Source organism: Megalobrama amblycephala, linkage group LG1 (assembly GCF_018812025.1).
Source record: "Megalobrama amblycephala isolate DHTTF-2021 linkage group LG1, ASM1881202v1, whole genome shotgun sequence".
NCBI classification, from domain to species: Eukaryota; Metazoa; Chordata; class Actinopteri; order Cypriniformes; family Xenocyprididae; genus Megalobrama; species Megalobrama amblycephala.
Genome location: NC_063044.1, coordinates 51,011,108 through 51,155,286, shown reverse-complemented (window position 1 = coordinate 51,155,286; position 144,179 = coordinate 51,011,108). Strand labels below are relative to the sequence as shown.

Genomic DNA, 144,179 nt, shown 5'->3' with positions numbered 1-144,179 from the left:
CCTGAAGCTCTTTGATTATAAACGATGTTTTCCACTGAATCAGTATATATTTATCAGTGTCTTTCTCAATGAATTCTGACATTGATTTCTTCACTTCTTCACTTGTCTTCTTCAGTTCTCTTTGAAGATCAGTTTCCTCAACCTCATGAATCACTTTATTTTCTATTTTGTTGTGTAGTTTGTTCTCAGTTTTCATCATGGCACTGCGAAGACTCCAGGACCACCTGCTGTATTCTCTCTCCAGTTTCCTGTAGGCTGAAACCTTTTGGAAATGAAACACGAATCATTCAGTTAGCAAAGACTTGAAACACTTTTATTAGGTTTGGAGGAAACAGAACAAAGACAAATACTCACCTGTAGTGACTGATCAGTTTCAGAGCAGATCTTCCTCATCATCTTCTCTTTCTCTCGTTCATATTCCTCTCTCCACTCCACTCGTCTTCTCTTCAGTTCTTCTTCATGCTGTTCTTCAAGGAGTTTCAGTGTTTCTTCAGAAGTCTTTTGTTGATCTTCTCTCATGTTTCTTTCTTCTGTCAGTCTCTTCTCTAGATCCACTAGTTGTTCTCGTCTCTCTCTTTCTGTTCTCTCTTTCTCTCTGATTATTCCCTCCATTTCACTCCTGACTCTCTGAATCTGTTCATCACTAATCTGTTTTTCTCTCGCTGTCCTTTTCTTATCTTCTTCTCTTCTTCTCTTTTCCTCCAGTTTCTGTTGCTCCCATTCCTCTCGTTCTCTCTTCATCTCCTCACAGATCTTTTCTTCTCTCTCTCCTTTCTCTTTTATTTCTCTTTTATATCGCTCTTCTCTCTCATTAAACTCTTCTTCTCTTCTCTTTCTCTCTTTGTCATGATTCTGTCGTTCATTCTCTATTCTGTTCATCAGTCTGTCTATTTCTGTGTCATATCTGATCTGCAGTTTTTCCTTTTCTTTCTTCAAATTCTCTTTTTCTTGTCTCATCTCCTCTATTTCATGTTTGAATGTCTCTCGTTCTCGTCTCATCTCGTCTCGTATCTCTCTCTGATGTTCCTCTTCTTCTCTTATTTCTCTTTTATATCGTTCTTCTCTCTCATTAAATATTTCTTCTCTTCTCTTTCTCTCTTTGTCTTGATTCTGTTGGTCTTCCTCCATCATCATCTTCATTCTCTCTTTCTCTTCTTCATGTTTCTTCATCAGTTCTTCTCTTTCTCTGTTCAGTTTCTCCATCAGGATCTTCATCTTGTTTTTTTCTTCTTCATGTTTGGATTGAAGATCTTCTTTCTCTCTTTTCTTTCTCTCTCTCTCTTCTTTCAGTCTCTGATTAAATTCATCACAGTCTCTCTGTTCTTTCTCTCTTCTTTTCTCATCCTCTTCTTCTCTTCTCATCTTCTCTTCTAGTTTCCGTTTCTCCCATTCCTCTCGTTCTCTCTTCATCTCCTCACACATCTTTTCCTCTCTCTCTTCTTTCTCTTTTATTCGTGTTTTATATTGTTCTTCTCTCTCATTAAACTCTTCTTCTCTTCTCTTTCTCTCTTTGTCATGATTCTGTCTTTCATTCTCTATTCTTTTCATAAGTCTGTCTATTTCTGTCTGTAGATTCTCTTTTTCTTTTCTCATTTCATCTTTAAACATCTCTCGTTCTCTCTTCATTTCATCTCTCATCATCTCCTCCTGTTCCTTCATTTCTCTTTTATATCGTTTTTCTCTCTCATTAAACTCTTCTTCTCTTCTCTTTCTCTCTTTGTCTTGATTCTGTCGTTCTTCCTCCACCATCTTCTTCATTCTCTCTTTCTCTTCTTCGTGTTTCTTCATCACTTCTTCTCTTTCTCTGTTCAGCTTCTCCTCCATCAGGATCTTCATCTTGTTTTCTTCTTCTTCATGTTTGGATTGAAGATCTTCTTTCTCTTTCATTAGTGTTTTATATCGTTCTTCTCTCTCATTATATTCCTCTTCTCTTTTCTTCCTCTCATTCTCTATTCTGTTCATCAGTCTGTCTGTTTCTGTGTCATATTTCATTAGCAGTTTTTCTTTTTCTTTCATCAGTTGCTCTATTTTATTTTTAAATGTCTCTCGTTCTCTGTTCATTTCTTCTTCCAGTTTCTTCATCAGTTCTTCTCTTTCTCTGACTCTGTCCATCAGGATCTTCATCTGTTGTTCTTGTCTTTCTCTCTCCATCTCTCTGAACATCTTACATGAGTAGAAACTCCCTCCGTTCGCTCTCACCATGTTGTCTATCTTCTCCAGTAGATCAGACACCTGTGTTCGGTTTCCAGTCTGATTATTATTGAACACATGGAATCTGTTTCCACACGCTTCAATCAGCTTCATCAATGGAGATCCAGGTTTTCCCAAACACTGTTCAATAGTTTTGTTCTTCAGATCATCTCCTCTGGTGAAGAGCACCATGGTGAACATTAAAGATTTCTCTCCAAACGTCTCTTGGATGATCTTCACTGATGTTGCTTCTTCTTGAGTGAATCGTTGTCCTAAATTGAGCACAATGATGAACACATGTGGTCCAGGCAGGATCATGGAGATGCAGTGTCTGATTTCTCTCTGGATCTCCTCATTACTCAGTTCAGTATCAAACAGTCCTGGAGTGTCGATCACAGTAACGTGTCGGCTGTTGATTTCAGATGATTCTCTCTGACTCTCTTTAGTCACTGACTCTTGAGATGTTTCTGCTGTAAATGCGTCTCTTCCTAAGATTGTGTTTCCTGTTGCACTCTTCCCAACTCCAGTTTTTCCCAGCAGCACAATCCTCAGTTCATCTGTGCTTTCTCTTGAACCTGAAAATCATATTGAAATGTAAGAAAACATGACGAGATCAACAGGGGGATCAGGGTAAGATGAGCCACTTTTCAATTTTAAATGTTGCAGTTCTGCTGTTTAAAAACACAAATGTATAAAATACTATTATAGAGTAAATCTATTGTAGAATTTAAGTTTAAGAGTTTTAGTTCAGAATTTAGTTTAAGACTCACTGATTTTCTGCTCATTACCTTGTGACAGTAAATGTGTCTCTAGTGAGTTGATTTTCTTCTTCATCTCTTCATATTTCATCAGTTTTTCCATCTGTGCTTCCAGAAATGTCTCTGTGGAGTAAAACTCTCCTCTGTTTTCTTCCAGCATCTTCTCAATGTTCTCCATCAATGTGGACACTTGTGTGTTGGGACCAAAGTAATGATGTCGTCCTCCAAATCTCTCAATGACAGACTGTGTTTCTTCATTGAGTTCTTCTGTCTGATGCTCTGAATTCTGCATTATGAGGATCATCATGTGTTTGTTGATCCTGGAGCTGAAGATCCTCTGGATCTCCTCCATTTCTGCTTTGTCTTCATCAGTCAGTGGAGCATCAGGAATAATGAGGAGGAAAACATGAACTCCAGGATGACAGAGAGACACACAGCGGAGAGTCTGACGCATCACTTCCTCCTCTGAGAGACGAGTGTTGAACAGAGCTGGAAGATCCACCAGACTGATCTGACGTCCATGAAGATCCACGTCTGATCTTCTGTCTGTCTGCTGCAGGATCTGCTCTGATATGGAGGATTTTAATGTGCCGTCACTCCCACACACAACCAGATTCAGCTTCACACCCTCTGAAACTGATAGAAGAGCATTAAAAACTGTTCATTTATCACTAGAAACATCAAATATCATCACACTCACGTCTTTCTGTGGCCTGTTGCTCCATTGTGAAATACCGTGAATCTTCAGCACAATCCAGGTGTCGTCCATCATTAATTTTCACAATGTCCTCAAACGTCTGCAGAAGATCATCAGGAGATCTGCTTCTCTGAAGACTGAAGTGTCTGTTGAAGCACTTCTGAATGATCTTCTGAAGGATGTCATTGGTTTCAGTGGGCTCTTGTGTGGTGAGCACCATGGTGTGTTGATAAACCCGCTCAGAGAAAGAGTCCAGCACCTTCTCCACACACTCCTGATCTTCTGCTGAACACTGATCATGTTTGAGGAGCAGAACGATCACATGAGGTCCTGGATCAGACAGATTCACACACTCTCTCACTGTCTGTGTGATCTGACGATCTGAGATGTTTGTCTGGAGCAGCTGAGGACTGCTGATGACCATCACGTGTCTGTCCTTCAATCTTCCTCCGACTCTCTCTACAACATCTGGAGGAGCTTCACTGTCAAACGCTGCTCGTCCCAACAGGAAGTTTCCCACTCCACTGTTTTCTGACACACTCTTCCCCAGAAGAACAATCCTCAGATCACTCACTGAAACACACACACATCACATGTACTGAAAAGTTTCAATGCACCCCAAACATCACCAGCAGAAACCAACATTTGACAGTTTGACAGTTTGGTTTAGGAGTGACCACAACAGCCCATAATAATCACATGTTGTTCATCAAGGTTAATCAGTGTTCATCTGAGTAAAGACTTACTGAGGGGAGGGCTTCTGGATTTGCTTTTTCTTCTCCTGCGAGAAGAACTGCGAACAACATCTAAAAAAATGATAAAACAAAGATCAGATCAGATGTATTGATTCCTAAAGCAGACTGATGTTTCTCACAGTGCATTACATTTACATTTCTGTATTTAGCAGAAGCTTTCAACAAACAGGGACGTGCAAGGATTTGACAGGTAGTAGCTCAAACCAGTTAAAAGAGTATAATAAGATTTTCACAAGACAAATCATCGGCATTATCAGTAGCAGCTCTTCATTCGGTACATGTGTGCTGAGGAGTTTGTTTTAACAATTTAATTAAGTGAAACTTCTTCATTAAATAGTAGACAAATCATGTCCTTCCATCATCTTACGAAAGGACAAAGATCGATATCAGCTGTACTCACTAAACTTCAATCTAACCGTTATTTTCTGTTTAAGCCATTGTGTTAAAGAGAGCACTGACTGATATTACTGATGTTGATTCTTAATAACATCCATAACCTCTGACCTCTGCTCTCTCTGCTGGACATGATGATATCCTGTTCTTTCTTCAGTCTTCAGTCCATCGTCGTCTCCGACTCCTGACGTCTGTCTCTCCATCATCCTGTGAGAAATTACACTGATTTTACTCCATTAACACACACTAATGAGCTTGTTACCATACTGAGTGCAACAATTATGTTAATATGCTGTTTAAATACTCTTTGTATAATAGTTGGTTTTCTCTCAAAACTCACATAAATCAATAAAAACTGATTGTTTTGGGGTGTTTGAGTCTATCTGAGCATCTACTGTATAATAAACTCATATGCTCTAAGATATATTATAACTTAACATTTGAATTAATCACAAAAAAGAGCAGTTAAGAAATCAAGCAACAATCTTTTAATTAATACAAAACTCGTGAATAGGCTACTTTACCTTTACACTTAATACAAAATGACTGCAATTGCATATTTTGCACATTATATACGCAGAAAACTGTATATTTTATCATTTTCGCTACATTATACAATTCTTAGACATGGTTGTGGTTTTGAGAGGGTTATTCTGACAAAAACGAAAGTGAAACTAACCCCTTGTGCAGCTCATACAGTTATTAATTACACTCATAATTACACTATACGTGTTATTTTGTGTTATATATCATATGCATATTAGCCAGGGCTCCACAAAGAGTGCCTTTAAATTAAAAGTGCTACCTGCATGTCGAGGTTTGTCATTTCCCATTTCCCTTGTGTGAGTGAAGTCATTGACGTCACATGTTTTTTCTTCTTCTTCTATTTTTTTAAGGTGCATATCTGCCACCTGCTGTACTGGAGTTTGGAGTGTGGGCCAGAGATTAATATATATATATAACGTACATACACATTAATAATAATAATAGTTATAAATAATTCATTTAAATTCTTTCAATTATTAGTTTATTTTAGAAAAATAAATAAAACTTTAATAATTTGTTCTTTATTTAATATACTCTTAAGATTCAACTCATTCACCCCATATTTCTTTAACTTTAAACCTTATTCTTTGCGTGTTATATTTAATGCATTGACAAATAACATGCTCCACTGTCTCTTCTTCTATTCCACACTCACACACACCTGAAGGGTGATTACTCAATAAATATATTGTTTTATTTAACCCAGTATGACCTAAGCTCATCCTTGATATTATAGTTTGCTCTCTGGAAGTTCTTCCTATTGATTTCATTTTTCCTACTTCTTTTCTTATCTTGTACAAATGACGTCCTTTACTTCCTTCATCCCATTGTTTTTGCCAAGCATTCATTATATTAATTCGTATTATTGCTTTAATTTCTGCTTTTCTATAAGATACCTCAGTTATTCTGTCTTGTTTTAGAGCTTGCTTTGCTACAACATTTCCCTCAATTCCCCTATGGGCTGGTATCCACATAAATCTCATTCTTATTCCTATATGATTTAGTCTGTACAGAAATTCATATATTTCATACACAATATCAGGTCTGTTATGAGATGATAAAAACTGTAAAGAAACCGATGTTGATAAACTATCAGAGCATTACTACCAGTTTAAGCTTATTATGTTCTACTCATTGTATTGCATTTAAATAGCTAACACCTAATATTTATCTTTGTCACACATTTCTTCTTCTTTATATGTGTTTTATAGCAGTTGGCAAACCAGTTTAAGGTGTATTTCCGCCACCTACTGGAATGGAGTGTGAAGCCTCGATGAACGAAACGAATTAATAAATAAAATCTTTTAAAATCTTTTAAAATGTTTAAAAATAAAAAAAAAATCTTTCTAATTAAAATCTGTATCTTTCAAATATTACAGCAAAATAGGCCTATCATACACCCTTAAATATTTCTTGCATTCTGAAATTTAGTCTTAACTGTTATGACAATAATATCCATATCTCTTAGTTTTTCAACCAGCTGATTTCTTTCTCTTTTATACGCCTCAGACTGTAAGAACATGTTCAACTGTTTCTGATTGTCCACAGTAACTGCAGCAATCTGCCTCACATTTAAATAAGTGCAGTGAATAATTAAAGCTGCAGTCCGCAAGTTTTTGAGGAGCAGCTGCAGCTACGACTGTGTGGGCTGTCAATCAACACACCAGTAGTAAAAAAGTAATCAAAGTTATACATTATAAATACACTAATTCAAAGTATATTTGTACTTCAGTAGTACTTCACTGCAGTTGGAAAAGTATACTAAATACGAGTACTACTAAATAGATTTTTAGTGCATTGAAATAAAGTATACTAGCTCAAAAATATACATGGGAGTTTTATTAATGTATTTGTTAAAAGTGTGTTTTGAATGCTTTAAAAAATAGTTAAATCTTAGTAGACTTATAGTAATCCTAAATTTAAATTAAATTAATTTTATTACAAATATATTACTAATGTAAATGCACCAATTAGCACTAACAATTAAATAGTTTTTTAGTGCATTGAAATGTATAGTATACCGCAAAAATATACAGAGGAGTTTTATTAGTGTATTTGTTAAAAGTGTGCTTTCAATGCTTTAAAATTAGTTCAATCTTAGGATTACTATGTAAAAGTCTACTAAGTTTAAATGACATTGATATTATCACAAATATAAATAGTATATTAGTAATATAAGTACATTTTCCCAACTGTGGTACTTAACTACACTTAATATAAATTAGCACTGACACTTCAAATGATTTTAAGTGTAGTCAGATAAAGTAAGGCAAGGCAAGGCAATTTTATTTGTATAGCACATTTCATACACAATGGTAACTCAAAGTGCTTTACATAAAGAAGAAGAATAAAAATAGAACATAAGGAATAGAAATAACAGTAAAAACAGAGAATTTTGCTATCTGGATGGAAGAGCTAGGAAGTTTCAGGGAGTTTTTTGTTGTTGTTGTCCGTCAGAGTGGATCTAAACTGGTCTATCCATCAAAGTGTATACTGGCAGTTCTTCACTCTCCTCGCTCTCTTCCATCAGGTCTGAAAGAAAGACAGCAAACATTATACTTTCATATGATCACTAGCAGTTAATCTTTTAATCCAAATCGCTGTCACGGCGTGTTAGCATTTCGCTAGCTTGTTAGCTTGTCATCCGGGCCACGAACCGTTCTTTTTCTCTCACGCACTCCTTTTTCTATGACTCGAGTCCATCAAACAACTGTGGTAAGTCGGATCACTCTACAAACACGGTGAATCATGTCATCCTCTCCATTTGTTGTTACTTGCACTGTCTGTCACATGCATAGTATAGCTCTCTCTGTCAGCGGTGAGATTTACACCAAAACAACATCTTCAGCGTGCCATTGGCATGCCCTAACTTAACTACAATAACTAAACCAAACAAAACTTAAAAAAATGAAAAATGAAAAATAAACTACGTGAAGTGCAATGTAAGTCATGTGACATGGTATCCTGCTCTCCGTCTTAACTTACCAGGCGGGTGAGCAAAGAGCAGAAATACAAAAAGATATAACGATAAAGTAAAGCAAATATACAACATGGAGGATAACAAAACAAGCATACGTTGGGCTACACAAACATCTCCAGGAGGAACGTAAACACACAGACACAGCCCAGCCCTCTTGAAAGTGGATGCGACATCGCCTGTTATACTTCTGCCGGGAGGAGTCAGTGGAGACAGCAGACACAGCCCTTCAAAATGCCCTTTCATGGGCATTGTCGATATAGCTTCGACATATGAAATGAAATTCTTCCATCCAGCTGTTGTTAAATTTACATGTATGTTTTATTATTTTTGAAAGGAGCACCACATGCTTGATTCATCCCACATCTACTACTCGCAGATATCAACAGCACAACTGCCAGGTTGAGGTCACAAATGTGTTGAAGTTTGTATGATGTGTCGATTGTGTGAGTATAATCTGTTATAACGAGGTTTCGGCCATATAAATTACAGGAGTTTCCCTGGAGATGGGAGAAACTATGCATCTGACATTTGAAACAAAACCAGCACTCGTGTGATATTGCTTAACTAAATCATTATATAAATATGAGACACTCATATCTTGAGTTTTAGGGCCATTCTAACCAGGCTTCATCACGCAGTGAGATGTTGCTCCGCTTATCAATCAACTGTATGAAATGTAAGATGAACTAAGTAGGGCGGGTGCGTTTTATGTGATAAATATTTTAACCTGATAAATTTTACCATAACTAAGTTAACGTGTTAAATCAACAGCCAAATTATAATAGCAAATTATAAAGCTTTTATTAGAGATTACATGATTTCATAATAAAATATTGTATATAAATATTCAAAGATAACTACTGTTTGTTAACTGTAGCTGTAATTGTAGATAAGTAACTGCATTGGTAATTAATCCACTTTTTTAAACTCATCTGTTAGAAATGTAAGTGATACGGTAAGATGACAGAGTTTTATAATTCTTATGTTACTAATATCTGGAAATGTTTCACCAAATCCTGGTCCTTATAATGATCCTGATTACACTTTTAAAGTTCCTGCTGATTTTAGATCCAGATTAAAACTGAGTTTTATTCACATGAATGTGAGAAGTTTGTTTCCAAAGACGGACTCGGTGCGTATCATGGGCAAAAAATACAAGCCTTGATGTCTTAGTAATATCTGAAACATGGCTCAATAAAAGGGTTTCAGATAAAGCTACAGGCATTGATGGATATACTGTTTACTGTTTCTTTTTGATGTAAATGAAAATCTGCTATAGAGATCTTCAGGTTTCTAAAGTCAAATCAAAGTTTCTCATAATACGAGTAAATATTACACAAGTGTGAAAGGACACTTGACAAGGTCAATAAATTCATGATGTTGACAATATTTGTGTGGAGTGAATCATATGAATCAGATTGACAGGTCTGAGAGATTTGATTCACACATCTGTTTATTTCTCACACTTTCCTCCATCGTCTGATTCCAGCACTGAGCTTTAACAAACACACACTTCAATCATATTTCATCAACAGTCTGTCATTAATGTCCTTATCACAGATCTTTTTCAGTTCATGATGGAGATTAAGCTGTTTAGATTAGTAATAAACTATAAGATACATCAATCATTTTGAGCTTTATCAATGAGGCATATGTTCAGAAATATGTTGTTTTGATCATCTGACAGACACTTGTATGAGGAACTGAATCTCTTCTGGTGTATTTGATGAAGCTCTGATCTTCTGAGGTGTAGATGAGCTCAGATTCACTGATGAATGTCAGAGAAACTCATTTCTGACTGTGATCTGAATCTGAGAGGAGATGCAAGAGTCTCAGTCTTCATCTGCTCCATTAGATGTATCGATCCAAACTCTCAATAGCTTCATGTTTTGAGTATTTTCTCCACTGATCTGGTATCCTACCATCCCCCTCAAATGTTTTATTGTAGTATTTTTCCAGATGTTTCTGGAATCTGCACACAAACCACTTCCAGTAGAGCAGTTCAGAGAGATCAGGAGTGATGCTCCAGTCTGCATAAACTCCTCCTGCTCTTCTGTATTCATTATATTTAAAACTTCCATCTGATGCATTAAAACACTGATCACTTGCCACTAAATTTGTGCAAATATCAGTACAGAGATTCTGTGTTAAACTGTAATATATGCCATTAATTCCAGTCACTCTGTGGAAAGCAACACTGTGATCTCCATCATGGTTTTCTATGGTGTTGGTGCAGATCTCTGGCAGTCTTCTTGTAGACGCTCTGCTCAATGGACTCTTTCAGTTTCTGACAGATGATCTCTCCAAAAACAGCAGCTGATGTTGCTCCATGACAGGATTTCTGGAAAATACTATAGTACTCTTCTCTCTTCTTCTCAGCATGTATTACAGGATCATTAACTTCTCTGAACAGTCTGTGTTGGTCAGTGATCATCTTGTTTGCTCTCTTACAGATGGAAAGAAACAGATCCATGAAGAATTCATTCTTGAACACATATTTCACTTGTTCTTCCTCATGTTGAATTACTATTGTCTTGATTACTATAATCTATGAGTAGATGAACAAAGCTGATGTTGTAGCCCATCTTTGAAATGTTAAATGACTGAATCATTCTGTCTGTCTGCTGACCAACATCTCTGACTAATAATCTGATTTGGACTTCATCCTCTTTAGTCAGAATTAAACCATACATCTCTATAGCTGATCTGATAGCATTTTTAATAGGTGCTGTAAATCCACTGGATCTCTTTACCTTCACATAATCTGAATAACTCCTCACAGTGAAAATATCCCTGCTCTCCCTCCAGTGATCAACAGAAACACTTTCATAGAGGTCACTGAGGATCTCTCTCACATCTCTCATTACATCAATGTCTCTGATTAGAGGAGTGTCTCTGATGATCTTCTTCACACTCTGTTCCCAGAACAAATCAAACTCTTTCTTCAGTGTTTCTTCATCATTTGTTTTGTCTTTGAGTTTTAAGGCGAGTTCTTTGCTCTTTTCATAGAGAGTGTTTTCATGATGTTTCCTCTGAGAATCAATCTTTTTCTTCAGTTCTCGCTGATGAAGAACCTCATTTAATCTCCTGTTTGTTTCTCTCACAATGTTCTCCTGAAGCTCTCTGATTTTGATTTCAAATGATGTTTTCCACTGAATCAGTATATATTTATCAATGTTTTTCTCAAAGAACTCTGACATTGATTTTTCCACTTCTTCGCTTGTCTTCTTCAGTTCTCTGTGACGATCAGTTTCCTCAACCTCATGAATCACTTCATTCTCTATTTTGTTGTGTAGTTTGTTCTCAGTTTCCATCATGGCACTGCGAAGACTCCAGGACCACTTGCTGTATTCAGTCTCCAGTTTCCTGTAGGCTGAGACCTTTTGGAGTTGAAACAAAAATCATTCAGTAAGCAAACTTCAGAGAGTAGATTTCTTAATTTTCAGAGTTTGGTAAGTTTCTCTGGGTTATTATAACTAAAAAAACTACTAACAGGAGAAACACTAAAGACCAAAGTGTCATGAAGACTCACCTGTAGTGACGGATCAGTTTCAGAGCAGATCTTCCTCATCATCTTCTCTTCCTCTCGTTCATATTCCTCTCTCCACTCCACTCGTCTTCTCTTCAGTTCTTCTTCAAGGAGTTTCAGTGTTTCTTCAAAAGTCTTTTGTTGATCTTCTCTCATGTTTCTTTCTTCTGTCAGTCTCTTCTCTAGATCCTCTAGTTGTTCTCGTCTCTCTCTTTCTATTTTCTCTTTCTCTCTGATTATTCCCTCCATTTCACTCTCAAGTCTCTGAATCTGTTCATCACGGTTCTGATTTTCTCTCTCTGTCCTTTTCTTATCTTCTTCTTCTCTTATCTCTCTCTCTTTATGATTCTGTTTTTCTTTCTCCATCATTATCTTCATTTTTTCTTTATCTCTGATTATTCCCTCCATTTTACTTTTCAGTCTCTGAATCTGTTCATCTTTTTCTCTTCTTTTCTCATCCTCTTCTTCTATTCTCATCTTTTCCTCTAGTTTCTGTTTCTCCCAGTCCTCTCGTTCTCTCTTCATCTCCTCATGCATCTTTTCCTCTCTCTCATCTTTCTCTTTCATTTCTCTTTTATGTCGTTCTTTGCTCTCATTAAACTCTTCTTCTCTTCTCTTTCTCTCAGTGTCATGATTCTGTCTTTCATTCTCTAATCTGTTCATCAGTCTGTCTATTTCAGTGTCGTATTTGATCTGCAGTTTTTCCTTTTCTTTCTTCACATTCTCTTTTTCTTGTCTCATTTCCTCTATTTCATGTTTGAATGTCTCTCGTTCTCGTCTCATCTCGTCTCGTATCTCTCTCTGATGTTTCTTTTCTTCTCTTATTTCTCTTTTAAGTTCTTCTTCTCTTCTCTTTCTCTCTTTGTCTTGATTCTGTCGTTCTTCCTCCATCATCATCTTCATTTTCTCTTTCTCTTCTTCATGTTTCTTCATCAGTTCTTCTCTTTCTCCGTTCAGTTTCTCCATCATCATCATCTTGTTTTCTTCTTCTTCATGTTTGGATTGAAGATCTTTTTTCTCTTTCATTAGTGTTTTGTATCGTTCTTCTCTCTCATTAAATTCCTCCTCTCTTTTCTTCCTCTCATTCTCTAATCTGTTCATCAGTCTGTCTATTTCAGTGTCGTATTTGATCTGCAGTTTTTCCTTTTCTTTCTTCACATTCTCTTTTTCTTGTCTCATTTCCTGTATTTCATGTTTGAATGTCTCTCGTTCTCGTCTCATCTCGTCTCGTATCTCTCTCTGATGTTTCTCTTCTTCTCTTATTTCTCTTTTATATCGTTCTTCTCTCATTAAATTCTTCTTCTCTTCTTTTTCTCTCTTTGTCTTGATTCTGTCTTTCTTCCTTCATCATCATCTTCATTCTCTCTTTCTCTTCTTCCAGTTTCTTCATCAGTTCTTCTCTTTCTCTGACTCTGTCCATCAGGATCTTCATCTGTTGTTCTTGTCTTTCTCTTTCCATCTCTCTGAACATCTTACATGAGTAGAAACTCCCTCCGTTCGCTCTCACCATGTTGTCTATCTTCTCCAGTAGATCAGACACCTGTGTTCGGTCTCCAGTCTGATTATTATTGAACACAAGGAATCTGTTTCCACACGCTTCAATCAGGTTTCTGATCACAGATCCAGGTTTTCCAAAACACTGTTCAATAGTTTTGTTCTTCAGGAAATCTCCTCTGGTGAAGAGCACCATGGTGTACATTAAAGATTTCTCTCCGAACGTCTCTTGGATGATCTTCACTGATTTCTGTTCTTCTTTAGTGAATCTTCCCAGTGGAATCAGCAGGAGAAACACATGTGGTCCAGGCAGGATCATGGAGATGCAGTGTCTGATTTCTCTCTGGATCTCCTCATTACTCAGTTCAGTATCAAACAGTCCTGGAGTGTCGATCACAGTAACGTGTCGGCCGTTGATTTCAGAGGATTCTCTCTGACTCTCTTTAGTCACTGACTCATGAGATGTTTCTGCTGTAAATGCGTCTCTTCCTAAGATTGTGTTTCCTGTTGCACTCTTCCCAACTCCAGTTTTTCCCAGCAGCACAATCCTCAGATCATCTGTGTTTTCTCTTGAACCTGAAAATCATATTGAAATGTAAGAAAACATGACGTGATCAACAGGGGGATCATGGTAAGATGAGCCACTTTTCAATTTTAAATGTTTCAGTTCTTCTGCAAAAACACAAATGTATAAAACACTATTATAGAATAAATCTATTGTAGAATTTAAGTTTTAGAGTTTTAGTTCAGAATTTAGTTTAAGACTCACTGATTTTCTGGTCATTACCTTGTGACAGTAAATGTGTCTCTAGTGAGTCGATTTTCTTCTTCATCTCTTCATATTTCATCAGTTTTTCCATCTGTGCTTCCAGAAATGTCTCTGTGGAGTAAAACTCTTCTCTGTTTTCTTCCAGCATCTTCTCAATGTTCTCCATCAATGTGGACACTCGTGTGTTGGGACCAAAGAAATGATGTCCTCCAAATCTCTCAATGACAGACTGTGTTTCTTCATTGAGTTCTTCTGTCTGATGCTCTGAATTCTGCATTATGAGGATCATCATGTGTTTGTTGATTCTGGAGCTGAAGATCCTCTGGATCTCCTCCATTTCTGCTTTGTCTTCATTATTGAGTGGAGCATCAGGAATAATGAGGAGGAAAACATGAACTCCAGGATGACAGAGAGACACACAGTGGAGAGTCTGACGCATCACTTCCTCCTCTGAGAGACGAGTGTTGAACAGAGCTGGAAGATCCACCAGACTGATCTGACGTCCATGAAGATCCACGTCTGATCTTCTGTCTGTCTGCTGCAGGATCTGCTCTGATATGGAGGATTTTAATGTGCCGTCACTCCCACACACAACCAGATTCAGCTTCACACCCTCTGAAACTGACAGATGAAGAAGAATATAAATTACTCATAATTCCCACATTCTTCATCACTTCATGCATTTATGTAGGTAAAGACTTACAGTTAGGAGGTTGTTCTTTGCTCCATCTTCTCCTGCGAGGAGGAATGTGAGCAACGATCACTGTATGAAACAAAAGTCTTACATTATATTTGACTCTCATCATAATCAGAAAACATCATCTTTGAACAAATCTTTGAAACAAGAGAAAGCGTGAGATGCTGGAAAATCACTTCAGAGAATCAATCATCTTCATCAGACTTGAGGAAAAGAGAATAATTTAGCTGATTTTCACTGAGTATGCAATAAAAGAAATTAATATCCTCAGATGTTATGTATATTTCAGATGTTATCTATACTCTTGTCTCTGCATATAAATGAAGCCATTCAAGAGTTTGAATTCTATTGACAATGTAATAAAAATCTTCTTGAAGAATCAGTTTAAACTCTGATCTGATTCTCACCTCTGGTGTCAGACATGTTCAGATTTTATTCTCTCCTCCGTGTCTTTCTTCAGTCTTCAGCTGATAACCTTCTGTGACTCCTGACGTCTGTCTCTTCATCATACTGTAAGAGATTTTAGTGATTTTCAAACATTAACACAGTCCATGATCATTTGTCCAGAGTAAGTAAAGCTCTTGTGTCTGTTGTTTGTTGTTCAGTTTTCTGTTTGACTGGCTTAAACTGTGCTTCTCAACTAGTAGAACATGAAGATCTTCCTGCTGTGGGTCACAGATTTGATTGAACTAACACACTGAAAACACTAATAATATATGATAGAAATAAGTCACTTTAAGAAAGATTGAACTCAATTATTGTAATGATTAAAATAAATGTAAGAAAGTGTGTTGAACATGATGTGAAGCTTTAATCTCTACATGCTGAACTTGTGCAGATTTTCTGCATCATGTTTCTGCTCCAGCATGTTTAGCTAAAGATCATGAACTGAAAACACTTCACATCTGTAAATATTCATGCATCTTGACACTAAACACAGACACACACAGATCTGTTTCTGTGACAGAACTGATGTTCCTGCTGCTCATACAATAAACATGTTTCAGTGTATCTGATATTAACATGTCTTATTACATAGAGTATTTATAAGGAAATGAAATGTGATACCTGCAGTTTTCATCTGCTTATAGATGTCTTGATGCCATCATGTGATCAGGAAGAGATCTGAATGTGTGGATGGAGTCAATCAGTGACGTTACAAAGAGAAAAACCTGTTTCTGTCTGTATATATACTAGTATTACGTCCCGTATTGTTTTGGGAGGATGGTTGTCCTTTTTCTCTCTCTCTCTTCGCCATCTCATCTCACAGCTCCTGTGATGCTAGTGGGAGTGTATAAAGACCCGGATATGACAGCGAGGCTGAATCCAGCTTCTTATTCGCAGCTTCTTATTGACGCTATCCGGTCCACCTTAAAAGACGCGACGCTTCCGCGTTTCTTAATAAGACGCTTCTTATTCACGCTCGATTTAGACAGTGCGGTTTTTCTCTTTTTCGCGCTTTTTAAGGTATTGTGTTGCTTTTTGTGTCTATTTTCAGAATTAAAGGAAAATAAACAATTTTAAAATGCAAATAACACTGATATATCAGCGAAAATAGGGTGCAAAAATATAAAGGCACATAAAATATAATTATAGTATTCTTTGTTTATTGAATGTGTCATCAACTCAACTTGAAGGACCGTGTGCTTTTTCTCTTATTCACGCTTTTTATGTTATTATTGTCTATTTTCAGAAAAAAAAATAATAAATTATTCTGAAATGTAAATAACACCGAAATATCAGTGAAAATTACTGTGAAATTACAAAGGTATATACAAACAATTACACCATTCTTTTTGCAGGTCATCCTTTGAATGCATTAATGAATCAATTGAATAAAAAATAATGCAAGCAAATATTACAGATTTCAATATCACAAGGTAACTAGAGACTGTCAGCTCCAGCTCCAGCTTGGGTCCAGCCTGTTATGAAGACTTCAGATGAAGGACTCCAGAACATTAAACATGGATGATTAAACAAAATGATCATGTGATCATTACTTTGCATGCACACTACTTTTGCTTAAAAGAAGTAAATGCTACAATTTGTATAACGTCACCATTCACATGTTTAGACGTTTTACTGTTGCATTATTAAGTTATGGATCTATGAATTTTACATGACAGGTGACAAAGTAACAGGAAAAATTGCATCGTTGGCCATATTGGAGGCGCTATATCTCAGCTGCCTTTGAGGGTGCGTTCAAAGTTGCACTGGGGCCTTATTCCCAATGTACTTGACTGTCACCTTGCACATTTTTAAAATTTTTACTGCAGCATTAAGAAGTTATGGATCTATGAATTTGACAAATAAGACAATACAGTTACAGGAGAAATTGCATTGCAGGGTGACAGTCAAGTACATTGGGAATAAGGCCCCAGTGCAACTTTTAACGCACCCTCAAAAGCAGCTGAGATATAGCGCCTCCAATATGGCCAACGATGCAATTTGTCCTGTTACTTTGTCACATCTGTCAAATTCATAGATCCATAACTTAATAATGCAACAGTAAAAATGTCTGAACATGTGAATGGTGACGTTATAAAAATTGTAGTATTTACTTCTTTTAAGCAAAAGTAGTGTGCATGCAAAGCAATGATCACATGATCATTTTGTATAATCATCCATGTTTGATGTTCTGGAGTCCTTCATCTGAAGTCATCCGAGGCTGGATCCAAGCTGGAGCTGGTAGTTACCTTGTGATATTGAAATAATATTTGCTTGAATTATTTTTTATTCAATTGATTCATTAATGCATTCAAAGGATGACCTGCAAAAAGAATGATGTAATTGTTTTTTTATATCTTTGTAATTCTACAGTAATTTTCACTGATATTTCGGTGTTATTTACATTAAAGAATATTTTTTTTCTTCTCAAAATAGACAATAATAAGATAAAAAGCGTGAATAAGAGAAAAAGCACACGGTCCTTCAAGTTGAGCTGATGACACGTTCAATAAACAAAGAATACTATAATTATATTTTATGTGCCTTTATATTTTTGCAGCCTATTTTCGCTGATATATCAGTGTTATTTGCATTTCAAAGTTGTTTATTTTCCTTTAATTCTGAAAATAGACACAAAGCAACACAATACCTTAAAAAAGCGCAAAAAAGTGAAAAACTGCAGTGAATAAGAAGCTAGAAACGCGGAAGCGTCGCGTCTTTTAAGGTGGACCGGATAGGTTCAATAAGAAGCTGCGAATAAGAATTTCCAGCCTCGTGGAAATCACAGTGTACAGTTCGAGGGGCACAACAGATTTTGCTTCACTCACATTTAAATCATCTGACATGGGTGGCCATGTACATGTCATACCAGGAGAGTCACATATAAGCATGTTTAATATCAATGCTGCTCTATAAGTGTCCTTGTGTCCTCTGTAGTATTTATAGAGGCCAATGAATTTTGTCTTTGTGGACCAGCTGTTGTACTTGGCGTGTTTTCACCATCACTTTGGCTAGTTACCTCAGCTGACTGTTGTTTCTGTACCTGATGGATGAGGGATGATTTGTAAATAAGAATCATTATGTAAAAATAATATTGAGTGTTCTGGCTGTACCTGTATGCAAAACAATGCATAAATAAATTACATAATTTACATTTACCCATGGTATCCAGCATATGGCATAAAACTTAAAACGTGTGTGTGTGTGTATACTGTGTTTTTACCCACCTGCTGACAAAGTTTCTGCTTGTGAAAGATGGTCCTTCTGGCGTTTGCGTTCCACAGTAATGTACTTGTCTATTTTCTTACAAATTAAGCACATGACCTGCACAAGCTACTGGCAGGCCCGTCCTGGACCAAAGTTTCTTTGTCGTACATTCAGTTATCGATGACACAGACTGGTCTTTGTGAGCATCTTGAACTTCAGGACGCTGTGTTACACGTTTCTCTGCCACATCCAAGCGCTTTTTATCAATGAAAAGTCTGTAGCAAGTGGAGTGAAACCCAGCGTCTTCGGGAACATTTTCAAACTCGATTTCTAGACAATGTCTGTATGTTTCTGCTCTGATTCTTACCCTGCAAACCAAGCCACCGTTTAACGCTATTTCTGAATGTGTCCCATCATGTGCGCGTAAAATCCTTTATTTCTTCTTTCTATATGGATATGAGATGCATAGCCTATAGCATTGTTTAAAATCCCTTTTACTATGTTTTGAAGGAGGTCTGGCCGTAGGGCCATAATTTCCTTTTCTTCGCTACCTGATATTGGCTGCGTCCGAAACCGCCTTAATGAATAGGTAATTAATTTCAATAAGTACTTACTTAACGAGCGCCAAAAGAGTAGCTACTTAATAGCCAAATCTCGTTGAGTGAGTATGAATGAGATCCGGATATAATCCGCCATGTTTATACGTTATCATGTGACCTACGACCAGTGCCCAAGGAAGTCGACCGGAAGTTGAAGTCGGCCGCGTGCCGCCATCTTGTAGCAGAACTTCACTTGCGTTAGCATCCCATTGACTCCCATTCATTTTGGCGTCACTTTGACAGCGAATTACTTTACATCTGAGGCGTTTAAAGACTCCATTTATCCATTATTTATTTCTGAAGATACACGACAATGTATAAAGGGCTCCATTACCTTCTATGTTACATTATGGCCCCATAGAAACAGTTTCTGTAAAAATAGGCTAACGATTGCGTCATAACCACTCGACTCTCTGTCGCACAGTAGAGAAATTACCGTACAGACAGGAGGAGAAGCTCGCAGGCAATAGTATGCATTAACTTAATATGGTGTACTGGCGTTACATTTTAAAATACTATACAAAATAATTAATCAGAATACTTACTCCTGCTCACTCACGCCAAAGAACTCCCCGCTCAAGCTCGCCGTCTCTGCAAGATTAACGATGGCAGTTTGCACGCACAGCTACTAGAAGATTTACATCTGTCAGACAGGTTGCTGACGTCATCAAGCTTAGTGTGAGTCTGCGCGTCAGAAACGGAAGTGCTAAAAATCGCTAAAAATGGGCTTCACTTGTCTCAATTGAGTTCCAATGGGGTCGCTGTGTCCATTTCTTTTACTGTCTATGCCTACGACGTTATCACAAGCGCAACAATTTAAAAGATATGAGTGACAGGTTTAATTCTTCTGTAAATATCTTTTTCTCTACTATATTGATTAAACTGCTTATTTTGTGGTCTTGTTGAAGAAACAGCTGCCCAGTAATTTTGTGATTGTATACAACTAATATATTTTGGGTTAAGTTCTTATATTTAACTACTAATGTGATCCACAGTTTATTTTTTGTTTCGAAATTTGTTTAGATTTTTTGTTGAATTAGCTCCAGTTTAATCCTTCAGGCTTATAAATAATAAACAAATGAATAAAATAAATATTTTTATGCATTATGATGTATTCAAACTATTTAACCTTCTCCTCATGCTTTATGTGTATCTCAAAATATGATGTATACAAACAAGTTTTTTTTTTTCATTATTATTGTTCCTTGTTAAAGATACCACTATGGTATTTTCCCTGATCTTGTATGTAGTTATAGGTCCTGCAATAATAATAAAGATATGAGTGACAGGTGCACTAACACCTCACAGCACCAGTAACTCCACAACCCTACCTAGAGCGGTTTTCCTCAGAGTTAGCAATGTCTGAAGCCAAAGAAGACATCAGCAGCTAGTCGAAGATCTCCCCTTTGGAGAAAGCTGATTTTATACTCAAAAAATGTAAGTATAAACTACTTAATTTAGATTACCCCAGAATGAATTGCTTTGCTATCACACACCAACATTAACCATAAACCAAAACTTAATTATATTACTTTTCATTTTTCTTTAGTAAAACAAGCGAAATGTAATGTTTTGTCATATGACAGCTGTGCATGAACACACACTAGACAAATACAGCTGATGTGAATACATCTCCATTTACAGTCAAACAATGAATCAATGCATGAAGTAATAGAATATATACATTTACTGATAATAGCATAATTAATAACAATTCATAAAAGTAATAATGACAAATAAATGCATATACAAGTCAACAACACAAAGCTTTATTCAAATATATTGATCTAACAATCACATATTTACAGTCCTGCTGTACAGTCTAATTCTGCAGCTTTATTCTGATGAAGCAGCTGATGAACACCTTCATCCATCATGTCCCTCACTGCTGGGGACATCGTTGATCCAGAGGATGAGGATGATGATGATGATGATGATGGTCCTTCAACCCCACAAGCTTGAAGCAGGAGTGTGAAAAGATGTGCGGGACAATCTGGCTCTGCTGTGTCTGCTGCAAACATTCATCTGCTCTCCATCAGCATGACTAAATAAACAGATTAAAACTTTTTACACTTCATTCATGTCAGCATTCAGTTTCTTGCCATATTTCATTTCATATTTTTACAATTGCATGATAATTTTTGTTGTAGCTTCATTACTTTTGTGTTGTGGTGGCCTAAACCACTGAGCTGGTCAGCAGAAGGTTTGCTGGTTCGATCTCTGCAGCATCACCTCAAGTGTGTTCTTGATCCAGACACTTTACTCCAGGTTACTCCAACGGGATCATCCCTGTAATAAGAGCACTGTTAGTCACTTCGGATAACAGCATCTGCCAAAAGTATAACTGTAAATTTGATTTTTTTAAATGATCTTACTTATATATATATTTTTTTTTCCCCCACAAATCCCGCCGTCACCTATCCTTATAGGTCCTGCTCCTCCACAAAAGCTCTGCAGCAAATGCACAGACATCAAGAATCAGAAAAGTGCTGTAATAACTCTGTTTAAATTACAATCATTACAATAAACTACAACTTATGATTTAAATAGACTTTGTATTCATTTCTGTAATATACTCACTGAAAGCCTTTGATGGCATGATTCCTTCATCACTGGATAAACACACGTGATCATCTGTCCCTGTAACATCAGACAAGATTCAAGTTTCCTCTGAGATTTATGTGCTCAAAAAGATAGTTGAAGATTTGTTTTAACTCACTTTTTATCCAACACAAATGTTTCTTGTTTTATTAACAGTACTAACAGACACATAAAATAGATAACTTATGTTAAGTGTACATTTGTTTGTTTATTATTTTCATTCATGTAAACAGTGTTGACACCAGTGAATTCTACACATCACACATCACTCATAGATCATAATCCATCACTCATAAGTCATAATACTTTATATATTCTTAATATTTTCCTGTCAGAGGTGTGTTTATTATCCATTATCACTCTCTCCCTCTGATGTCTCCTACAATGTAGAATTGCATGTTCCTCTTCCTGACACTCCTCACAAATACCCGTCTGATGTTTCCCCTCCAGTCTTAATGTTTTATTCAGAGCACAGTGTCCCAGTCTTAGTCTCGTTAGTACCGTTTCTTCTTTTCTATATCTCCACCTCCTACCTTATTTACTTTAATACTCTTTTGGATATGGTATAAATGTCTCCCTTTCTCCTTACTATCCCACATTTCTTGCCATTTCTGGTTAATTTTTTCCCAGATTATACATTTTATTTCCGCTTTACTGATTCTTATTTGCATTTCTACATTTTCCTTCTTTAATGCCTTCTTTGCGACCTTGTCCACTTTTTTCATTGCCCTCCACTCCTATGTGCGCCAGAACCCATAAAAATGTAACTAGTCCACCCTGGTGTGTTATTCTTGTAACGGAGTAGAGAATATCATATCCTGTTGAGATCCTGTTGGCATTTTGGTGGTGTAGAGCTCCCAATCTCCTTTGCCCAATGCTTGTGTGCTTGGGGGTTTTAGGTATGAACATTATAATCTTTATAATCTGCTGTTCAGAGCACTAAAGTCAAGTGATTCCAGCAGTTTGGCGTTTTGACACGTGATCATTATTATTATTATTAAGCTTTATTTAACCAGGTGAGTCAATTGTGAACCAGTTATCATTTACAATGACGACCTGGTCAAGAGGCAGCATAAATTCATGTGATCCGAATCATGACTCGATACACTGATTCACTGTGCTCTGTGTTTTGAAATCGGCCATCACTAAAGTTATTTTTTAATTTTTTTTTTTTTTTTTTTGGGCACAACAAAAATATTCTTGTGGCTTTATAATATTAATATTGAACCACTGTACTCACATGAACTGATTTAAATATGTTTTTAGTACATTAATGGATCTTGAGAGAGGAAATGTCATTGCTCAGGCCTCACTGAGAAAACACTTCACATGAGTAAATATTCATGCATCTCGACACTGAACACTGACACACACAGATCTGCCTCGGTGACAGAACTGATGTTCCTGCTGCTCATACAATAAACATGTTTTAGTGTATCTGATATTAACATGTCTTATAGAGTATTTATAAGGAAATGAAATGTGATACCTGTAGTTTTCATCTGCTTATAGGTGTCTTGATGCCATCATGTGATCAGGAAGAGATCTGAATGTGTGGATGGAGTCAGTCAGTGACGTTACAAAGAGAAAAACCTGTTTCTGTCTATACTAGTGTAACGTCCCGCATTGTTTTGGGAGGATGGTTGTCCTTTTTCTCTCTCTTCGCCATCTCATCTCACAGCTCCTGTGATGCTAGTGGGAGTGTATAAAGACCCGGATATGACAGCGAGGCTGAATCCAGCTTCTTATTCGCAGCTTCTTATTGACGCTATCCGGTCCACCTTAAAAGACGCGACGCTTCCGCGTTTCTAGCTTCTTATTCACGCTCGATTTATATGGAAGGCCGTTTCAGCATAAAAACGTTCCAGCGTTACTCGTCGTAATTATATTTTTACTAGTAACAATTAAATTAAAGAGCTCTATAATTCAATTTTTACTAGTAACAATTATGATTGTAGAGCTCTCTAATTCGGTTTTTACTAGTAACAATAACAATTATAGAGCTCTACAATTAAATTTTTACTAGTAACAATTACAATTACAGAGCTCTATAATTCAATTTTTACTAGTAACAATTATGATTGTAGAGCTCTCTAATTCATTTATTACTAGTCATATGTCTCCATTGACTTCCATTCATTTTTAATTATAGAGCTCTGTAATTCAGTTGTTACTAGTAAGAATACAATTGCAGAGCTCTATAATTCAATTAGAGAGCTCTACAATCATAATTGTTACTAGTAATAAATGAATTGCAGAGCTCTCTAATTGGAATTGTTACTAGTAAAAACTGAATTATAGAGCTCTACAATTCAGTTGTTACTAGTAAGAATATAATTGCAGAGCTCTATAATTCAATTAGAGAGCTCTACAATCATAATTGTTACTAGTAAAAACTGAATTATAGAGCTCTACAATTCAGTTGTTACTAGTAAGAATATAATTGCAGAGCTCTATAATTCAATTAGAGAGCTCTACAATCATAATTGTTACTAGTAAAAATTGAATTATAGAGCTCTATAATTGTAATTGTTACTAGTAAAAATTAAATTATAGAGCTCTTTAATTTAATTGTTACTAGTAAAAATATAATTACGATGAGTAACGCTGGAACGTTTTTATGCTGAAACGGCCTTCCATAGATTTAGACAGTGCGTTTTTTTTTTTCATCAGCTCAACTTGAAGGACCGTGTGCTTTTTCTCTTATTCACGCTTTTTTTGCTATTATTGTCTATTTTCAGAAAAAAATAATAAACTATTCTGAAATGTAAATAACACCGAAATATAAGTGAAAATTAATGTAGAATTACAAAGGTATATAAAAAACAATTACATCATTCTTTTTGCACGTCATCCTTTGAATGCATTAATGAATCAATTGAATAAAAAATAATTCAAGTAAATATTACAGATTTCAATATCACAAGGTAACAAGAGCTCCAGCTTGGATCCAGCCTCTTATGAAGACTTCAGATGAAGGACTCCAGAACATCAAACATGGATGATTATACAAAATGATCATGTGATCATTGCTTTGCATGCACACTACTTTTGCTTAAAAGAAGTAAATACTACAATTATATCTTACAACTGTACGTTCTGTTCTGATATCATCTCATCAAAGAAGACTATCGTGTTTTTGTCACATAGAAACATGAATTTGCTGTAAATCTTATTTTGAAATATGTATAGTGAAAAGCGCTATACAAGTGAATGTGAATTAAATTGCATTGAACTGAGAGAGCCCTTGCATTGTTGGTTACTGTACCATTTTGAACTTATGGACCCAATCTCACACTACAGTTTGGAGAGCCATTACATCGTTGGCTCATTTGGGGTGCTTGACTATCATAATTCAAATTTTTTTTATTTTGGCGTTATGATGTTATGGACTCATTAAATTGACAAAGCCAGAGAGTACAGTTAGAAGAGCGATTGCATCGTTGGCCCAGTTGGGGGTGCTATATCTCAGCTAATATTGAGGGTGTGTTAAAGGTTTCACTGATGCCTTATTTCCAGGGCAATTGCCTGTCACCATGCACATGTTCAGACATTTTTACTGTAGCATTATGAAGTTATGGATCTATGAATTTGACAGATGTGACAAAGTAACAGGACAAATTGCATTATTGGCCCAATTGGAGGCGCTATATCTCAGCTAACTTCGAGGGTGCGCTGAAGCTAGCTCCCTTGTCAAAAAATCCTATTGGAATTTCATTTTATCCTTTAGGATCTTGTTGGATTCTTAGAATCCTTTTGGACATTCTGATATATTTTAATGGAATTTCACTTTGTCCTGTAGGATATTATTGGATTCTCAGAATCCCATTGAACATTCTGATTTGTTTTAATGGAATTTCACTTTTTAATGGAATTTCTTACTTAGAATATTAGGGTGCGTTCACACTTGTCATGTTTGGTTCGATTAAAATGAACCCTGGTGCGATTGCTCTGTTAGTGCGGTTCATTTGAACATATGTGAACGCTGCCATCCGAACCTTGGTGTACAACAAACAAGTGGACCGAGACCGCTAAAAAGATGGGTCTCTATCCGCTTCCAAATGAACTCTGGTGCAGTTCGAATGATATATGTTAAATAATTTCTTATTTCTTGTGCTTCACTTTTTTGACTTTCTCTGTGTCTTGGGATTTTTCCATTGTGCAGCTCATGTACCTACCTAGACAAAACAAGAAGTAGTAGATGTAGACACACTGACACTCTCACACACAACCAGAAGTTGAAGACACACACACATTTACGCACATACATTTCTTATTTGCTATTATGTTTCTTGAAACACCATACATGGTAAGGCTTGATTCTTAAGACGTATGATTGGATGCTCAAGCCATCCTGGAGATTGTTGTTTGACCTATGTCTATAAATATGACCCTTCTTTATGAAGGTAAATCAGTAGCAAAACTCAAGAGGTTGCTGATTTAAATGTAAAAACTTGTCGTTTTAATATTTGTATTTGTAAGCTGAAATTTACACTCACAGCCCTGATGTGAAAAGCTGAATGTTTGAATTTGCACACACATACAACAATCAAAACACCCATGTTACGAAGTTGTAGTTGCAGATTAATAGTTACAAATGTGTAAAATGGCATTCGCATAAACAAAATGACAGACACAAATGTGTGAGAGGCTTAATTTTTCCATCCCTACTCAATGGTTTTAGGCCTTTTTGCAAATATTTCAGTCAAATTTAGCTGTTTTTTTGAGCATTTACTCATTGTGAGCCTGTTTTTAAACATTAACTATCTGTAACGTCATATCCAATCAGATTTCTTTTCACCCATATCCCCCACGCCCACCATACACACACATACACACATTTGACTTTACAACACACACCTTTATTTATTTTTATTCTCTCTTGCTCTCTTAATATGTAAAGAGTTTGCGCAGATAGATTTTAATAATCAATTTAAAAAATGTGTAAAAAAAAAATGTAAATAAAATATGCGCACAGTGCGTACACTGGCGTTGTTCATTGGTCAGGCATCGACCAATAAAACGGCTTCAAACGGGGACTGAGAGGTCATCCTTCATCACAGGAAAGTTGTTTTTAATAATTTCCTTTCTCTGTAAGGGTACTGTTTAAACGCACAGCTACCTGGCAAATATTTTGCTAATTCCTCCGTGCGAGGAAGATCCATGCAGATGCGCTCTGACGGATATCCAGTAAACCGTACACTGCGTTACTGAAAACAAAAACACCGGTCTATGTAAAACAATACCCTCTTTCTCCAGAGAAAGAGAAGGGCATTGAACCTGTGATTGAAAATTTGTTGAAACAGGGCATTATTATTAAGACACACTCGCCATATAACACACCTGTTAATCCTATTCTCAAAGCAGATGGACAAAGTTGGCGACTGACACAAGATTTGAGGAAGTTCAATGATCTGATCATACCGCTTTCACCAGTGGTACCAGATGTGGTAACTATAATAAATTCAATACCTCCTACACATAAATTCTGTACTGTCCTTGATATATGCTCTGATTTTTTCAGCATGCCGATATCTGAAGAGGTGCAGCCATTATTTTCGTTTATGTACAAACAACAACAATTTACATGGACACGTCTTCCTCAGGGCTACGTTGACTCGCCCGCTGTGTTCTCTGCGATCGTGCACAAAACCCTCAGCAACATCAAGCTCCCTCCCACCAACTACATGTTTACTACAGTATGCAGATGACCTGCAAATCTCAGCCACGACAGCAGAGGACTGTGAACAGGCCTCCATCATTGTCTACAATGTGCTGGCAGAGGCGGGGTTTAAAGCTTCAAGAAAGAAAGTGCAGTGGGTGAGACCACAAGTCTCTTATCTGGGACACATTATCTCAGAAGGCTATTGACACCAAAGTCTCACCACAACAAGCAATCGAGTGGACTGTTGAAATGGATGCGTTGGGCCTTCCTGACTACAAAAAGGACTTCCACCTTTACGTGCACGAGAGCGAGGGCATTGCAGCGGGGATACTGGCCCAGGAACACAGTACAAGTTATCGCCCTGTGGCGTATCTTTCCAAAACATCAGACAACATTACACAAGGTCTGCCAACATGCCTTCGAGCAGTGGCTGCTGCTGCCCTGATGGTACGAGATGCTGAAAAAACAGTCCTCTCACATCCACTGATGTTACACACCTCACACCAGGTAAATGCAATTTTACATAATCTTAACACGCAGCACATGATGGCACAACGTTGTTCAGGTTATGAAGCAACATTGTTAGCGGCTACAAATTTAATGATTAAGCCAACATCTGTGCCACACACTGTTGTCATTGCTTTGAGAGAGTTGCTGTGATGAGGTACATGATTGTTTGAAAACGATTGAAACTGCTTGTAGGACCGATCTGTTAGATACAGTACGGCCCTAGAAGAGGGGGATAGTCTATATGTTGACGGTTCATGTTCTAAACCATCAGATGGTGTATACTGTATTTATGCAGTTGTTGCACTCCCTGACGAAGTGGTAGAAGCAGAATCATTACCATACACATCAGCACAGGCAACTAGTGGAACTAGTGGCACTAATGAGAGCTTGTGAACTTTCAAAAGATAAAATTGTCACAATTTTATACTGATTCTAAGTATGCATTCTGATTTGATAGATTTTGCTATTATTTGAAAAAACAGATTGATCAATTTCCTTTATAGTGAAGCACACTGTAAACCCTAACACTCAAAATACTTAATTCATTTGAGTAGGACAAACTTAAATTAAACAAATTAGTTCAGTTAAATTAACTGTTATGAGTGTTTAAAACTTTCTTTTACTTTTGAGTTCACAGCACTGACATATTTCAAGTAAACTAAACTGTTTTGCCCATGCTTTGCCCATGGCACTCGAAAAGGAAAAGGAAATGCTAAAATCAAGTGTTATATAATGTTTTTTGTGCAAGATTAATGGTAAGGGAGATTTAGTAGTGATTAATGTTTTGTTATGCTAATTTAGAAGAGTTGGTCATGGTGACAAGTGCACTGTAAAACTGAACAGTGAAATTAATTAAATGAAATTAGTTTGTTTCACTCAATAATAATAAAAGTTCATTGTACTTAACAGAAAAAAAAGTTGTGTGAACTCAAAATTTCATTGCAGCAAGGTGAACTTAATATGATTGAGTTGAGTTGCAGCAGATTTCTAATTCCCAGCATGCTTTGCATCAGACTGTATAAATGTTGAAATTAAGTGTTATTTTGTGTGTTTTTGCATAAGATTAACATAGGGAGACATACGTTAGTGTTTAATGTTGTGTTATGTTGGGATTGACAGAGGGTTCTGTAATGTTAGTTTTGTAGGGTTACTATTCTGGTGAAGAGAAGACCGTGTGGTTAGGTAGAGGATGGGCTGCAAAACTTTTAAGACCACATATACTGTATGTTGTTTGATTACATACATGCAAGTATATATTGACAGTCTCTTTGATAGTTATAATAGCATGTGTTTTTTGCTAACTAACATTTAACCAAGATCTGAATGTGATGTTTATGTAAATTAACTATATGTACTTGAGTGGGGCGAGGCTGAGAACTGTGGGAGTGAAGGAAAGCCAGTGATGTGATTGTTAATGAGAGACACCTGTGCACCACACTGGCCTTGCTCCACTTCCATGGCTCTTGGCCCCGCCCCACTTGTCACAAAAAAATTAAGTTCTACTAACTTAAAAAAAAAAATAAGTTAGTTAACTTAAATGTTTCGAGGTAATAAGTTTCCTCAAATGTTTTGAGTATTCTGAACTTATTGAGTTTTACAGTGCACTAAATCATAAATGATTTAAAGTGGCCATTGTTAAATAATTTCTTATTTCTTGGGCTTCACTTTTTGACTTTCTCTGTGTCTTGGGATTTTTCCATTGCACATTATGTACCTACATAGACAAAACAAGAAGTAGTCATCCTTGGACAGACTGACACTCTCACACACAACCAGAAGTTGAAGACACACACACATTTACGCACATACATTTCTTATTTGTTATTATATTTTGTGAAACACCATACATGGTAAGGCTTGATTCTTAAGTCGTATGATTGGATGCTCAAGCCATTCTGGAGATTGTTGTTTGACCTATGTCTATAAATATGACCCTTCTTCCTGAATAAATCTGAGAATGCTTTGTACCACACTTGATCTGTGTCTGCTTGGTCATTCTCCCGAGATCTCGCGCTGCTGCTGCCACACATCACAGGGGTTGAGGCGCCAGTTTCTTAACTAATGACTGGGATTACATATATTCTACCTATTATTGAGATTTTGATCTAACAAACTTCTATCAGGAAATCTTATGCATCCACTGGGAGAATAAAAAGTCCCTTCAGAAATACTTATGGATTTGCTTACTTCAAATTTATTTTTATTTTTCCTATGTTTACCCAAAACAGTGTGTTGAGAGCATTAGTGAGTTCACATGTAATGCCTGTTTCATTCACACAGAGGGCGCCCTCGAGCTGAAAGTCCACAAGTGAGAAACAAACAAATACAATAACATACAAATAATCTTTTAGACAATAAACAAGTTATTATTATATTCTTTAGTTATAATACTTTGTAGGAACTGTGGATGAAACAGACAAATGAATCATTCAGATGATTCTTTCACAACATATTTCTAATTCAGAATCAAGGTTCCGGCTCCAGCTCGTCTACAGAGAGAACCAATGCTGATTATTTTTACGACACACTATGCTTCCTGATAGCAGGAGAAGTGACAAACCAAAGGGTCACCCAAGAAGATGAAGATTCTTTGATCACCAGAGCAAAGAAACAGAGAGACAATGCAGACGCTTTTTGTTTCCTTACTTCACAGAAAAACCAAAGAGACTGTTTTACAAATAAAACTGCATCAAAATTGTTCCAACAATTTTAATGGACTTATCAAACACCTTTTATCTACATACATTTTGCATTACGTGTCCACAAGTACTACCTGTAACCAGTTATGCTTTAGAACGCTCACAATTCATGTAATGCACACATAGACAAAAAAGGGGCTTGAGCACCTGCCCTTTTTCTTCCTCGAGAGAAAGTGCCCTTTTTTCTGGGGTGCTTTTTTTTTTTTTTTAATAATAAATGAATATATATTCCTGTTTGCGCACAGCTTCACTGTCAAACAAATATATTTACTGAATAAAACAAATAAAATAAAATACTATATCAGGTTGGCTTTGTCGAGTTCAGATGCCATCACTCCGCGACGCGCCATTCATGCCCGTGTGCGTGCGCCACGCCCCACCTCACCTCGAGTTTGCTGCTGGCTGAAAACTTGTAACAACTATTCCCGCGATAATGCAACTGCTGTCTGGCGATGAGAAACGAAAAAGAAAAAAGCCCTAGATGGACCCATCCCGTGCATTTCTTTCAGGTAGGCTATGTTCACAAACCTGAAAGTTTTGGCTATTTAAGGGTTATTTAACGCTGCATTAATAGTTTGACCACCATCAACACATCTGCCTGATTTGATACTAATGAAATTTATGTCATATTATAATTTCAATTATTTTGAACCATGGTAAAGATGTCGGTTGGGCTGTCAATACCAGAAGAGGATCATTCCATGAACCGCATTATTAGACAGTTTTCTAAGGATGCATGGTTTAAATATAGCTGCAAGCAGCAATTCGGAGCAGGTAGAGCAAAAACAGCAGAAATTGAATGTACATGCAAAACAGCTGGTTCAGAAGGACAGGTGGAAATGAAATGAAAATCAATAGAAGTTCAGATGAGAATGAACACAGAATGAACTAAAAACACTTGTATCTAATTCAAGAGGAATAAAGATTAGTACAATGCTTATTTGGATAAAAAAGGAATCAAAATGACTCATTACACACAATTGCATAATGACCACCCAACACAGGATTCGAACCCACAACCTCCAGGTCCAGTGTCCATTGCGCATGTCATTGCACCACTGTGCAGGTGACTGTTGACACAACTGCCGAAGTTCACTAGTTTATGTGAAAATGGACTCAAAAAGAAGAATTTTTATGAAACTGCACTGAATGTTATATTTAATAACTTTACTTTAGATCATTCTGCAGCTCATCATGCTGTAGCGCAATACAGAGCAGGAAGAAGAAAAACAGCAGAAAATGAACAAACATGAAACACCTGGTTCAGAATTATGGGCGAGAATGAACTCAGAAAGTACAGAAGCTTAGATGAAAATGAACACAGCATGAAACAAAAAGCATTTATTTCTAATCTAGAGGCAATAACGGAATCAAAACACACAATTTCATAAAACCACTCCACCCGAGATTCGAACCCACTATCTTTAGGTACAGGGCTCGTCAGGTACCTGGCTTTACACATTGAGCTACATTATGACACATGTTCAACATGTTGTGGAAGAGAACTTTTAGTGTAACAAAGAATTTACAAAAAAAACATTTCTTAGCATGCTAACCATATTAGCATGCCAAGCTAACTTAATGCTAATGAAGCTCATGGTTAACTTGATAGCTGAAGAGCCACATTAAAAAGAATGACAACTGGTTAGCATGCTAAGCAATTAGCATGCTAAGCTAACTAGCATAAGATAACAATCACAAGGAAGGTCACATTCAGAGACAAATATCTCGGGAACGGTAGCGAATATCAAAAATCCGTTCAGTCATTTCTATGCGGCTCGGTCCAAAGATCTTCTGAGCTGATTGTGGACAAAATAGGACAAAATTTGTGGGAGGAGTAGCGAAAAAACTGTTTTTCATTTATTTCAATATGGCAGACAGGTACATTTAAGGAAAATGACAAATGACACATCGTTGGAATTGGCATTAGCCAGGGAATAAAATGACATAAAGTATACACGTTTTGGAAAGTGTTTTCAAAAGTTATAAGCATTTTTGCAAAAAACATTATATCTGTGGAACAGTAGGTGGCGCTGTGTTGAAACTTCTCAGGTACCTTCGGGACCTACTAAAGGTCATACATACTAATTTTTGTGAAGATATGTCAAATAGTTTAAAAGATATTGAAATTTATGACAAAATTCAAAATGGCGGACATGCTTTTCATCCGATGTTGACAAATTCAATATCCCCGGATTCGGCATGGCCCAAGGAATCCATAGACACCAAGATCTTGATTTTCTAATAAAGTGTTCAAAAGTTATTGGCCAAAATATCCATTTTACAGATCTCATGACCTGTAGGTGGCGCTGTTCCCAAATTCGGCAAGGAACCTCAGATCATGGTCTTGATCAAGTGTACGAATTTTTGTTTTGATCGCTCAAAGTTTGGCTGAGATACAGCCTCTATAGCAATTTTGGGTAAACCTCATTAACTTCGTGACATCATAACTTTTGAACAAAGATGAATAAAAAAAATCTGCTCAGTCATTTCTGTGCGGCTCAGACCAAAGATCACCTGATCAAAGTCTGGACAAAATTGGACAAATTTTGAAGGAGGAGTAGCGAAAAAACGGACTACTGTACTTTTCAAAATGGCCGCTACTGTAATGGGTGGAGACTTAATGTAAGAATTTGAATAGAATCAGCATGAAGAGACAAATCAGATGTACTAAATTGTATTTTTCTAGAGCAAATGGTTCAAAAGTTATAACCTTTAGAATGTTGAATTTTTGAACTGGTGGTGGCGCTATAGAGTTGGTCCTTGAGACTCCAAAATTGGTCAGATTTCTAGACATGACCATCACTACAAGTGTGCCAAATTTCATCATTTTCTCATGTTCCGTTGATAGGGCTGCCATAGACTCCCATTCGGGAGGAAGAATAATAATAATAAAAGGGAAAACGTACAATTACAATAGGGGCTACAGCCCCTTTGGGGCTTGGCCCCTAATAACACTATTTAAAAATCATAATACAGCATTAGCTACATAATGCTATTCTTAAATCTACGCTTACACAGGATAATACATCAATAAAAGTTTAAACCCTCGCTCTGTCTTTGCATGATTGATGTCCACATATTCTTGTTGAAGAAATTACAGTGGCTGTAGCATTTCTATCACAAAGAAGTGGCCGAATATTATTATTTAACTAAAATATATTTTTAATTATGGTGGTTGGCTTTGATCGTGGATTTGATCATGCTGTGCTGTATAACAACACAAATCAGCAGGCTTTTGGCGCCCTCTGCAGGCATTTGTTATAATATATAATGTATTAAAGCTGCAGTAGGGAGATTTTAGAAAACGTTGACTTAGCCTGAAAATTTGAACAAGCACAACTCACAGGTCACTCCCCCTTGCTCTCTGCTGCGCTACAGCCCTCCCTCCACAGCTCCTCCCCCATCACAACAGAGCCTGCCATGAACGCGCAGGCTAGTAAGCAAGCAGGGCCACCGATGACGGCGGATAAACAGTTATGGCACATTCACTGGTATGGACGAGACATCAACAATATGATTTACATTGACTATGGCCTGCCCATACTTTGACTACAAACTTGGTCCTCAAAACATTATGTATTTTGCAATACATGTAATGTAACTATGTGAATTATCTTAGTTGTGTAGTTCTTAAAAAATTAAACAAATCAAGCAGGGATACTTACTTGTCAAGCAGAAATGTGGCTGACTCTGCATCGGTTTTTAATCCTTTCAGGACACGTAGCTCCCTCCACCTCGGAAAAGTCGCTCCGATATTTACCCTCGTTTTATTTCGGGCTCTATCTAATTCTTTCTTTTTGGCTTTTTTATCATCGTCATCTGTCTTTTTCCGTTTACCCGTCTTTATTTTATGAGCAGGTGCCACTCGAGGAATTGGCAGTTTGGATTGTTTTTCCGCCATAAGCAAAGCTGCGGCACACCGGTAATCTTGAATTTGAACGCCTGTACGCGCTGGCGCTGTGCATGAGAGGGGTGAGATCAGCGCGCACGCGAGCTTGATTGACACTGCTAAGACACTCCTCCTGGCTCTGATTGGTTGTTTCTTACCGAGAGCGGTGTATTTCTGCAAATGGCAATAGGACCACTGGGAGGAGCCAGAGGAGCTTGATTTTTTCACAGATTATCTGTCTCATATTCTACTGTCAGGACATAATGACAGGTTTAACAAATATGTAAAAAATACATTTTTACAAAAGTTACCTACTGCAGCTTTAACAGTTCAGGAAACAAAATTCTTGATGTGTTTAAATATGCAGATTAGCTTGTTTTGGTTAATTTAGAATAAATCTACAGATGCAAACAGACGGAGGGTAGTAAGCTTAAAACAAACACCATCTAAATGTGTAGGGTTAGGGTTAAGTTTTCTTTCCATTAGAGTAAAAGACATGACCAAAATCTTAAAATTGTCCATTTCATGAAAGAAGTATTCCAATAACACCAAAAAAATTAAAACAATTCATTGATTTGTGCAAAATAAGCAAATTATTAGTGAATCTATGTTCCTCTCCTTGGTGCAGTCATTTATCCTCATTTAGTCTATATATATATAAATATATATAGCTACTTGAAAATAGTTGCTGTTGACTTCTCTTGTGATAAACCTAGTGAATACTAAAGAAGACCATGGTCTCTGTGAACTGATTATTTTGTAGAAATCTGTGGAGTATAAAACAATTGCGTGTGTGTAAGTGAAGTCAAAGTTGTCTTAATATATTTAAGGGTTCATTATTTTTTAAATAAATAATTATGAGAAGTGCCCTTTTTTCCACTTGAGCCCCTGCCCCCCAAAATGTCTGTGCACGTCCCTGTTTTAAAGGTGCCCTAGAATCAAAAATTGAATTTATCTCGGCATAGTTGAATAACAAGAGTTCAATACATGGAAAAGACATACAGTGAGTCTCAAACTCCATTGTTTCCTCCTTCTTATATAAATCTCATTTGTTTAAAAGACCTCCGAAGAACAGGCGAATCTCAACATAACACCGACTGTTACGTAACAGTAGGGATCATTAATATGTACGCCCCCAATATTTGCATATGCCAGCCCATGTTTTTTCAGAATTTCAGATATAGCCGCAAGCAGCCATTAATTGGCCAAGCACGAGTAAGGTAAAGTGAGACGCTAAACAAGCATGAATGGAGAATTAGAACATGGTTGTGTTATGACCCAAAATTACCTTTGCTGCAAAAAAATAAAAATGTTTTGTTCCTCTAAATGGCATGAAGCTTGATGAATTTGTTAACACTCTCATGGTTGTATGTTCATGTGGGAAAAACAAAAACTTTGCACTCTGGATGGGGGACTGATAAAATCATAAGTAGTTATTAGGGAGGACAGACTGTCAAAATGATTGATGACGACCTTTGACCCCATATATTTTGGATCATATTTATCCTCTGACGTGCGATAATGAAATGAAATTGCAGAATTATTGATTTTGAAGGTTGACAGGTCGTATTTAAACACTGACAGTCAGTCTTTTTTTTTAACTCTCTCTATAACAGAACGGAGAAATGTGAGGTTAGTGTTTGTTAAATGACTCATCTGTTGACCACATGTGTGAGAAAAAGATATTGATCATTTATAATCAGGAAGATCATAATATGACAAAGAATAACCATCTTTACCAGTGCAGACCTTGCCAGCCACTCTCACACATCCATCCAGACACGGACACACAACAATCAATTGTCTATAAAATGGGTTATTTGGTTTAATAAATCAATAAAGCAATGAATATGTGATACAAGTGTGCATCTCTCAGTGCATTAAATTTAAAATTTAAGAAGGTGTTGTGTTTGTGGGAGAGAAAAAAAAAATCTAAAAGTTTGCAACATCTAAAAGATTCTTCTCTGACTTCAAATGTATTGATACATGTGTAGATATTATCCACAACTACAATTATGATAATAACATGACTTATTCATGTTTATTTGTATTTATTATTATTATTACAAATTTGATTACATAAACAGAAAAACTGCACTTCCACTAACTGTGGAACATGTAACAAAAGCACATGTATTTGTCCAATTGAACTTAACATATTAGTACAAATCAAACAGCTGGCACAGAGTGAAGAGGAGGACAGAGGTTCAAGCTGAGAATATTTATTCAGTTTAACCCCCAACCAATAGGACAAGGAAAAAAAAGCTTTAAATATATACAAAAAATATGCATTTACAATTAACAATAAACAAAAGGAAAAGAAAGGGACTTTGAAATAAATTCAAACTCACCAGAGGAAATAATGGAGAGAGAACGAGTGTTGCCAAATCAAAAAAACAAAATAAAACAAAAGTCTTCTAACTAAGGGATTTAAGTCTAACCTAGAATATATTTAAAATTAAAACCACAACAACATCTTCAGCGTGCCATCGGCATGCCCTAACTTAACTACACTAACTAAACCAAACAAAACTTACAGCGGGTGGCAACACCCCTTAACTAATGAACTAATGCATGAAAAATAAACTACGTGAAGTGCAACGTAAGTCACGTGATGTGGTATCCTGCTCTCCGTCTTAACTTACCAGGCTGGTGAGCAAAGAGCACAGTTATTAAATCAAATAAGAAAAATAAATACAAAAGGATATAACGATATAACCAAAAGTAAAGCAAATATACAACATGGAGGATAACAAAACAAGCATACATTGGGCTACACAAACGTAAACACACAGACACAGCCCAGCCCTCTCGAAAATGGATGTGACATCGGTGGGAGGAGTCAGTGAGACAGCAGACACACCCCTTCAAAATCAAGTATAAAACACAAACAATGACCATATAAACATAACTAATCTAAATAATTGTACATTAACATTACATTGAAGGTCAAAATAGACGGTGTGCTCTTCTTTTCCCACCGTGTCTGATATTAGGAATCAGTGTGACTCACAACGGCATGGGCTTTGCCGATATAGCTTTGACATATGAAATGAAATTCTTCCATCCAGCTGTTGTTAAATTTACTTGTATGTTTTTTTTGTTTTTTTTAAAGGAGCACCACATGCTTGATTCGTCCCGCATCTACTACCTGTGCAACAGTGCATCTGCCAGGTTGAGGTCACAAATGGGTTGAAATTTGTATGATGTGTCGACCGTGTGAGTAGAATCTGTTATAACGAGGTTTCGGCCATACAAATTACAGGAGTTTCTCTGGAGACAGGAGACTCCCGGGAAAAACAGGAGTGTTGACAGGTAGTGTAACGGTCTGGTGTTGCAGAGATGAAGCGTTAACGGATTTCCACAAGCAGATGGGTTTATTGATATAATGAAGAGTGCCAACATCCAAACACAGGTTAACATACACAAGAACAGACAAGGAGTGAAGGGAGTGAGTCCATATAAATAGGGAGTGCTGACGAGGGAGTCCAGGTGATGATGATCGGTGATGATGGAGATGATGAGGGAAGTGAGTGCTGGTGTGGAGAACAGGAGGATCATGGGAATTGGAGTCCAGGAGACAAGGGATCTGTGACAGGTAGCCTATGCATTTTCACTTGTGCCGTTTGAAACAAAAACAGCACTCATGGCAGTTTATGAAGGATAGTTTTGAAGTTACACTTTTACTTTCTGGGTCAGTAGTTGAAAAATATGAAACTCTATCAGACCTCCATCAGCTGGTAAGGATGCCATTTCCTCTCTGATGCATACGGTGACTTCCTTGAATTACAAGGAGCTTGTTCTTCTGGGTGATTTTAATGTGAACTGGCTGCAGTCGGCATCTGATAGTTTTAAAACAATCGGTGACACCTTGATCCTCTTTCAGTTAGTAGAGACACAAGACCTAACTTGAAGATCACAAAAAGTCCACATTAATTGCTCCCATTTTTATTAATGCTCCCCATATTTAGCCTCTGTATTTGCCAATGATGTTAGTGACCACTGCGTCATTGCCACAATCAGAGATACCAAATGACCTAAACATAAGCCACGTATTATCACGAGACGATGTTTGCGTCATTTTAATGAGCAAGGTTTTCTTTTTGATGTAGCACATTATGATTGGGAGAGGATTTTCCTTATCCCTAATGTTGAGTCTGCCTGGAAATATTTTTATGTTGGCTTTATAATCGCCTATGAATAAGCATGCCCCTTTTAAAAGATTTTGTGTTAAAGGTAGGGAAAATCCTTGGTTTCCTGAAGCACTATCTGCTCTTATTCGAGAGCGTGATGTTGCTTGGGCTACTGACTCAAGGGCTACTGACTCAAGATCAGATTGGATCTGCTTCAGGCAGCTTCATAATAAATGCACAGTTGCTATCAGAAAAGCTAAGGCTGATTATTTCACTGCAAATACTGCTGATTCAAATAATCCCCAAAAAATTGGCAGAATATAAAGCTGTTAACAGGCAGTAAAAACACTAATAGCTTATATGGACTCTAGTATCAGAAAAAGGGCAAATGCTCAATTGTTTTAATAAGCACATTGTTGCCTCCGGCTTTCTATTTGAATCACAAATATCACATGTCCTGATTCAGATTTTATTAACACAGAAAGTCGTTCAAAAAAAGGAGGGGTTTAGATTTAAACAAATCAAGAATTCAGATGTTTATAAAGCACTCAGATAGCTTTTAAATTAGCTGCAGATATTATTACATCCCCTTTAACTTACATTTTTAATCTCATTAAATACTGGAGTCGTTCCAGAAATGTGGAAATCAGCTTTTGTTGTTCCTCTGTTAAAAGGAGGAGATCCTGCGGTGTTAGACGATTATAGACCGATTTCAAAGCTCTGTGTTTGAACAAAGATTTGAGAAAGTTGTATTAGTGAACAGTGAACATGTTATTTGAATACAAACAAAGAGTTTTCTATTAATCAATCTGGGTTCCTCAATAAACACAGCACTACAACAGCTGTTTTAATGTTATAAATGATACTGTGGGATCAATCGATAATGGTGATTTCTGTGCCTCTCTTTTTATTGATTTATCTAAAGCTTTTGACACGGTGGATCACGAAATATTGCTGCACAGATTGAAAAGCGTTGGTTTATCAAGTTATGTTTTTCTTTGGTTTAAAAACTATTTAAGTGGAAAAACTCAATGTGTACAAACTGAAAGTAAACGATTTACAGAAATGATGATTACAGTCATTGCTTTATTTTTGCTATAATTCACTGAACATGGAGCCTCAGACATCATGTTCAAGTGATGAATTGATCAAAGACTGAAATACTGTCAGAGAATGAAAATCTGCTATAGAGATCTTCAGGTTTCTAAAGTCAAATCAAAGTTTCTCATAATACGAGTAAATATTAAACAAGTGTGAAAGGACACTTGACAAGGTCAATAAATTCATGATGTTGACAGTATTTGTGTGGAGTGAATCATATGAATATGAATCAATATGCATCAGATTGACAGGTCTGAGAGATTTGATTCACACATCTGTTTATTTCTCACACTTTCCTCCATCGTCTGATTCCAGCACTGAGCTTTAACAAACACACACTTCAATCATATTTCATCAACAGTCTGTCATTAATGTCCTTATCACAGATCTGTTTCAGTTCATGATAGAGATTAAGCTGTTTAGATTAGTGATAAACTATAAGATACATCAATCATTTTGAGCTTTATCAATGAGGCATATGTTCAGAAATATGTTGTTTTGATCATCTGACAGACACTTGTATGAGGAACTGAATCTCTTCTGGAGTATTTGATGAAGCTCTGATCTTCTGAGGTGTAGATGAGCTCAGATTCATTGATGAATGTCAGAGAAACTCATTTCTGACTGTGATCTGAATCTGAGAGGAGACGCAAGAGTCTCAGTCTTCATCTGCTCCATTACATGTATCGATCCAAACTCTCAATAGCGTCCTGTTTTGAGTATCCTCTCCATTCATCTGGTATCTCACAACTTCCCTCAAATATTTTATTGAAGTATTTTTCCAGATCTTTCTGGAATCTGCACACAAACCACTTCCAGTAGGGCAGTTCAGAGAGATCAGGAATGATGCTCCAGTCGGCGTAAACTCCTCCTGCTCTTCTGTAGTCTCTACAGAGGACTGCATCACTTGATCCTTTAGGATAAAAAGATCCATCACTTGCTACTGCTGATGTGCAGATGTTAATAGACAAGTTTGTTGTTCCCTTGTTAAACCACCCATTAATTCCCCACACTCTGTGGAAAGCAACACTGTGATCTCCATCATGGTTTTCTATGGTGTTGGTGCAGATGACTTTACAGAACGGACACTGAACCCAACAGCACTGACAGAAGAGATCAATCAGAAGCTCATCTGGCCTGAACCTGAGGTCCAGTTTCACTAGAAATGTCTCAGTGTTGAATCTCCTGCTGATCTCATACATTACAGCAGTAAGTTCTTGTCTCATCACATCTTCTAGGAGGTTGAAATCATCAAGATCATCATGTTTGACTCCACTGAGGTCTTTTTCAGAGAAGATCAGCTCATCTGAGATCTGCTGTGTGAAACTCTTCAACCACAAACCAACATCTCCTCTGTTCTCTTGAACATGTTCAGTAGATTCATGTGCTGCTTTCATGATCTTCTGCTGCAGGAGTTCAATGTTCTCCTTCATCTTGGGTAAAACACTGACACTGAACTTATCAGAGATGTACCGACTGACTTCATCTCTGATGAAACTCTTGAAGTGATCTCTGGGTTTATGAATGTAGTCCATGTATTTGTCAAAATCCTCCTCTTCTGCCAGTGTCTTCAGGATGTGTTTCTCCAGATTTGATCTGTTTCTATTCAGTGATTCACAGTTTTTCATCATTTCATCTGTCAGATCTCTGGCAGTCTTCTTGTAGACGCTCTGCTCAATGGACTCTTTCAGTTTCTGACAGATGATCTCACCAAAAACAGCAGCTGATGTTGCTCCATGACAGTATTTCTGGAAAATACTATAGTACTCTTCTCTCTTCTTCTCAGCATATATTACAGGATCATTAACTTCTCTGAACAGTCTGTATTGGTCAGTGATCATCTTGTTTGATCTCTTACAGATGGAAATAACCAAATCCATGAAGAATTCATTCCTGAACACATATTTCACTTGTTCTTCCTCATGTTCTGTTACTCTCCTCTTGATGTAATCTGTGAGTTGTTGAATGAAGCTTTTGTTGTAGCCCATCTTTGAGATGTTAAATGACTGAATCATTCTGTCTGTCTGCTGAGAAACATCTGTGACTAATGATCTGATTTGAGTTTCATCCTCTTTAGATTGAATATTACCCAATATCATTTTAGTTGATCTGGTGGCATTTAATGAATATGCATTATTTACTCTGGATCTCTTTACCTTCACATAATCTGAATAACTCAACACAGTGAAAATATCTCTGCTCTCTCTCCAGTGATCTACAGGAACACTTTCATAGAGGTCACAGAGGATCTCTCTCACATCTCTCATTACATCAATGTCTCTGATTGCAGGAGTGTCTCTGATGATCTTCATCACACTCTGTTTCCAGAACAAATCAAACTCTTTCTTCAGTGTTTCTTCATCATTTGTTTTGTTGTTGAGTTTTAAGGCGAGTTCTTTGCTCTTTTCATAAAGAGTGTTTTCATGATGTTTCATCTGATCATCAATCTTTTTCTTCAGGTCTCGCTGCTGAAGAATCTCATTTAATCTCCTGTTTGTTTCTCTCACAATGTTCTCCTGAAGCTCTTTGATTCTGATTTCAAATGATGTTTTCCACTGAATCAGTATATATTTATCAATGTTTTTCTCAAAGAACTCTGACATTGATTTTTCCACTTCTTCGCTTGTCTTCTTCAGTTCTGTTTGAAGATCAGTTTCCTCAACCTCATGAATCACTTCATTCTCTATTTTGTTGTGTAGTTTGTTCTCAGTTTCCATCATGGCACAGCGAAGACTCCAGGACCACTTGCTGTATTTTCTCTCCAGTTTCCTGTAAGCTGAGACCTTTTGGAGTTGAAACAAAAATCATTCAGTGAGCAAACTTCAGAGAGTAGATTTCTTAATTTTCAGAGTTTGGTAAGTTTCTCTGGGTTATTATAACTAAAAAAACTACTAACAGGAGAAACACTAAAGACCAAAGTGTCATGAAGACTCACCTGTAGTGACGGATCAGTTTCAGAGCAGATCTTCCTCATCATCTTCTCTTTCTCTCGTTCATATTCCTCTCTCCACTCCACTTGTCTTCTCTTCTGTTCTTCTTCATGCTGTTCTTCAAGGAGTCTCAGTGTTTCTTCAGAAGTCTTTTGTTGATCTTCTCTCATGTTTCTTTCTTCTGTCAGTCTCTTCTCTAGATCCTCTAGCTGTTCTCGTCTCTCTCCTTCTATTTTCTCTTTCTCTCTGATTATTCCCTCCATTTCACTCTCAAGTCTCTGAATCTGTTCATCACGGTTCTGATTTTCTCTCTCTGTCCTTTTCTTATCTTCTTCTTCTCTTATCTCTCTCTCTTTATGATTCTGTTGTTCTTTCTCCATCATTATCTTCATTTTTTCTTTATCTCTGATTATTCCCTCCATTTTACTTTTCAGTCTCTGAATCTGTTCATCTTTTTCTCTTCTTTTCTCATCCTCTTCTTCTCTTCTCATCTTTTCCTCTAGTTTCTGTTTCTCCCATTCCTCTCGTTCTTTCTTCATCTCCTCACACATCTTTTCCTCTCTCTCTTCTTTCTCTTTCATTTCTCTTTTATGTCGTTCTTTGCTCTCATTAAACTCTTCTTCTCTTCTCTTTCTCTCAGTGTCATGATTCTGTCTTTCATTCTCTAATCTGTTCATCAGTCTGTCTATTTCAGTGTCGTATTTGATCTGCAGTTTTTCCTTTTCTTTCTTCACATTCTCTTTTTCTTGTCTCATTTCCTCTATTTCATGTTTGAATGTCTCTCGTTCTCGTCTCATCTCGTCTCGTATCTCTCTCTGATGTTTCTTTTCTTCTGTTATTTCTCTTTTAAGTTCTTCTTCTCTTCTCTTTCTCTCTTTGTCTTGATTCTGTCGTTCTTCCTCCATCATCGTCTTCATACTCTCTTTCTCTTCTTCATGTTTCTTCATCAGTTCTTCTCTTTCTCTGTTCAATTTCTCCTCCATCATCATCTTCATTCTCTCATTCTCTTCTTCATGTTTCTTCATCAGTTCTTCTCTTTCTCTGTTCAGTTTCTCCATCAGGTTCTTTAACTTGTTTTCTTCTTCTTCATGTTTGGATTGAAGATCTTTTTTCTCTTTCATTAGTGTTTTGTATCGTTCTTCTCTCTCATTAAATTCCTCCTCTCTTTTCTTCCTCTCATTCTCTATTCTGTTCATCAGTCTGTCTATTTCTGTGTCATATTTGATCTGAAGTTTTTCATTTTCTTTCTTCACATTCTCTTTTTCTTCCCTCATTTCCTCTATTTCATGTTTGAATGTCTCTCGTTCTCGTCTCATCTCGTCTCGTATCTCTCTCTGATGTTTCTCTTCTTCTCTTATTTCTCTTTTATATCGTTCTTCTCTCTCATTAAACTCTTCTTCTCTTCTTTTTCTCTCTTTGTCTTGATTCTGTCTTTCTTCCTTCATCATCATCTTCAATCTCTCTTTCTCTTCTTCCAGTTTCTTCATCAGTTCTTCTCTTTCTCTGACTCTGTCCATCAGGATCTTCATCTGTTGTTCTTGTCTTTCTCTCTCCATCTCTCTGAACATCTTACATGAGTAGAAACTCCCTCCGTTCACTCTCACCATGTTGTCTATCTTCTCCAGTAGATCAGACACCTGTGTTCGGTCTCCAGTCTGATTATTATTGAACACATGGAATCTGTTTCCACACACTTCAATCAGGTTTCTGATCACAGATCCAGGTTTTCCCAAACACTGTTCAATAGTTTTGTTCTTCAGGAAATCTCCTCTGGTGAAGAGCACCATGGTGAACATTAGAGATTTCTCTCCAAACGTCTCTTGGATGATCTTCACTGATTTCTGTTCTTCTTTAGTGAATCTTCCCAGTGGAATCAGCAGGAGAAACACATGTGGTCCAGGCAGGATCATGGAGATGCAGTGTCTGATTTCTCTCTGGATCTCCTCATTACTCAGTTCAGTATCAAACAGTCCTGGAGTGTCGATCACAGTAACGTGTCGGCCGTTGATTTCAGATGTTTCTCTCTGACTCTCACTGGTCACTGATTCAAAAGACTCTTCTGCCTTAAACGCGTCTCTTCCTAAGATTGTGTTTCCTGTTGCACTCTTCCCAACTCCAGTTTTTCCCAGCAGCACAATCCTCAGATCATCTGTGTTTTCTCTTGAACCTGAAAATCATATTGAAATGTAAGAAAACATGACGAGATCAACAGGGGGATCAGGGTAAGATGAGCCACTTTTCAATTTTGAATGTTGCAGTTCTGCTGTTTAAAAACACAAATGTATAAAATGCTATTATAGAGTAAATCTATTGTAGAATTTAAGAATTTTAAGAGTTTTGTAGAATTTAGTTTAAGACCCAAACTGATTTTCTGCTCATTACCTTGTGACAGTAAATGTGTCTCTAGTGAGTCGATTTTCTTCTTCATCTCTTCATATTTCCTCAGTTTTTCCATCTGTGCCTCCAGAAATGTCTCTGTGGAGTAAAACTCTCCTCTGTTTTCTTCCAGCATCTTCTCAATGTTCTCCATCAATGTGGACACTTGTGTGTTGGGACCAAAGAAATGATGTTGTCCTCCAAATCTCTCAATGACAGACTGTGTTTCTTCATTGAGTTCTTCTGTCTGATGCTCTGAATTCTGCATTATGAGGATCATCATGTGTTTGTTGATTCTGGAGCTGAAGATCCTCTGGATCTCCTCCATTTCTGCTTTGTGTTCATTATTGAGTGGAGCATCAGGAATAATGAGGAGGAAAACATGAACTCCAGGATGACAGAGAGACACACAGTGGAGAGCCTGACGCATCACTTCCTCCTTTGAGAGACGAGTGTTGAACAGAGCTGGAAGATCCACCAGACTGACCTGATGTCCATGAAGATCCACGTCTGATCTTCTGTCTGTCTGCTGCAGGATCTGCTCTGATATGGAGGATTTTAATGTGCCGTCACTCCCACACACAACCAGATTCAGCTTCACACCCTCTGAAACTAATGGAAGAGCATTTAAAAACTGTTAGAAACATCATTAGAATCATTAGAAAACATCAAATATCGTCACACTCACGTCTTTCTGTGTCCTGTTGCTTCATTGTGAAATACTGTGACTCTTCAACACACTCTAGGTGTCGTCCATCATTAATTTTCACAATGTCCTCAAACATCAGCAGAAGATCATCAGGAGAGCTGCTTCTCTGAAGACTGAAGTGTCTGTTGAAGCACTTCTGAATGATCTTCTGTAGGATGTCATTGGTTTCAGTGGACTCTTGTGTGGTGAGCACCATGGTGTGTTGATAAACCCGCTCAGAGAAAGAGTCCAGCACCTTCTCCACACACTCCTGATCTTCTGCTGAACACTGATCATGTTTGAGGAGCAGAACGATCACATGAGGTCCTGGATCAGACAGAGACACACACTCTCTCACTGTCTGTGTGATCTGATGATCTGAGATGTTTGTCTGGAGCAGCTGAGGACTGCTGATGACCATCACGTGTCTGTCCTTCAATCTTCCTCCGACTCTCTCTACAACATCCGGAGGAGCTTCACTGTCAAACGCTGCTCGTCCCAACAGGAAGTTTCCCACTCCACTGTTTTCTGACACGCTCTTCCCCAGAAGAACAATCCTCACTGCAAAGAGTCAAATCAGACGTTCAGAGTTCACGATCCTCACATCACACACTAACACACATGACACATGATGACAAGATCTTGATCTTAATCAAACATCACAGATCTGAATGACCAGAATCCACCAGTAGGAGGCTGAATTTATCACTTGTGTTTTGATAGGGATAAATTACCCATAATTCCCACACTCTTCATCACTTCATGCATTTATGTAGGTACATGCTTACTGTAAGGAGGTTGTTCTTTGCTCCATCTTCTCCTGCGAGGAGGAATCACTGTATGAAACAAAAGTCTTACATTATATTTGACTCTCATCATAATAATACCAACAGAAAACATCATCTTTGAACAAATCATTAAAACAAGTGAAAGTGTGAGATGCTGATAAATCACTTCAGAGAATTAAATATCTTCATCAGACTTGAGGAAAAGAGAATAATTTAGCTGATTTTCATGGAGTATGCAATAAAGAAATGAATATAAAACTCCTGCGAGGATTTCAGAAGATGCAATCATCTGGATCAACATGCACATTGCACAATTTCTATATCCTGATTATTGTTAATGTAATTCATTTTTCCAGGAGCTCATTGCTTCTACGTTCAGTTAAACTGCCTAAATTATTACATTCTTCTTTAAATTGTAATGTTGACATGCATTCTCTGTAAAGCTGCTTTGAAACGATATGTATCGTGAAAAGCGCTATACAAATAAATGTGAATTGAATGAATATCCTCAGATGTTATCTATACTTGTGTTTCTGCATATAAATGAAGTCCTTCAAGAGTTTAAATTCTATTGACAGAATGTAATAAAAATGTTCTTGAAGAATCACTTTAAACTCTGATCTGATTCTCACCTCTGGTGTCAGACATGTTCAGATTTTATTCTCTCGTCCGTGTCTTTCATCAGTCTTCATCTGATCATCTTCTGTGACTCCTGACGTCTGTCTCTTCATCGTTCTGTAAGAGATTTAGTGATTTTCAAACATTAATCTGTCTGTGATCATTTGTCCAGACTAATGCTGCCTTCACATGCTCTGAGAAGTATCATAAATAGAGTTTCCCAAGTAAAAACTGCACTGAACGCCCTCCCATTGCATCATGTTTCTGCTCCAGCATTCTCAGCTAAAGATCATAAAGTAAAATCACTTCACATCTGTTAATATCACACATCTCGACACTGAACACAGACACACAGATCTGTTTCTGTGACAGAAATGAAAGTGAAACTCACTGAAGTTCCTGCTGCTCATACTGTTATTAATTACATTCATGATTAAAATAAACACATGTTTTAGTGTATCTTATTACATATAGAGTATTTATAAGGAAATGTGATACCTGTAGTTTTTTCATCTGCTTATACGTGTCTTTCTCTGTTGCCATCTTGAGATCAGGAAGAGATCTGACTGTGGGTGGAGTCAGTCAGTGACTTACAAAGATAAAAGTCCTCTTTCTGTCTGTCTTCTCTCTTTTATTTTGAAACCTTACAATGACATTTACAAAGACTTAAATTCCTCTTCTTTAATTTAAATATACATGTATAGTTTTCCTCTATTTCTGAAACTATTGTTATAATATCTTTCATTACTATTATTGTATTGTATAAGTATTACTGACTCATGGTGATATCAAACTCATCAAAGCATTATTTGTGAAACATTTATATATGTTGAATATATGTGAAATTTTTTTCTATAAAAAAAAAGAAAATAAAAAAAAAAGTCTGTCTTCTCTTTCAGGTGCAGGTAAAAGTTCAAGCTACAGTTCCTGTGAGAATGAGGAGTAATCTCAATAAAGGAAAAGACAACAGCAGATGACCATAAACAACAAAACATATGCATAATAAAACAGAAAACTTGCAGTGACATTCTGTGAACTGACTCACTGTTTTGTTAATTACAGCAGAAACACTGCAGTTACACATACTGTAGTCCTTATTTTATTCACTTATAAAGATGTCACAATGTTTGTTTGATTTACTGTGATACACCTGTGAAGTTTCTGTCATATATCATTCAGAAATATGTATTAAATTAATAATTATATATATATATATATATATATATATATATATATATATATATATATATATACAGTACAATCCAAAAGTTTGGAACCACTAAGATTTTTAATGTTTTTAAAAGAAGTTTCGTCTGCTCACCAAGGCTACATTTATTTAATTAAAAAAACAGTAATATTGTGAAATATTATTACAATTTAAAATAACTGTGTACTATTTAAATATATTTGACAAAGTAATTTATTCCTGTGATGCAAAGCTGAATTTTCAGCATCGTTACTCCAGTCTTCAGTGTCACATGATCCTTCAGAAATCATTCTAATATGATGATCTGCTGCTCAATAAACATTTATGATTATTTTCAATGTTGAAAACAGTTGTGTACTTTTTTTTTCAGGATTCCTTGATGAATAGAAAGTTCAAAAGAACAGCATTTATCTGAAATACAAAGCTTCTGTAGCATTATACACTACCGTTCAAAAGTTTGGGGTCAGTAAGAATTTTTATTTTTATTTTTTTGAAAAGAAATTAAAGAAATGAATACTTTTATTCAGCAAGGATGCATTAAATCAATCAAAAGTGGCAGTAAAGACATTTATAATGTTACAAAAGATTAGATTTCAGATAAACACTGTTCTTTTGAACTTTCTATTCATCAAATAATCCTGAAAAAAAATATTGTACACAAATATTTTGTACAATTGTACACATTAAATGTTTCTTGAGCAGCAGATCAGCATATTAGAATGATTTCTGAAGGATCATGTGACACTGAAGACTGGAGTAATGATGCTGAAAATTCAGCTTTGATCACAGAAATAAATTACTTTGTGAAATATATTCAAATAGAAAACAGTTATTTTAAATTGTAATAATATTTCACAATATTACTGTTTTTTACTGTATTTTTAATTAAATAAATGTAGCCTTGGTGAGCAGACGAAACTTCTTTTAAAAACATTAAAAATCTTAGTGGTTCCAAACTTTTGGTCTGTACTGTATATAGTATGTGTGTGTGTGTGTGTGTGTGTGTGTGTGTGTTCTCCCTGCCACTGGGGGGAGCTGTCTGTTGTGTCTCATTGGGGAAGTGACACCTTCCTTACCCCCACAGTCTTATTTTCTTTATGAAAAGGTAAGGAAGGCAATCACTGTTGTTCCATGATATCGGTTTAATTGCCCTAATTATATTAGCCATCTATATTATTAAAGGAAATACACTGCGTTCCAAATTATTATGCAAGTGACATATCAGATTTTAGTACAATAAACATTCAGATTTTAGTTTTTCTAAGAAAATGTTTGTTTGATTATTTATCCATGTCTTTTTAGATAACTGGTATCAATCTCAGACAAAATAATTTGCCAGGTCTATGGAAACCCTACTTAGCAGTTTTTCCACATTATTCACAGTTCTCATGCAAAAAGATCTTTCTGAAGACGAAAAGCATGAAATGGTGCAATGTTGTGCAAAAGGCATGAAAACAACTAATATTGTGCACACCTTCGTACATTGGTACGGTAACGTAATAGGAGGTGTGCGCTGAGGCTCTGCCTTCACTCACTAGAAGTCTTCTGTGACTCATTTGATCTGTTGAGTTTGTCGAGGTAAGAGCTCCGCGGGTGAAAACATGAACACACTGGATAACCGCTTTATAGTACAAAATGAATTTGTGTTTCTGATGAAATGAGGCACTAACACTGTTTTTCATGTTTGGTACTGTAAAGCTGCTTGATTTTAAGCAATCCATTGAATAAAGTGCTATATGAAGACGTGACGTGACTGGAGTGCTAGTTTGCAGAGCTCGTGCTAACATACCCATGCTGTTATGATCAGACGCTTTTCTTATGCTTTCTATAATAAATGCTTGCTGTTTTCTCATTTTTGTTGTGTTTATTTTGTTACTGAGAAGAAAGTGCACAGCACATATTTACATATTCATCTAACCGTCGCTCTCAGCTGTGTGTGCGGCGTCAGATTCGATTACAGTATATCGCAGCTCACCCAACTTCGTTTTACCCCTAAACAAAGAACGAAAAAGAACTTTGCTTGAAGTATATCAGGGTCTTAACGGTTGGAGGGGTCAAACTGTCAAACTGACGTCATCAGAGAAGGAACGCCATTCCAGACCGGAAGAAACTTTTCAGATCTTCATTAAAGATTACCATGACAAACAATTTTTTCGGTGTATTTTGATTTCATGACGACTTTAATACAGATTTCTGAAAACCCCCTCCATCACTTATTCACTTTTCTAATGAACTTGAAGTGTAGTGTATGTAGTGAGGTAAAAATGTAATTTTTATGAGAAAGCGCTATGGCCCCTTTAAGAACCGGTCTCCATAAGCGGAAGTGTGCATGGTAGTACTCCTCTAGTGTCCGCTAGTTATTTTTTTGGTTTGTTTTTGTTTTGTTTTTATTTAGTTGGTGTTCTTTTTTTCCTGTATTATTAAATCAACAAGAATTATGCCTCATAATTGAGTGTCTTTGCTATGTGTTTTTTAAAAATAATTTCTGGTAATAAATTGTGAGTTTTGTATTTGAGAAACCCGTCTCTGTTTTTTTGGTTGGTTTGGTACACATTGAATCTGTGTTCTATAATTTTAACCTAACATTCCCTGAAGAAAGAGAGATTCAGGGTGGCGTAGTCAGGCTATGTTTGATTGGGCTTAGGTTTTATGTTGCCCTCACGCTACAAATTGGCGTAGTCGGCAGGGTTTGTGTGACAGAGAGACGTCTTTCTCTACTTTTTTTGGTGTGTAATTTATTTTTTTTTTAAAGGAAAGACAGCAGTTGGCTAAACTACAGGAACTGCAAGACCTGGTGGTACAACTGAGGGCGGACAATGAAAGACTCAGGCAAGAACGAACTGATGTATTGGCACCCCTAGTGGGGGCTTCCATGAGTAATTCTGTTTTATCTGATAGGCCTGTTACTCCCACAGTTCCTGAGCGCCTGGTATATGTGTCAAAATGTCCATTATTTCATGGGAACATGGGGCTTGATGTTGTGGAATGGATTGATGAGGTACGTGCAAGTATGCAGGCTAGGCATCAAGCTCCAGTAGATCAAGCATATTTCATTTATGATCATTTAGAGGGGGAAGCTAAGAATGGGATACGTTATCGATCCAGGAAAGAAATGGAAGATTCCGAAAATATTTTGTCCATTCTGCAGGAATTATAAGGTTGTTCTCAATCTTCAGTTGTCTTACAGGAGGACTTTTTCTCCAGAAAGCAGTTAGAGGGGGAGTCCCTTAGGGAATATTCCCATACTCTGTTCAGTTTAATTGGAACGGAGTGGTCAAGTGTACACCCAATGGACTGCCCAATTCTGCTGTTCTGCTTAGGGACCAGTTTGTGGAACATGTTAAAGACTCAAATCTTCGGGACTTTGAAGCAAGTAGTTCGGACTAAACCAGCTTGCACCTTACTTGATGTAAGGGCTGAAGCCATCCATTGGGAGCAGGAAGGTAGGCCAGTAACTGATACAACTAGGAGTTATTCAGTACCATCTATTTGTGCTTTGCAGACCTCTAGGGTCTCTGATACTCGTGTGTGTTCCTCACCTCAGATGACAGATATTGCCGAGTTAAAAGAGATGAACTGGTTAAACAACAGCAACTTTCTTAATGAACTTTATGAATTATTTATATCTTTACAACAGCCTTTTAGGTGTAATTCGTCCTCTCGTAATGGCCCTGTAGTGTGTAGGCGATGCCAACAACCAGGCCATTTTGCCAGTAGTTGTGATAATGAGCATGTTGTTTCTCAGGTTCAGCACCATCAGTCTCGTCCCCCATGGACCTTGTCCCCTTCCAATCACCCGACGGAAAACTAGCACCCTCTGTTTTGTGTCACAGAGCAGGAGGGGATATTACAGGCTTAACTGTACACAAATCTGTAAGTAAAGAAACAGTCTCACACCTAGTGGGTGTATGTCCATCGATCACTGTGTCTATGGGAGGGGTGCAAGTAAAGTGCCTTTTAGATACCGGGTCCATGATCTCTACCATTTCTGGTAATTTTTTTTTTTCTCAAAATTTTGCTGAAAGCCCCCATGCATGTCAATGTCAGTATATAATGTCAGTATATTTATTGAACAAAAATTAATTCTTTAATTAAACAAAATAAACAGAAAGTAAGCAAGGCAAGGCAAGGCAATTTTATTTGTATACCACATTTCATACACAATGGTAATTCAAAGTGCTTTACATAAAGAGGAATAATTAAAATAGAACATAAGGAATAGAAATAACAGTAAAAACAGAGAATTTTGCTATCTATAAGCTCGAGAAACACCTCCACATACCTCTCCAAAGGCCATGCCTTCTGCCGCAGTTTATTTATTTATTTATTTTTTCTTATGTGGTGGAAATGGGCCTCCATACAATTGTGAGTTTATATCTCAGAATTCTGACTTTATATCACGCAATTGTGAGAAAAGAAGTCAGAGTTCTGAGATAAAAAGTCGCAATTACCGTTTTAATTTTTTTATTTAGTGGTGGAAACAGGCTTCCATATCAATGAGTGTGAAATGATCCTGATGAACTCTTGTGACACTGAACAGAGAATGACACAAATATGAACTGTCAAAGATCATCAGTGAAAGTTTGAGTTCAGATCCTGTCCACACTCGGCACATTTCTCTCCGTCTCTGAAGTCTTTTGAACTTCAACTTTACACTGATAAAGATGGCGACAGGAGCATTAGGCGTTGTCACAGCTCTTTTAGTTTACAGCTTGCTTCTTAACTTTTTAAGTCCTATTAATCTTAGTTTTTTCTGAGGATCACTCTAATAACCACTCATTATTCAGTGTATATGAGAAACCTTTTGTTAATTATGCTGATTGGTTAGTTATCTCCTGCTGTTATCGGGAGATATTCATCCCTGTCTATGCAAAATGTAAAAAGGAAATCTGTAAATCCAGGTATTTTGAAAAATAGGAAAAGGGGGTTCTTTCAGACAGTAAATCAATCACCAACAATTTGGGGTCAGTAAATCAATCAAGAACAATTTGGGATCCTAAAGTTAAGCCTAAGGGTCTCTTAGGTGGTCATTTAAACATATGAAGTATTATATCAAAAAGTGATCAAATTCATCATCTTTTTGTTTATCTGACACATGGCTTAATGAAAACTCTCCATCTGCTGCATTAGAAGTGCCTGGTTTTAAACTATATAGGAAAGATAGAGTTGGTTCTAAAGGAGGTGGAGTCAAGATTTATGTGAAAACTGGCATCCAGTGTAATGAAATCGCTTGGGCAAATTGCATAGACTTGGAATGTATTGGTTTGACTCTTATACTATCATCACAGATGTCTTTTGTATTAATTGTAATTTACCGTCCACCATCTTCAAACATCAGTTTTTATGAAAACTTGAAACAATTACTAAAACAGTGTGATTTTAACAAAGAAGTTATCATTATGGGAGACTTTAATATTAATTGGGATGATAAAACAGAAAGAACCTTAAACAGATAGCTGATCACTTCGATCTGAAGCAAATGATTAATGGGCCCACAAGAATAACTAATTCAACAAGGTCTCAAATTGATTTGATTTTTAGTAATCGAGCAGAGAGAATTTTAAAAACTTTTAACATGTTAACAGGCCTTTCTGACCACAATTTGATTTTAGTGGCCAGAAAATTATCTAGTAAGAGATTCAATCCATTCTCAAGGAAATATGATTCTTACGGCATTCCAAAACGTAAATTAGATGACTTCAGAAGGGCGGTCCATCAGATTAAATGGGATGATTTATTAACTGGAAAAGATCATGAGGAAGATAGACGAATATTCTCCAAAAAATTAGAGAGCACTGTTAAAGATTTCAGTTGTAAAATTAATCCTAAAAATAAAAAAAAAACATACTGTCCCCTGGATGAATTCAGATATTTTAGAACGAATGAAAACACTGGATCTTGCTTTAAAAACTGCAAATAGATCAAAGTTAAGTCATGATAGACAACATTTCATTACACTACGGAATAAGGTGGTAAAGACCCTGAGAAAAGCGAAGGCTGATTTTTTCCCTGAGAATAATTGAAGAGGCAAGAGGTAATTCTAAAACAATATGGAATCAGTTGAACTGTTTAATAGGAGACAAAAGAAAAGATAGGTCATCAGTTGAATTGATGGTAAATGGGAAGCTGACTAACAATCCAGCTGTTGTAGCCGAAGCACTTAATTATTACTTTGTTGACTCGGTAGTCACAATTGCACAAAGTTTTTCTCCTAAGTATACAGAATTCCATCCAGTTAATACAGTGGAACAAGCCCTTACTTTAAGGGCAGTCTCTGAATTAGACGTCAGAAGAACAATTACATCTCTAAAACAATCCAGAGCAAAGGATATATTTGGTATGGATGTGCTTAAAGAGCTTTGTGAGTCATTATTTTCAGTTTCTCAGGGGATGTTTCCTTGTGCTTGGAAGTCTTCCGTTATTGTGCCCATATTCAAAAGTGGTAATCCTCACTCTGCGAATAATTATAGACCTATTAGTATTTTACCTGTAGTCTCAAAGGTTGCAGAGAAATTGGTGGCTGCACAAATCACTAATCATTTGAATAGTTCTTGTGCTTTACATCCAATGTAGTTTGGCTTAACATTGTTAGTGACATTGTTAGTGATGTTTTATCAATGTTTTAGTGATGAATTTGATTAAAGACTGAAATACTGTCAGAGAATGAAAATCTGCTCTAGAGATCTTCAGGTTTCTAAAGTCAAATCAAAGTTTCTCATAATACGAGTAAATATTAAACAAGTGTGAAAGGACACTTGACAAGGTCAATAAATTCATGATGTTGACAGTATTTGTGTGGAGTGAATCATATGAATATGAATCAATATGAATCAGATTGACAGGTCTGAGAGATTTGATTCACACATCTGTTTATTTCTCACACTTTCCTCCATCGTCTGATTCCAGCACTGAGCTTTAACAAACACACACTTCAATCATATTTCATCAACAGTCTGTCATTAATGTCCTTATCACAGATCTTTTTCAGTTTGTGATAAGCTGTTTAGATTAGTAATAAACTATAATATACATCAATCATCTTGAGCTTTATCAATGAGGCATATGTTCAGAAATATGTTGTTTTGATCATCTGACAGACACTTGTATGAGGAACTGAATCTCTTCTGGAGTATTTGATGAAGCTCTGATCTTCTGAGGTGTAGATGAGCTCAGATTCACTGATGAATGTCAGAGAAACTCATTTCTGACTGTGATCTGAATCTGAGAGGAGACGCAAGAGTCTCATTCTTCATCTGCTCCATTACATGTATTGATTCAAACTCTCAAAGGCATCCTGTTTTCTGTATCTTCTCCATTCATCTGGTATCACACCATCACCCTCAAATGTTTTATTGTAGTATTTTTCCAGATCTTTCTGGAATCTGCACACAAACCACTTCCAGTAGGACAGTTCAGAGAGATCAGGAGTGATGCTCCAGTCAGCATAAACTCCTCCTGCTCTTCTGTAGTCTTTATATAGGACTTTATCATCTGAGTCAGTGGGATAAAAAGATCGATCACTTGCTACTGATGATGTGCAGATACTAATGGACAAGTTTGTTGTTCCTCTGTAAATCCACCCATTAATTCCAGTCACTCTGTGGAAAGCAACACTATGATCTCCATCATGGTTTTCTATATCGTTGGTGCAGGTGACTCCACAGAACGGACACTGAACCCAACAGCACTGACAGAAGAGATCAATCAGAAGCTCATCTGGCCTGAACTTGAGGTTTAGTTTTTTATAAAATTTCTCTGTGCATAATCTACCACCAATTTCAGACAATATATACGGAAGTTCTTGTCTCATCACATCTTCTAGGAGATTGAAATCATCAACATCATCATGTTTGACTCCTCTGAGGTCTTTTTCAGAGAAGATCAGCTCATCTGAGATCTGCTGAGTGAATCTCTTCAACCACAAACCAACATCTCCTCTGTTCTCTTGAACATGTTCAGTAGATTCATGTGCTGCTTTCATGATCTTCTGCTGCAGGAGTTCAATGTTCTCCTTCATCTTGGGTAAAACACTGACACTGAACTTATCAGAGATGTACCGACTGACTTCATCTCTGATGAAACTCTTGTAGTGATCTCTGGGATTATGAATGTAGTTCATGTATTTGTCAAAATCCTCCTCTTCTGCCAGTGTCTTCAGGATGTGTTTCTCCAGATTTGATCTGTTTCCATTCAGTGATTCACAGTTTGATCTCATTTCATCTCTCAGATCTCTGGCAGTCTTCTTGTAGACGCTCTGCTCAATGGGCTCTTTCAGTTTCTGACAGATGATCTCACCAAAAACAGCAGCTGATGTTGCTCCATGACAGTATTTCTGGAAAATACTATAGTACTCTCCTCTCTTCTTCTCAGCATATATTTCAGGATCATTGGCTTCTCTGAACAGTCTGTGTTGGTCAGTGATCATCTTGTTTGATCTCTCACAGATGGAAAGAACCAAATCCATGACGAATTCATTCTTGAACTCATATTTCACTTGTTCTTCCTCATGTTCTGTTACTCTTGTCTTGATGTAACCTGTGAGTTGTTGAATGAAGCTTTTGTTGTAGCCCATCTCTGAAATGTTAAATGACTGAATCATTCTGTCTGTTTGCTGAGAAACATCTGAGACTAATGATCTGATTTGAGCTTCATCCTCTTTAGATAGAATTAAACCATACATCTCTTTAGCTGATCTGATGACATTTGTTAAAGCTCCTGTAATTCCACTGGATCTCTTTAACCGTACATAATCTGAATAACTCAACACAGTAAAAATATCCCTCCTCTCCCTCCAGAGATCTACAGGAACTCTTCCATAGTTATCACTGAGGATTTCTCTCACATCTCTCATTACATCAATGTCTCTGATTAGAGGAGTGTCTCTGATGATGTTTTTCACACTCTGTTCCCAGAACAAATCAAACTCTTTCTTCAGTATTTCTTCATCATTTCTTTTGTCTCTGAGTTTTAAGGCGAGTTCTTTGCTCTTTTCATAGAGAGTGTTTTCATGATTTATTCTCTGATCATCAATCTTTTTCTTCAGGTCTCGCTGCTGAAGAACCTCATTTAATCTCCTCTTTGTTTCTCTCACAATGTTTTCCTGAAGCTCTTTGATTTTGATCTCAAATGATGTTTTCCTCTGAATCAGTATATATTTATCTCTGTCATTCTCAAAGAATTCAGACATTGATTTTTCCACTTCTTCTCTTGTCTTCTTCAGTTCCCTTTGAAGATCAGTTTCCTCAACCTCATGAATCACTTCATTCTCTATTTTGCTGTGTAGTTTGTTCTCAGTTTCCATCATGGTTCTGTGAAGACTCCAGGACCACTTGCTGTATTCAGTCTCCAGTTTCCTGTAGGCTGAGACTTTTGGAGTTGAAACACAAATCATTCTGCAAATATTCAGATTTCTTAAGACCTGAAATTTTTATTGGGTTTGGAGGAAACAGAACAAACCAGACTCACCTTTCGGATCAGTTTCAGAGCAGTTCATCTCCTCTTTCTCTCGTTCATATTTCTCTCTCCACTCCACTCGTCTTCTCTTCTGTTCTTCTTCATGCTGTTCTTCAAGGAGTTTCAGTGTTTCTTCAGAAGTCTTTTGTTGATCTTCTCTCATGTTTCTTTCTTCTGTCAGTCTCTTCTCTAGATCCTCTAGTTGTTCTCGTCTCTCTCTTTCTGTTCTCTCTTTCTCTCTGATTATTCCCTCCATTTCACTCTCGAGTCTCTGAATCTGTTTGTCTTTTTCTCTTCTTTTCTCATCCTCTTCTTCTCTTCTCGTCTTTTCCTCTAGTTTCTGTTTCTCCCATTCCTCTCGTTCTCTCTTCATCTCTTCACACATCTTTTCCTCACTCTCTTCTTTCTCTTTCATTCGTTCTCTTCTTCTCATTTCTCTTTTATATCGCTCTTCTCTCTCATTAAACTCTTCTTCTCTTCTCTTTCTCTCTTTTTCATGATTCTGTCGTTCAATCTGTATTCTATTCATTAGTCTGTCTATTTCCGTGTCGTATTTCATCAGCAGTTTTTCTTTTTCTTTCTTCAGCTGCTCTATTTTATTTTTAAATGTCTCTCGTTCTTTGTTCATTTCTTCTTCCAGTTTCTTCATCAGTTCTTCTCTTTCTCTGACTCTGTCCATCAGGATCTTCATCTGTTGTTCTTGTCTTTCTCTCTCCATCTCTCTGAACATCTTACATGAGTAGAAACTCCCTCCGTTCACTCTCACCATGTTGTCTATCTTCTCCAGTAGATCAGACACCTGTGTTCGGTCTCCAGTCTGATTATTATTGAACACATGGAATCTGTTTCCACACGCTTCAATCAGGTTTCTGATCACAGATCCAGGTTTTCCCAAACACTGTTCAATAGTTTTGTTCTTCAGGAAATCTCCTCTGGTGAAGAGCACCATGGTGAACATTAAAGATTTCTCTCCGAACGTCTCTTGGATGATCTTCACTGATTTCTGTTCTTCTTTAGTGAATCTTCCCAGTGGAATCAGCAGGAGAAACACATGTGGTCCAGGCAGGATCATTGAGATGCAGTGTCTGATTTCTCTCTGGATCTCCTCATTACTCAGTTCAGTATCAAACAGTCCTGGAGTGTCGATCACAGTAACGTGTCGGCCGTTGATTTCAGATGATTCTCTCTGACTCTCACTGGTCACTGATTCAAAAGATTCTTCTGCCTTAAACGCCTCTCTTCCTAAGATTGTGTTTCCTGTTGCACTCTTCCCAACTCCAGTTTTTCCCAGCAGCACAATCCTCAGATCATCTTCCCTCTCTGTTGAACCTGTAAAAAGTGAAATGCATCAATTCCAGCCTAAAAAAGATTTCTTCAAAATGTTATTCTGCAACATAACCCTGTATTTGTGAAGTCTGCCTGCTGCTTGTTTAGTATTTGTGTAGTTTTGTGGACTGTGAGAAAGATTAACAGATATCTTTGAAGTTAGTGTTAAGAAGTTTAATTGATTCATTGTTCTTTACACAGTGTGGAAAAATGTTTTTCTTATTGTTATTATTGACTGAATTCTTTTGTGAAATAAGATTTATTTGGCCTCCAGATGCTGACCACTGCTGAACCATTTCAGAGACATGCTAGATTATACATTTAATATAGTCATTCAGTGATTGGCCAAAATGTTTCGTTTGAACATTCTAATAATCTTAATTTCCTCTGAAACTTGACCCTTGACCTTGTTTTCATACAGTATGAATGTTTTGAATAAATAAATTTTAGTATGTTGAATTTTGCAGTTCTTCTGTTTAAAATACAAATGTCTAAACCTCAAACTCTACTGAATAAAGTTTTTTCATGCTCTTTAAAGAGTGTTCATTACCTTGTGGCAGGAAACATTTCTCCATGGAGTCAGATTTCTTCATCTCTTCATATTTCATCAGTTTTTCCATCTTTGCGCCTCCAGAAATGTCTCTGTGGAGTAAAACTCTCCTCTGTTTTCTTCCAGCATCTTCTCAATGTTCTCCATCAATGTGGACACTTGTGTGTTGGGACCAAAGAAATGATGTCCTCCAAATCTCTCAATGACAGACTGTGTTTCTTCATTGAGTTCTTCTGTCTGATGCTCTGAATTCTGCATTATGAGGATCATCATGTGTTCGTTGATTCTGGAGCTGAAGATCCTCTGGATCTCCTCCATTTCTGCTTTGTCTTCATTATTGAGTGGAGCATCAGGAATAATGAGGAGGAAAACATGAACTCCAGGATGACAGAGAGACACACAGTGAAGAGCCTGACGCATCACTTCCTCCTCTGAGAGACGAGTGTTGAACAGAGCTGGAAGATCCACCAGACTGAACCTGACGTCCATGAAGATCCACATCTCTCCTCTTCTCTCTTATGAGTTTTGAAACAGAGTTCTTCAGTGTTTCATCACTTCCACACAGCGCCAGGTTCAGCTTCTGTTGTCTGGTGGCTCTTAAACCTCCTTAAACACAGAAACATGTGTTAATACAACATATTTAGATATTGTTTCAGATCTCCATTCTACTGAATTGACCCTTCGCAAAGACCCGCCCCCCTTAGTTACTGTTGCTTTGTCCGACAAGCCATGTGTCACGCCACACGCAGTGATAAATACATCGCAGAGCAAAGAGGACACTGACAACATGTCAACAGACAAGACAGAGCAGGCTACTTATGATTTTAAACAAAGTCCCAGCTTTCAAAATGTGTAGTTTAAGAAATTCAAACAATAAAAACCGTGTTGTGGCTCTTTAATGTGTCGTGACAGATCGCTGTAGCGCCTCAGCTCAAGAGGCTCGTGAACCGATCATCTCTTCCTATTAGTTCATTTATAGCATCAAATAAACATGAATGAACATCAGAAGGAATGTTGTTTCAAACACGGAAAGACATGAAATTATGAATCAAATAAGTATCAAACTCACAGCCTTACTTCTTAGTTTAATACAAACTTCATTGACTTCATATTTCACTAAATCAATTAGGGCAATATAAAAGTGATTGATTTTGCTTGCATGCATTTTGCTGTCAAATACTAAACGTGTTGATATTTTTTTAATACCTTAAAAATACCTGAATTTTTTAATAGGTTATGTATAGAAACTTAAAGGGTTCTGTCAGACGCTTCATAGAACCCTTTAGAGGTTCCCATCATGAGATCATTTTTATCAGTTTAGTTTTAATTCATTTTTTTTTATTATTTAATTACATATTTAACTCATATTTAGTGTTTTAAAGTATCATTTAATACATTAATATAGAAACTTTTAGGCATAAAGGTTCTTTAAAATTGAATTAAGAGCCCAAGGTTTCTAAACAGAACCACAGTAAACCTTTTTTTCCCAAAAGCGTACACTCTCAGGCTAAATCTTCATGTCTGCACCTGATGTTCAGTAACCTGGTGTCAGAATATAGTTCATTAATGGTTTTCAAAAGGTAACTGCAAAGAAAACTTATTATGTTCTTATATGAGTGTCCTCACCATCAGAATCTTCCTCCTTTGTTCCGGGTGAAGCAAAAGATCTGCTCAGATCTTCATCCACCAGTGTTTCTTCTGCATCATAATAGAGCTCACATGTGACAAATTCTTCATTGTTTTCTCTGAGTATCTTCTCTAATCTTTGCAGTATTTCAGATATCATTGTTTTTATTTCATTATCAAGTTGAACATGTCCTCCTCCACACTCAGCAGTTAACTGTTGAATGAATTTATTAGTTTTCACAGGTGCTCCTTCAGCTCGGTGTGTCTCTTTATCAGTCGTGATCACTATAGTGTGTTTGATCGCCTCTTCACTGAATTTTTCCAGCACATATTTCAGTCTTCTCATGACCTTCTTAGTGAAGTCTTTATATTGCAGTATGATAATGAATGCATGAGGTCCTGGATCAGACAGAGACACACACTCTCTCACTGTCTGTGTGATCTGATGATCTGAGATGTTTGTCTGGAGCAGCTGAGGACTGCTGATGACCATCACGTGTCTGTCCTTCAATCTTCCTGCGACTCTCTCTACAACATCTGGAGGAGCTTCACTGTCAAACGCTGCTCGTCCCAACAGGAAGTTTCCCACTCCACTGTTTTCTGACACGCTCTTCCCCAGAAGAACAATCCTCACTGCAAAGAGTCAAATCAGACGTTCAGAGTCACGATCCTCACATCACACACTAACACATGACACATGTGATGACAAGATCTTGATCTTAATCAAACATCACAGATCTAAATGACCAGAATTCACCAGTAGAAGGCTGAATTTATCACTTGTGTTTTGATGGGGAAAAATTACTCATAATTCCCACACTCTTCATCACTTCATGCATTTATGTTGGTACAGACTTACTCGTAGGAGGTTGGTCTCTACTCCATCTTCTCCTGCGAGGAGGAATGTGAGCGACGATCACTGTATGAAACAAAAGTCTTACATTATATTTGAATCTCATCATAATCAGAAAACATCATCTTTGAACAAATCTCTGAAACAAGTGAAAGTGTGAGATGCTGGAAAATCACTTAAATTAAATATTTAGAATTAATAAAATAGAATACAATTAAATATCTTCATCAGACTTGAGGAAAAGAGAATAATTTAGCTGATTTTCACTGAGTATGCAATAAAGAAATGAATATCCTCAGATGTTATCTATACTCGTGTCTCTGCATATAAATGAAGTCCTTCAAGAGTTTGAATTCTATTGACAGAATGTAATGAAAATGTTCTTGAAGAATCACTTTCTGATCTGATTCTCACCTCTGGTGTCAGCGGCAGACATGTTCAGATTTTATTCTCTCCTCCGTGTCTTTCTTCAGTCTTCATCTGATCATCTTCTGTGACTCCTGACGTCTGTCTGATCATCGTACTGTAAGAGATTTGAGTGATTTTCAAACATTAACACAGTCTGTGATCATTTGTCCAGACTAATGCTGCCTTCACATGCTCTGAGAAGTATCATAAATACGAGTTTCCTAGGTAAAAACTGCACATGAACACTCTCCCACTGCATCATATTTCTGCTCCAGCATGCTCAGCTAAAGATCATAAACTAAAATCACTTCACATCTGTAAATATTCATGCATCTCGACACTGAACACAGACTTTTACACACAGATCTGTTTCTGTGACAGAAATGAAAGTGAAACTCACTGAAGTTCCTGCTGCTCGTACAGTTATTAATTACATTCAGGATTAAAATAAACTCATGTTTTAGTGTATCTGATATTAACATGTCTTATTACATATAAAGTATTTATAAGGAAATGTGATACCTGTAGTTTTTTCATCTGCTTATATGTGTCTTTCTCTGTTGCCATCTTGAGATCAGGAAGAGATCTGACTGTGGGTGGAGTCAGTCAGTGACGTTACAAAGATAAAAGTCCTCTTTCTGTCTGTCTTCTCTCTTTTATTTTGAAACCTTACAAAGACTTTCAAACCGCAAAGCAATCAGAACTATGGACATTTACAAAGACTTAAATTCATCTTCTTTAATTTAAATATACATGTATACCCTTTTCTGTTCTTTTTTTCTTTTTCTTTCCTTGTCTTTTTTTTCCGTTTTCCTCTATTTCTGAAACTATTTTTATAATATCTTTCATATGACTAAGTATAACTGACTCATGGTGATATCAAACTCATCAAAGCATTATTTGTGAAACATTTATATATGTTGAATACATGTGAAATTTGTTCAATAAAAAAAAAAGTCTGTCTTCTCTTTCAGGTGCAGGTAAAAGTTCAAGCTACAGTTCCTGTGAGAATGAGGAGTAATCTCAGTAAAAGACAAAAGACAACAGCAGATGACCATAAACAACAAAACATGCATAATAAAACAGAACAGGAGAACTTGCAGTGACATTCTGTGAACTGACTCACTGTTTTGTTAATTTCAGCAGGAAAACTACAGTTAATTATTTTATTCACTTATAAAGATGTCACAATGATTGTTTGATTTACTGCGATACACCTGTGAAGTTTCTGTGGGTCATATATCATTCCAGAAATATGTATTAAATTAATAATTATATATATACATTTATATGTGTTCTCCCTGCCATTGGGGGGAGCTGTCTGTTGTGTCTCATTGGGGAAGTGACACCTTCCTTACCCCCAACAGACTTATTTTCTTTATGAAAAGGTAAGGAAGGCAATCACTGTTGTTCCATGATATTGGTTTAATTGCCCTAATTATATTAGCCATCTGTATTATTAAAAGGAAATACACTGCGTTCCAAATTATTATGCAAGTGACATATCAGTGAGATTTCAGTACAATAAACATTCAGATTTTAGTTTTTCGAAGAAAATGTTTGTTTGTTTATTTATCCATGTCTTTTTAGATAACTGGTATTCAATCTCAGACAAAATAATTTGCCAGGTCTCTGGAAACCCTACTTAGAGGTTGTTCCTCATTATTAATTAAGTCACAGTTCTCATGCAATATGAGGAGGAAGAAAGGCAAGGCAAGTCAAGGCAATTTTATTTGTATAGCACATTTCATACACAATGGTAATTCAAAGTGCTTTACATAAAGAAGAAGAATAAAAATAGAACATAAGGAATAGAAATAACAGTAAAAACAGAGAATTTTGCTATCTGGATGGATGAGCTAGGAAGTCTTAGGGAGTTTTTTGTTGTTGTTGTTGTTGTTGTTGTCTGTCAGAGTGGATCTAAACGGATCTATCCATCAGAGCAGATCTGAATGGATCTTCCTTCACATGACAGGACTTGCTACCTGTTAAGGCACTTCAAACTGATAAACAACAGTTTCAATCTCCCCTTTTGCCAAGACACCTCAAACTGCGCCACACAGCCCTAATCCCCCTTCCGGAGATATCTTATCTATGCAATGCAGTTCAAAGTTTCCCCTTTGGAAAGTGTCCTGACTGTAATCCAGAGATATTTTAACCATGCACCACAAGCTCAAATTTGCCCTATGGTTTGTCACCTTATCCAAATTTACCAAATTTTAACCTAATCACAAATGTTTTCTTCCCAATTCCCCCAGCTCTTTCAACCAGACAGCAATATTTAATAATGCATTAAAAGTCAGAAATAACAAAATGATACATAAACGATATAAAATACATTAAAAATGAAATTAAAACAGGAAAAGGAATTAAAAGAATAAAAAGATAATACATATAAAATAAAATACAAACAGTTCGGACATAGCACAGTGCTCAATCAGCAAATGCATAGATAAAAAGATGTGTTTTGAGTCTGGATTTGAATGTTGGCTACTGTTGGAGCACACCTGATCTCTTCTGGAAGCTGGTTCCAGCTGCGGCTGGCGTAACAGCTAAAAGCAGACTCTCCTTGCTTTGAGTGAACCCTTGGTATTTCTAAAGTGGACTTGATCCTGATGATCTGAGTGATCTGTTAGGTTTATATTCTATGAGCATATCTGCAATGTATTGAGGTCCTAGACCATTGAGTGATTTATAAACAAGTAACAGTACTTTAAAATCAATTCTAAATGCAACTGGAAGCCAGTGCACAGACCGTCCATACCGGCATGATGAATACGATCCTCAACTGGATGGAACTGAAATAAATACTTTGAATGTTGTGATCCTATCAGATTTATGATAGCAACCTGAATCATGATAAAGCACTGTTCGCCAGAGGAGAACTGGCCCCCCGACTAAGCCTGGTTTCTCCCAAGGTTTTTTTCTCCATTTTAACACCTATTTGCCACTTGTTTGCCACCTGATGTCACCTGATGGAGTTTGGGTTCCTTGCCACTGTTGCCTTTGGCTTGCTTAGTTGGGGACACTTGACATTTGACTTGACATCTGATATTCAGGAGTGCTTTGATCTGCCTGCATTGACACTATTCTTTAAGAGCTGCTGTGCAGCCAAAATTATGTACCAGTTATCAATGTAAAGCTGCTTTGACACAATCTGCATTGTAAAAAGTGCTATACATGGATTCTCTGCCAAGCACTTTTTGTGTAGGTTCTTCAGGGTGTCCACAAGGAACCTCCTTTTGCATCCTGACCTTGGCTTGTGTTATGGTCTGCTTTTTCCACGTCGTCTCTGGTGTAAAAGACTCTTACACTGTTTTTGAATGCCTCTTCCATGCGGACACATTTCTTTCTTGAGAAAGATTGTGGATTCCCTCCTACTGACTTCCATCACCTTCAGGTGAAGCCAAGGGTACTTTGGGCATATTTCTGTAGCCTGTATTTCTTTACAATGTTCCCTGTCACCAGGTTACTGATCAGTCTTCTTTCCTGACTATTACCTGCTTGTTGAATGTGTTGATGTAGGTCTCCAATCAATCATGTCTGAGTACATGACACAATCTAACACGTGGTATTTTAACAGTCAATTATTGTGATGGCCTCTCTGTTATATCTGACTATTAAAAATGTCAAATGCCTCAATCAACATTATGAAAACAATGTCAAAATGAAGAGACATGCTCGTAGGGTAAACATGCCCATGGTGAAAAAATACTATAGTAATTTATAGTAAAGTTTTTTTCTTAACCATACAATAGAAAAGTACTTGAATTAAAGTGACTCGACGAGGCCAAGAAACACTCCAAGTGCAAGGAAAGCCCCGTACCATGAGGCATTGATCGGAGACTTGTAGCTGACTAACTCAGGGGTTAAACTGGGATTTGTTATTTGGAGGGGCTCTGTGGTTTCAGGGGTGCATGTGTAGGTGAAGACTACAAAATCGTATCATTTGACAAACTAAAATGTAACAAGTTGAGAAGCACTGATGTGTATCTGATCATATCTTACAGACACAACAGCTACAATGTTTAACATGAGAGTGAAAGGCATCTTAGAGTATGACGAGATTGAAGATTTACACAGGTTAGTATCATAATTCACATGGAATCTGAGATCTGTTTAATGTCTATGAAAAGCCACCAAAAGAATAAGAATAAGAAAGATGCTTGTGTATATAATAATAATACACTATAATGTAGTGTATATTGTAGTATAATATACTCTATAGTTGTAGAAAACTTAGTACAGTACAGTATTGGTATTGATTATGAACCACAAACCTGCATTTGATCTGTTTCTGACACCTGATGAATATGTGAATGAAGTTTATGATGTATTGATGAAGTTATTCCAGCAGGAGGCGCCAGATCTACGACGTTTTAACAGAGGCAGAGATGCATGAAAACGGATGTAACAAGTAGCTCTCGAGTTTTCCTTTTTGATGAAATTTTCATTTAGATAGTGTGAGTTTTTAGTGTTTTGTGCTGTATTTGTTTAAGTAAATGAACTCTGTCTGGTCTTGGAGTTAAAGCTGAAAGTGGAGCGACTTTCTTCATCTCCAGGTAGGCTGTGATGTTATCACAGGATCAACGACTGTGTTTTGTTGTTGTCAAATTAATTTTATTCCAACATTAGGCTATGTCAGATATTGTAGCTCAAAAGCGCACCAAATATGTCGGACTGAAGGAAAATCTTAATAAACGTAGTAAGTAAATAACAGGAAGGAGCACTTTCATCAACAGCACACATAAAGAAAGGAAGTCGAGAGCAGGTCGCAGCCGAACACATTTTGCTTTCTCGGAGTATTTTTTTTTCTTTTCACATTAATTTCACTTGCTGGTACAAATATGTGGTCTTGTTTCATTAATACAGTTTTCCCCCTTATTTATACTAAAAGAATGGAAGTGAAATCTGACAACATATCCCAAAATGTGTACAATAAAAAGAAAATATATACAAGACGAACTAAAATATTTGGTCAATTACTGTTATTAACTTTTTCATACACAAAAATAAATTTGGAGTTTGGCAAAGAACACGCCACAGGACACAGCACTGGGCAAACAGACAAACACATTCAGACATTCATAAAAACAGAGATGAACAACACAGACAGCTCTCACAGAATAGGGCACTTCACTTTTCATCATTTACTGCCATGGCAGTATTTTACAAATAGATATCATGGTATACTTTACTAGATGTGCTTAGGTGTATTGTATAGGAAACATATTGTGGTTTATACTGTTATAAATGTGTTTACTTGATTTGATTCACCTGCTGTGAGAAGGGCTGCGCGTGTGGGAGTTGCGCGTGAGTGGGGCGGAAGGAAAGTTAGTCAAGCTCTTTTTGTGTTTTGTTGTTTTTGGGGGAAGTTAACTCTACGGTGTACATGTCAGTACTATCTCTGTATTTAAAAAAATGTATTTTATATAGTGTAGCTAAGTAGTATCTAAATATATTTTGTAAATACAGAGATAGTATATTAAAAGCACATTTAGTTAATGTTTCATGCTGTCTCAAAATAGCACAGTTGAGTATACTTAGATGTTCTTAAGATGATCTTAAGAAGTACTAAAGAAGAGCTTTTAGTATATTAAGTACATAATTAGTGCGTGAAAATAGAGCACTTTAAGTAGCCTACATTATTTAAATGTACTTTTTTCACCTGGGTAAGCACGCATCTCATGTCTGAGTGACATTAGAGAGCGTAAAGGCCCTTTCACACAGGACGCGGCATGCGCTGCGCTCGCCGCTGGGTTTTATATGTGACAGCTTTCTTTTATTTATTTTTTCTTTAATGGTGTATACTTCACCGCAGTGGGCGTGTCCCCTGAGCTGGAGCTGCGTTCTGTTATGGAACACACATGTGCGGTGTGATCAGCGACGCATGTTAGTGGCTTTATAAAAAGCATGTCCAAGTATAGCGCCGTGATTCCCTTGTGTGTCGTGGGCAGAAAAGGTCTTGTGGCTTATTTCCTGTTGCTTTTCCCTGGTAAGTCGCTCATTTGGTTGCCTTTCTCATAGTTTTAGATTTTAGTCTAAATACACGTTTGTCATCAGGGATGTGTGTGCGTGAGGTGACAATCGAACACAGGTAACAAGGTTACTGTAGTCTGAGTCCCGCTTGGGAGGTAAGATATTTTTCTCGGGGGTTCTTTTTCTGGAAGGGGGAAATTTATTTGAAACTTTATTTTTTTTATTTTTTTTATTTTTTTGTTTTTTTCAGGTGCGGCCTGAGCGCTAGCTGCTGTTTATAGCTGTTTGGAATACCTGTTAGAATTTACTTGTTTGAAGTACCTGTTTGGGAAACTTTTGATACACCTGCTTCTATAATTATATCTGTTTGATATGTGTTTCCACTGGTTTTCATATAACCGTTCCATGTTCCCGTTTTTCATCGAGGATACGACTGGCTGTAGACGTCGCGGTCTTGCGCCGTTTATTTGAACCGTGTTTTTAAAGATTATTCTGCCCAATTTATCTGTATGACCAGTTGGAACAAGTGCTGAAAGCTTTCGTCCTCCTTGCAAGTATATTAAACTAACCTGCTTTGTATTCTTCTCCTTTTGTGAAGCAGTTCGGATTATTGTGCAATATTGTGATTTATCTTTTGCATTTATTGTATTTTTTTTATTTTGTTTGTATCAGTAATGTTTGCCATGTGTTTATTTGAGGAGCTGTAATATTGAGATTTAACGGAAGGGGAGAGAATTGTCCTTTTTTTGGGGGTTTGTTTTTGTATTTGTTTTTGTATTTGTTTTTATCACTTATTTCTAATGATGGTGATGCACTGATTGCTGTGGTTTGTGTCCCTTCTGTGAAACTCATACTGGTCCCATAGTAATTGTGAGTAACTAACTGGTCAACTGCTGAAGAGATTCTCCTTTTAAGAAGATTTTACAGTTGTTGTTTTGTGAAATAATAAATTTATATTATATTTGTGGAAAGTCACGTCTCTGTCTTTAATTCCTACCGAACCAGCAGGGTCCTTCATTTTATTGTAATTCCTTTTGGTTGAAAATTTCTTTTTGGGTATAACTATATTTTATTTTTTCCTGGGTAGATCGCCTAGGTGGCGTAGTCGGGGTTGCCGTTACTTTTAGCCAAAGGTTACATATACATAATTAATTTGTTACATTAAGTAATTTGTTACATTTGATTGTTGTTCCACCTTTCAGCAGTAAAAGTATATGTCCCGGGCCGTGCTAAGAAGTGAGCAATAGCAATAGCCCTGCTTGTAAGAAGAAGAAAGAGCAGCTCTTGACAGTGTCTGTCATGTCTCCATGACACAGCTTTTCTCCCGATGTCACTATACGACCAGCAAACTTGTATTGTATAGCTCTGGAAATTACAACTCAGTAGCTGTTCATCCATTTTGCTTTCCGATTGTTTAGATGCTCCGTTTCTATTGGCCGCGCGGGTAATCGTCACAGAGCGCAGCGGCAAAAGTTGAACTATTTTGAACTTTGACCGCGGCGTGCGCGCAAGCTGTGCCGCGCTGCGCTGCGCTTGCGCTTTGGCCGACGCCGTCCTCGCGCGGCGCAAGCCATTGAAATTAATGGGTTTCATAGCGCAGCGCATACCGCGTCCTGTGTGAAAGGCCCTTTACACGTGTCCTCACACACAGACTCTGGGAATGCACTGAGCGCATGTAAACCACAACTCAACCGCTCTGTTCGCGACTGGCAGACAGATGGTAGGAGGACAGCTCAATGTAAACACACCGTTAAAATAAACAGTCACAAGTCTGACCACAGAAAAAGACAAACGTCAAACTGATGGTGTTTTTCAGGGAAACATTTGTTGGCAGTGATAAGTGTTGGTGTTACATGGCTCTACATCAACAATGCTTCAGTTCGTTTGGCAGTGTTTGTCTTTACAAGTCCACTGAAGTTTGGCTTGAACAGAAATAAAGCGTGCTGCCTTCAAGTCATGTCCGAGCGATCGCATTCACCGTGGGTTTGTAAACAGTAATGAGAAACTAGAAGAATGGCTTCCTTGCCTGAATAAAAAGGATAATATTAATAAATATTTTGTGCCTGAGGTGAGAAAATATGTTTTTGGAGGAGTAACATATCTTTCAATTTGTATGTTTGTTTTAAAAAAAAAAAAAATTCATAATGTACATTTTTGTAAAATGCAAAGTGGAAATGGCACCCGTTTCGTAGAATGACACACATACATACACACACACACACATATATATATATATATATATATATATATATATATATATATATATATATATATATATATATATATATATATATATATATATATATATATATATATATATATATATATATATGTGTGTGTATGTGATGCCCAGAGGGGTTTTTAATGACCCTACAAACCATCAAAATATGAGGATTTTCTTAAATATCCTAAATATGAGGGAAGAACAAAAGACTAATATTGGTTAAAGGGTTAGTTCACCCAAAAATGAAAATTCTGTCATTAATTCCTCACCCTCATGCCGTTCCACACCCGTAAGACCTTCGTTCATCTTCAGAATGCAAATTAAGATATTTTTGATGAAATCCGATGGCTCAGTGAGGCCTGCATAGCCAGCAATGACATTTCCTCTCTCAGGATCCATTAATGTACTAAAAACATATTTAAATCAGTTCATGTGAGTACAGTGGTTCAATATTAATATTATAAAGCCACGAGAATATTTTTGGTGCGCCAAAAAAACAAAATAATGACTTATATAGTGATGGACGATTTCAAAACACTGCTTCATGAAGCTTCGGAGCATAATCAAAGTATCGAATCGTGATTCGGATCACTAAAACGGCTGAAATCACGTGACTTTGGCGCTCTGAACCGCTGATTCGACACACTGATTCATAACGCTCCGATGCTTCATGCCTACACATACTTACTTACTAAGTAATAAACAGCTCTCGAGTTTTCCTTTTTGATAGTGTGAGTTTTTAGTGTTTTGTGCTGTATTTGTTTAAGTAAATGAACTCTGAAGTAAATGAAACGCCTTTCTTCATTTTCAGGTAGGCTGTGATGTTATCACAGGATCAACGACTGTGTTTTGTTGTTGTCAACTTAATTTTATTCCAACATTAGGCTATGTCAGATGTTGTAGCTCAAAAGCGCATCAAATATGTCGGACTGAAGGAAAATCTTAATAATAGTAGTAAGTAAATAACAGGAACACTTTCATCAACAGCACACATAAAGAAAGGAAGCCGAGAGCAGGTCGCAGCCGAACGTCCAACACATTTTGCTTTCTCAGACTGTGTAAATCCACTTGTGTTTCAGAGTATTTTTTTTTTCTTTACACATTAATTTCACTTGTGGTATGAATATGTGGTCTTGTTTCATTAATACTGTTTTTTCCCCCCTTATTTATACCAAAAGAATGGAAGTGAAATCTGACAACATATCCCAAAATGTGTACAGTAAAAAAACAAACTAAAATATTTGGTCAATTACAGTTATAAACTTTTTCATACACACAAATTTAATTTGTAGTTTGGTAAAGAACACGCATTGGGCAAACAGACAAAAAAAAAAAACACAGAGATGAACAACACAGATAGCTCTCACAGAATAGGGCACACATGCTGGAAATTCACTTTTCGTCATTTACTGCCATGAGGGTATAACACAAAGTTAACTGTGTACTACATTTTTACAAACAGAAATCATGGTAAACTGTACTAGATGTGTTTAGGTGTATTGCATAGGAACATATTGTGGCGACGACACTGTTTACTCTGTTATAAATGTGTTTACTTCATTACTTGATTCACCTGCTGTTGGGGGGATGGGGGTCCGGAAGGAAAGCAGCGCGAGGGAGTAAAAGAGAAAAAGAGAAGTGAGTGGGGCGGAAGTCAAGCTCTTTTTGTGTTTTGTTGTTTTTGGGGAAAGTTAAGACTGCAGAAAAACAGCAATGGGCTGAATGAAAATGTAAATGTGACTCTTCCATCCAGATAGTGGTATTCTGTTTTTATTGTTATTTTTTATGCATTCCTTTTATATTCTGATGTATTCATTTCCTTTTTATGTAAAACACTTTGAATTAACATTGTGTATGAAATGTGCTAAATAAATAAAATTGCCTTGCCGTTTCCTTGGTAACCGCTGTACACAAAGCAGCTGTGCTTGTAACAACATAAAGATTTTTTTTATACCTCTCTTATAAAAATGAACCATGGATTTGCTACACTATAGTTTAAGGTAATTGTAGTAAAATTATTGTTATACAAATAGTAGCCTATCAGTCAGACAAAAAAAAAATCATAGTTACACACTTTTAACCATGGTTAATTTTCGTATGTGTTCACGATAGTTTGCAATACAAGAGTTGCAATGTGTTATTTTGCTAGCTTTTTATACATACAAATAAAACTAGTGAATAATACAAATTTACAAAATGATCTCAGTGGGATATGTTTTATACAACTTGGTGTAACGTTTAACACGTGACATCACATTGAGGCGGGGCAATTCGCTTCTTTCTAAGTTTCGTCTGCTGCCTCTGAGGCTGTTTCGTTCGATGCCTAATTGTACCAGACCTGACACCTGACCGAGTTTTGTCAAGTGACTGAAGCCTTTCAGTCTGAGGCATGAACCCTTTCCGTTGTATGACTGAGAGGAATGTGAGGAAGTCCTAAAATGTACACCTACACTTCCTGATTGTAAACGTTCAGGAAACCACAGCCTGTTGGGTGCTTGCAAACCAGTTTCTTGTCTCCTGTTTGTTTCTCCTGGAAAAGTACAAAAACGTCACAATATGTACAATGTAAAACTTATTTTAAACCATATTTTCTTTTTTCAGTGTATAAACATTCAGACAGCAGGAGGATTTGAGTACAAACTTCCCTCTGATATACTGAAACGTTTACATGCACCAATTTTCATCAATCCGAATGAACTGAATCCGACTGCAGATCTGTTTACATGTACTCTAAACATTGTAATCTGATTTAAATATCCGTTTATATGTGTTTTATATACATTCCGATTAAAACTTTTGCGCACGCGCTCTGCGTGTGTGCATATCAATCACACTTTCGGTGACCCGTGTTACGTCAACAGACGATCATGTATCGATGAGATATTAGGCTTGATTGAGATGAGCAAATTCTGCGCAGAACCGATCACCGGTGATCACCGCGAGATGCATGCCGGTTAGAAATGTGTCCGAGGGTGGGCCGCCTTGCTCTGATGTCATGCCGACGTGTGTCAGAAACCTCTCGCGAGTGCGAGGCGGCCTCATCGGATTCTGCAGTCGAGCGCAGTTGCTCTCCACCGACTGCGCTGACCAAAAGCACGATGGGAAACGACTTGCTGACGACACAGCTTAAAGCTTATTGGTTTAAACAACTGTGATGTATTGATCTCTTTTAAAATGTTTGATATTAAAACTCTAATATCATGTTTTTACGTGTAAAATGTGATTGTTGTCATATTTAAAAAAAATAGACTATATATATAAAAACGAGTGATACACACATCTTTCGAATGGAAATAAACAACAAGTAGGCCTACTTTGGGTGTCTTGTTCATTAGGTTTATTTTCATATAAAAGCAACAGAACTTAAATTAGCACTTAAATCAGCAACACAGCGCACGAGTGTGAATCCCGCGATATCCGCCTTTGATCTCGTAGGTTCTGATCCACTTCGAGAACAGAGAGTCCCTCTGTCCTGCACTTTTTTCACTCCTCCCCTCACTGCAGCCGCCTACTGAGTCATTCTACGAAACGGGTGCCATTTCCACTTTGTATTTTTCAAAATTTTCATTATGAACAAACTTTTTTTAAAACAAATCTACAAATTGAAAGATAATGTTAATCCTCCAAAAAAATTTTCCCACCTCAGGCACAAAATCTTTATTAATATTATCCTTTTTATTCAGGCAAGGAAGCCATTCTTGTACCACCCCGTCACGGTTGGAGTAGTAAAACAAGAAATAGATTTTTAAAATCTAATGTTTTCCTAATAGAAAAATGTCCCCTTTTTGGAAACAATCAATAGAAAGTCTGTAATTTATTATTATTATTATTATTATTAGATTTTTAATCATGAAATATGAATTTGACGTTTCAATGATCTCATTGTTTGTACTGAAAAAATGAATTCAATTAAAAAATACAAATAAAGTTACATTTATCTGATCAGTCCACACAACAAGAACATCATTCAGCATTAATTTATGTAATATTTCATTTTCTTTTAAAGGTCCCGTTCTTCGTGATCCCATGTTTCAAACTTTAGTTAGTGTGTAATGTTGTTGTTAGAGTATAAATAAAATCTGTAAAATTTTAAAGCTCAAAGTTCAATGCCAAGCGAGATATTTTATTTAACAGAAGTCGCCTACATCGAACGGCCAGTTTGGACTACATCCCTCTACTTCCTTCTTTAATGACGTCACTAAAACAGTTTTTTGACTAACCTCCGCCCACAGGAATACACAAGAGTTGCGTTTGTAGAGTGTGTTTGTCGCCATGTCGTCGAAACGCTGTTATTTTCATCCCGCAGTCCAATCACCGGGTCTGATTCCGGCTCAAATTGATAGGGTAAAATTAAAGACATGTTTACAATAACACTGAGCGCATGCATCTCCACGTTATGGTAAGAGGCGTGACCTTTCCGGGCAAGATGCGCTAAACTGCTGTCGAATCACAACACAGGAACCGCTGGCACAATCAGAACTCGTTACGTATTTCTGAAGGAGGGACTTCATAGAACAAGGAAGTCATCAGCCCGTTTTTATGACAGTGGAAACAGTGGTATACAGATAAGTAAATTATGTGAAAAATACGGTGTTTTTTTACACGCGAAACATGAACACATGTTATATTGCACACTATAAACACAATCAAAGCTTCAAAAAAACCACGAAAAACGGGAGCTTTAACAAAATGACCCTGTGACGGGGTGGTAACTGATGTGACGGGGTGGTTCACTGTATGGACGAAATGTTTCTCTATATGATCTGCTGGTTTTAAACACTGGGGGAGGTAGACATTCAAAATGAGTAAAAATCGTGTGAGTAATATAGTGAATGAGCGAATGAATGAACCAAACAGTGTTGCCAAGTCTGCGGTTTTCCCACGAATTGGGCTAGGTTACATTTACACTGTTGCCGCGGGTTGTTTTTCATGTCCACGGGTTGAAGCGAGCCCAAATAACATGATATTTAGCCCTTGGAATGAACATTTTACCAAGGGAACCTGCCAAAAAAAAGAAGTTTTACCCCCCAGAATGTGATTTTTATCAGGGGACATTTTGGGATGAAATTTACCACCCCGTCACGTTTTTTTCATACATGCATTCAATCTGAAATATAATGTTCTTTGTATTAATAATGTAAAAAAAAATTGCGTGACGGGGTGGATGGTTTAAGCTTGACGGGCCCTGCCTAACATGAAAAATCAACAAATAAACAATGTAAAAAATGTACATAGTTGCTGCTTTTGTTCTTGGTGGCTATAAGGCTCAAATGATGTCACTTACACTCTAAAAACTGCTGGGTTAAATATGGACAAAACCAGGGATCGGGTTGTTTTTACCCAGCCATTTTTTTTTTCAACCAAATTTGGATTTATCTTTTTAGCCAGCAATATAGTAATATAGTAAAAGGCATGTTTTTGCTCACCCCCAAATAGGAGCAAATTTGTGGGGTATTTTAAGCTGAAACTTGACCAGACCCGAGACTTATATTACATCTTGTGAAAGATGGCCTGAAAGGTGCCTTTTAACCCAACCTGCTGGGTTTGTCCATATTTTACCCAGCTTGGTTTTTTTTAACCCAGCATTTTTTAGAGTGTAGGCTTTGTGATGTCATTTAAAGGAACAGAGCATTATTTATAGATGAAACAAGTTAGTGTGACGGGGTGGTAAGTCAAACTGAGGGACGCACACAAATCATAAAATATTTATAATAAAATAAGGTTAATGTGAATAAATATATTTTGTGTAAACAGGGACACACATATAATCCTGAAAATAGTATATGTTTGAAAAAAAATATATAACTTACTTGGTGATATTTTAGATGCAAATGTCATGTTGGTTAACACGGACATGTGAAATTGGCTATATAATAATGAAAAATGATTAAAAATAGTGTGCTAATCTTCAAAAAAAGCATTTTATCATATATCATGTTAAAAAGAACACTTAAATAAATAAAGTGGAATAACAAAAAAATAATGGAATAAATTTAGACAGTTATATACCGTTATCAGCATATTATGTTGAAATTCGTCTCTGAGAGAATAATGCTCTGGTAATCCAGCGTCAGACAGCAACGTCACTTTATACTTTCTGTAGTGAATACTGACCGAAGTTGAGTCTTTTTCACCGACACAACTCTTGCACAATGTTTACACGTTGCTTCTTGTGTGACATTCATTGGCTCCCATTCTTGTTTTAAAATGGAAAAAAATCCCAACATTATGACGAAGCGATACATACGGCAACTGCCTGTTGGCATACATCTTTACAACTAAAGACTTGAACGTGAACTTGCGCACTGCATAATGCGTGTCAACATTACACTGCGCATGTGCTCCAGAGACTTCTGAATACGACTCAGAAAGTAGTCGGATTCAAGTGTTTACATGGTAATTTTTTGCTGTTGGATAGGATTAGAAAAGGAATAAACCATCCCTTCCAATCCGATCGAAATTTCATTCGGATCGAGCTCAATCGGATCGATTAAGGTGTTTACATGAACATTTTTCAATCCGATTGAGCCGTCAATCCGATTACAAATGGATTATTTGGGTGCATGTAAATGTAGCCAATGGAGACTGTGATCAGAGCTGGTATACAAAGGTGACTGTCACACACACACACACACACACACACGATCTGATCCTCTTGTGTTTGATTTGTTCAGGATGGGCGTCTGTTAGCAGATCCATCAGATCCACACACACTGAGTGATCCTGTTATTTCAGTCTCATCTGATCGTCTCGTCACTTCTGACTGTGTGAATCAACTTCATCATGAGATTCAGTGTGATGTTAATGGGGTAAATGATTTCTGTTACTATAACAATTCACCTGTTTTCATATTTAAATACAGAATTATGACAATGTTCTTTGGTTTTAACTTATCTTGTCTTTTATTCTTATCTTGGTAAGACTTTACAATAAGGTTCATTAGTTAAACATTAGTTAATGTATTATCTAACAAAATCTGGTTATGGTTACACTTAAAATAGTTACAAAATAGATGTATGAGGTTATAAAATCATATACCATTAATTGTACACAGCATGTATGAAAAAAGTTACCTGTGAGAGAAAGAGAGACTTTTACAATCCCTTTATTCTACACAAAAACATGAATCATCTATATTTAATTACATTGACCAAAAAAAATAAAATATATATTATGTTGTATTCTTAAATATCCAATATATATAAAAATAAACATAAAATACATTACCTATTAAAAAGCAACCCTCCATACTCATTCACCGTAACCAGTGCTTCCTCACCACTAAAAGAAAAGATCATTATCAATATGTTTATAATATGTATATTATATAACCATTCGTGCTTCAACTAAAGATTTAAATAAAGCCACTATACAAATATCTCTTCCTATATTTTTTTCCTGATGCGATTTCAGAATTGCCAATTTAGCTTGACCTATTACAAAACTGGCAAGCACACATTGTTCTCGTAATAATAAACTATTAGTATACGGAAACCCCAATTTTGTTTTTTGTTTTTCTCAGAAGTAAAAAAATAGGATCAAGTCTAGGACAATTACAAAACATATGAAAAACAGTATCAATGGTCTGACAAAATGGACAATCTGATACAACATTTTCATCCGCCTTTGCAATAAACTGATTTGTGGCTGAGATACAATGGATCAATCGCAGATCACCACATCTTTTAGAAATATGAGTTTTATACAAAAGTCTCTAAGATGGAGAAATATCTTCAGATATACAAAGTTGAGATCTCCATTTAGTATCGACTTTTCCTTTAAGTTGATCCACATGTAACATTTTAACATATATGTGATATAACATTTTTTTCCATATTCAATAAAAAAAATTAAAAAAAATCCCATAACCTTTTAATAAGGAGGTACAACCAGAGTTTATCGATTCCACAATCTTTAGGATACACCTTTACCTGAGGAAAATTCAACAGTACAACACCATTCTTCAAAACATGATTTATAAAATTATCAGTTGATAGAGGAAATGATGATTTAAGACCTCTGATAAATCCTTCTACAACTCTAAAAGAAATCAAACCAACCTGTTCAGCAAGTGACTGTATAGTTCTCCACTGGCCTCTATTTATATCAATCAAATCAATAGTTTTAGTGACACCAGCATTTAAAACAACTATTGATTAAAGACTGTGATAGATTTGATGGAAGCTCAATAAGAGGTTCTTCTACACCATAATGCTCACCGACTGTTCCTGATATTTCAAACAATTCCCATGATTTTAGCACTGACACATACAAACTACAAGACAAATCAGAAAACTTTTTAACAAAAGATCTCTGCATTAGAAACAATTGCTTATCAATACCTATTCCCCTTAATATATTTAAGTATAGATCTCCCAAAAACCACCCAGGGTACATTATTTGAGCTATACAAAGCTGCACACTTTAAGGGACTTTCCCATTTGAAGTTCACATTTTATTCATTTTTAAACATTTATTAAGGGATGTTACTGGTGTGTACTGACACAAACAGAGAAAGACTTGACTAGATGAGATGACTGGACAGATTGTAATCACTGTATGCTTTATTTCCTGTGACATTTTTTTTCCCATGCATTTTTTTCATAATAAAATGTTTAATATCCCCATTTGATCTCGTAGGTGATTAATGAGTTGGGCTGGATTTCCTGATAACGTTGTCTCTTAGTGCGCTACGAAGACTCTAAAGGTATGCCTGTTGGATTTACGAAATTTTCCCCGAAATACATACAAGTATATGAATGTAATCTGGACATACTACATTCACCATGTTGTCATGATCATGTGACCTACCTGCATCAGTTGCGTCACTTCACTGCCATTCACAGATCCTCTCGTGGAATTCAGACATACTTCTTTTATCACATACTGTTTTTGCCAATTATATAGGATGCGATTTCAGATGCAGCCGCAGTTTACACTGCTCAGTGAGGCTCTTATTTACATTGTGTTTTCACTGTGTTAGTTATGGTGAAAGTAGTGCTGTCAAGCGATTTAAAAAAAAAGTTAAAAATCGCAATTTCTTTTCTGATTAATCGTGATTAGCATTAAAGGTTTTTATATATATTTATATTGTAATAATTTCACAATCTCCAAATTAATGTAGAAACAACAAAAAGACATATATTTTAAATATTTGATCTAACTGGTAGGAAATATACAGAAGTTATCAAACACTTCACACTCTTCACAATCACTGCATAAATCATAAATGAAATATAGATTAATCCTTATTAAAGCTTCAAAAGTGATTCAGTGAAGAACAGTGAGTGATTTTCTCTTTGTCTTTTGTTCTTTGATTAACGTTAATGACAAGACAGTAGCAGGTTTATTAGGCTGCTGTCACTTTAAGAGCTGATACACATGACACAGATCTGACACATCCGGTGTCCTTACAACACTTTACGGTCATTTAAGACTTTTTTTAACTCATTTAAAACTATACTTATGAGGATACTCGACAAAGCGGATATTTTGGCATAATTATGTGTGTTTTTGTCCATTCAAGCGCAAAAGATAGCTGTGTCCATCTGTGTGTTTGTCTGTCTCGAGCGTTCAGATATAAAACGTGACCGTTGGACGTCGTGAGAACCAGAGAGTGTTGATGAGACAGAGTACAGATTTGAGTTAATATTTTATTTTTTGTTTCTTATTGCGCTTAAGGATAGCATGATCTGTAACGCTAGCCAATGCATGACAGAAAAAAATAGATGCTGCGTTATTTAAACTGCGTTAAACTGAAAAACACATTAATTTTGACAGCCCTAAATGAAAGTATTGGTGAGATTGCAGAAATGGCATTGCAATAAGGAGATCGCTGTGATCGTTGTGTGCTCAGTACACATGACTGTGTTCAGCTACAGTGATCAGTGATGTGATGGAAATAGATCTAAATGTTAATCAGCACTTTTCACGATTAGTTCACCTCGAGAGCTGTAATAGTAAAAACATGCTAAAAATTTTAGAGAGTTCCAAATGTAAGACTTTATTCATATGCAAAGATGTCAGCCAATCACAGCAGTGGGCGTTTACACTGAAGTCTCACAGAGACACGCCCCTTCAAACAGAGCGTTCAAACCAGAAGATAAAATCAGGGAAGGAAAAATGCTTTTTATTTCTAAATTATGACTATTTTCTGATGCCGAAATCATACCAACATTATATGTGCACCCCAGGAAACATTATAAAATAAAACAATGCAGTTCATGACCCCTTTAAGAACAAAATACCAGAATATTGTCTAGAGAACATATGATCATGAATGGTCTTGGTGAATAACCTGTAAATTCATATGTACACTCTGTATGTAGAGTTGAATGACAATAAAAGCTAACTAATCTAATCTGACTGAGTGTTTCATTTGTTATGTCTGTTGTGATGTTAAATATAGCATTAAAAACCAAAGTATTTCAGCATGTCAGCGAGAAATTTACAGCTCATATAAGATCATCTCCTGCAGTTACAGGTGCAGTATTTGGACTGAACCACTTCTGCTGCTGCTGCACGAGATGAAAACACACATGACACATGATTGATTTCAGTAAGTTGTACTGTATCTTCTGATGTTCATTCGTGATTATTTGCTGCCATAACTAGTACTAGGGAAATGATCGGCATGAAACATTCAGATTCAGATCAGATTCATCTGTATCAGCTGTAGGTTATTTCATCATCCATCTAATTCACCTCTGAAATGAAACTCATTTCAAGTGTTTCTCTCAGTTTGATTCACTCACCTGTTCTGGATCATCCTTGCACTGACGGATGAACCGCGCTTCCCTCTGAAAACACACTTATTATAACTTATTCAATGTATTTTCTGTTTATTCAGAGATACTTGAGATCTGTCCCATGATTTAAAAATTAAATCTGATAATCATCAGTCACATTTTCATGTATTTTATTAGGTTATTTTATGAATCGTCCACATTGTTGAACAGCTTTCTAGAGTATGAATTTATATATTTGTATTGATTTTGGTGTAAGAAACAAAGAGGTGAAAATATCATTCATGATTTGAGCTCTGTAGCAGTTAATGATGACCTGAGCTCTTGTGAACTAGTGTCAGACGTGAAGACTGAAGTATGATGTTAGGAAAGATCAGTCTGGACTCACCTGAAGATCCTTTTACACACCATGAAACAGCTACAACAACTGATCTGTTCAAGTGATCAAATATCAAATCATCTGATCACTAACAGTGATGAATCAATATTAGAGTTTAAAGGGTTTAAAGCTCTTGATGTTTTACCTGAGAGCTGGAGAGATGGAGTCACTTCATCCACATCATCTTTAAAACACACAATGATCACAAATATCAGACAATATGACAGAAAACAAAGGCCTGTTCACATTCAAACTGGATTGAGTCTGAATCAGATCTGAATCAGTGTTTTATTAGTGAATTAGACACACGTGTATCAGCTGAAACTCACCTGAGTATGGAGTCGCTGCAGTTTCATTCCTCACTGAAAAACACATTCACAATCATTATGATTCACTTACAGAAGATTCACTTCAACACAGTTTGATCTGAATCAGGACAGATTCACTTCAACACAGAGTTTGATCTGAATCAGGACAGATTCACTTCAGTTTGATCTGAATCAGGACAGATTCACTTCAGTTTGATCTGAATCAGGACAGATTCACTTCATCACAGAGTTTGTTCTGAATCAGGACAGATTCACTTCGACACAAAGTTTGATCTGAATCAGGACAGATTCACTTCGACACAAAGTTTGATCTGAATCAGGACAGATTCACTTCGACACAAAGTTTGATCTGAATCAGGACAGATTCACTTCAACACAGAGTTTGATCTGAATCAGGACAGATTCACTTCAGTTTGATCTGAATCAGGACAGATTCACTTCAACACAGAGTTTTGATCTGAATCAGGACAGATTCACTTCAGTTGGATCTGAATCAGGACAGATTCACTTCATCACAGAGTTTGTTCTGAATCAGGACAGATTCACTTCGACACAAAGTTTGATCTGAATCAGGACAGATTCACTTCATCACAGAGTTTGTTCTGAATCATGACAGATTCACTTCGACACAAAGTTTGATCTGAATCAGGACAGATTCACTTCAGTTTGATCTGAATCAGGACAGATTCACTTCAACACAGAGTTTGATCTGAATCAGGACAGATTCACTTCAGTTTGATCTGAATCAGGACAGATTCACTTCAACACAGAGTTTGATCTGAATCAGGACAGATTCACTTCAACACAGAGTTTGATCTGAATCAGGACAGATTCACTTTAACAGAGTTTGATCTGAATCAGGACAGATTCACTTCAACACAGAATTTGATCTGAATCAGGACAGATTCACTTCAACACAGAGTTTGATCTGAATCAGGACAGATTCACTTCAACACAGAGTTTGATCTGAATCAGGACAGATTGATGTGTTTTACTGAAGTGTCTCTCACCTCTGAACAGGGTCTTCACTCTCAACTGAAATGAAAGAAGAATTACAGCAACATTTTTAGGGTTTCATTGATGTATGTGTTTATCTCATGCCCTTCCTCTCTACAGGTGAGAGCATTATCATTTCCATTTGAAAACAGATAATCGTGATGTTGAGGGAGAAATCATTTACTCCTGAAGTATAGCAGTGGATCTCATGACGAAGTTCATCAACGCAGTATGAAGTGACGAGACGATCGGATGAGGCAGAAATAACAGGATCAATCAGTCTGTGAGGATTCGATGGATCTGCCATCAGACGATCATCCTGATTAAATGAAAAACAAGACATTCATATAATGTGTGTGTGTGTGTGTGTGTGTGTGTGTGATCATGTAGTCTGACAGAAACACACACCTTTGAGTACCAGAGCTGCTCACAGTCAAACTCACTGAACTGAGTGAATCTGTCAGAAGAAACTCTGAACTCAAACCCGTCTTCAGTCCGAATCTCTGCACACGTCACATTCATGATGTCCATCATTCAACACTGAAAAACAGAGGAAATTATGTGTTAAAAAAGACTTTTTTTACAGTACACATTTTTAAATGATAGAAAAATCTGATGATGTACAGTCAGAATATCTTCAGGAAAAGATAGATAGATAGATAGATAGATAGATAGATAGATAGATAGATAGATAGTTGTGCTCAGAATTATTGGCACCCCTGGTAAATTTGATCAAAAATTGCTGAAAAAGTAATCTGCATTGTTTATCACTTTGACCTTTCATTAAAAATATATAAAAATCTAACCTTTCATTGAAGTAAAAGAAAACATTTTCATCAGTAACTAAGTACAATGAAAGTATCTAAAGTAAACCAGGATGTTTCCTGTCATTTTAAATGATCAGAATGAATCTTTGACAACGGGTTCTAAAAATATGGCTTCTTATTAAAAAAAAAAAAATGTTCACATGGCTCAATTTACCCCAGGTTAGGGGTAAGTTGATCCGAGTCAGTGGGTAGGTTGCATCTTCTGACCATCAAACTGAATCTGAATCAAACCCATGTGACATTGGAAAGATAATTTACCTCTTTTAAAAACTAATTTAATAATCAACTTTCCTTTTACACAGTCACATTTCCTTTCTTAAAGCTCAAACAACATAGAACCAACCAAATGAAGGTGAAATTTCAATATATTCAATTGTTTGCATTTCTGAAACAAAATGTCGAACAGCAAAGCTGTAACAGAGTTTGTTCTGTGAAATTAAATTAAAAAATAAATTAGAATGAATGCATAAATGTCACTGAAACTAGTAACATTTTAGGCTTTTGGCCTGTGATGCTGAAGATGTTCATCCATTAGGGAATAAAAGTGGAAAGATAAATATGATTAATCATCTTCTGGTTCTTCTCAGAGAAACTCAAAAAATAAAAAGATAAACTAACAAGCGGTGTAATATTACATTGAAACTATACCAGTTTATACTTCAGAGATTTAATCTAAATTCAGTGCCTTATGGTGGGTTAAGTTAAAATGCTGGCTCAATTTACCCCACAGAATTTGACTCACTTTGCCCCATAGCAGCCATTTTATACATTGCTAAATCACCAATATGGATCATAAATATTTTTTAGACCTGCACAAATTTGCTTTGATGTAACAGCATTACATCTGTTTAAGTTTACCCTGATAAGCCAAACACTATTTGTACAGTAAATGGTGTCCTCCACTCCTCCCACGTGCTTCTTTCACAGTGTGGCAGAAATGGTGTGTGGTTCCAAAGTTATAAGATCACAGACTGAGATAATGGAGGACTGAAACACATTTCTGCCGAAATTGGTGTTTCCAGGTGCACTTTTCCAGCTATATACACACATATATACATACATATATATATATATATATATATATATATATATATATATATATATATATATATATATATATATGTATATATATATATATATATACACATCATATAATATATATATGTTCCTTTTATTAAATTCTGTAGGCTACTTATAAAATTTACTTATAATTTTTTTTTAATTTTATTAAATTCTGTAGGCTATTTATGTTTTGTTAATTTAATGTAAATTGGCTGTAAATATTGCTAGTACTTAATTTAGAGATCGGTCAAAGAAGTTTTGAGATTGGATCTGTAAAATAAAAAATAAAACTGTAAATATGCAAACGTCTGTTTTTGAATAAACAAACTTGTTGCATTTTTATAAATCGTTTGTTAGTTATTGTACATGGGGAAAAAAAACTATATTTAAAAAGTAAATTACTGTAGACAGAAAGAATTATTATAAAATAACTTGATGAAACCTTAAATTTACAGTTTAACCTGAAAGTTAGTTGTTTTACATAATTTGACATTATCAGTTTTTCCATAGCTTAATAAGCAATTATCAACAGTAATATACTGTAATTTAATTCATTTTGACCATAAATGGTTGTATTGAGTGTATGTTTACAGTTTTTGCATGCAATGTTGTGAAATGGTAAATGGTGCCTTCCACTCCTCCCACGTGCTTCTTTTCACAGAGTGGCAGAAAATGGTACGTGGTTCCAAGTTATAAGGTCACACGGCAATATGGCTGAGATAATGGAGGACTGACGCGTTTCTGCTGATGATGAGGTTTCTAGGTACACTCGTAACAATATGTTTTATCAGGGTTGGAGCTGCACTCAGGACAGTGGTCCTGCTCTAATGATATGCTATGAATACTAAACTGGTATTTCCCATCATTCACAATGTTTCTGTAAAATTACTAATACTGTAAATGTGCAGGCTTTCTTTGATTAAAACTTACTAATATTTTGTTAATTTAACATAAATTGGCTGCAATTATTGCTATTTCTACTTAATTTAGAGATTGATCAAAGAACTTGTGAGACTGGATTTGTAAAATAAAAATTAAAACTGTAAATATACAAATGTCTGTTTTTGAATTAATGCACTTTTTGCGTTTTTATAAATCATTTCTTAGTTGTTGTACATGGAAAAAAATATATTTTTAAGTAACTTACTGTAGACAGACACATAATTATTATAAAATAACTTTATAAAACCCTAAATTTACAGAGTTTAACCTGAAAGTTAGTTGTTTTACATAATTTGACATTATTTGTAGTCTAATAAGCAACTATCAACAGTAATATACTGTAATTCATTTTGAGTGTAAATAGTTGTATTGGACTGTATTTTTATATGGTTATTTGCTGTGATTTAAGGGAATCCAAACTTTGCTGCCAGACTTTTTTCAGGTTTTTTAGTGTACATAAAACGATTCAATAATTAGCGCATGTATTTATATCAGGGTATCTGCAGATATGAACAAGTTAAATTTAAGACTTTTTAAGGACCCGCGGATACCCTGATTATATATCTACACATTTAGATGTCCGCATCAATAGAAATTTATAAAAGTGATTTTATACACATATAAAGCACTTTACATGCAAGTAAAACGTCTACTTTTAAGGTTTTACTTTTAATTAAAATTAATTTATACTCCTTAATGTCAAGTTTGTCAAAACTCTATGTCATTGACCTTTGGGTGGCTTTCACACAAGGTCCTTCCTTTTTGATGATTGCTACAGTCTCATATATGACAGGACATTTGAGAGGCTATGTGATTTTGATCACATGGCACCACAGCTTCAGATAACCTATAGTTTCACTGACATTCAAGTATTTATGCGGGACCTACAAACACTAAACCTTAGGTGTCCCACATTAGGCAGTGTCCTACTTTAGAGCAATTCACCCTATATATAGGCTACATTTTTAGTTGTTTTTATTATTAGCTATTATATGCATTTAAGACACTTTTCAAGTATTTCATAAAGAGTAGTAGAAGAAGGTTTTTGTCAAACCGCGCACAAGCGGAGACTCGCGGAAGAGAACATGGTGTTTTTCTTCAAGAATACTGTTGGATAATATTATTAATCTGCTAATCATAAAAAAACGCTTCAGAATCAGAGCCAAACTATATTTAAATGTAGATAATAATATATTTCATACCTTAAGCGGATCCTTTGCCACATTAACAGAAGAGAGAAGAATGAAACCGCAGAAATAAGAATGAAACTTCACCTGGATCTGCAGAAGCGCGTTCTCGAGCAGCTTGTTTCACGAGCTCGCCTCTCATTCACTCTAATGCTGAACGAACTTGACCTGCTGTCCTCGAAGACTCGAACCCGAGGCTCGGCTCGAGAATCTGCAGGTATACTGAGAGGAAGAGGAGGAGGGCGAGGAGGAGGAGGAAGAGGAGGAAGAGGAGGAGGAGGAAGAGGAGGAAGAGGAGGAGGAGGAAGAGGAGGAAGAGGAGGAGGGAGGGGGAGGGGGAGGAAGAGGAGGAGACTGTGATTGGTCAAATTATGAAAAAGAGGGAGGAGCCAAATGCAAAAATTTAAATTCAAGTACAGTAGCGACAAACTGTCAGTCTGAGGTTTTACCAGCAGTGGGTTTTCTGTAGGCGTCCAACCCAGTCTCAGATTCTGAGAAATCGCGTATTGAATTGAGATTTTCATTCTCATGTCATCAACAATCTGTCAGTCAGTCATATTTATTTATTTAAAAACAGCAGCTGTTGGTCAAAGTGATGTTTAAACAAATAGCATAATTAAAATTAGGACACAAAACACAATCACAGACAACAATGTACAAAACATTAACAATGCACCTGCTTCTGACCATATCAAATAATCAATAAGAGATGAGTTTTAAGAAGAGACTTAAATTCTTCATATTGAGGCAGTTTTAATGTAAAGTGACAGATTATTAAAGAATGACAAGAACTGTGATAAAAACAAGCGAAGGGAGATGTCGTCTTGAGGAGGGAAGTTTTCAGCTGTTTAAGGGGTGTGAGATTTGACTCATATCACATGTGAGAGTTTAAGAAACAAAGAAGATGATCTTGCCAAACTGACAAATGATTTAATATTCAAATCAAGTGGTTTATTTTGTTTAAAAATCTTGTGAATGTGAAAGTGGTGAGGGGGACTTTTACCACACAAACACACGGGGAAAATACACACAGATACAAATGCTTCAGCTAAATAATGTTTTTCATGATGTCTAAGGTAATACTTTTTAATCACTTTAGAAAAGTTTGCACTACTTTCTGTTTATTTTGATAAATTAAACAATACATTTTGTTCAATAAATATACTGTCATTAAAATATAAAAAACAAAAATATAGAAACAAAATTATTTTAAAAAGTAAAGATTCTGAAAGCATTGAAGGAGATCCCATAATAATTTAATATAGATTTACAGTAGTAACAATAAATATATTTTAATATATGATATTATTAATATCATATTTTTGAATGTGACGGTTTGATTATAAATATGGTGATTATCTCTAGGGTTTGATGCATGATATTTCCATCTGAATATAGTCATATCATGTAGAGAAATAAATTCAGCCAGCTGTTTATTATTATGTTAATTATTGTGCATTCCACCCCAAACACCATATTTTTACATATTCTTCTGTTATGAAAAACTGTTGCTTTAATTACCTTTAACAAAACGGAAAAACATTAAAGGTGCCCTAGAACTTCTTTTTAAAAGATGTAATATAAGTCTAAGGTGTCCCCTGAATGTGTCTGTGAAGTTTCAGCTCAAAATACCCCATAGATTTTTTTTAATTAATTTTTTTAACTGCCTATTTTGAGACATCATTATAAATGAGCCGATTCAGGGTGTGTGGCCCTTTAAATCTGGTGCTCCACGCCCCAAGAGCTCGGGCTTGCCTTAAACAACATAAAAAAAAGATCAAACAGCTAATATAACCCTCAAAATGGATCTTTACAAAGTGTTCGTCATGCAGCATGTCTAATCGCGTAAGTACAGTGTTTATTTTGATGTTTACATTGATTCTGAATAAGTTTGATAGTGCTCTGTGGCTAAAGCTAACATTACACACTGTTGGAGAGATTTATAAAGAATGAAGTTGTGTTTATGAATTATACAGACTGCAAGTGTTTAAAAATGAAAATAACGACGGCTCTTGTCTCCGTGAATACAGTGAGAAACGATGGTAACTTTAACCACATTTAACAGTACATTAGCAACATGCTAACGAAACATTTAGAAAGACAATTCACAAATATCACTAAAAATATCATGATATCATGGATCATGTCAGTTATTATTGCTCCATCTGCCATTTTCACTGTTGTTCTTGCTTGCTTACCTAGTCTGATGATTCAGCTGTGCACAGATCCAGACGTTAATACTGGCTGCCCTTGTGTAATGCCTTGAACATGGGCTGGCATATGCAAATATTGGGGGCGTACATATTAATGATCCCGACTGTTACGTAACAGTCAGTGTTATGTTGAGATTCGCCTGTTCTTCTGAGGTCTTTTAAACAAATGAGATTTATATAAGAAGGAGGAAACAATGGAGTTTGAGACTCACTGTATGTCATTTCCATGTACTGAACTCTTGTTATTCAACTATGCCGAGGTAAATTCAATATTTGAATCTAGGGCACCTTTAAGACCTCAATTGGTCTTAAAATATAGACAATGATTATAGCAATTCTCATTTGGTACTCAAGTCTACATTAAAACATATATATTGGATCAAACCCCACGATCACATCAAGATCAGACAAATATCCACTACATATGCTATTTTAGTTCCCTTACTCAACAACAAATCCTTTAAACTTAATGGTATTCAGAACAGAAAAAGAATGAAAAACATCAAGCCAAAACAAATTAATTTAAAGGTAAATTGAAACAGAAACAGCGTTATAATCTACCTCTCTCATTTAGCACAAATCCAAATGTTTCCATATTCACGATGTATTTGAATGCTAAACTATATTTATTATTTAAATGCTTTGATTATACACATACTATTTAAAATGAGCAGTGCAACTTTTTATATATTTGGTTGACTGTGTTATTTTGACAATTAACAGGCTGCGATGTTTCTAAAGCTGAAAGGTTTTTGTTGTGTGTGCGTGAGGCGCTGGCGCGATCACTTTAAATTTCTTATAAAAAATGGAAAAAAGAGATTTATGGTCTTAAGAGTAACACCATTCGAATCTGTGAAGGGTTACCTAGGCTTATTATTTTTGTACACTCATAATAAAAACAGAACATTTGTTTTTAAAATAAAGAAAACAAAAACAATTTTCTGCTTCTCGGTTTCCTTTCCGTGAAATTTCCTCTCAAAAATAAACCAAAACTCAGGATATAGTCTGAGTTGTAGCAGTTTTTTTTTTTCATTTATTTTGTTAATATGTTAATTATTTAAGTTAAATATATTTTGCGTATAGCATAGGCTGTTTATTACTTTTATATTCAGTTCACACTTCTGAAAAAAAGCCGAGCTCCAGGAGGCGTGCTGTGGGCAGAGCTAAAGAGACACAGCACGGGTCTGCAAGCTGCAGACCTCATTATAAATAAAAAGGGAACAAAAACGTGCGTGTTGTTATTGAACTGGACAATGACATCCCTGTTTTTTTCCAGTGCTGATAAGTCAAGTCAAGTCACCTTTATTTATATAGCAATTTTTACAATGCAGATTATTATGTCAAAGCAGCTTTACAGTGATAACGTGAATAATTTTGTCCAGCTTAAATTCAGTATAGATTAATTCAGTTGTAAGAATCAACAATTAGTTTATTTATATATATATATACTTTATTATATTTAAAAATAATATTATAATTGCGTCCCAAATATTTGTAAAATGTACAGAATAATGAGACAATTGAAATTCGCCAGTACTGCTTATTTATATAAGGCGCGAGTGCATATTAAAAATCACCCGTGATGTTGATTTAATGATGTTGATCATCATCTGGACACTGAATCGTTTCAGATTCCTGCTGTGAACGAGGATCAGCAGATCCGACCTTCACCAGATCCCTGCGTGAAACACATTCAGATTCAGTTCAGATTCATCTAAATCAGATATACTTTACATCATCATTTGTCTAATTAATCTCTGAAATGAAAATCAGTTCAAGTCTTTTTCTCAGTTTGATTCACTCACCTGTTTTGGATCATCTTCACGTTGACAGATGAACCGTGCATCTGTCTGAAAACATCAGAATATTGTTAAGAAGGATTCATCCAATCAGAGTGCTGTTTACTGAATATCAGTCAGAGCCTCGATCGCAGTCAGCAAGAGAGTCAAGAATGCTCCGATGCAGAATTTATGTCCTTTTACTTGAGTAGTGAACTTATGTGAGCGAGTTAATAACCAGAATGTAAGTTGTTTATTACCTATATTATCATGTGATCTGTTCGATGTGTTTGAAGGCAGATTTGTGCACTTTATTGATTTACCACCAGATCATTTGTTCGCCATCGCGGCAATCCAATTAGCGCATATAGTGTTAAAGTTCACTTGTTATATATAACTAAGGTCTGAGTATCATTACAGTGCGAGTAATATCTCTGGATGGTGATTTATATTTGTGTATATATTACGTTATCTTTAGTTTCCTCTGCCTGTAATGACATGTTAAAATGGCGTCTTTCATATCTAATGCCATGTGTGATCTTTCGTTATCTTGTGGACAAATTAAGTACTGCAACAACTTTAATCATGTAACCTGGATTGTTGCCTATGTGAGTTATTGATTTAGCTGTATATCTAATATTTATTGTTGTTCTTTGATACTTATAGACCACTGCTCACTGTTACCACTCCCGTTACCACTTTAACTGAATTATCAGTAAACTTCAAACTCTGCTTTAACTGAGAAATCCTCCTCCTCCAACACAAATACAGCCCTTACCCAATACTCCTGAATACGTATTATTGGATACTTTGGTTTCTAGGTGATTTTGGAACCTTCAAAAAACTTTAACTCGATTTTTCTCAAAATTGACTTATAACTAATTGACAATAACTAATTTTTGAAAATATGCTCATCGCGACTCATTTTGCCAGCACAGGACACATATATAAATTCATAGAAACCTGTTGTGACAGACTCATAAAATAACCGAATAAAATGAGTGAAAATGTGATTGATGATGACCTGAGCTCTTGTGAACTAGTGTCAGACGTAAAGACTAAAGTATGATGTAAGGAAAGATCAGTCTGGACTCACCTGAAGATTCTTTTACGCAGCATGAAACAGATGAAGATGATGAAGATGATGATGAAGAGAGCAAACAACCACCACAGCTGATCTACACAAGTGATCAAATATCAAATCATCTGATCAATAACAATGATGAATCAATATTAGAGTTAAAAGGGTTTAAAGCTCTTGATGTTTTACCTGAGAGCTGGAGAGACGGAGTCACTTCATCCAGAACATCTTTAAAACACACAATGATCACAAATATCAGACAATATGACAGAAAACAAAGGCCTGTTCACATTCAAACTGGATTGAGTCTGAATCAGATCTGAATCAGTGTTTTATTAGTGAATCAGACACACGTGTATCAGCTGAAACTCACCTGAGTTTGGAGTCACTGCAGTTTCATTCCTCACTGAAAAACACATTCACACTCATTATGATTCACTTACAGAAGATTCACTTCAACACAGAGTTTGATCTGAATCAGGACAGATTCACTTCAACACAAAGTTTGATCTGCATCAGAACAGATTCACTTCAACACAGAGTTTGATCTGAATCAAGACAGATTCACTTCAACACAGAGTTTAATCTGAATCAGGACAGATTCACTTCAACACAGAGTTTGATCTGAATCAGGACAGATTCACTTCGACACAGAGTTTGATCTGAATCAGGACAGATTCACTTCAACACAGAGTTTGATCTAAATCAGGACAGATTCACTTCAACACAGAGTTTGATCTGAATCAGGACAGATTCACTTCAACACAGAATTTGATCTGAATCAAGACAGATTCACTTCAACACAGAGTTTGATCTGAATCAGGACAGATTCACTTCAACACAGAGTTTGATCTGAATCAAGACAGATTCACTTCAACACAGAGTTTGATCTGAATCAGGACAGATTCACTTTAGTTTGATCTAAATCAGGACAGATTCACTTCAGCACAGAGTTTGATCTGATTCAGATTCACTTCAGCACAGAGTTTAATCTGAGTTTCCATTCCTTCATGTCACTCCAAACCTCTGTGACTTTACTTTCATGGAGCAAAAACAATGAGGTTTCCTTTTAAAAAAAATCAGCTTTTGTGTTTCACAGAGGAAAGAAAGTCATAATTGGAACAACATGAGAAGATTACAGTGTGAAGTGCATCTTTAAGGATAGATATCATCAAAAGATTTGAAGTCTCTCTCACCTCTGAACATGATGTCCAATCTGAGCTGAAATAAAAGAATCATCAGAGTAATATTTATAGTGTTACTACTAATAGGAAAACAGATAAATGATGAGAGAGATTGAGTTGATTTACTTTTGTTTCATCACAGATGATCTCATGATTAAGTTTCACACAGTGAGAAGTGACGAGACGATCAGATGATACAGATGTTGCAGGATACATCAGTGTGTGTGGATACGATGGATCTGCTAACAGACGCCCGTCCTGAACAAATCAAACACAAAAGGATGAAGTATTGTGTACTGTGTGTGTGTGTGTGTATATATATATAATGGTGTAGTTTGAGGACAGAAACACACACTCACCTCTGAATACCAGCTCTGCTCACAGTCTCCATTGAGTGTTCGATTCAGTAAATTAGACTGAAGTCTGTATTCAAATCCTCCTGCTGTCTGAATCTCTCCACACGACACAGAGATGTCGGCAATATTCTTCTCAAATGAAAAAGCTGTTGTACAGAGTAAATTATTGTACTACATTATTGTTGAATCACAAATGTTTTCTTAAGTTGTCTATTGGAGGTGGTACAAAATATTGATATATATCAAATATCAATATATTGTTGTCCTTCTCTGTGCAGTACAAGAATTGATACGCTGGCATCAAATATCAATATTTTAATTAATAAAATAAATCACTCTAAATAGATTTCCCTGCTCCCAGCGTTGCTACTTCAAGGTGGCGCGCAACACATGAATGAGGGAAACATGAACATAACTTAAAGAGGTTTTTAACTGGATAGCCGACATAAGTGTGAGTAAAATAATAGATGCCGATAAATTCGTTAAGGATTTTGAAAGTTATAATAGGGGTCTCCTGTAAAACAGGTTGGGAACCACTGCTTTAAATTGAATCAGGAAATCTGTATCTCATATCATTAAATATCAAGTGTCTCACTCACCTCTGAATCTGGTCTGATGTCTGTAATAAGACTTTAATAAAAGAAAGAAGCGTTAGAGAATCATTTATAATGTTTACTGTGTTTATGTTTACTGTCCTGTCGAACATCAGCTATAATGATTCATAATCAGAAGATAAGGGTAACACTTTACAATAAGGTTCATTAATTAACATTAGTTAACATGAAATAATAATGAACTGCACTTCCACAGCATATATTAATTTTTGTTAATGTTAACTTTAACATTTACTAATACATTATTAAAATCTTGTGTAAGATTGAAAACATCCAAAGATATTTTAAATGAACAAAGACATTTGCTTTACTGTTTCAACCCCCTCTCACTTGTTACAAGGGCCATTTGGGAGGCACAAAGGTGTTGATAGTGATTGTAGGCCAAGATGTGTGTACATCGGGGATCTACAAATGGTCACACCTTTAGTACAGTGGGGGAAGTTTTAATCTTCTGATTGGTCAGTTTGAATGTCTCACATTTGGGTTTCAGTCACATGGTCAAGGAAGGGATAAAAGAAGAACTGTTGCTCTGACCCTTTTTATTCTCTGCTCTTTTTTTCTGGGCTCTTTTTGATTCTTGGCTTTTCTAGGGCACTCTCTCTCTCTCTCTCTCTCTTTCTCTCTCTCAGGTAACTTTCTGCATACATGCTGTGTACGATTAACGGTATATAATTTTATCATCTCATACATCTATTTTGTAATTATTTTAAGTGTAACCATAATCAGATATTGTCATTAAACCCTTTCTATTACAAATGATGTGCTAACTAGTTTTGATTTAGTATGAACAATAATGTGTTCCCTATTGCAATACAATATTGTCACACTATAGCAACGCTCTCCCACATATTTTGCTATTGTAACTGCACTTATTTCCGTCGTTGGTATAAGTTGCAGTGGGTGGTAATAGACAAGAAATGTACAGAAATATACAGTTTTCATCTTCATCTTGCTGATAATGTTTCTTTAGTCATTCAGCGACCCTACAGCCTGAACCCCTGTAGATCCACCCTTACACTTGTTAACATTAGTTAATGCACTGTGAACATTAACAATGAACAGCTGTACTTTCATTCACTAACATTAACAAAGATTAGTAAATACAGTAACAAATGTATTGCTCATGGTTAGTTCATGTTAGTTAATACATTAACTAATGTTTAACTAATGAACCTTATTGTAAAGTGTTACTGAGATCAGAATAAAGTTAAAACTAAAGAACATTGTCATAATTCTGTTTTTAAATATAAAACAGGTGAATTGTTATAGTAACAGAAATCATTTACCCCATTAACATCACACTGAATCCCATGATGAAGTTGATCCACACAGTCAGAAGTGACGAGACGATCAGATGAGACTGAAATAACAGGATCACTCAGTGTGTGTGGATCTGATGGATCTGCTAACAGACGCCCGTCCTGAACAAATCAAACACAAGAGGATCAGATCGTGTGTGTGTGTGTGTGTGTGTGTGTGTGTGTGACAGTCACCTTTGTATACCAGCTCTGATCACAGTCTCCATTGAGTGTCTGTTTCAGTATATCAGAGGGAAGTTTGTACTCAAATCCTCCTGCTGTCTGAATCTGTCCACAGAACTGATTGATTCTGTTCATGTTTATACACTGAAAAAAGAAAATATGGTTTTAAATAACTTTTACATGATTGTACATATTGTGACCTTTCACATGAGAAACAAAGAGGAGACGAGAAACAGGTTTGCAAGGACCCAACTGGCTGTGGTTTCCTGAACGTTTACAAACTAAAACGCTGTATCAGGAAGTGTAGTGACTTCCCCAAAAACAACAAAACGCAAAAAAAAAAAAAAAACGAACTTGACTAACTTTTCTGAAAAAGTTAACTGTAATCGACCAAATATTGTAGTTTGTCTTATATATATTTTCTTTTTATTGTACACATTTTGGGATATGTTGTCAGATTTCACTTCCATTCTTTTAGTATAAATAAGGGCAAAAAAAACTGTATTAATGAAACAAGACCATATTTGTACCAGCAAGTGAAATTAATGTGTAAAGAAAAAAAAATACTCTGAAACACAAGTGGATTTACACAGTCCGAGAAAGCAAAATGTGTTCGGCTGCGACCTGCTCTCGACTTCCTTTCTTTATGCGTGATGTTGATGAAAGTGTTCCTGTTATTTACTTACTACTATTATTAAGATTTTCCTTCAGTCCGACATATTTGGTGCGCTTTTGAGCTACAACATCTGACATAGCCTAATGTTAGAATAAAATTAATTTGACAACAACAAAATACAGTCGTTGATCCTGTGATAACATCACAGCCTACCTGGAGATGAAGAAAGTCGCTCTGCTTTAAGCTTTAACTCCAAGACCAGACAGATCACATGAGTTCATTTACACTAAACACAAATACAAACTCATATTAGTTCTTAATGTAACGCGTCGAAAAATTGAGTAGGAAAAAAATCCCAGAGCTGCTGCTTACTTTCGTTTTTACGTGTCTGTTCCAGACAAGACACTACATAAACATAGGCTACAAACTTCAAACGCCATTGACATGTGAGAAACAGATCAAATGCAGGTTTGTGGTTCATCTAATTGCAATCATAAATGAGAGAAATGTAAATCATAACGAGAGGTTTCAATTTTCCATTTTTGCATTTGCATTGTATGGTCTGAAAACTGAATTGTGAAGCGTTTTCAATTTTACTTTTGTTAAATTATGACTTTAGAAACAATCATTTGAATAAATGAAATCTAACCGATTTTCTATTTTTCCTTTTTTTTCGTCTTGTAATTTGCGCCGTGGGCTGTAGCATTAGCACGGGGGTGTGGCCGTGCATTTTACTTGGTAGGCTACAGTACAACCACGAGATCCCAGTTCATTTTCAGTGGGAAAGACAGCAGACGGAGGGCAGCTCGAGCAGCAGTGCTTGAATTATTGTACTTTCTGTGTAAATAAAGTTTAAGTTAAGAGTCAGTAAAGCACAGATGTGTGAGAAACAGGTGATTGATCCTCTGGTCTCTCGATCTTCAGTTCTCCTCAAACCAGCAACAGATCCTGGATTATATCAAGTGATTATATGATCCGAGTCAGTGGGTAATTGCATCATCTGACCATCAAACTGAATCTGAATCAAACCCATGTGACATTGGAAAGATAATTTACCTCTTTTAAAAAATAATTTAATAAGCAAATTTTACTTTTATATGGTCACATTTCTTTTCTTAAAGCTCAAACAACATTAAACCAACCAAATGAAGGTGAAATTTCAATATATTCAATTGTTTGCATTTCTGAAACAAAAAATGTCAAACACCAAAGTTGTAACAGAGTTTGTTCTGTGAAATTAAATAAAAACTAAATTAGAGTGAATACATAAATGTCACTGAAACCAGCAACATTTTTGGCTCTTGGCCTGTGATGCTGAAGATGTTCATCCATTAGGGAATACAAGTGGAAAGATAAATATGATTAATCATCTTTTGGTTCTTTTCAGAGAAGGATTCGCTGTTAGTATCAAATAAACTCAAAAACAAAAAAGATAAACTAACCAGTTGTGTAATATTACATTGAAACTGTACCAGTTTATACTTAAGAGATTTAATCTAACTTCATTGCCTTATGGTGGGGTAAGTTAAAATGCTGGCTCAATTTACCCACAGCATTTGGCTCACTTTGCCCCATAGCAGCCATTTTGAGGGGGAAAAATAGCTAGCTAAATAATTTTCATGATTTTATACATTGCTAAATCACCAATATAGATCATAAATATTTTTAGACCTGCACAAATTTGCATTAATGTAACAGCATTACATCTGTTTAAGTTTCTCCTGATAAGCCAAAACCTATTGTAGTTGAACTACTAAGTAAATGGTGTCCTCCACTCCTCCCACGCGCTTCTTTCACAGTGTGGCAGAAATGGTGTGTGGTTTCAAAGTGAGAAGGTCACATGACAATACGGCTGAGCTAATGGAGGATTTACACATGATGGGTTTCTTCCAGGTCGTAACAATATGTTTTATCAGGGTTGGAGCTGAACTCAGGACAGTGGTCCTGCTCTAAATTATATAACTGGTATTTCCCATCATTCACAAATCTTGACAGTGTTTCTGTAAAATAACTAATACTGTAAATGTGCAGGTTCCTTTGATTAAAACTTACTTATATTTTGTTAATTTAACATAAATTGGCTGTAATTATTGCTATTTCTACTTAATTTAGAGATTGGTCAAAGAAGTTGGATTGGAATTGGATGCACTTTTTGCATTTTTATAAATCATTTCTTAGTTATTGTACACAGAAAAAGATATATTTTAAAAGTAACAAACTGTAGATAGACAAATAATTATTATAAAATAACTTTATAAAACCCTAAACTTATAGGCCCGGTTTCACAGACAGGGTTTAGGTTAAGCCAGGATTAGGCCTTATTTCATTTAGGGTTTGTAAGTAGCTTTTATAAACGTACCCTAGAAAAAAACATTACTGGTGTGCATCTTGAGACAAAACAATGGCTCTGACATATTTTAAGATATGTCAGTGCAAGTTACTTTCAGTTAAAACAGCTCAAACATGCATTTTAGTCTAGGACTAGCTTAAGCCTTGTCTGTGAAACCGGGAGACAGAGTTTAACCTGAAAGTTAGTTTGTAGTCTAATAAGCAACTATCAACAGTAATATACTGTAATTCATTTTGAGTGTAAATAGTTGTATTGGACTGTATTTTTATATGGTTGTTTGCTGTAATGTAAGGGAATCTAAACTTTGCTGCCAGACTTTTTTTCAGGTTTTTTTAGTGTACATAAAAAGATTCAATAATGAGCGCATATATATATATATATATATATATATATATATATATATATATATATATATATATATATATATATATACACACATTTAGATGTCTAGATAAATAGAAATTTACAAATGTGATTTCATATACATAGAAAGCACATTAACGCAAGTAAAAGGGCTACGTTTAAGGTCTCAAATAAGTTTTAGGGGAATAAAATGTCAACATGTGGTTCAAATAATGTTCCCTTGTCATTTAGTGTAACACTTTTAAAAATCAAAACAACTTATCCTGACCTGTACATATTAAAATATATAAAAGAATAAGTGAGCATTGCATTTTAAATTAGTAAACAATTATTGGGTAAAACCTCGGATAGTCTCTAATATGGCATGAATAGATTTTTTGTTGTAAATATCCCTGACAAGATATTTTGTTATACTGAATGACATTTTAGTGGGTGTCTTTCTGTAAAGCATGGTAAAAATTGATGACATTAAATTTCTATATATAGCTTTGAGTTGTTGTTTTCAGTACATCAGAATGGGTTGTTTAATTAAAAATATATATATATATGCATTTAAGACACTTTTTAAGTATAGTAGAAGGTTTTTGTCAAACCGCGCACAGAAGTGTCGAGGTATAAACTTCTGATACTCGCGGAAGAGAACATGGTGTTTTTCTTCAAGAATACTGTTGGACAATATTATTAACCTGCTAATCATAAAAAAACGCTTCAGAATCAGAGCCAAACTATATTTAGGCTACATGTAGATAATAATATATTTCATACCTTAAGCGAATCCTTTGCCACAATAACTGAAGAGAGAAGAATGAAACCGCAGAAAGAAGAATGAAACTTCACCTGGATTTGCAGAAGCGCGTTCTCGAGCAGATTTAGTTCACGAGCTCGCCTCTCATTCACTCTAATGCTGAACGAACTTGACTTGCTGTCCTCGAAGACTCGAACCCGAGGCTCGGCTCGAGAATCTGCCGGTACCGAGAGGAACAGAGGAGGGCGATGAGGAAGAGGAGGAGGGGGAGTAGGAGGATGAGGATGATGAGGAGGAGGAATTGGGCCGGTCCTGCTGCTTACTCGAAAGGATGATTGACAGGTTCGGGAGGAGCCTAATCATTCAGTTCTACTTCTGGAACTTTACCCGGCGACAGACTGTGATTGGTCAAATGATGAAAAAGAGGGAGGAGCCAAATGCAAACATTTAACTTAAAGTACAGTAGCGACAAACTGTCAGTCAGGTTTTACCAGCAGTGGGGTTTCTGTAGGCGTCCAATTAAGCAAATTAAGCATCGTTTCTCCAAGATCTGCATCTCCATGATCGATTTCTGAAATCTTTTAACGAGATCTGTTTCATCTGAGAGTTTGAGCTGATCTGCAGAATATGGTGTTTCCAGATGCTCATCTTTTCCAGCTCCAGTTTTCCCAGATCCAGGGCCTGGTCGTATAAAGTTGTGTACGCACAAAAAGACACTGAAATTATGCAAATTTCCACCCACATATCGGGGTTTATAATAAAAAAATAAATAAATTTGAGATAAATATGTGCAAACTATATCAATACACTCAGTACACGCTCTTCAACTGAGTGAGCGAAGTCATGAAGTAAACTGAATTATTTAAAGCCCGTTTACATTTTGATAGATAACAAAAAAGAAAGTTTAAAAGTAAGTTTAAAAAGTTTAAAAGTTTTATTTTTAAAATGTTTTGTCAGATAATTGTTTTCACACTGAAAAAAATATTTCCATTAATAAAATCCTAAAACATATTTAGAGGTGAATTAAGTTTGGTTTCTTGCCATGAATTAAAAAACTTAAGCCAAACACATGATACATTTTTGTAAGATGTTTCATTTAAACATGAAACAAGTTTATATGATAATGAAGGAATGTGTGACATAGGCTATCTGTAAACTGAGCCAAAACTAAAATACACAATAAATCACTATATAAAGCACTGTGTATTTGTAGCCTGCTAGACTTTTGCATATAATTGTGCGTTGGTTCGTAAAGTACAAATAAAAACAGATACCAGTTAAATGTGCACAAAATAACTGATCTTACAATCTGTCAGTCAGTCATATTTATTTATTTAAAAACAAAGTTTAAGCAAATAGAGTAATTAAATTAGGACACAAAACACAATCACAGACAACAATGTACAAAATATTAACAATGCACCTGCTTCTGACCATATGAAATAATAAATAAGAGATGAGTTTTAAGAAGAGACAGAAAATCTTCATATTGAGGCAGTTTTAATGTAAAGTGACAGATTACTAAAGAGTGACAAGAATTATGGTGAAAAGAAACAAAGAGTTTTGAGCTTTTTTTTTTTTTGAGTTTAACTAGAGCGAGATTTGACTCATCAGCACATGTGAGAGTCCAAGAAACGAAGAAGCTGATCTTGCCAAACTGACAAATGATATTCATGGAAATATTCAAATCAAGTTTTTTATTTTGTTTAAAAATCTCATGAATGTAAATGTAGGTGGTGAGGGGGACTTTTACCACACTGACACACGGGGAAAATACCCTACACACATATACAAATACTTTACTTAAATTATGTCTATGGTAATACTTTTTAATCACTTTAGCAAAGTTTGCACTACTTTCTGTTTATTTTGATAAATTAAACAATACATTTTTGTTCAATAAATATACTGTCATTAAAGGTGATAAAGAGGATCTTTTCGTCGACTGAGAAACCAAAGACTGTTAGTGAGTTTTTGAAATGAGCACATGCGTAAGAACAGCCCCCCTCCTTCACAGCTCATTTCGAGGGAACGCCTCCCAAAACTCGTGCCACGAGTATTGGAACACGAGTGTTTACCACCGGCATTCGCTGTGTCGTGTTAGTGGATTCATTATGTCGGACTCACCGCAGGTAACTCATAATCTGCTGTTGTTTCTCCTGTCTCCTGACAAAAACATTGCATGCGGCGCCTGTGGAGTGTGGAAAGTTACTGGAGCGCGCAGCCGCGCTCGTCTCTCACAAGGAACGCCACGGCAGTGATTGACAAGCCAGAGGGCCAATCGTTTACGCGATGATTTTCAAGGCCCTACCTCGTGCACAGATGATGTATATTAATATTATTCCTTTCAGTGCACCTAATAAATAGTCTTTTGTCAGTTAGTAAAGACAGTTTCAAGTAATATTGCAAAAATGTATAAAACAAAACATCCTCTTTAGCACCTTTAATTCTTGAGTGTAGCAGAAAATCAAATTATGAAATGAAAAAAAAACCTGTTTTTTGACCTCAAAATAAAGCACTTTCCCTCTGTACATGACTGTGGGGACGAGCACTTCTGTGCTGCTGGAATTCTTATAATTAATTAAAAAGCAAATACTGCCACATTGATGCTCAAGAAGGTGTTCAAATAACATAGTGTTTCATTTTAGAACATAAAGAAAGTGTAATCCTAAAGTGCTTTTCAAATGGACATTTAAAGACCTTTAAACTCTTGTTTAGTGGTTCATGAATACTTGTAAAGTCTTGCTTAGTGGTTCATGAATGAGTTTCGAAAACATGAGTTTCGAAAGTTTCGCAAGTTTCTTCCTTTACTTCTGCTGCTGAGTCAAATCTCGCTCTAGTTAGACATTTCAGAATTTCCCGCCTCTATGTAAGGGAATCTAAACTTTGCTGCCAGACTTTTTTTCAGGTTTTTTTAGTGTACATAAAAAGATTCAATAATGAGCGCATATATATATATATATATATATATATATATATATATATATATATATATATATATATATATATATATATATATATACACACATTTAGATGTGTAAATAAATAGAAATTTACAAATGTGATTTCATATACATAGAAAGCACATTAACGCAAGTAAAAGGGCTACGTTTAAGGTCTCAAATAAGTTTTAGGGGAATAAAATGTCAACATGTGGTTCAAATAATGTTCCCTTGTCATTTAGTGTAACACTTTTAAAAATCAAAACAACTTATCCTGACCTGTACATATTAAAATATATAAAGAATAAGTGAGCATTGCATTTTAAATTAGTAAACAATTATTGGGTAAAACCTCGGATAGTCTCTAATATGGCATGAATAGATTTTTTGTTGTAAATATCCCTGACAAGATATTTTGTTATACTGAATGACATTTTAGTGGGTGTCTTTCTGTAAAGCATGGTAAAAATTGATGACATTAAATTTCTATATATAGCTATAATTTCCCGCCTCTAGAAACATCACGCAGCTCATTGGCTCTCGCGTGCTTCCTCACTGCGATCGCATGATTTCTCCTTCCTTGTGTTTGAATGACAAGCGCGCCTTCACGCGTGACTCAAAATAAGATTTTCACCGAACAACTTGAATTCTGCACTCAACTTCACACAGAATTACTGTACTTTCTGTGGTAAATAAAGTGTAAAGTTAAGAGTCAGTAAAGCACAGATGTGTGAGAAGATCAGGTGACTGATCCTCTGGTCTCTCGATCTTCAGTTCTCCTCAAACCAGCAACAGATCCTGGATTATATCAAGTGATTATTGGATTTACATCATGATTCTGCTCACATGTGGAGATGAACTGGAGGATCTGGATGAAACACACGTGGAAAAATTCAATGTTTCAGTAAAAGTTTCAGGAAGTACTGCAGAAGATTGAAGAAAACAGTGGGAAATGGAGGGAAATTTATCATGGAACACATGGAAAGGAGGGACAGCAGAGACACCCAGGTAAAAAAGTAGTATACTTTAGTGTATTTGAAATATGAATGAAGTACATGAATTATAAAACAAGTATACTTCTACTTGTTGTACTTTATTTAAAGAGTATTTGATTTGTACTTTTTAAAAGTATACTTCAAAAAAGATGTAATTAAGTTCAACTTAATAGTCCAAACAGTAAGTATACTAATTTATCAGTAATCAAATTATTTTTTAAATGTACTTTTTGAAAGTGTACTTTGTTGTTAATGTATTTTAAATTGTATTGAAGTTTATTTTTTTTAAGTGTATTAAATTTGACATATGTAACCAGGTTGAAATTATATCTTTACTTTTACGGTTGAAATGTCACCAAATCCTGATGAACATTGTTTCCTATACATTTAAGATGTGTTCTGTTGCCAATGTTTATGGCTGGATGTTGTATTCAGACATAGTGTTAATACCTGTACTGTCACTTTAAGAGTGTCGCAGGCTTTGTGGCGTCATTCACGCGCTTCCTTCAGTTTGCGCCAGACTAGCTGAGAGGAGGTAATGTATTATTTTGCTCGTCAGTTTTAAACATTTATTTCGGTTTTTGTACGACACAAACCTTGTTTTATGCATGTATAAATGTTAGTTTTGAGGTTGCGAACATGCAGTTAGTGTCAATTGAACGTAAAACTTGTAAACAGACTTTTTGCAAGCTTTAAAGTAGACATGTTTCCACGTGCTAGTCTACAGGATTTTCTGTATGTTTATCTGCTAACAGGAGCTTGAGACCTGTGTATTGTGTGGAGGAGACTGCATGTGACAGAGCCTTATGTATTTTTTTGTTGAATTGTACAGGTATGTGTATAATGTTCATGATAATTTGTCTGGCATAGTGTTTACATTGATTGCATATGTAAAAGAAATTCATGTTGTCAATTACATTGAGCATTTTATAATTTATTTAGTTCATTTTCACATTTTTATTTAAAAGTATTTTTGCTGATAATAGTAAAAGTTTTATCAGTATATGTATATGCAGTTTGCGCCAGACTAGCTGAGAGGAGGAGCTTGAGACCTGTGTATTGTGTGGAGGAGACTGCATGTGACAGAGCCTTATGTATTTTTTTGTTGAATTGTACAGTTTGCACCAGGTTTGCTGAGAGGAAACGAATTTGCTGTTCGCCTCCATTAAAAGAGAAACCAGCAGTACAGTTGGTCGTGGTCTGTGTCTTTCCTTCATTCAACACAACAAGAACACAACGCAGAATATACAAGGGTTAAGGGACGTGCATCCAACCTAACCAACTGTTAAAGACAGAGCGCGTCCGTTACAATGGTGCCGTGACCTTTCAAGGATTAGTCTGAAGATCGACGTCAGCTCGTTCGCCGTGGGAAGTTGCATTCACTCGCCTCTTACCGTGGTCAGGTATTTCCTTGGACTGCAACCTGATATTTATTTTCTTTGTCTTCAATATAACAGCATTTAAGAGAGTGCTTTACTGATGTGCAATTGATTGCTGATTGATGTGATTATCTAGATTTTTTTTTTTTTTTTTTTTGATGCTCTTCCAGTTTGGTCATTTAGATTTAATGATTTAGATTTATTTTATCGACTATATTTTTTTTACTCTCATAGTTCTTTTCTGTGTATGGAGTGACTGAAATATGGCAGAGGGTTACACATATTTTGCAGAGGGTGAAATTGATAATGCTGAGGGTGACTATATGGAGGACCAGTTTGGTGTGGGGAGGGGTTTGTTCTTTCGACCCTTAGAGTCCAGAACACCAGGGCCTAGTGTCACAGCGTTACACACCCACGGCTTACCTCTACACGTTATGTAGATCGTGCCATGCCAAGCCAAGTCGAGCAGAATCCAGACTTAGGCTCACTCATTACACAGTTAGCTGAGAAGCTAGGTGAATCCATTACAGCCAAGCTAAAATCTGACAGGTGCGCACATAACACCAGTACTCCTGTACAGCCCTCTGGGATGACATTGCCTAACGTCAAGGTTGTTATGCAGTCAGACGTAAGAGAGCCTCCTATATTCAGGGGTGATAGCTCAGACAAATTCACAGTTCATGAGTGGGAAAATCTTATGACTCTGTATTTGAAGAAACAAGCTATTCCAGTGGTTGAGCATTCACAAGAAGTCCTGGCAAAGTTGATGGGCAAAGCAGGGGATGTGGTGAGGATAAAGCTGCGTAACGACACATCTATTAACCATACTGCAAATCCCCATGTAATTTTTGACATTCTGAGACAACACTTCAGCGAACTGACTTACTCAAACATGCCTTTAGCAGATTTCTACAATACATTGCCCATGCCAGGTGAAGATGCTATGGAATACTGGATACGGCTAAACAAAACAGTTGATGTAGTGGATGAGTATCTGAAAAGGCAAGGCCGTGGCATTGATGACCCGGGCCATGAAGTCAGTATGATGTTCATCAAATACTGCCCAGACCCGTCTCTTGCAAGTGTTTTCAAGTTCAAGTCTGCTGAGAAATGGTCGGCATGTGAGATCCAAGAGAGGCTTGATGAGCACATGCAGGGACAGAAAACTCAAGCTGCAACTGTTAAGCCGCTTAAGGTGAGCACAGTAGAGCACAAAGTCCTTTCACAGTGTCATGTGCCTATGGCTGAAAATACACCAGCCTCAAACACCACTGTACCATCTGTGCCATCTCTGGTGCCCATGACTACTGCGAGTGTTGACAATGTCTGCATGAGGAGTTTGGTGAACTTGTTAGACCGACTGGTTACACAGCATACACAAGTGCCAGCTAACCCCAGAGCTCAAGCTGCAGTCCCTCACTCTTTTCAAAAGGTATGCAGGGTATGCAGGGCTTCTGATCATTCAACATTGTCTCACTGCAAGCGAGAGAACAGGTGTTTAAAGTGCTTATCACCTGGTCACTGGAAGAGGGACTGTCCTGATCAGACCAACCAGCGCCGCTCTCAATCCGCCAACAGCGCTGGTGGACCGGATCAACAGTTAAACTAGAAAACCCACACCCTGGGAGGGGCGGTGTGGGTATTGTAAATGAATCCCTCTTTGATACACACGACCCTGCTCGCTTATATGAGGACTGTTGTGCCAAAGCACCTGAGGGGACCCGAATAGTCATTCAAGCCACACAGAAGATCGAAGCATTCAGTGAGTTGTTTTATGCTACTGTCCTTGTCAATCACAGTGTGCAGCTTAAAGGCATGTTGGACTCCGGCTCTATGGCATGTAGCATCAGCGAACATGCGGTAGAGAAACTCAGCGCTGCTGGTGTTTTGCCCAAGAAGCAGCACCCTGAAGAAAATATCGTTTTGATTGGCTGTGGTGGTCTGCAGACTCAACCTGAGGGTTTTTATGACTTGGAGATCCAGCTTTATGACGCTCACTGTGTTGTACCTACCTTGGTTGTGCCTGGGCAGCATGACGATCTCATATTGGGCTCGAATGTCATCAAACATGTGATTCGTGTTCTGAAGGGTGATAATGATTATTGGAACATAGCTTCCAGACCGGAGTATCAGTCTGATCCCAATGTTGAACAGTTTTTGTCAATGTTCACCAATGTCGAGCGCTGGAGAGGGAGTGAGGTTCCTGACAAAATAGGCACTGTCAAGCTCACCCAATCAGTGATACTTCTACCCAGGCATGAACACTTGGTTTGGGGTAGACTCCCTGCTAGCGTGCCGATGTCACCTGGAAGCACTGTTGTCGTAGAACCAACCAACTCCAAAGCCATGCCACGAGGTGTTCTAGTGGGCCGTCTTGTCACACCTCTCTGGGGTGATAGATGGGTACCAATGACAGTTGTTAACCCATCTGACAAAGCTCTCACACTGAAGAGAAATTGCAAATTGGCTGATGTGTTTCCATGCTTGGCAATCGAGGATCTAGCTGCTTCTCAGGGTCTACATGTGGCTTCAGAAAAAAAACAACCAGATGCACACAACAAACAACCTGACATTGAGATACAGCAATCTCATACGGAGAAACAAGTACATGACATACCGCAACAGAAACTTGACACATTGCCCAGTGCTTATTCAGCTGGTCAGTTGGCTAAAAGCCTGTTAGAGTTGGGCTTAAGTGATGTTGACATAGACGCATGTCAGGTTAGTAAAGACTGTAAGTCTAGGCTCACACAGCTATTAATTGAATACCAAGACATCTTCTCCAAGCACTCATTGGACTGTGGTGAGGTCAAGGGATACACACACCGCATTCATCTCACCGACGATCGCCCTTTCCGCTTGCCGTACAGGAGAGTCCCTCCTGCCCACTATCAGAAGTTGAGGCAGGTTCTCACTGATATGGAGGAAAAGGGGATTATCAGGAAGTCCTCAAGCGAGTATGCTTCGCCACTGGTGATGGTGTGGAAGAAAGACGGTGGGCTGCGGATTTGCACTGACTTCAGGTGGCTGAATGCCCGGACCTTAAAGGACGCCCATCCCTTGCCGCACCAGTCGGACTGCCTGGCTGCTCTTGGTGGCAATTGCCTCTTTAGTACGATGGACCTCACTTCTGGCTTCTTCAATATCCCAATGCACGAAGACGACAAGAAGTACACAGCTTTCACAACCCCCCTTGGACTGCATGAATATAATCGCATGCCACAGGGACTGTGTAACAGCCCAGCATCCTTCATGAGGATGATGATTGGGATTTTTGGAGACATGAACTTCACAAAACTCCTGTGTTATCTTGACGATCTTCTCGTCTTTGCATCGTCAGAGGATGAGGCCCTGTCCAGGCTCCGTACTGTGTTCCAGAGGTTGCGGGAGAATAACTTGAAACTGGCTCCGAAGAAGTGCTATCTGCTTCGAGAACAAGTCAGATTCCTTGGACACGTCATTAATGGCGAGGGTGTGGCTGTCGATCCTGCCAAAGTGGAGGTCATCACCAAGATGACAGTACAAGACCTCATGGAGAACGATGAGTGCACGCCTTCTGTTCGGAGAATCAAATCCTTCCTTGGCATGGTATTTTACTACCAGCATTTCATCCCAAACTGTTCGTCCATTGCGAAGCCTTTGTTTGCACTTACGGCTGGACAGAAGAGGCGGGGACGGTCAGCTAGAGATAAGAAGCCCCTAGGTGCCTATCGCAAGCTTACTCCTGCAGACTGGTCAGCGGAATGTGGAATCGCTTTTGACCGGTTGAAGACCATGCTGTTGGGATGTGTTGTGCTGGCTCATCCAGACTTTGACGAGCCATTTATTCTGTCAGTCGATGCTTCGTTGAACGGACTTGGGGCAGTGCTTTCTCAAGTGCCACGAGGAGAGTCCAAGGCCAGACCAGTTGCTTTCGCAAGCAAGACACTTAGTGCGTCACAACAGAAGTATCCAGCTCATCGACTGGAGTTCATGGCTTTGAAGTGGAGTGTCTGTGAAAAGTTTAGCCACTGGCTAAAAGGCCGTAGCTTCACAGTTTGGACGGATAATAATCCACTAACCTACCTTCTAACAAAGCCAAAGCTTGACGCATGTGAAATCCGCTGGGTCTCTAAGCTTGCGTCTTACTCATTTGATCTCAAACACCTGCCTGGGAAAAGAAATGTGGTGGCTGATGCTTTGAGTCGCGACCTCTTCGCGAAGCCCATTTGTCAGAGGCTGCTGAAGGAACCATATCCCACCCTGATTCATGAAGCTAATGGGATAGAGGAGGATTCTGTGCAGGATGCTTTCAGAGTCAGCTGCCAGTCTCAAAGCTACAGATCTGGGGACCATCAAATGTTCAAGGTGGCGTGTGATTCTGCCGAGATCAGAGCTCTTTGTCAGGCCCACGGTGACTGGATTGATGCAGCAGAATCCAGGGCACTCTATCTGACCCAACACGTCCAACAGCTGTCGAGTGGTCAGGATGTTACGCCCATGTTCTCCGCTCAGGAGCTGCAGCTGAGTCAAGAGCAAGACCCCAGCATTTCTAAGGTGTTACCGTTTGTTGCAGCCAGGAAGCGACCCTCTAGGCGGGAAAGGCATGGTGCTGATTCGAAGGTCCTCAGATTGTTCAAGCAATGGGACAAGTTGGAAGTCCATGATGGGATGTTGTATCGAGTGACGAGAGATCCCGTGTCCAAACAGAGAAGATCTCAATATGTGTTGCCTCTGAGTCTCAAGAAAAAAACATTGTTGGGCATACATGATCTGGCAGGTCATCAAGGTCAGGACCGTACTCTCTCACTGGCAAGACAGCGTTTTTACTGGCCTGATATGGAGAGGGATGTTAGGGCACATGTCAGATGCTGTCAGAGGTGTGTGTTTGGGAAGTCGCCGGAACCTGCTGCTCGTGCGCCCCTAGAAAGCATCAAGAGCTCTGCCCCGATGGAGTTAGTTTGCATGGATTTTTGGTCGGCGGAGGACAGTAAGCAGCGTTCTGTGGATGTCCTAGTGGTCACTGACCATTTCACCAAACTTGCCCATGCATTCCCTTGTGCCAATCAGACGGCAAAGCAAGTCGCCAAGAAGCTCTGGGACAATGTGTTCTGTGTTTACGGTTTCCCTGAGAGAATACATTCTGATCAGGGCACCAATTTCGAGAGCAACTTGATTGCAGAGCTTCTTCGTCTGGCCGGTGTGGCAAAATCCCATACGACAGCCTACCACCCCATGGGCAATGGGGGAACAGAGCGATTTAATCGCACTTTGGGTAATATGCTCCGTACCCTTCCCCTTAAGGAAAAACAACAGTGGCCACAACAAATTCAGACCATCACGTTTGCCTATAACGCCACCGTTCATGAGACTACGGGTTACGCTCACTTCTTCTTGATGTTTGGCCGTGTGCCTAGATTGCCGGTGGATATTATGTTTAAGCAGGTTTTGAATAACCCAGGGATTGTTGACTATGACTCTTATGCCAAGTCCCTGCTTTCTTGCCTCAAAAGTGCTATGGAAATCGCCCAGAAACATTCGTCTACTGAGCAACAGCACCAGGCCCGGCAGTACAACAAACGCGTCAAGGGTACCTACCTCTCTGTGGGAGATCGTGTTTTAGTAGCAAATAGAGGTGAACGAGGGAAGAGGAAGTTGGCCGACAAATGGGAGGATGGAGTGTACACAGTTGTTGGTGCAAATCCCAATATCCATGTCTATAAAATACAGAATGCAGAGGGACGCACGAGAGTTGTGCACAGGAATCTTTTGTTGGAGGTCAACTTCTTGCCACTCTCTAGGATGGATGAGAGCCAGGATACCCATGCAAATGATCAGTCTTTGGTCAGCGAGGAGTCTGTTCAGGAAGACTGTGACTGTGATGATGATAGAGCCTCAGTGTCTATGTTATTGACTCAAGATGACAGTGCACAGAACCTGTCAAATTCCAGAGATGGTGAGATTCTTGCAGTTTTGTCCCCTGAAGTCCCACTTGAATCTGAGTCAATTGATTCAGAAGAGCTGGACCAGTCTAGTTCAGTGCAAAGTCCTGTTGGTGCCATTACTGATAACCCATCCATTTCGCCTGCACCACAATCAGATATTTCACACTCACCACATGCTGATGCATTGGTTCACACTGATCCGCACGCACAGACCGCAGCTGATGGTCTTGTTAGAACACGTGCAGGGAGAGTAGTGAAATCAGTGAACAGATTAATAGAATCCATGGTTCAGAAACCATTTCTGAGGGGTTCAAACATTTTCTTTGGGAGCCATAGCTAATCTCTCTTTGTTTTGCAGAGATGATTCCTGATATATATTGGTTATGTTATATATATATATATTTTTTGGACTGTGTTATGAGCATTGATACTTACGAATGTCTGTGGGACAATTTTTTTGGGGGGGCCAAGTGTTGTGTGGCGTATCAGGCGTCGCATTGAGCTAAGGGGATTCAGAGACCTGATCAACCTTTTTTTTCCCTGAACCTTGTATGTGAGGTGACTTCTAAGTTGACTGTGGACTAGGTCTATCTATTTTCATTTGGGCCAGATTGTGTCAGTAGCAGACGTATTATATGTTCTTTACAGTCCCGAGACTCCACTTTATCAGGATGTTGGTGAATTTCAGGAGGGGTGAATGTAACCAGGTTGAAATTATATCTTTACTTTTACGGTTGAAATGTCACCAAATCCTGATGAACATTGTTTCCTATACATTTAAGATGTGTTCTGTTGCCAATGTTTATGGCTGGATGTTGTATTCAGACATAGTGTTAATACCTGTACTGTCACTTTAAGAGTGTCGCAGGCTTTGTGGCGTCATTCACGCGCTTCCTTCAGTTTGCGCCAGACTAGCTGAGAGGAGGTAATGTATTATTTTGCTCGTCAGTTTTAAACATTTATTTCGGTTTTTGTACGACACAAACCTTGTTTTATGCATGTATAAATGTTAGTTTTGAGGTTGCGAACATGCAGTTAGTGTCAATTGAACGTAAAACTTGTAAACAGACTTTTTGCAAGCTTTAAAGTAGACATGTTTCCACGTGCTAGTCTACAGGATTTTCTGTATGTTTATCTGCTAACAGGAGCTTGAGACCTGTGTATTGTGTGGAGGAGACTGCATGTGACAGAGCCTTATGTATTTTTTTGTTGAATTGTACAGGTATGTGTATAATGTTCATGATAATTTGTCTGGCATAGTGTTTACATTGATTGCATATGTAAAAGAAATTCATGTTGTCAATTACATTGAGCATTTTATAATTTATTTAGTTCATTTTCACATTTTTATTTAAAAGTATTTTTGCTGATAATAGTAAAAGTTTTATCAGTATATGTATATGCAGTTTGCGCCAGACTAGCTGAGAGGAGGAGCTTGAGACCTGTGTATTGTGTGGAGGAGACTGCATGTGACAGAGCCTTATGTATTTTTTTGTTGAATTGTACAGTTTGCACCAGGTTTGCTGAGAGGAAACGAATTTGCTGTTCGCCTCCATTAAAAGAGAAACCAGCAGTACAGTTGGTCGTGGTCTGTGTCTTTCCTTCATTCAACACAACAAGAACACAACGCAGAATATACAAGGGTTAAGGGACGTGCATCCAACCTAACCAACTGTTAAAGACAGAGCGCGTCCGTTACACATACTTAGAGTGGCAATTCAGTGTACTTATGGGAAGTATATATTTTTTGGAAATTAATTGTTAGTATACTTTTTTAAAAGTGTACTATGTTCTCACTTCATTAGAAGTGTGACTTCTGTACACTTTATACAGTACACTCTAAAATAAGTGTATTTTTAGTGGCATATCAGAGTACTCTCATAAAATATGTTAAAATACAAAAATGTATAGTGGTAATTTAGTGTACTTTTAGTAAGTACGCTTATTTGTAATACAAAGTATAATTTATTAAAGTGTACACTGATTTCACTTCATCTGTAGTGTAATCTTAGAGTCAGTCTGTTGTTCGTTATCTGGCTCGGCTCGGTGTTCATCTTCAGTTCTCTCTTCACAGCAGTTCAGTCAGCGTACTGGTTGAGTACATGAATTACTCGGGGATATTGGTTTGTTTGAACTCAGAGGGACTGTCAGCCACATTAAAAAAGTTAACAGCTTAAGTCATTTGTGGATTAATGCGTATTGGAGACGCGAACCGTTTAAAGCGATTCAGTTCGATTTGTTGAACTGGTTCAAAAAGATCCGGTTACATCGAATGATTCGTTCGCGAACCGGATATCACAAACTGCTTTGTTTTGAACTCTCTCTCACAACAGACACGGAAAAGAAGACAATGCTGAATAAAGTCGTAGTTTTTGCTATTTTTGGACCAAAATGTATTTTCGATGCTTCAAAAAATTCTAACTGACCCTCTGATGTCACATGGACTACTTTGATGATGTTTTTCTTACCTTTCTGGACACACAGAGAGCTCTCGGACTAAATCTAAAATATCTTAAACTTTGTTCCAAAGATAAACGGAGGTCTTACGGGTTTGGAACAACATGAGGGTAAGTTATTAATGACATAATTTTGCTATTTGGGTGAACTAACCCTTTAATTTGAAGAACATGCATGTTCACGTTATGTCTTGGAATACAGACCTGACTTCCCAGATTACAAATTTGAAAATCCACTTAACTCTGCCATTTTTGCCGTCATTGACTACTGTTAATACTTCTTGTTTAAATTTCACTGATTAAGCAATATGGTAAAAGTGACAGTGGGTTGGTACGGATTAGGGCTGGGATAAACGATCTTTTTTTTTTTTTTTACGATTAATTTAGCGATTATTTTTCGGTGCATCGATTAATCTAAGGACTCCTTTTTTTTGTTTTTGTTTTTTTTTTTCAGTCCGATTCTATTTCGGTTTGATTCGATTATCGATAATCTCCCCATTAATTGACTAATACCAATTTATAAAAAGTCCAAAATAAAAGACTATACAAGTGCAAAGTAATGCATTCTTAGTCAGAGGTAGCGTTCGATAAAACCTTGAAGCCTTAAACACATAGGCCTAGCTTACTAAAAAAAAAGTGCATCTTGTAATTCTTCTTTCAGATGAAAATAACAACAAATTGATGTCTAACATTCAATTAAAAAAAAAAAAAAGGTCACCCAAAATACTTGTTTAGAGCAATTGAAAGAATACAGTAACCAATGTAAACTTGAGGGCTTTAAGCTAACACAGAGAGTGCTTTTCCAACAAAAAATAAATAAAAATTAACAGCGACAGTGGGAGCCAGCAGCCTGTCATGGTGTCCTTCCTGAACCAACAGAATTTAACATTTGTTGAAAACGCATAGCTTACTGAAAAAAGTGCATCTTTTAATTCTTCATTCACATAAAAATAACAACAACGTATAGTAGTACACTCTGCCACTCACTCACAAAATACTAATGTAGGTAACTAGAATTTAATAAATGGAACATTATTGTAAAGTGTACCAATTTGTTATACACCGATTCAGACGTCTCATGAGTTCAGTGTTGGACAGATCAGTTGTTTTAACCATTCATTTAAGTGAATCAGTTCAAATGAGTCATTAGTTCGCGAATCGGACATGTCATTATTGGACGTGTAGCCTATGGCAAGCGCTGTGTGATTATCCCGGCAGTTTATTTTTTAGCATAACTTACACTCCGTGGTAATTCAGCAAAAAAAATATCTCAGAATGCTCCACGTGAAACTTTGTTCATCCCAGCCCTGGTACGGATATAACTACAAGGCCTCTGGCAAATTGGCGCAGGTACCAATACTGTGACCACAAGTGACATATTGCATTTATAGGCAACCCTCACAGGGAAAGGAAAAAAAGGCGAGCTGAAGGAGCAGCTTGAGCCAGAAAAAAACAACGCAATTTTAGGTACAGTAATGTCATAGTTATGAATCCAAATCCATTGTCATGATTGATTGACAAATCCATTATAATCAATGATTGTATTTCAATGTTATACATTGTCTATCCTGTTTTAATTCATCCCTATGTCTCATTCCTGTTTTCACAGATGCAGTGAGGGAGCGATTCCCCAACACCGAGGTGGCAGAGATCCGGGCCCTTCTACGGAGGAAGTGCAACAATGAGAGCTAAAAGGCCTCTAGTAACTCAAGTCAGAGCTACAGGTGCTGGTCATATAATTAGAATATCGTGAAAAAGTTAATTTTTTTATTGTAAATTATTTTTAAAAATGAAACTTTCATATATTCTAGATTCCCTACATGTAAAGTAAAACATTTCAAAAGTTTTTTTTTTTTTTAAATTTGTTGATTAGAGCGTACAGCTCATGAAAGTCCAAAATCCTGTATCTCAAAATATTAGAATATTTTCTAAGATCAATCAAAAAATGGATTTTCAAAACAGAAAAGTTCAAGTTCTTTAAAGTATGTTCATTTGTACACTCAATACTTGGTCGGCAGCACATATTACAGCAAATGACTTGCTCCTAGCACAAATTACAGCATCAGTGAAGTGTGGCATGGAAGTGATCAGCCTGTGGCACTGCTGAGGCACTATTGAGCCTTCAGATCATCTGTATATTGTTGGATCGACTGTTTCTCATCTTTCTCTTGAAAATATCCCATAGATTCAGGGGTCAGGCATGTTGGTTGGCCAATAAAACACAGTAATATCATGGTCAGCAAACCACTTGAAAGTGGTTTTTGCACTGTGGGCAGGTGCTAAAGTCCTGCTGGAAAAGGAAATCAGCATCTCCATAAAGCTTATCAGCAGATGGAAGCATAAAGTGCTCCAAAATCTCCTGGAAGATGGCTGCATTGACTTTGCACTTGATAAAACACAATGGACCAACACCAGCAGACGTCACAGCCCCCCCAAATCATTACTAACTTCAGAAACTTCACACTAGACTTCAAGCAGCTTGGATTCTGTGCCTCTCCAGTCTTCCTTCAGACTCTGGGACCATGATTTCAACATGAAATGCAAAATTTACTTTTATCTGAAAAGAGGACTTTCGACCACTGTTCACTGTCCAGTTCTTTTTCTCCTTAGCCCAGGTAAGATGCTTCTGACGTTGTTTCTGTTTCAGAAGTGGCTTGGTAGTCCTTCTCCTGAAGATGTCTGAATGTGGTGACTCTTGATGCGCTGACTCCGGCTTCATTTGACTCATTGTGAAGCTCTCCCAAGTGTTTGAATCGGCTTTACTTGACAGTATTCTCAAGCTTGTGGTCATCCCTGTTGCTTGTGCACCTTTGCCTACCCAATTTCTTCCTTCTAGTCAACTTTGCATTTAATATGCTTTGATACATCACTCTGTAAACAGCCACCACATTCAGTAATGACCATCTGTGACGTACTCTCTTTGTGGAGGGTGTCAATGATTGTCTCCTGGACCATTGCCAAGTCAGCAGTCTTCCCCATTAGTGTGGTTTCAAAGAACAAGAGATACCCGGAATTTATACTGTAGGGATGGTCATTTAATGAAACTCAAAAGTAAATATTCTAATATTTTGAGATACTGGATTTTGGACTTTCATGAGCTGTACGCTCTAATCAACAAATTAAAAAAAAAAAAAAAAAAAAAAAAACTTTTGAAATGTTTTACTTTACATGTAGGGAATCTAGTATAAATTAAAGTTTCATTTTTTTAAATAATTTACAATGAAAAAATGAAATTTTTCACGATATTCTAATTATATGACCAGCACCTGTAGATATGCATATGTAGTAAGTTGTTTGCCATTGTTCTGTTCCCGGCATTTCAGAGAAAGTCGACTGTTCAAGGTTCCTCCTTTTGCCAATATCTGCTTTTGTGTGTTACTTTTGTGTTAATAATAAAGATCCTTTTCTGAAATGCAATTTGTAATCTGTTGATTTAATGTACTTGAACTGAATTGTAATGTAATACACTTGTAGTGTAATAACAACATTCATGCTTAAGTATAACAAAATGGGGATAAAATTACAAATGAAATGTACTTTCAATTTGTTTCTACCTTACACTATAATAACATTGCACTGAAAGTGCGTGTTTATGATGTTTAGGTTGTAGTTGAACTTCACTTCAAAAACATTATTATTGTCATAGTGGGACACTTTAAAAGCACTAAATATAGTTAGGAAGTGCATTTGTAGATCACTTGAAATGTTACAGAGGCATACTAAATTAACTGTTTATAGTAATTATAAGTATGATAGCAGTATGCACAAAATGTACTTAAACACAACTATAATTTGCACTGCAATGCCTTTTTAAGTGTATTTCCATTAGAATGAAAATACAATGCAATTGTACTGTAAGTGTGCTTAATTGCTCATGAATCTTGATTTTCATTAGTGTATTTTAGTGCACTTGAAGTTTTAAAAAAGTTGTTCCATTTTAGTATACTATTTACACTAGAAGTGTAGTTAAATAGATGTTAAGTTGAAGTTAATACATAATTGAATACACTTAACTATACTTGGATTTGACGAAAATAGTACAAAATGTAGAAAATATACTTAGTACACTTTATTAAAGTATATTTTTAATATAATTATTTTTCACCTGGGCACGCTTGCTGATTGTAAGTTGTTTGCTATTTTTCTGTTGGAAATAGTTCAGACCAATGACTAGAAATCTCTGAAGTTAGTGAATGTGGAGTGTTATAAATGAGCGGCCGCGTGCACAAGGTTAGTCATTTGCATAAAACACGCCCAAACCATCTCCATATAAGGGCAGACCTCTCATTAGACAGATGTGGGTATCTCTTGCTTCCTGGTGGGGCAACATCTCAGAACCACTAGATGGCAGAAAAACTTGCCATAACACTTTTCTAAACATCCGCTTTTCAAGATGAATGTGGAAATGTGTATGATCTTGATGTGATCGTGGACAGCAAATATGATTCTGATGTTTTTTATTGTTAGATTTAAGTAGCAAATGAGAATCGCTATAATCATTGTCTATTTTTTGAGACAAACGTTTTCTTAATGTTTTTTTTTTTTCCGTTTTGCTCAAGTTAATTAAAGCAACAGTTTTTCAATAATGGAAGAATATGTAAAAGTTTGGTGTTTGGGGTAAAAAGCACAATAATTAACATGATAATAAACAGCTGGCTGACCTTATTTGTTTACATGATTATATTCAGATATCATTAATCAAACCTTAGAGATAATCACCATATTTATAATCAAACCATCATATTTAAAAAAAATAATCATAATAAAATGTATTTATTGTTACTACTGTAAATCTATATTAAATTATTATGGGATCTCCTTCAATGCTTTCAGAATCTTTACTTTCTAAATAGTTTTGTTTCTATATTTGTATTATTTTTATATTTTCATGCCAGTATATTTATTGAACAAAAATTGATTCTTTAATCAAACAAAATAAACAGAAAGTAGTGCACACTTTTGCTAAAGTGATTGTTTTGAAAAAAGTACCTTGGACATTATTTAGCTGAAGTATTTAGTACTCTGTGTATTTTCCCCATGTGTCAGTGTGGTAAAAGATCCCATCACCACCTTCACATTCATGAGATTTTAAACCAAATAAACCACTTGATTTGAATATCACATGAATATCAGAGTTGTAAAATCAGCTTATACTACAGTCATCACTTAAACGTTGACCATACCATATTATTAGATTACCCTTTAACTTTACTAATACACATGAATGACAGACAGCTTATTTTTGTCACTGGTGTTACCATACTTCTCTGGCAATATTAAAGGTTTAATGAAATATCATTTCTCAGCACATGCAGTTACAGAAAAATAATGATAATGAAAAAAATAAAGAGATTGTGTGTTATTTATTTTAAAGTGTGATTGAACGATGTCAGTTCATTTGCACAACCATTGCTATAACAATGAAAGTATTTGAAAAACAGTTATAAACAAGTAACGATGCAATCCTTTACATCTGAATTCTTGAGTGTAGCAGAAGTCAAATTATGAAAAAAGAAAAAAAAAAGCCTGTATGTGACCTCAAAATAAAGTGTAATCCTAAAGTGTTTTTCAAGTGTAATATTTCCATGAAGGCTAAAATGGACATTTCCATAGAAAGACCTTTAAAGGGATAGTTGACCCAAAAATGAAAAAGCTGTCATCATTTACTCACCCTCAAGTGTTTCCAAATCTGTATAAACTTCTTTGTTGTGTTGAGCACAAATGAATATGTTTTGAAGAAAGTTTGTAACCAGGCCACTTTGGGGCACCATTGACTTCCATAGTAGGAAACATACAGAAAAGTGATCGAAAGTGAAAGTGCCCTTTGCGGTCGGATCGCGGTGCCTCCGCATTCCCCATTCGCGATTTCTACCGCTGGAAAAACCCACAACACTGATCTAAACAATAACATGTTATACATACAGAAGTTTGGAACCACTAAGATTTTTAATGTTTTACAAGAAGTTTCTTCTGCTCACCAAGGCTGCATTTATTTAATTAAAAATACAGTAAAAAACAGTAATATTGTGGAATATTATTACAATTTAAAGCCAAATTGCTATTTGAATATTTTACAAACTAATTTCATCCTGTGATCAAAGCTGAATCTTCAGCATCATTACTCCAGTCTTCAGTGTCACATGATCCTTCAGAAATCATTCTGATATGATGATTTGATGATCAAGAAACATTTCTGATTATTATCAATGTTGAAAACAGTTTTACTTTTACAAAACAATACTTTTGTAGAATATGTCATTTTTTTTCAGGATTCTTTGATGAATAGAAAGTTCAAAAGAACAGCATTTATCTGAAATACAAAGCTTCTGTAGCATTATACACTACCGTTCAAAAGTTTGGGGTCAGTAAGAATTTTTATTTTTTTTTAAGAAATTAAAGAAATAAATATTTTATTCAGCAAGGATGCATTAAATCGATCGAAAGTGACAGTAAATATAATGTTACAAACAATTATATTTAAAATAAATGCTGTTCTTTTGAACTTTCTATTCATCAAATAATCCTTAAAAAATATATTGTACACATTAAATGTTTCTTGAGCAGCAGATCAGCATATTAGAATGATTTCTGAAGGATCATGTGACACTGAAGACTGGAGTAATGATGCTGAAAATTCAGCTTTGATCACAGGATATAAATTACACTTTACTGTATATTGACATAGAAAACAATTATTTTAAATTGTAATATTTCACAATATTACAGTTTTTACTGTATTTTTAATTAAATAAATGCAGCCTTGGTGAGCAGACAAAACTTCTTTTTTTTTTCTCTTTACTCTTTTTACTCTTACTCAAGTAACTATTAATATTATTACTTCCACTTTTACTTTGAGTAAATATTTCTATAAGAACTTAAGTACAGTTTTTGGATACTCTACCCTCCTCTGTCAACTGTTCAGTTTTGCAAGATCAGCTTCTTCGTTTCTTGGAGTCACGTGTTCTGCTGACTCAAATCTCGCTCTAGTTAGACATTTCAAAATTTCCCGCCTCTAGAATCATCACAACTCATTGGCTCTCGCGTGATTTCTCCTTCCTTGTGTTTGAATGACAAGCGCGCCTTCACGAGTGACTCAAGATCAGATTTTACAACTTAAATTCCGCACTCAACTTCACACAGCATTATTGTACTTTCTGTGTAAAGAAAGTGTAAAGTTAAGAGTCAGTAAAGATGTGTGAGAAGATCAGGTGACTGATCCTCTGGTCTCTCGATCTTCAGTTCTCCTCAAACCAGCAACAGATCCTGGATTATATCAAGTGTTTATTGGATTTACATCATGATTCTGCTCACATGTGGAGATGAACTGGAGGATCTGGATGAAACACACGTGGGAAGTTTCAGGAAGTACTGCAGAAGATTGAAGAAAACAGTGGGAAATGGAGGGAATTTATCATTGAACAGATGAAAAGGAGGGACAGCAGAGACACGCTTGCTGATTGTAAGTTGTTTTGTTGTTCGTTTGTTCGCTAAAAGCTGTTTGCTGTTTTGCTGTTGGAAATAGTTCAGACCAATGACTAGAAATCTCTGATGTTAGTGAATGTGGAGTGTTATAAATGAGCGACCGCGCGCACGAGGTTAGTCATTTGCATAAAAACACACCCAAACCGTCTCCATATAAGGGCAGACCTCTCATTAGACAGATGTGGGTATCTCTTGCTTCCTGGTGGGGCAACATCCAGGTCTTTTTGGCATCTAAATTCTTTATTACTTAACAATGCAGATTTTGTAAATGTTATTAATGACCGGATCAACCTTTTTATCTCTACAAATGTCACCCCTGATACTTCAGCTGTTACTATATGGGAAGCATGCAAAGCCTTTTTGAGAGGAGAAATTATATCTTTTTCGGCATTCCAGAGGAAAAAGGCTGCTGAGAGGAAATCATCTTTATCTAGGTCTTTGGCTGAGCTTCAAACTAGAGTGTTAGTTTCACCCAGCCCAGATTTGTTTAATAAAATTCTCACAACAAAAGCTGAATTTGATCTGCTTGCAACAAGTGAAGCAGTTGAAGCTCTTCATAAATCTCGTTACAACTATTATGAATTTGGTGACAAACCAGGTAAATTTCTTGCACATGAACTACGTCAATCTTCCGTCCTGAATCATATTACTCAAATTTCTACATCTTCCGGTCCCACAATCAATCCTCTTACCATAAATGATCAATTTAGGGATTTCTATAGCTCTTTGTATACCTCTGAAAGTTCTACTGAAGATTGTCATCTTGAAAGTTTTTTAAAATTCTCTTGACATTCCCACTATTGACCCCGAATCAGCCTCTAAATTGAATGATCCTCTTACTTTAGATGAAATCAAGACCTCATTGAGCCTGCTGCAAAACAGAAAGTGTCCAGGCCCTGATGGGTTCCCCATAGAATTCTATAAGACGTTCTCAGATAAATTGTCCCCTCTTTTAATAAACATGTTTGACGAGTCTTATAAATCTGGTATTCTCCCCCAAACCTTGCGCCAAGTCATAATTTCCCTGATTTTGAAAAAAGACAAAGACCCTTCTCAGTGTAGCAATTATCGCCCAATTTCTTTACTGTGTGCAGACGTGAAACTGTTAGCTAAGATACTAGCACGTCGTATGGAATCGCGCTTACCAACTATCATTTCACCAGACCAGACTGGTTTTATTAAAAACAGGGATTCATTCCATAATGTCAGACACCTCTTGAATATCCTTTACTCTACTCCCCATAAAAAGATCCCAGAGTTGGTTATCTCTATGGACGCTGAAAAGGCGTTCGATAGAGTTGAGTGGGATTATTTGTTTTATACTTTAAAGAGATTTGGTATTTGTGATTCCTTCCTATCTTGGATCAGACTTCTGTACAATTCTCCCCTAGCCTGTGTGTGCACAAACAATCATTATTCAAAGTTTTTTCCTCTTGGTAGAGGGACAAAGCAAGGTTGCCCGCTCTCCCCGCTGCTATTTGCTTTGGCTATTGAACCATTAGCCTTTGCTCTCAGAGGTAGTCTGATGTCAGGCGTTTCCAGGGGGGGAAGTGGAGCACAAAGTGTCTCTATATGCGGACGACCTTTTGTTGTTTGTTTCTGACCTGGTCAACTCTATTCCTCCGGTGCTTACCTTGCTGTCAGAATTTGGTCTAATTTCTGGCTATAAGCTTAATTTGACTAAAAGCAAACTAATGCCCATTAATTATGCTGCATCTGTAGTTCCTCTATCTTCTATGCCATTCAAGGCCTCTTTACATAGCTTCAAATATTTAGGCGTACAGGTGACAAAGTGTTTTGCAGATCTATTTCATCATAATTTTTCACCATTGCTCAGCCGTCTCACAAAGGATTTTCACCGTTGGTCTCTTCTCCCTTTGTCTTTAGTAGGTAGAATTAACTGTGTGAAGATGAACGTGCTCCCTAAATCTTTTTCAATGTATCCCTATTTTTATCCCAAAGTCCTTTTTTGTCACACTAGATAGCTGTTTCTCAATTCATATAGAATAGCAAGACTTCAAAGATTTGAAAAAGTGTCTTGCAGAAACCGAGGCATTTGGGTGGTCTTGCCCTTCCTAATTTTCCGTTTTATTATTGGGCAGCGAATATATGGTCCATGCTATACTGGATTAATTCCTCCACATTGATCGCTCTTTTATCTTTTCCAATCACACAAATCACGCTAGCACAAATTGATCCAACCATTGACCCAGAGTGTGATAGGTATCACTTAGGTCCAGCCACATTAACCCACATGTTTTGGACCTGTCCAGCTCTTTCTTCATTCTGGGGGTCAGTGTTTAATTCTCTCTCAGCCATTACATCTGTAGACATACCACCATCACCTGTCATAGGCCTTTTTGGGGTGTCGCCTGGTGGCCTTCCACTGTCCACTCACTTTTCTAACTTTGTCGCTTTTCTCACATTGCTTGCTAGACGTGTAATCTTATTAAATTGGAAGAGCCCTCAGCCACCATCTCACACACGTTGGATGAAAGATGCCCTGTTTTTCATGAATCTAGAGAAGATTAGATACTCTTTACGGGGCCTAACAGTGCTTTTAGTAAAATCTGGAAGCCTGGATTCAGTCTGATTAACCCTTCCCTTGTTAATATTCATACTCACTGGTTGTTTAGTTTGTAACCCTCTGGAATCTTTAAGATTTATTCTGGGATATAAATGTACAGGTTTACTTGTCTATCTTTTTCTTTTTCTGTATGCCTGCTTGTGTACATTTATATACATTTCATTCTCATCACAAATTATATGTATATATTTTTTTATTTTATTTATTTATTTATTATACTTTTTTAAAATTCTTTTTTCCTTGTTTTGTTTTGGTATCTGTATTGTAACTCTCTGTCAATGTCATCCTTTCTTGTGACTTATTGTTTGTAAAACGTTTAAAATTAAGAAATAAATCATAAAAAAACTGTTATTGCTTTAAAAGCTGTAACAATCAGTATTCTAAATAAATATCTTATACCCAAAACTATATTTTGTATCTTTATTATATTTGATTTCTTAAAAAGTTCTTTTTTTTTTTTTTACAAGTATAAAATATACGAGTGTAATGAGCTTTAAGTTCACTACAACTTCTCCAACAACCTGAGAATAAATTATTATATTTGGAAAATATTTCTGGTATTGTTATAGCCACTGCCATAACACAAGAGAGGGATGACACAACGGCTCGGTCAAATAGGGGAATATATTGAAATAAGACAAAATATGATAACAAGTAGGAGAAATTAGACAGGAAAATAAAGGGCTAAACACAAAAGAGAGCGCAGCTCCATCTCGGGACGGCCGCCCAAGTTCCGCCGTTGAAGTGTGGCAACTTGGCTTCCTTTAAGCACAAGATAATAGTCAACAGTTGTAAGGAATCTACTAAATAGGACAAATGTAAATCACGCTTTTCCTGCCACTAGAGGGCAGGCAAATACATAAATATACATATATGTAACAACTTCATCCCCCAAAAGTGAACTGTCACCATAAGAATGTGCATCTAAAGACACCCTTTCCAAAAACACATTCTTTACCCACAGGCCTATCCCATCCGGGATAGTGCATCAGCAACCACATTGTCCCGACCTCTGACATGTTTAATGTCGAGGGCGTATGGCTGCAAGTATAAACTCCAGCGCATGAGATGCTGATTAAAGTTGTGCATGGAGTTCAAAAAGGTGAGCGGGTTATGATCGCAATACACAAGGATCAAATAACAGCTGGACAAATACACCTCGAAATGTTGAATCGCAAGAACGAATGCTAATGCCTCCTTTTCAATAGTAGAATACTTTAGCTGTGCAGAATTAAACTTTTTAGAAAAATAACACACTGGGTGTTCCACATCATCAGCACCCTTCTGCTGGAGGACAGCTCCCGCACCAACATCGCTAACATCCACCACGACACTGAACTGTTGTGAATGGTCAGGTGCAGCCAACACTGGGGATGAGATCAACAGAGACTTAACATTTTCAAACGCACACTGGCATGCATCAGACCACTCAAACCGAACTTTAGGACTTAGCAGGTCGGTAAGAGGAGAAACCACAGTTGCAAAGTTTGTGCAAAACGAGCGATAGTAACCTGCCATTCCTAAAAAAATGTCTCAATTGCTTACGATCCATTGGAGGTGGAAAGTCACAAATGGCCGCAACCTTTACAGCCACTGGGCGTACTTGACCCCTGCCAATAACTTTTCCCAGGTACACAATGGTGGTTTTACCAAATTCACATTTGCTCAAGTTAACAGTGAGCTTGGCGCCTGCCAACGTGTAACGCAACATGTTCAGCCCATGAGGAGCTGTACAGAACCAAGTCGTCTAAGTAAGCTTCACAACCACATACACCAGCCAAAACAGTGTTGACAAGCCGCTGAAAGGTACTTGGTGCATTTTTCATCCCAAAAGCCATAACCTTATAATTAAGGAAAGCATCAGGAGTGACAAATGCTGAGATCTCCTTAGCACGTTCTGTTAGAGGCACCAGCTTTCTCAGCTGGAGACAAATGCGGCAGCTGACTAGACAAAATTAAGAGCATCTCTTAATTGTTCAATCTACCCTGAACTATACACCTTGATGGTCCTTCGTCTGCCTCATCCATCCGTTCAGATGCGAGCAGCCCGACAGCAGAGATTTCACACTCTGGAACACAAGGTAGACCACTCTTTGAATTTTTGGCACCCAAATTTATCTCATGATAGGCTTTAATCATGTTCACATGGCAGACTCGAGAACTCTGACGGCGGTCAGGAGTAAGGATGACATAGTATCGATCTGACAACTTCTTTTTGATCACATAAGGGCCAGTATAACGAGCTTGCAATAACCCACCAAGCACCGGTAACAAAACCAAAACTTTGTCACCGAGGCTAAAACTCTGTTCTCTGGCTTTCTTATCAAACCAAGTTTTCATTTTCTCTTGCGCCTTCTCAAGATTTTGCTTGGCCAATTCACGGACTCGGTATAAACGTGTATATTTTAGTACGGCCAAGGGAAACGCGTAGTCACGCACATAATAGTTAGTAGGTACTTGTACCCAGACTTTGAACACGGAAAAGGTCCAACGCAGTCAATTATTACGTGCTCGAATGGCTCCGAAACCATGGGAATTGGATAAAGCTGAGCAGGCTGAATAATTTGGTTGGGCTTTCCCACTATTTGGCACACATGACAAGTCTGTCAAAAACGCGAAACATCTCTTTTTAAATCAGGCCAGTAAAAATTTCGCAAAATCCGGTCATACGTTTTCACGACACCTAAATGACCAGCCAAACCATTGTGTGCAATGCTTAAAATCATGTCACGATAAACTACTGGAACTAGAATTTGGCTGACTGTATTCCAGTCATCAGGAGATTTAGGGGACACCCACTTTCTCAGTAAGATCTCATTTTTGAGAAAATATGCCTGAGAAAACAGATTCACAAAATATAAAAATATCACACATTTATTTTCCAAGCATATTCTTGCCAATAAGGAGATTGCGTATTTCCTAAATTTTCTTTTAAACTTTGTTTCCAATCTCCTTCTGTAATTTTATTATCTAATATCAATTTTCCATTTTGTTTTAATCTTATATAAACCCATATCCTTAATTTTTCTAAATATTTTATTCATTTGTTCTATCAAGTTATCTACTCTATTAACTTTACTAACTTTAATCATAAAACGCAACAGAGGCTGAAAATCATCTAAAGTTTTTATTTTCATCTCATAATTTAAATAACTTATTATTTGAATATAATTGTAAAATAATGTCCTAGACAATACATGTTTTGCCTTATACTCTCAAATGTCTCCATCTCATTGTGTCCATAAATTTGATAAAAGTCCTTTTCTAGCTCAGACCTTAAATACATCATCAAAAGTTCTTCGATTTAAATCTGGATATCTTGTTCTAAAGTCCAGTTAAAAACCTCACATAATATTGGGGACAGCAGTTTATTGAATTCCTTTTATAAAATTCATTTTAAATCCATCACTCCCTGGACATTTTTCTGTTTTACTTTTTTAATAACTCTTAAAATCTCTTCTTCTGTTGTTGGAGAGGTCAACACTTTATGTTGTTGACTTGTGATCAAAGCACTGTTGAATAAATGTCAAGAATACTGTTGAATATCAAATGTCAAGTCAAATGTCAAGTGTCCCCAACTAAGCGACAGCGGCAAGGAACACAAACTCCAACAGGTGACATCAGGTGGCAAATAGGTGGTCAATCTCTGCTGATACTTCAGGGCTGCGTTGTGGTCGTGTCTAGGCTCAGGTCCTCCATCTGATCTGGATACGGCCCGGATCCGGTTGACTACGGTAAACCTCAGGATAAACGGAGAGACTAATATTAGCGTAGAGGCCATTCTTCTTCTGATGTAACGAGTACATCTGGTGTTATAGGAAGTGTTCCCGGTTCCGGCTGACCCAATTTATGCAGCCTAAGAATCCTTTAACGGATTTGAAAATATCAATTGATAATGTGTTATGTGTATGCCAGGTTAAAGAGATGCGTTTTTAGTCTAGATTTAAACTGACAGAGTGTGTCCAATAAAGATAAATATGTATATATAATAAATTAATAAACAAAAATAGACAGATTTGAATGACAAGGTTATTGTCAAATAAGTGAAGGTTATTGCACATATTTATCACTGGAGTGGAGACATTTAACCTTTCATGCCTTACTCGATATCTGTATAAAAGCACGGAGAAAGAAGACAGATAATGTTTGCAGCTGAGATTTAATGATATGCAATTGCTCCTGTTAGAATTTATAACAGATTAAAGATGTGCATCAGTTAATTTCCTATTTCAAATATTATCAAAGCACGTGACAGAGTTACTGGACGTGTCATTTTGATTTCTCAGAAAAAAGAAGAAAAACCCCTAGAAGAAAATTTCGTTCTTTAAAGTAATATTGCATCATGTTGCATATTCTGAGGGGGATCATATTAAGAGCACATCAGAAATGTTCAAAGAAAGCTGACATCTCGTGCAGCCACGTCAGTTTAGGGGGAGCCCCGAGTGTTTTTTCAGAAGTCCGAATCTTGAGGTTTCTTAACAGTCCTGTCAAAATATCACTTTCCGGTACAGATCTCTGTATTAAAATATGTTAAACAGTCCAATGCCGCTTCCCCGCTGTATCCACCGATACCTGCAGCGCTTTCTCTCTCTTCTCTCCAGAGCGAGCTCACGCACAGACAATGTTAAGGTTAAATGCATCGATCAATCTGGCGCACTTTCAGAGCTTAAAATGAAGAGCTTCAACCCATGTACAGAGTGCAGATTGAACAAAGAAAAAGCTTTGCACCTGGACATTTAGGACATTTTGTCAGCAAAACATTCATTCAGTGTTTCCCAGCATTAATGCCGGCACTGTTTCATTATGAACCGAAAATTTAAAACAGCCGAGCATAAATGGTCTCTAACGTTGTGTTTTGCAAACAAACTAAAATCAAAACCGTGAGATATGACTCTGTGCCTTTCTAAACCAGCAAAAGACAGTGATTTAATGAAGTATGCAGTCTGTTTGTGCTGCGTGTTTTAAAGAGAAGTGTTGGATCAGCTGCTGATCTGGTGTTATTTTTCTCCAAAATATGAGTTCAATGGTTTATCTCTTGCAAGAGAGGAAATTGACAAAAGTATTGCAATTGCCTATACTGTAGTGTAAAGTGAAATATAGTTATGCAATTTTCAGTTATTTTACTGTGCTTTTATTACAATATATGGATTTTTCATATGAATAATTATATACATCAATATTATATTATTGTAGTAATTGTTTGGCGTGCTAAAACACCAGTGTCAATGTAATTTAGACTCTATATCACTGAGCCGCGTTGATTGCAAAAGTCAAAGTGCCCTTTGCGGTCGCATCGCGGCCCCCGCGTTCACATTTCTCCCCCCTGGAACGCGCTTTCTACCGCGGGAGAACAACCGCACCCCAACCCACCCTTCCCCGAAAGAGGTAACCGCGCGTCTTGCCCCCGCGCAGGTCTGTGCACGCCACTGATACAGAGAACAGGAGGTGTGAATCAACCCGAGAAAAGGTGAGAGCCAACATCAGCAAAATTGTAACCACACTGAGATCAACGGTTAGATGAATATGTAACAAAATAAACACAACAAAAATTAGAAAACAGCAAGAATTTTTATAGAAAGCATAAGAAAAGTGTCTGATCATAAAAACATTGTATAGTATGAGCTCTGCAAATTAGCGCTCCAGTCACGTGACGTCACGCATTTATATAGCACTTTATTCAATTTATTGCTTAAAAGCAAACAGCTTTACAGTGTCCGAAAAACAATGTCAGTGCCTCATTTAATCTCCAGTGTGTCCAATGTTTTCACCCGCGGAGATCTTGCCTCTCTAATCCTGACGCATCCGAGCTTTATAATGGCAGCAATGCTTTGGGTAAAGGGTAGCCTATGAGAAAGTGTCTTTGCATGGAATTGACCTGTGATCAAAATCACTCCAGTAAAGCTGGTTCTGTGGTGGTCTGGTCTGGTTAAGGTAGGTTTTGAAGCTGGTATCTGCTCCCAGCATAAACCAGCTCAAACCAGCTCATACCAGCTTCAAAACCTACCTTACCAGCATATGCTGTTTTTTGTTTGTTTGTTTGTTTGTTTGTTTGTTTGTTTGTTTTGTTTGTTTTTTCCAACAGGGCAGTCTTTTATTCTGATCATTCTCTCACACATGTCATCTCACACATTATTTCACAAGATGTAATATCAGTCTCTGGTGTCCCCAGAATGTGTCTGTGAAGTTTCAGCTCAAAATACCCCACAGATTGTTGTATTATTCCATGTTTTAAAGCCTATCATGAGGTGGGATTAAATTGAGGTGGATTTGGTGTGTGTACACCTTTAAATGCTCATGCTCCCCACCCCAAACTCCCGACTGCACTAAACATTGCATAAATAATACTGAATTTCACAACAACTCTCAAAATGAATCTTTACAAACTGTTCGTGATTCAGAATTCATTGTGGATGTTTACATTTGATTCTGATTGAGTTTGACAATGCTGCATGGCTAAAGTTACACTGTGGGAGAGATTTATAAAAATGACATTTCATGCTTTAAACAGATATATTTCCAATGTCTGCGACTGCAAGTCAAGCAGCCCATACGCAGTTTCGGTTCATTTAGCCTATAAGACGCGCCGGCGCCTCCATGTCAAGATTATATTGTCAGATATATTTGCTTCTTATTTATTAAATCCAGGCGATTGGTTGATGAAACATTTATTAAAATTAAGATACAATTTTAACAAAACGAAATACACTTTTTCGAAATTAATTTTTTTGCGCAAACAGCAGAACAACAAAACACATTATCAAATAATCACGGATAACTCCAGGCTGAGGCGCCGGTGCGTCACTTAAAATAACTTAAAATACTCCGTACAGATAAGAGTAAAACATCATAAAACCTGTAAATATCTACTACGCCATAAAAAAACAAAACAAAAAAAAAAAAACATTGGCAGTGGCACAGTAAAAATGCTAAAAAATTTGGTTTGTTAGGGCATGCAGGCTATATTTAAATTGTTCTCAAAAATACTGGAACTGTAAAATGTAGGCCTACAAAAAAGTCTGTTCATTTTTATTTTTGCTCCGTTGTTCCACTATAGTGGAACAATTTAACACAATCAGTGGTTTCGATCATTTAATAATTATTGCACAGACCACAACTGGCCAACAGATAAGTCTAAAAATAAATGATGCTGATCCGACTGGACTCATGATGATCTCTTGCTCACGGCATGAAATTTCTACTGTATATGTGTTGGTACCATTAAAAATGAAAAAAATGAAGCCAAATGTGTTTTCTTTGTTTAAATAGGCCTATTATAATGTTGTTTTTTTTAAATATTTGATTATGAAAAGTGAACTGCATGACTAAGATCAAAACATCATAAGATGCGCAGTATGTCGGGAGACATGGAGTGGGACAGACATGATTTTGACCACTTCATTAAGTTTTGTTTTGTAGAAGGCCTTTCTATAAAGTGAATTTCGTTTTGTAAAAATTGTATCTTAAATTTAATCAATGTTTCATCAACCAATTGCCTGGATTTAATAAATAAGAAGCAAATATATCTGACAATATAATCCTGACATGTAGGCGCGGGAGCGATCACTCGCACGTGAGCGCGCCTTAGTTAAATGAACCGAAACTGTGTGTGGGCTGCTTGCCTCACAGACATGACAAACATATCTATTTAAAGCGTGAAATGTCTACTTTTAAATGAAATAATTCAAAGCGAAAAGAAATAGGCCACTCTCTGATTATGTAGGCCTAATCCGAATGAAATTAGATTAGATGAGAGTCAGCAATGTCAATCTTTGCAGCCGACACTGATTCAGAAAACATTCGTTTATTAATAAACAATTAAAATGTCTCCTTGCTGTTTTTTGCCACTTTCATAATCATTATTTTAGCCGGTTCTTTATGGCAAGCTTTATGCGTGTGCTTGAGTGCTATAGCCTATATTACATAAACGCTCATTATTATGGTTTATTCTCTCCAGTATTTTAGAAATTAAATGAATTTAAATGTGATTAGTCAACTATTGGCTTAAATGAACTACTACTAGTCGACTAGAAATAACTTATTTCACATATTTTCGATCCACAAGGGTTTGAGCTTGCGCTCCGCACCCAGGTTCTGACACAAACACAGAGAGAGCATCCTACATTATTATCAGTTTAAAATTATATTACTAACCTGCACTATTTCTTTAACAAAACAAAACTGCGCAGCAGGTCTATCATCTCAAGTCACACACTTCAGCTAGCCTATGTGTCCCACCCCAACACACACCAGAGAAAAAACTGTGCAGGTCATATGAGAGAGAGAGAGCATACTCACATTCAGTGAGCTTATAATGCCGCATTTTATTGTCAGTAAAGGTAAGGGTGTTGTTAAAAAATGGCAACATTGTCGATCTTGTTGTTGTTGTTGTTGTTGTTATTATTAAAAGGTCATCCTCTGTGTTCAGTCTTTTAAACTAGGCCTACTCTTCAACACGCAGTGTAAATAAAGCAGTTACATCAATGAGATTACTGTAGTCCGCGGCCACACCCCCGTGCTGATGGTACAGCCCACGCCGCAAATTACAAGACAAAATATGGAAAAAGAGAAAATGGATTTCATTAATTTAAATAATTGTTTCCAAAGTCATAATTTAGCAAAAATATCTACTGAAGAAGTACACGAAAAACAAGAAAAATGAATGTCAGGTTTCAATTTTTAATTTTTGCAATTGCATTGAATTGTGAAGCGTAACCCTCATCTTAGCGAGTATCCTAAAACAAGCATAGTAGGTTATGTCTGAAAATGAAAAGGTTATGTCTGTTTTTGTGTGAAAAGAGGGTGGTGGCGGTGGCAGTGGGGCTCAGTGGGTGCTTAGCAACCCTAAAACTCTGACCCTACAATCGCCCCTGTCTCCTTGTTTAATATTAATCAAAAGACAAAAGACGAAGAAATCACTCTTGGCTGAATAGCTTTTGTAACTTAATGTTTCATCTTTAATTATTCAAAAAAGTTTATATGCAGTTATTTTATATTTGATTGCTTTGTTCAATTTCTGTACCTGAAAACTATTGTTAGATAGTTGAAAAACGTTTTTTTTTTTTTTTTTGTATGAATTATATTAAATCATATGATTTGGTTATTTGTTGTCATTTTTTGTAAAGACATCTATATTTACCTTGAAAAAAGCTGAAAAATACAGTTTTGTGAAAATCACACTTCAATCTGATGGTTTACTTTGCTGGATATAGGCAATGATGGCAAAATGGACGCGTTAAACAAGATAAATGGTGTATGCTTGATTTCAAGATAAGTGCGCGATTAATCTCGATTAAAAAAAAAAAATTAATTGACAGCCCTAATATGATATATATATATATATATATATATATATATATATATATATATATATATATATATATATATATATATATATATATATATATATATATCGTTCAATGATTGTGTGACAGCAACAATATGCTGTTTCAAATGTATACTTGCATTTGATGGTATATCATGAATCCCACAAGCTTTGTGGCCGAAAATTAATTAACACTATTTTGGTTACACTTATTAGACTAAAAGCAGACTGCACATAGCCTATCCAATTCAGAGCTAAATCGTGACTACATATAGACCATGTCACGAAACGCCACTTACATCTTGTAGAAATCATTTACATTGCGAACATGATATCAACCATCTCATGCACTTCCTGTCCAATAAATCAGGATTGACTAGATCAATAAATAAATCACTAGATAATAAATCAGGATAGGTGGGCTTAATTATCTGACAAAACGTTTAAAAATAAAACATGCAAGTCAAGCACCGAATCCAGCGCTGGATTAAGTAGACTTGCGCCATTTTATCTATCAGAATGAAAAAAAAAGTTTAAATAATTGTTTACTTCATGACTTCGCTCACTCCAAGAGTGTGTATGCATTGAGTTGTAGGCCTATGTATTGTTCGCACATAGCCTATTTATGTCAAGTTTATTTATTTATTTATTTTTATAAACCATGATAAAATTGCATAAGCACATTTTAGTGCGTATATGCACCGTTTATACACCAGGCCCTGGATCAGGGAAAACTGGAGCTGGAAAGATGAGGATCTGGAAACACCATCTTCTGCGGATCAGCTCAAAACAGCTAAAGATAAAAGCTCAAACAGTTCTCGGGAAAAAGATTTCAGTGATCGCTCTTGGAGAACGATGTGTGTAATTGATTAAGCTTGTTGAAGCTCCAGCGACCAGTTTTCTCAAAACTCCAGCTTATAAACATGACTGAAGCACACTACATGTGCTTAAATGTTACTATCAAATGCCCAATAAAACACTTCAAATACTGGAATACAACTATCCCTGTTTGAGGGTTACTATGCTTTTTAAAATTAAAATGTATATTTTCTGAGTATTAAGAATCACAAACTCATAATCACCTATGATATATCAGTAGATTTAAAGTAAAAACTAATAAATAAATAATGGCCTCTCAAATGCTGTTAAATAAACCAGTGATTTAAATGAGCATCAACCTGATCTCCATTACGAAAAACTTATAAAAATAAATGATTCAGTCAAGGTTAAAAGCACAGAAAACGAGGTAAGTGGTTTTGTTCTGCCGCTTACATGAGGAATAAAGAAACTGAAGTCTGATGGAAAATTTCTTAGAGATACACGGACGCCTACAAAAAACCCCCACTGGTGGTAAACCGCAGTGTGACAGTTTGTCCCCTCCCTCTTTGTCATCATTGACCAATCACAGTCCGTCGACGGGTGAAGTTCCACAAGTAGGACCCGAACCTGTCAATCATCCATGCGAGTAAATAGCAGGTTCCCTCCTCTGTTCTTCTCAGTATACCTGCAGATTCTCGAGCCGAGTCTCGGGTTCGAGTCTTCGAGAACAGCAGGTCAAGTTCGTTCAGCATTAAAGAGTGAATGAGAGGCGAGCTCGTGAAACAAGCTGCTCGAGAACGCGCTTCTGCAAATCAGTCGCTCCAGGTGAAGTTTCATTCTTTCTATAGTTTCATTCTTCTCTCTTCAGTTATTGCGGCAAATGATCCACTTAAGGTATTAAATATATTATTATCTAGATGTAAATATAGTTTGACCTTGATTCTGAAACGTATAAAAAAACGTTTAGCAGGTTAAACAATATTCTTGAAGGAAAGTGAAAAAAAAAAAAAAAAAAAAAAAAAAAAAACACGTGTGACACTTGAGTTTTGACGCCTCCACGAAAGAAATACTTAAATAAGTGTAAATAACATAGCAATATAGAATAAAACTAAAAAAATCTAGCCTATATTAAATATAATTTATTTGATCTAAAATAGTGTGTGTATAATTACATCTATTTAACTAATTAGCCTAAGAGACCAATGTAGCCTGTGAGAATAACGCTCATTTAATATCCTAATTTAATGAGGTCAGTGGAAATATGACCGCTCATATGCGTCTATTTAAACTGATAAATTATTTTTCGTTTATAAGCTATTGCACATTTTGATGTATTGATGTCTTCTGGTGATGAGGTTACTCATGTGATTCCTTCTGGAGTAATAACATTAAAGCATGAAGAGAAATACATGCGCTCATTCTTCAATCTTTTTATGTACACTAAAAAACTGAAAAAAGTTTGGACTCCATTAAATTACAGTAAATACCAATTTCACAAAATTGCATGCAAAAACTGTAAAAAATACAGTAAAATACAACCATTTACTGTCAATTAATTAAATTACAGTATATTTCTGTTGATAATTGCTTATTATACTATATGGAAAAACTGATATCTGTTATTTATAAAACTGATATAAATTATTTAAAACAACTAACTTATAAAGTTATCTTTTAATAATTCTTTGGCTGTCTACAGTAATTTACTTTTAAAATACAGTTTTTCCATGTGTGCAAGAAACAATTTATAAAAATGCAATAAGTGCATTAATTCAAAAACAGACGCTTTCTCTGACCAGAACCAGAAGATGATTAATCATATTTATCTTTCCACTTTTATTCCCTAATGGTCGAACATCTTCAACATCGCAGGCCAAGACCCTAAAATGTTATTAGTTTCAGTGATATTTATATATTCATTCTAATTTAGTTTTTATTTAATTTTACTCAACAAACTCTGTTACAACTTTGGTGTTCAACATTTTGTTTCAGAAATGCAAACAATTGAAGATATTGAAATTTCACCTTCATTTGGTTGGTTTAATGTTGTTTGAGTTAGCATTAGGAAAATAAATATGACTTGGAAAGGAAATTATGAAATTAATTTACCTCTTTTAAAAACTATCTTTATAGGTCCCTTTCTCCTGCTAAACACATTGGCCACAATTATTGGCACCCTCTTAGATATTTTTTGCAATGTCAAAGAAACAGCTCTGAGTTTTCTCCTGTAATGTCTGATGAATATGCTGGAGTTAATGGATGAGCGAGGAGGATTTTCCTGAAACTCTCCTGAACATCATGTGCTGAAGAGGAGGTGATTTGATTTTTCCTGACCGCAACACTCAACCAATCTCTGTAATTCTCCAGCTGTGATCCTCAGACAATTTCATGTTCATGATCACCCTGGTGTGCTAAAAATGTAAATATGGATGGGAAAATACTTCAGAGATATTTTACTCATAAAATAAATCTAGGGGTGATAATCTAATCAATTATTGCAGATAATTTTGGCCAACATGTTTTAGAGAAAAGCACTTATTTCATAATGTGAATTAACCCCCACTTTTAAATATTTTACTTCATTGAAAGTAAAATAATTTTTTTAGAAAGTTTAGATTTTTGTAATTTTTTTGAATGAAAGATCAAAAGGATAAACAATGCAGATTTATTTTTACAGCCATCTTGGACCATATTCAGGGGTGCCAATAATTCTGACCATATACAGTGGTATGCGAAAGTTTGGGAACCCCTTGCAGAATCTGTGAAAATGTGAATAATTTTATCAAAATAAGAGAGATCATACAAAATAGGCAGTATATATATATATATATATATATATATATATATATATATATATATATATATATATATATATATATATATATATATATAGTAATATATAATATATTACTGCCTTTTTCCTGAAAATATTCTGATTGTACATCAGATTTTTTAAAAAATTTTAAAATGTGTATTGTAAAAAAGGTTTAAGGCTTCTTTAACACATAATTTCCTCTGTTTTTCAGTGTTGAATGATGGACATCATGAATGTGACGTGTGCAGAGATTCGGACTGAAGACGGGTTTGAGTTCAGAGTTTCTTCTGACAGATTCACTCAGTTCAGTGAGTTTGACTGTGAGCAGCTCTGGTACTCAAAGGTGTGTGTTTCTGTCAGACTACATTAACACACACACACACACACACACACACACACACACACACACACACACACACAAACACACAGACACAAACACACACACACACACACACACAGACACAAACACACACACAGACACAAACACACACACATACACATTATGTCTTGTTTTTCATTTAATCAGGATGATCGTCTGATGGCAGATCCATCAAATCCTCACAGACTGATTGATCCTGTTATTTCTGCCTCATCCGATCGTCTCGTCACTTCATACTGCGTTGATGAACTTCGTCATGAGATCTACTGCTATACTTCAGGAGTAAATGATTTCTGCCTCAGCATCACGATTATCTGTTTTCAGGAAGGGCATGAGATAAACTCATACATCAATGAAACCCTAAAAATGTTGCTGTAATGCTTCTTTCATTTCAGTTGAGAATGGAGACCGTGTTCAGAGGTGAGAGAGACACTTCAGTAAAACACATCAAACTGTCCTGATTCAGATCAAACTGTGTGATGAAGTGAATCTGTGCTGATTCAGATCAAACTCTGTGATGAAGTGAATCTGTTCTGATTCAGATCAAACTCTGTGTTGAAGTGAATCTGTCCTGATTCAGATCAAACTCTGTGTTGAAGTGAATCTGTCCTGATTCAGATCAAACTCTGTGTTGAAGTGAATCTGTCCTGATTCAGATCAAACTCTGTGTTGAAGTGAATCTGTCCTGATTCAGATCAAACTCTGTGTTGAAGTGAATCTGTCCTGATTCAGATCAAACTCTGTGTTGAAGTGAATCTGTCCTGATTCAGATCAAACTCTGTGTTGAAGTGAATCTGTGCTGATTCAGATCAAACTGTGTGATGAAGTGAATCTGTGCTGATTCAGATCAAACTCTGTGATGAAGTGAATCTGTTCTGATTCAGATCAAACTCTGTGTTGAAGTGAATCTGTCCTGATTCAGATCAAACTCTGTGTTGAAGTGAATCTGTGCTGATTCAGATCAAACTGTGTGATGAAGTGAATCTGTGATGATTCAGATCAAACTCTGTGTTGAAGTGAATCTGTCCTGATTCAGATCAAACTCTGTGTTGAAGTGAATCTGTGCTGATTCAGATCAAACTGTGTGATGAAGTGAATCTGTGCTGATTCAGATCAAACTCTGTGATGAAGTGAATCTGTTCTGATTCAGATCAAACTCTGTGTTGAAGTGAATCTGTCCTGATTCAGATCAAACTGTGTGATGAAGTGAATCTGTCCTGATTCAGATCAAACTCTGTGTTGAAGTGAATCTGTCCTGATTCAGATCAAACTCTGTGTTGAAGTGAATCTGTCCTGATTCAGATCAAACTCTGTGTTGAAGTGAATCTGTGCTGATTCAGATCAAACTCTGTGTTGAAGTGAATCTGTCCTGATTCAGATCAAACTCTGTGTTGAAGTGAATCTGTCCTGATTCAGATCAAACTCTGTGTTGAAGTGAATCTGTGCTGATTCAGATCAAACTCTGTGTTGAAGTGAATCTGTCCTGATTCAGATCAGACTCTGAAGTGAATCTGTTCTGATTCAGATCAAACTCTGTGTTGAAGTGAATCTGTCCTGATTCAGATCAGACTCTGAAGTGAATCTGTTCTGATTCAGATCAAACTCTGTGTTGAAGTGAATCTGTCCTGATTCAGATCAAACTTTGTGTTGAAGTGAATCTGTCCTGATTCAGATCAAACTCTGTGTTGAAGTGAATCTGTCCTGATTCAGATCAAACTCTGTGTTGAAGTGAATCTGTGCTGATTCAGATCAAACTCTGTGTTGAAGTGAATCTGTCCTGATTCAGATCAGACTCTGAAGTGAATCTGTTCTGATTCAGATCAAACTCTGTGTTGAAGTGAATCTGTCCTGATTCAGATCAGACTCTGAAGTGAATCTGTTCTGATTCAGATCAAACTCTGTGTTGAAGTGAATCTGTCCTGATTCAGATCAAACTTTGTGTTGAAGTGAATCTGTCCTGATTCAGATCAAACTCTGTGTTGAAGTGAATCTGTCCTGATTCAGATCAAACTCTGTGTTGAAGTGAATCTGTCCTGATTCAGATCAAACTCTGTGTTGAAGTGAATCTGTTCTGATTCAGATCAAACTTTGTGTTGAAGTGAATCTGTCCTGATTCAGATCAAACTCTGTGTTGAAGTGAATCTGTCCTGATTCAGATCAAACTCTGTGTTGAAGTGAATCTGTCCTGATTCAGATCAAACTCTGTGTTGAAGTGAATCTGTCCTGATTCAGATCAAACTTTGTGTCGAAGTGAATCTGTCCTGATTCAGATCAAACTTTGTGTCGAAGTGAATCTGTCCTGATTCAGATCAAACTCTGTGTTGAAGTGAATCTTCTGTAAGTGAATCATGATGAGTGTGAATGTGTTTTTCAGTGAGGAATGAAACTGCAGTGACTCCAAACTCAGGTGAGTTTCAGCTGATAAACCTGTGTCTGATTTACTAATAAAACACTGATTCAGATCTGATTCAGACTCAATCCAGTTTGAATGTGAACAGACCTTTGTTTTCTGTCATATTGTCTGATATTTGTGATCATTGTGTGTTTTAAAGATGTTCTGGATGAAGTGACTCCGTCTCTCCAGCTCTCAGGTAAAACATCAAGAGCTTTAAACCCTTTCATCTTCAATATTGATTCATCATTGTTAGTGATCAGATGATTTGATATTTGATCACTTGTGTAGATGAGTTGTGGTGGCTGTTTGCTCTTTTCATCCTCATCTTCATCATCTTCATCTGTTTCATGCTGCGTAAAAGGATCTTCAGGTGAGTCCAGACTGATCTTTCCTAACATCGTACTTCAGTCTTTACATCTGACACTAGTTCACAAGAGCTCAGGTCATCATCAATCACATTTTCATTCATTTTATTAGGTTATTTTATGAATCTGTCATATTGAACAGCTTTCTAGAGTATGAATTTATATATTTGCATTAATTTTGTTGTAAGAAACAAAGGTGAAAATATCATTTATGATTTGACCTGTGTAGCAGTCAGTATCATCTCTGTCATAAAGTCAGATTTAATTATTAAATCATGAGACAGATCTCAAGTTTGAATTATCTCTGAATAAACAGAAAATACTTTGAATATAATAGTGTGTGATAATAAGTGTCAGTGTGTTTTCAGATGTTTTCAGAGGGAAGTGAGGTTCATCCGTCAGCATGAGTGAATCGAACTGAGAGAAAGAGGTGAATTAGATGGATGATGATGTAACATACAGCTGATACAGATGAATCTGAGCTGAATCTGAATGTGTTTCATGCAGGGATCTGGTGAAGGTCGTATCTGATGATCCTCGTTCACTGCAAGAATCCGAAACGGTTCGGTGTCCACCATCTGATGCTATGATTCAACATCATGACATACATTTTTAACATGAACTCAGCCGACAGTGCTTTATTTTTCCTTCACAAAGAAGCACAATTTCCAGACCCTTCACCAAGAAACAGATCATGAACCGACCATCTCTTCACTACTATTTACAGCAGCAAGTAAACATGAATGAACATCAGGAGATATGATAATGAAATCAATCATGTCTCATGTGATCCATCAATCAGTGTTTCAATAAATGTCAATAAAACAGCTGGACAACAATAATGTCACGTAACAACACATTTACCTCAGAAAAGACATTCAGTGACCATAAACTCTAGAGAGAAGCATTCTGATAAAAACTTTAATTCACTGAAATCATCTCACTTTTCTCTGTTTTAGCTTTTCCAGTTTAAAGGGGGAATACCAGTGTGTGGGTGTTTGTGGCTCAGCGTGCCAACATGCTTTTTATCAAGAGCTGAGTAAATGATTTTAGACTAAACACTTTAATTCACTGAAATCATGCCACTATTCTCTGACTCATTCTGTGTATTGTAGCTCCTCCAGTTTAAAGGGGAACACCTGTGTTGGTGTTTTTGTGTGTAAACTTGCTTTTTATCAAAAAGAGCTGCTCTGCAATCATTTAAATGTATCTTATTTTTTATTCATGCAAAGGTAATGATTAAGGAATTATGTGCATTGGCACAGTTATTTGAGTAGAACAATGATGACCACAAACACCACAGAAACGCTCCTAAATGTCCAACACAAATGAACATCTTTCCCTTATCTCAGAAATACATAATATATAACACTTCACTTCAACATTTACTCTCCTAAATCAGCAAAACAGACTGTAACTGTCGTCCTCCTTCATAAACACCAGCAGCATTTGATCTGTTTCTGACACTTCTCAGTCCTGATGTGTGTTGAGTGTCCGGCAGATGGCGCCAAATCCTCTCATTCAAACTCACTGTGTGTTTGTGCATAAACATTTTAATGAACACAAAATATGAATGCAATTAATGTCTAATGAATGTTGGTTTAAAGCACTTAATGACATTTTCCCTTTATCGTGTCCTAATCTAAAGTGAGAACTATTTACTATTTATTACAGTGAGCTGCAGTGGTGACCGATAAAAGATGATCTTTAACCTCAAACTTTTCAGTTCCATCAGCTTTGACTGTATAAACCCATCTACTTCCTTATGATTTCTTCTGTAACTAAAGTGTTCATTATTTGAATGACCTGATTCTTTATGAATTCAATTACATGTCTAATAAATGTTGGTTTAAAGCACTTAATTAATGACATTTTCTCTTTATCGTGACCTAATCTAAAGTGAGAACTATTTACTCCTGATAACCAATTAACAGTTTCTTTATTACGAGCTAATTAAATGATAATAATTGTGTTATTACAGTGGCGACTGATAAAAGATGTTCTTTAACCTCAAACTTTTCAGTTCCATCAGCTTTGACTGTATAAACACATCTCCTACTTCTTCTGTAACTAAAGTGCTCATTATTTGAATGACCTGATTCTGGATCTCATATAGTGCATTACAGGGAATGGTTTTCACGGCATGTTTCAGTTCAGGATCTTTTCTGAGGGTATACTCAAAGAGGGATAGAAACAGGTCACTACCACCATCCAAAAACAAGCTACTGTAAATGTGTCCTGGTGTCCGTTTGCACAGGGAAACTCGATCATGTCACTTATGTGTTTCTACCTTAAATGAATTCACTAACAGTGATTGTAAATATATTGTTATTACATTGTTAGCTAACTATGATTAAATATGTATGAAATTACAATTTAGAGTGATTTATTATCAGAGTTGATTGTCCAGATTATGTAATGTTGACATGAATTCTCTGTAAAGCTGCTTTGAAACGATCTGTATTGTGAAAGCGCTATACAAATATATGTGAAAGGATTTATGCTTGAGAGGTAATAGTGATTTTGTTGAAGTTGAAACCAGTTCTGATGCTCACTGTTGGCTCTTTCGGCGGTGGACAGGGGTCAGCATGGACACCCTGACTGGCTATTCAGTTATACAGTGTTTAGTAGGACACAACAGAGACTGTAATACATTGTGATGTTTGCCTACAGGAAAAAAGTATTGCGTTATCTGAGGAAAATACTGCTTGAGTGTATAAAGAAAGACTCTCACAAGAGTTATGCGACACGTGTTTATTGGTGTTTTGTCTGAGTGAGTAACATGTAAAGTGACAGAAGACATTGTGATTTAATAAAGACTTTACAGGTTACTGATGGCAGCACAACAGTCTCATTGTTAAAACATACTGCAGCAGCGCCATTCGACATCACAGGAACTTTAAAGACATGTAAAGATATTTTCAAGATGAAAAGCACTATGCAAATAAATGTGACTTGACTTGAAATGTGGAGCTTCAGCTGGACTGTGTTCTGTTGAGTGTGAGTGGATGGAGATGGACACAGATTGAATTTTGCTTCATGAAAATCACATCATTGCTCTGTAAGTTTTGTGTGGATCTGTTCAAACTCACATATATCATAGTTTTGTTTTTTCTGAAAACAAAGTATTAATGTATGAATTTGCAAATGTATAAAAGATTTATAGTTTTTTTAAGCTTGTTAGTTTTTTTTTTTTGTTTTTTTTTTGCATAAAAATCATTAGGAAAAATTGATTTTCTAAAATATATTTACTGAAGCACAGAGAATCTTATTTTTAAGTTAGAAAGATTTTCTAGGTTAGTAAGCACTACAAGTACAATCACAATGAACTTTGAAGTGCTGCTTTAGTAATAATGGTAATTTAAACCAACTTATCACAGCTTGTGCAGCAATAATCCCAGCTGCCATCAGTAGTGTGGCACCACAGGTAATCTTGACCATGTTTGCCACAAGGGTGATCAGGTTTGCAGGTTTTGCCTTTCACAGTGGAGTAGCAGTCATCAGAAGTACAGCACTCATGTTTTTTGCCATCATCTGTGTAGCACCATTGCTGGCTTTCACCATATTTGGCACAAGCATTGTCTCTGCGGCAGGACTGCCCGTTTTTAGCCTTACTTCTCCACAGTGGAGGACTGCAGTAATCCCAGCTGCCAGAGATTTTGTTACACCAGTAGTAATCCTTGCCGTATGTGCCGCAGGGGTGATCATCCTTGCATCGCTCTCCTTTATACGTGATGAGTGAGTACAGGGGTGAACACGCTATATAATAATAATAATAATAATATGTTTTATTTATTTAGCGCCTTTCAGGAACCCAAGGACGCTTTACAGAAAGTTGCAATATAATATGAATACATATAAGTATACAGTCAGTATCAATCATCCAGATGGAACAGACAAAGAAGGTTAATCAACATTAGACTTACAAAAAACAAGCACAGTGCTGGAAAGTTGAGGCAGACAATCAATTAACATAACATAAAGTGAATAAGTGTGTTTTGAGGGCAGTTTTAAAGGTCTGAAGAGAGGAGATATCTCGAAGGTTTTGTGGTAGCTTGTTCCAGAGCTTAGGAGCTGATATGCTGAAAGCCCTACCACCCACACTTGATAGACGGAACTTGGGTACTGCAAGCAAGTTTTCAGTGCTCGATCTCAGAGTACGGGCAGGGACATAGGGGATAATCATTTTGCAAAGGTAGGAAGGTGCTAAGCCATGACGAGCCTTAAAAACTAGAAGAAGAATCTTAAACTGGATGCGGTAATTAACAGGGAGCCAGTGTAGTTGCTGTAAGACAGGGGTGATGTGAGCTGATTTTTTGGTAAAAGTGAGGACCCTGGCAGCTGAATTCTGAATGAACTGCAAGCGATTTATGACTTTTTTGG

At 36.6% G+C, this 144,179-nt stretch overlaps 6 protein-coding genes, 3 long non-coding RNA genes and 1 pseudogene across 11 annotated transcripts in view; 3 read left to right on the top strand and 7 right to left on the bottom strand.

Annotated features, from left to right (window-relative positions):
- Positions 1–5,668, bottom strand: part of LOC125269931 (uveal autoantigen with coiled-coil domains and ankyrin repeats protein-like) — a 7,628-nt gene extending 1,960 nt beyond the window's left edge. Inside the window, exons 1-8 of the mRNA XM_048193064.1 lie at positions 5,599–5,668; positions 4,905–5,000; positions 4,392–4,451; positions 3,649–4,218; positions 2,979–3,584; positions 1,170–2,765; positions 355–1,118; positions 1–262 (exon numbers count right to left, since the gene is read on the bottom strand). The exon at positions 1–262 is cut by the window's left edge and continues 1,960 nt beyond it. Coding sequence (XP_048049021.1) covers positions 1–262; positions 355–1,118; positions 1,170–2,765; positions 2,979–3,584; positions 3,649–4,218; positions 4,392–4,451; positions 4,905–4,926 — 3,880 coding nt within the window. The 5' untranslated portion in view covers positions 4,927–5,000; positions 5,599–5,668. The remainder of the gene's footprint in view (positions 263–354; positions 1,119–1,169; positions 2,766–2,978; positions 3,585–3,648; positions 4,219–4,391; positions 4,452–4,904; positions 5,001–5,598) is intronic.
- Positions 5,669–10,563: 4,895 nt separating this feature from the next.
- On the bottom strand, positions 10,564–12,751 carry LOC125269872 (golgin subfamily A member 6-like protein 6). The gene is made up of 2 exons (XM_048192941.1): positions 11,852–12,751; positions 10,564–11,699 (listed from the first exon to the last, which is right to left on the bottom strand). Exons 1-2 carry the CDS (start codon positions 12,749–12,751, stop codon positions 10,833–10,835), a joined length of 1,767 nt encoding a protein of 588 aa, XP_048048898.1. The 3' UTR covers positions 10,564–10,832.
- A 27,172-nt stretch (positions 12,752–39,923) lies between these two features.
- LOC125273990 (interferon-induced very large GTPase 1-like) lies at positions 39,924–43,507 on the bottom strand. The gene is made up of 2 exons (XM_048199960.1): positions 42,598–43,507; positions 39,924–42,445 (listed from the first exon to the last, which is right to left on the bottom strand). Exons 1-2 carry the CDS (start codon positions 43,498–43,500, stop codon positions 40,340–40,342), a joined length of 3,009 nt encoding a protein of 1,002 aa, XP_048055917.1. The 5' UTR covers positions 43,501–43,507; the 3' UTR covers positions 39,924–40,339.
- LOC125269802 (GTPase IMAP family member 8-like) lies at positions 43,506–46,121 on the bottom strand. Its single transcript, XM_048192824.1, has 4 exons — positions 45,657–46,121; positions 44,975–45,580; positions 43,595–44,759; positions 43,506–43,518 (listed from the first exon to the last, which is right to left on the bottom strand). The coding sequence occupies exons 1-4, from the start codon at positions 46,075–46,077 to the stop codon at positions 43,506–43,508; spliced, it is 2,205 nt and encodes a 734-aa protein (XP_048048781.1). The 5' UTR covers positions 46,078–46,121.
- Positions 46,122–55,530: 9,409 nt separating this feature from the next.
- Positions 55,531–63,170, bottom strand: LOC125269723. Its single transcript, XM_048192711.1, is given in 9 exon segments — positions 55,531–57,635; positions 57,735–59,051; positions 59,142–59,176; positions 59,675–60,072; positions 60,074–60,204; positions 61,225–61,857; positions 62,084–62,143; positions 62,492–62,600; positions 63,008–63,170. Coding segments are annotated over 8 exon segments (4,701 nt in total). The 5' UTR covers positions 62,514–62,600; positions 63,008–63,170.
- A 3,329-nt stretch (positions 63,171–66,499) lies between these two features.
- On the top strand, positions 66,500–83,590 carry LOC125273950. Of its 3 annotated transcripts, none has more exons than XR_007186162.1 (5): positions 66,500–67,047; positions 77,363–77,497; positions 79,329–79,395; positions 81,166–81,246; positions 83,258–83,590. It is a non-coding gene; the product is annotated as an uncharacterized LOC125273950 (long non-coding RNA). The 3 variants fall into 3 exon arrangements; XR_007186163.1 differs by lacking the exon at positions 66,500–67,047 and adding an exon at positions 68,070–68,480; XR_007186161.1 differs by lacking the exon at positions 66,500–67,047 and adding an exon at positions 76,703–77,298.
- Positions 83,591–90,601: 7,011 nt separating this feature from the next.
- Positions 90,602–100,284, bottom strand: LOC125273938. The gene is made up of 12 exons (XM_048199778.1): positions 99,957–100,284; positions 95,875–96,006; positions 95,668–95,802; positions 94,367–94,397; positions 93,771–93,913; positions 93,538–93,669; positions 93,424–93,448; positions 92,601–92,633; positions 92,417–92,455; positions 92,243–92,324; positions 91,174–91,218; positions 90,602–91,046 (listed from the first exon to the last, which is right to left on the bottom strand). Exons 2-12 carry the CDS (start codon positions 95,995–95,997, stop codon positions 90,959–90,961), a joined length of 876 nt encoding a protein of 291 aa, XP_048055735.1. The 5' UTR covers positions 95,998–96,006; positions 99,957–100,284; the 3' UTR covers positions 90,602–90,958.
- Positions 100,285–103,367: 3,083 nt separating this feature from the next.
- Positions 103,368–105,064, top strand: LOC125273932. The gene is made up of 2 exons (XR_007186143.1): positions 103,368–104,408; positions 104,629–105,064. It is a non-coding gene; the product is annotated as an uncharacterized LOC125273932 (long non-coding RNA).
- Positions 105,065–113,686: 8,622 nt separating this feature from the next.
- LOC125250157 lies at positions 113,687–115,410 on the top strand. Its single transcript, XR_007180738.1, has 3 exons — positions 113,687–113,743; positions 115,024–115,099; positions 115,242–115,410. It is a non-coding gene; the product is annotated as an uncharacterized LOC125250157 (long non-coding RNA).
- A 27,747-nt stretch (positions 115,411–143,157) lies between these two features.
- The window catches only part of LOC125269651, a 3,035-nt pseudogene continuing 2,013 nt past the window's right edge, over positions 143,158–144,179 (bottom strand).

Coding starts and splice junctions, on each gene's coding strand:
- LOC125269872 (XM_048192941.1), bottom strand. CDS start 12,751: ATGAAGATGATGATGGAGGAAGAACGACAGAATCAAGACAAAGAGAGA. Junction 11,700..11,851: donor AAACTGATCCGTCACTACAG/GTGAGTCTTCAT, acceptor CAACTCCAAAAG/GTCTCAGCCTACAGGAAACT.
- LOC125273990 (XM_048199960.1), bottom strand. CDS start 43,500: ATGATGGAGGAAGAACGACAGAATCAAGACAAAGAGAGAAAGAGAAGA. Junction 42,446..42,597: donor AAACTGATCCGTCACTACAG/GTGAGTCTTCAT, acceptor CAACTCCAAAAG/GTCTCAGCTTACAGGAAACT.
- LOC125269802 (XM_048192824.1), bottom strand. CDS start 46,077: ATGGTCATCAGCAGTCCTCAGCTGCTCCAGACAAACATCTCAGATCAT. Junction 45,581..45,656: donor GCAACAGGACACAGAAAGAC/GTGAGTGTGACG, acceptor CTCTTCCATTAG/TTTCAGAGGGTGTGAAGCTG. Junction 44,760..44,974: donor GACACATTTACTGTCACAAG/GTAATGAGCAGA, acceptor TATGATTTTCAG/GTTCAAGAGAAAACACAGAT.
- LOC125273938 (XM_048199778.1), bottom strand. CDS start 95,997: ATGAACAGAATCAATCAGTTCTGTGGACAGATTCAGACAGCAGGAGGA. Junction 92,456..92,600: donor TGCAGTGACTCCAAACTCAG/GTGAGTTTCAGC, acceptor TGTGTTTTAAAG/ATGTTCTGGATGAAGTGACT. Junction 91,219..92,242: donor CTGCGTAAAAGAATCTTCAG/GTGAGTCCAGAC, acceptor TGATGTTTTCAG/ACAGATGCACGGTTCATCTG.